Here is a 144,179-nt window from a genome sequence, read left to right on the forward strand (position 1 = left end):
TGCTTTTCTTGAACATAATGTTTATGGGATCCAGTCCAATTTGGTGTCAGATCATTGCCTAGTGCCGAATTGACTTTTGGAAGTATTGACAAACTGTGCTGGGAACTTCATGAAAGTGGCAGAGAAGCTTTAATACTTTTTTGTTTCTCTGCTGCCTTTGATATAATCTCCCATGACATCTTATCATCCCAGCTTGATGGTATTGGGATCAGGGATGCTGTCTTTGACTAAATTATCTCTTATCTTCAAGTCTACATGCAAGTTCTGAAGAACTCTCTTCATACCTCGACAACTAGATCAGTTCTTCACAGAGTTCTAAATGACTCTTTTCTGAAATTAACTTTGTTTAAGATCTGTGTCACTCCCTGGCCCTCCTTATTAGGTCTTTTGCTTTTATCTTTCAAAAGATTTAACACAATTGATCATTCACTAAGACTGTCTTTCAGCATTGATTCTCTGGATTTAAGAAAATATACTAAAACTTAACACAGACGCGACTGAGGTCCTGATCATTAGTGGCTACAACGAGATCTGGTCAGATTGCTGGTGGCTCCTTGCCCTTGTCCCTCCCCCTATCTACCTCAGGTGTTGCAGCCACAATACTCTGTTTCTTCTTCCACAACTCTTTAGCACTATATTTCCAAGTCAATAAAGCTTCTTCGTCCGATTTTCTCCACCTAGAAAAGCTGAAGAACCTCTATCTTGTTCGTTCTCGGGGATCTATGGAAAATTGTAGTTCATGGAATGATTTTTTTTGTAAACTGGATTATTACAATGCACTGTGTCTCTGCTCTCTCAAATGCTTGATTGCTAATCTCCAGCTGCTTCAGAATTGGGTTGAGTTGATCATTTTTGGTCGTCAGAGACACAATCATTTTTCTTTGCTCATAAATCAGTTTGATTGGTTACCAATTGATAGAAGTTTTTTTTAAGTCACTTTGCCTTGTTCATCACACCTTCTGCAAGATGAACTATAGATTCCTACATGATAAATTACAGCACTACTGAACTGGTAGCCAGTTACCCTCTGGACCAGAGGGGAGTTAAGACCTAGGTCTCTCGGATCGATGTTCAAGTAGCTGGTGTTCAATACTTAATGGCTGGTTCATGAATACGGACATGGTCTCGGCTCGGGCTGAATGAACGAGCTCATCTTTGATTTCTTCCTTGAGGCGTCTGCAAAAGAGGATAACCAGAGTCCGCTCACCCCATGTTGTCTCTGCTACCAAGAGGCGAAAATGAGTGATGCAGGTTAAAACGTCTTGATTGCCCTGCTGAATGTAACATAGGGTTCCTCCAAAGAGAACTCAAGATTGAGCTTTTCAAACATCTGTTTGAACGTTTTTAGAAATGTTGAATAGTCTGCTAAGCCCTTATATTCTGTGTTTACTTAAGAGGTTGCCCCTACTAATGCTGGGATAGATAAGGCACTGATAAAGTATCCAACCACCGGCTTCTCTTGTGAAAGCGATTGGGCGGAAGGCAAAATAAATTGTCAAAGAATCCAAAAATTCTTTCAGTTTACGTGCATCCCATGAGAAGCATGGCATTACTGAGGGTACTATGTGAACATCAGAGACTCTGCCAGTGAGAACTTGATGTAGGGGTAAGTTCTCTTAATTAAGTTGCTAGACCGTCCTAACGAAAGCTTGAGCTGGATCAAATCTGCACCACCTGATCATCATCATCCATGACATCTGACACTGGGCCAGTATTAGGACGTCGCAATCTGTCTGATCTTTCTGAACACGGATACTCAGTGAGCAACTTCCAACTGCAGGTTACCCAAGAAGCCCAGTTTTAAACAATCGTGGTCTGCTAGAGGTGGGGCGATCTCTTCCAGTAGTCATAATGCTGCCGAAACATGAAAGCACCTAAGCAAATGGTGCCTTCCAGAAAGAGTGCCAAAGGCAATAAACCTCTTTATGGCAGAGAACGCCACAGTTAAATGGAAACTAGGAGATTGCCCCCACAAGACAGAGGAGAGAAGGCATAGGAAGAAGAACTTCAGGAACTACTTCACACAAACAACTGGAGACAACAAGAGCAAGGAAACACTCCTGGAGAAACGAAGTGGTGTTGAGACACAAGCAGCAAAAGGAAATAGAGGCCTTTTAAACTGTTGGAACAGGAAGTACTTCACAGGAAGGTACAAGCCACCATGATAGTTTTGGATGGTATGGTGGAAGCATGACGAGCCACCATCTTGGAATGGAGCTCTTCAACAACCCAGGCATCTTCTATGATACAGGGAAAGAGGAGAACCATGAAGAACATGGAGACGCTGGCAGCGTCCTCCCAACTGCCCCCCCCCCGCCCCCGGAGACCAATGGACCAGCAGGATGTGGTAACAGCGGGGCGGTCACTGGGAAGTGAGTTGTCAGCAGAGAAAATGTGGCAGGCTTCTGGCCTCTCCCTTGCCACCCACAAGCCAGGAGTCCTACCTAAGAGCAGAACAGGAGTTGCCATCAGGTGGGATGCTAGCACAACACACCTAGGCTACTTCACTGCATTCATTGCTAAGCTTACTGTTCCACAGTATTAGAAGGGACATGCTGGATGGTGTTCTTTTGCAGTACAGGAAGCTAAGAAGTGGAACACCCTTCATCTTCCTTCAGTCTTACTTCAAACTGGCTGAGCCTTAGGAACGCATTGAAGACACTTCTCTTTCAAGAGGGCTTTGTTTTGGCAGGCGCCTCTCTTCTTTGTTCTACAATCACTCAGTGCCACGACCATGTGCATTGATTCACCAAAATGCCAGGGGTAGCTAAAGTGACATCACATATCCTTTGTTCCTGATGACATCACAGGATGTGACATCATATGATTGTTGTCCCTTGTGACATCATGGAAGTAGTGACATGTGACCTTTACCCCCAATCACTTCATAGAAAGAGCTCTCTCAGTTAAAGTGTAAGGTTATCAAAATAGCAAAATATAACTAAAGCTAGTAAAAGAACAAGCAACATTAATTAGAGGATGGCTATGACATGCCAGTAGAGCAACTATTAACATAATATCAAAATACTCTAACGTGCTCCTGTGCTGCTTTGCACCAGCGGTTCTGTACTCAGATTTCCTAGCATAATTAACATTTTGCAAGTTTGATAATCTTTATTGCTTAGTATGGTGCATTTTAATGTAGGTACTTGCTCAGAAAATTTGCAAATGTTTCAGTGCATTAGATTTCTTTAAATTCTTACTGCTGGTCTATGTGACTCTGCGACGTAGTACAAGAACCTCTGAGCTGGTTTTTAATATTGAACCCTTTTGCTTTACATTCTTTAATAATCCAGGCCCCCTGATATACTGCCAATAAAAAATTGCTCTCCAGAGATTTTCATTTTTGATTTAGGATCATTAGAGAAGTAATTTAGCTTTGGTAAACATTGCTGATCTAGGCTGAATTTTTAGACGGCATTTTTAAAAATGGCATATGTGTTGCAGTGATGATGTAATATTTCAGGAACCATGAGACCTATATGCTTCATTTGTGTGCCAAAACATAGCTTTGGGGGGACAAGTAGGGCCCGATTCACAGAATGAACTTAAGACAAATCCTAAACGTACTACTATTTGGTATTCACAGAAAGCACTTACTACTTTCGGGATTCACAAAGTGGACTTACTACTTTCGGGATTCACAGAATGAACGTACTACTTTCGGTATTCACAGAATAGATTTAAGGACTACTAACTTTACGTCCGCACTCGGGCCGGAAATTCCGGCACGGAGGCGGAGCTTATGGCCCGAAGGTGGAGCTTCCGGCTTGGGGGCAGAGCTTCTGGCCCGGAGACGGAGCTTGCGGCTTGGAGGCGGAGCTTCCGGCTCGGAGGTGGTTATTTAGCCATGGCTGAAATCTTCACCTCTGGGCCGGAAGCTCCGCCTCCAAGCCCCAAGCTCCGCCTCTGGGCCGGAAGCTCCACCCCCAAGCTGGAAGCTCCGCCTCCGGGCTGTAAGCCCCACCTCCGGGCCGTAATTTCCGGCCTGAGTGCGGACGTAAAGTTAGTAGTCTTAAATCTATTCTGTGAATATCGAAAGTAGTAAGTTCATTCTGTGAATCCTGAAAGTAGTAAGTTCACTCTGTGAATCCCGAAAGTAGTAAGTGCATTCTGTGAATACCAAATAGTAGTAACTTTAGGATTTAGTCTTAAATTCATTCTGTGAATCGGGCCCCAATCTCTAGAGACAGAAAATAACTCCTCGGAGTAACCCTTACACCATTTTCCAAATTGGCCGCTATAATAGAGAAAGAAGAGAAATATATAGAAATTTAACAAATGCTTTTTTTTTAAATCCATGTATGTGTTTGCCAAACAATGTTTATGATCTGAATGTGAAAAAAATAATGTTTATCACTCCTGTTTCTAGACATATTTTCATAGTTCACTTTATTTGTTTCAGCAATTGCTTGTGGTACATTTGCAGAATGTTGAACATTTAATGAAGAGCATATCGACAGGGACATCTTTTTGTAGAACAGGCTTTGCATTTACTTGTACGTGTAAGTTCTGTGGGAAGAGGCTTTAGAAATGTTTTAGGTTTTAGCACACCATCAATATTTTACCAAAAAAATTCACACAGATGTTTCTCTACATATGCATGATCCAAAACATTTACACATCTTCTGATCAAGTAGAATGCTCTATTAATGCGCCCATGCACAGAATATGACATCTTTGGAAGGTCACTAATTGGGACTGATCTCTTGAACTCACTGTACCGAAGACATCAAATGTGTGACAGTCAGAACTCGTTTTCCACACACGCATATTCTTCTTCTGTCCCAGCTAATCCTTTTAGAAAATTCACAGGTTCATCAGTTAAAGCTTGAAGCTTTGTTCCAATTTTGCTCATAGTGTCACCAGTAAGAATATGTGCCTTGATAAGAACACTGAGCTTCTCAGGTCAAGTTTCTTGTACGGAATATGAAATGGGATTAACTGTCTTTTCACACCTGTTCCATACCGTATAGATACACTGACAATAGCAGTAGCACAATAATAACTTCTGCGTCATTTGACAGTAAACTGACTCGATTGGAACCATTTCAAAGAACCCACTCAACATGTGGCACAAAATGAAGGTCAGTTTCTTCCAATATGCGGTTAAGTTCTTGAACAATATGGCCCATACCTTTTGAATATATCTCTGCAGAGACCAACTCCTCATTGACTATCATTCTTCTTGCAATAATAGGAAATTCAGTGTTCTTTGAAGCAACAGCAATGCTTTCTCAAAGTTCATCTTTTTCAATGTTGATGACCAGAATTTATAAAGTTGCAATGGTATAGGTGTAACATTTTTGATGCAGGTAAGGTCAATAATTCCACTTGTAGATATTTGTGTGAGCCTCTCACATTTTTTGACAGATAGTTCAAGATAACTGTCAAAGACAATGTGCAGTTTTTGCAAGGTGCACTTTTACTTTGATATCTGTAGAGCAGTCTGAGCGACCTCTCCAAAGTTTTGAATGGATCAAATCTTGACCATTTGCAATTGTGACATATAGTCCACAACTAAACTGCACTTGGCTAAGGTAGATGGGTCCTTAACCTAAGTCGAGAGGGTAGAGAGTTATTCTCGGATGTAGATACGTCCTCCTGAAACAAATACTACTCACTTGAGGTAACCCAACCTGTATAATGAAATCTCTGCCCTAAACTCACGTGGCGTCAACCACTCAGGCACGGGGAAGGAAGCAATTGCTTTTTGTTAAGTACCCTCATACACTCTAGTAGTGTCATGCTTCATCATCGGGTTCATCCTGACTCCTAAAAGTCAGTGTGCTCAACCGTATTTCAGGGAGCACTTAAGAGAGATAGGCCAGGAGTTCTAAAGATAAAAATCTTCCTCCATCTCCAGGTATACCTTTATTTGTGGAGACGCAGGGGATATTAAAAAGTTACATAAAAGGGAGTCATCTGGAGTTGATGGTCCTATGACCTTAGTGCCATGCTAACAGGTTTCAGCCCTATTAAATGGCCACTTGGGTCCTGGGCTTTATTCAGGGCGTAAAGCGGTTCCTCCCTGGGTAACCAAAGACGAACCTTCCATAAATTTTAAAGTGAGGGTGCAGAAAGCTGCACTCTCTTGAAAACATTGAAGGTATACTTATCTCCCATCCAGTTTGGTAATGTTATAGCTGCCTGTCTCCAGGAGTTTGGCTAGTATCATGATGTTGGTGATCGGTCAGAAATTGTTACGATCAGATAAATCTGAGTTGGGCTTCTTAGGGATGGGAGTTACTTGAACAATTTTGAGACAATCAGGGATGCTCCCATGCAGGAGAGATTCATGAGTGATCCTCGACCAAAGCGGTAGAATGGCCGAGTTGAGGTCTTTAAAAATTGTTGCTGGCAGAGGATCATTGAAGTAGTTGGCCGGTTGTAGAGTTGTCATAGCGTGTAGAAATTCATTGCAATCTGGCAGGATAAAGGAATTCTAAGGGGCATCCATTTTGGGAGAACAACCCAAAGGTAGGGAGAGTGCAGAGGGAACCCCAAGCTCCCCTGATGATGTGGTGTAGATTAGAAGTGACACCCCAGGAGTTTTAGGTTGCATCTCCTGTTCAATTTTCTTAGTTTATTCAGAGAAGTACAGTGTAAAGTCCTCTCAGATAGGAAGCGGAGTTGAGGAAGCCAGGTTGTGGTTGGACGTGTGGTTTGCTTGCTGTTTGATGATTTCAAATAGCATCTTGTTTCTATTTTTAGCACCGTCCAGCTGTTCCCTGAAATGGTCCGTTTTAGCAATGCCGATTTTCTTGTGGTAGGTGCTTCTCATTTTCTTAAGCTGATAGCTGATAGGCTGATAGAGGCTAGTAGTGAAAGGCTCATCTTCAGAGCCTCTCTGAAAACCTAAGTTTACGGCGTTCGTCATTTAGTGTACCATTAAACCAAGGTTTTGATTGTTTGAGAGTGATCCTTTTAAGTTGTTTCAGCACAATGGTGTCAAAGATATTTGCTACAGTGCTATTGTTGTGCTCAGAAAGATCATCAAGGTTGGTCATGTCAGGGGCGGCTGAAGTCTATTCGTGATAGAAGTAAGATCATTAATGTTGATGTCTCTTTTGTTGCGAGACAATTGTTTACCTTTAAGAGGTTGTCCCTTTTATGCAAGTGGTCTTTTCCAGAATGTGGAAGGCGATTTGATGATGATCCAACCAGATATGATGAGCATACCTTGTAAAGAATTAACACAATGCGTTCCACTCAATTCTGACTGTACAGTTTTGCTTCCGAAGATTTCAGCCTCAATAATTGTATCGTCTATGCCACATCCATTGAGATAACGTCTTGCACACTGTAACAGAACTTTTACCATGTGGAAAATGCTCATAATTGGATACAGATCATGACATTTGACTGGATTGCTCATAAAAATGACAGTTAAAATACAGAAAACACCTTCATTGCAAAAAATTGGCAAGATAGGCCGCAGGGCTTGAAAAATAATTTAATTTTACTACACCTGCAGGTCTAGTAACCTAAAAAATTTACTAAACCTAACTGAAATGTACTTGACCTCAGTTTCTGGAAGTGGAGCAAATGTGACAAGTTAACAAGATTTAAAGCATTTTTATTGCTTATTTATTTTGTGAGCAACAAAGATGCCTTTGAATCTTGCTATTTTGTCACATTTCCTCTGCTTTCAGAGACAGAGGTTAAAAGTCAGTTTGTCTTCCTACTCACCAGAAATGGCGAGTAGGACCTAAAAATAGCTTGCCCTAATTGAATCTGGCTCCCAAATGCAAGTGAGCGGGTGGATGTTTCGAGTAAGGGTGGGCGTAGTTCGCGAAGTAGCGCTACGCGAAGCTACGCGAAGTGCACTTCGCACTATGCGAACTTCACGTAGCACTACGCGAGCTGCGTAGTAGCATGTTCGCACTGTGCAAGAAGTGTTTTCAATGATTGCACAGTGCGGACAAGCATCCGGCACTGTGCAATCATTGAAAACGGCATCTTGCACAGTGCGAGCTGTAGTTTTCTGCTGCTCGAGTAGATTATTACTCGAGCTGCAGCTTTCTCAACGCGAACTGGTAGTTTCTCATTGAGAGCAGTCGCGAGCATGCGCAACCACTCACAATGAGAAACCTTACCTCCCCGCGTTGAGAATCTCGCTGGGATGTCATTTTGCTTGCTCGCTGTCGCGAACATGACGATCAGGACCACGAACAAGCAAAAAATGAGCTCTGCACTACGCTACGCTGCACTACGCATGTTCGCACTGTGCTACGTGCAGCTCGCGTAGTGCGAAGTTGCGCAAACTTCGCAAACTCCACGAGCGTAGCGTAGTGCTTCGCCCAGGCCTAGTTTCGAGCCCTGGGCTGGTCTTCAAAATGAGCACTCACATTTTGAAAATATTTTAGGCTATGTATACTCTCACATAGTTGTGGCTGGGGATGGTACTACTGTTAAAAACCCAACCTCCTTCAGTGAGACAGTATTCTGGGAGTTCACAGCATGAATTCCAGCCCAAGGAGGAACTGGCTTTTCTTCATCCTTCAGTCCACACTGAATAAGTTATATGATAAATTCAGTTAAATCAGTTTATGCAGACCACAGCATCGGGTAGAAGATCCATGTCCTCAGCAACTTTAAAACATTCTGGTAGACTGCGACGTGTTGATGGGTTGTAGTGATTTTGCACATGTTGGTAAGACAGTAGCGTTCCAAGTTTGTAGCTTCTTTCGTTTATGCCTACAGTTGAAACATCTTGTTTTCCAGCAGCTATTTCATTGATACACCATGACTGTATCTTGTGCGCTAGATGTTCCAGCTGCCTTCAAAATCAAAATGATCAAGACCAGCAATTGTAAATAATTTCCTGATAAAGTGACTTGGAAGTGGTGTGCTGTTGTATTCACAAGATTTTACAGCATGAGCTGCTAACAAGTTCCTGCTCCATACTATGTCATCATAACTTGTTGATACACCAATCATATTAATTGAAGTGATGAGCCCTCTACTTTTGCAATTGTCATAGATTGCTTGGGCAGTCATGGGTAGCGGGGATTTCTATTTGCCATGATGTAATTAATATAACATGATTTGGAAAAAACGGTATATTTGCACACTATAAGCCTGTCTGTTCATGGGATTGTCTTCCATTTCTTCACTTATATCTTCAAAGCCATCATCAATGTTGTTAGCTTCTGTTCTGAACTCAAAACTTTAGTTTGTTACAATTTAGCTTTGCTGATATTAAACAATGATGTAACATTTTTTAAGACAACATCAGGCATTCCTGCTGACTCCATGATTTGCGGAGCTCTGGGGCATCACCCAATTTGTCATTAAGTCCAAAATCTAAATCTTTCAGGACATTTCTTAAAATAGTTCCTGCTGATTTTACTGCATCCAATATTTTTATTTTGGCAGAATGAACTTCAGGAGGCAAATCATCATTGAACACCATGAGTAGCTCTTTCTTTTTGTTAGACTGACATTGTACATTTTCACCAGAAAAATCTTAATTACATTATATATATTAACTTTTATTCCTCTGCTTTCACTGAGTGTGAACCCGTAGCCAGCACTCAAGTGTAGCTTTAAAACTTAATTTGCTTTCCCAAGAAAGCAAACTTAACTGTAGGCTGGCGGTTGCATTGCTGCTGGGAGCACATTGTACATTCACATTTTAGAATGCATGCAGGCATGCAGTTCGGGTGGGCATGCAATCAAACCTGCTGCAAATACATTCACCTTGCTGTTTAGATCAGCTACTCAGCTGAAAGCTTAAACTTGGAAGAAACTAGTTGCAGATAAAATGTTTGCCATTTGAGATTCACATGCTCTCGTACTTTGTTCTTTCAATAATCCCTTTGGCCCTTGTTCTGGCTAAACCACAAATAATAATCTGAGGGACCAACAACAGCTATTTTCTGCCAGTGGTATATGTTTTTCCATGGTGTAGTAATAGTTGATATCATCATCATTGGGTCTTGCTTCCTCCACTAGTAGGTAATCGCTCTGAGAGATTAGTTGGGATCCACATATGAAAAGGTGATCTAAAAGTACCTCTTTTCTAGAAAAAATTATTTAATAAGGAAAAAGATAATGGTAAGGTTAAAACAAAGATGATATAGAATACTCTGCCTGATGTGAGTAACGAAGGGATCCCCCCCCCCCCAAAAAACATATTGGTTATGACGAAGGCATCGACCACGTGAGGGAGCAGGTGAGGGAGCAGGTGGGCTGAAACTTGTAGACAATTTTTACCAAATGATGTGAGGGATAAATCATAAATCCCATTTTCACATCTAACTTTGTTTTAACATTATCCATATTTTTTTATTGAGATTCCTCCCGATCACATGGTCCACTCCGTTTTGATTTTTTTTCGCAATATACCTGAAAGCTGTGTTCGATCGGAGTCACCAGGTGCTTCTAATGCCCTCCTTTGATAATTATTAAACCACAAATAACACATTGAAGATCCTCTGCTTTCTGATCAGTTTTTTAAGGTGGACAAGGGGTAGCCATCGATCTACTAAGTTGATGGGCATTAGGTTTGTTTGTCGTTGCTTTCTCAGAAGACTTGGATTTTTGTTTTAATTCATTGGTTTCGATTTTTCGATGAATTGTTTCCAGGCTTTTTCCCACTTTATAGGACGTGTTGCACATGTTGTTACAATGATAAAATATTTGATCTTTTTCACTCTTCAGTTTCAATATTTTGTGAACTTCACCTTGTATTTCTGCAGCATCTCAAACTCTCTCCCATCTAGCTGCAGTTGATGTAAGCTCTTCTTTTGGATTAGTTTGGCATATGACACATTTTTCTTTGTTGAAAGAGTCCACAGATTTTGTAATTTGCAACACTATGACCGGAGGTAAATATCCTCTGCTACCACCTGCTTCAAGCTTGTTTACAAATTTGAATCAACAGAAAATCTGAATTAAAAACAATATTAATATTATACATTTATAAATCCATTATTTCCAAGAAAGAACTTTATTGTTTAGTTTAAGTTGTTATTATACTAAATAGAGGTGTGAGCAAGAAGGTCCTAGGGAGATATCAATTGTGAGAGTAAAGGTTTAGCAACAGAGATGGAAAGGCTAAGTATTGGTGAAAGAAGAGATTGTGTAGGTTGTGAAATTTAAAGAGCTTCACGAAATAAGAAATGTATAATTCATGAATGTTCCCAAAGAGTAGATTGATTGGAAGTGAAGGAAGAAAGACAAGTCCAGATTCGTTTGAGAGTAAAGGCAGAGTGGTATTTTCTAAAGTTTGGAAAATTGATCACTTCGTTGTCTCTGGATTGCAGTAATTTAGCTAGAGAAGTATGATATTTTTGATTATTCCATACAAACCGTATACGAAGACTATTTATAGATTTTTAATAAGTGTGGAGGAAGGTAATTGGTAACATATACAAATAAAATTATATGATAGGTGACATCATCATCTTGATTGGGCTACTCTTCCCCACCAAGCCAAATGAAGGGGGGAGACCAACTCTCAGACATATTAGAAAGTTTAGGCGTGACATCATGAAGATTCTTTTTGATAGTATCTTTGATAGAATTAGAGTAAACACTACCTAGACATTTGATGATATTAGAATTTCAGATGAAACCAATGTATTTAAATAACTGAGGAAAACAGTGCTTTCTCAGAGGCAGATCTTCTGATTTTTCTATGTTGAGTTTATACCCAGATTCGAATATTCTTTTCATAAACAGATGAATTTGGTGGTTGTAGTTTGAGGGTCAGAAACAAAAGCAAGATGTCATCCACATAAGCAAAATGTAATCTTTATGTCCTTATCCTTAAAACCAGAACAAAAGAAGAAAGATCGATTTTTTTCATAAACAGATTCTAAGGATAATATAAATAATAAAGGGAATATCGGGTAACCCTACCTAGTGCCTCTATGCAGGGGAACATACTGTGATTGTTTGCCAATAATTAATACAGAAGTGGAGGGAGCTGAGTATAGTATACATATATAAATGATGAAATGGGGGCTAGAATCATGCCATTTCAATGCCCGAAACATAAAATCCCAGTTAATCTGATCAAACGTTTTTCCTACACTGAGACTTATAGAATATAGCATATATTGGAGTAATGCGCTTAGAGGCCATGTATATGATATTAAGGATATTAAAGAATGTCCTAGAATTATTCGAAATGGGCCTTCCCCTAACAAACCCCGACTGTTGATTGCCGACTAGGTCTGGTATCAAATCATCAGGATGTAAAGCAAGTACTTTTGAAAAGATCTTGCAATCTGTTTTTAATAGAGAAATAGGCCTATAATGACCACATATGGATGAGTAATCGCCTTTTTTAGGGACAAAGCATATCATAGTTTCAATAAAGGTACTTGGCCTTCAGCTAAAAATATACTTGATAATGAGTAATCATTTGGGAATTAAATGCTGTGAAAATGTTAAAAAGAATTCAATTCAAAATCTGTCAGGATCTGGAGCTTTATCTTTGGTAAGTGTGGAGATAGCCTTTATGATCTCCGCTTTGGAAATTATAGTATCCAATGACAAAAGCAAAATATCTTCCACATATGCTCTAAATGTAATCTTTATGTCCTTATCCTTAAAACCAGAACAAAAGAGGAAAGATCGATTTTTTTCATAAAAAGGTTCTAAGGATAAAATAAATAATAAAGGGAATAATGGGTAACCCTACCTAGTGCCTCTATGCAGGGGAAAATACTGTGATTGTTTGCCATTAATTAATACAGAAGTGGAGGGAGCTGAGTATAGTAAACATATATAAATGATGAAATGGGGTTAAAACTATGCCATTTCAATGCCCAAAACATAAAATCCCAGTTAATCTGATCAAAAGCTTTTCCCACACCGAGACTTATAGCATATAGCATATATTGGAGTAGTGCGCTTAGAGGCCATGTGTATGATATTAAGGATATTAAAGAATGTCCTAGAATTATCCGAAATGGGCCTTCCCCTAACAAACCTTGACTGTTGATAGCCGACTAAGTCTGGTATAAAATCATTAGGATGCAAAGCAAGTACTTTTGAAAAGATCTTGCCATCTGTTTTTAATAGAGAAATAGGCCTATCATGACCACATATGGGTGAATAATCGCCTTTTTAGGGAGTAAGCATATCATACTTTCAATAAAGGTACTTGGCCTTCAGCTGAAAATATACTTGATAACGAGTAATAATTTGGGAATAAAATCTGTGAAAATGTTAAATAGAATTCAATTAAAAATCTGTCAGGATCTGGAGCTTTATCTTTGGTCTGTGTGGAGATAGCCTTTATGACCTCCGCTTTGGAAATTATAGTATCCAAAAGGGAGAGGTCTACTTTGTGATCAGGTGGCTTAGGAATAGAGTGAAAGAAACTTTCTATTTCCTATGTAGTGGGTAAGCCTCCGGGTATATAATTTTGGGTAATATACTGTAAAACACTGTAATATTTTAGAATCGTTAGTGTGTCTAGTCCATTGTTTGTCAGTGATGAGTATTCTTAGATGTTTGCTCTTTTACTTTCAGATCATTTGCCAGTTGCTTGTCAGCGTTATTCTTACCTCCATAGACTTTTACATTTATTTTGAGAAGGGTACCACATGCAAAGTCCCAGTATTGCTTATTATATTGTAATTTAGCTTGAATTAATCTGGATATGGTATGTGGTGGGCTGGAGGAAAAATATTAATGTTCAAGGGATTAAATCTGTTTGAGCAGCGTTGAGGATTTTGTCAAGACTGTTTTCTTCTGAAGAGCGACATAGTCTATAATAACGCCGCTATCTGCAGCCTTAAATGCATATCATATAAAGGTCATCCTTGTGTCTGAAGACAAGTTAGTAGAAAAGAATCCATTAACAAAAGTTGCAAATTGGTCAATAAATAACTTATCTTGCAACAGGACATTATTGAATGCCCATCTATTAGAAAAATGTGGGTCAATTGGGATGTTCAAATCCACTATAACAGGAGCATGATCAATTATAAGGATAGATCTATCTATGCATGCAACATAAACTGGAGAATGTGCTGTGTAAGGAATGTGTCGTCTATTCTGGAAAGTGAAGGATGAACAGGTGAATAAAAAGTGAATTCCAAAAAATCACGCACAGAGAATATACGATTTTAGAGTAGGGGATAACCCCATGAGTGGCCATTTCCCCCTCTGTTTAATGAGTTACTCATTAGGATGGTTAAGGTAGACCGCGAAGTAGTCAGTAAACAGATAGTAACCAAATATAAAACTTCCATTGATACATGTCTGAGCGAGACATCGTCACCAAATTGCATGCTATCCTCGTTTCAGACACTAGCAGAGGGGATCAGGGAGTACAACACCAGAACAAAACCAAACTCCGGCGGTGGTTTGACAAGCGCTGCACGACTGCCTATAACACTCTTTAAAACGAGATACATAGGCAGCCCATAAATGCTGATAATGGATCACTGAAATATTATCGACGGGCACATTATCGACTTACCAAAATATCGTTGACAAATTATCGACGACAAAAATATCGACTTACTATACTTATTACACAAACTACAAAAATATTGAGTAAAAAATATCGAGTACTAACTATATCGAATACATAAATATCGCTTAAATAAATATCGACTACAATTATATCGTTGGACATGAAATTAGCCCTAACACTACAAAAATATCGACTACAAAAATATAGACTACCACAATATCGTTAAAAAAAATATATCGAGTTCATGTTTGTACACTTTTCTTTCTAAAATACCATCTTTATCATCAATAAAAGTCATTTCTCACTAAAAAATACTTTTCACATATAATACCTGTTACTTACATAAAATTACTATTAATCCACATTTGCTATACATTCTATTACATGCATTTTATCATTTTCTATTATTCTTTGCATTTAACTAACATTTTCATTACTTATTTTCACATATAAATATATTTCATTTAAACACTAACCTGCTTTAATGCGGGAATAACCACATACCACCATTCTCACATCAACAAACACTCCAATTAACTTAAAAAAATTCAAACTAGCCTATACTATGCTTCCTTACATCCTACAACCAATCAAATCAAAGCACACATAACACATATACTATAAAAGGGATACATGCATTCTACCATTTGTTGCTGCTACCTCTCTGGAAAGTAGATGCCAACACTTTGAAGATTTTGTTGCAGAATAAACATCTTTAAAGATCCAGCTCACTAGCTAATTAATCAAGTAAGTAACACAGCATTTTTGTAGAAAACTAAATTAGAAGTGCACTATTTTCCTTACATCTCCTAAGTCTTACACTTATTTTATTTTCATGTCTTCCTACTTTTCTGATAGAAACTACTCCAACACAATTCCTATTACATGGTCATATTTCTTCACTTGCAAATTCAGATAGTAAGTATATAATAATTCTCTGTTACACACCAACTGCTGTTTTTAAACACTAATTTACAAGAGTATTTATTTTTTATAAACATTATATTTACAGATATACTGAAATTGTGCTATTTCTACAGCAAAAACGATAAAACTACACTAATTACACATGTAAGTATAGATGTGTTTGTTATAAAACTGCCAATTTCATTAATGCACATTTTTAAACAACATATCTTGCTTTTTACATCTTCCCTATAGATCATTTGAAAGATCCAAGATCAACTATAGCAAAACACAAGAATACCCTTCAGAAAAATGTAAGTATAATTGTAATTTGCTAAAATGTGGGCACAAAAAACGCTAACTATATTCTTAACACCATGTTATTTATTTTGAATTGCCTCTACAGATATTCAGAAAACATCATACATCTATTCTACATATCATATGAAAACATCCTACACAAAATATACCAATATAGAAGAATAGCCTTGTAAAAAATGTAAGTATACTTGTCATTTCTCTAAAACTGCCGAAAATAACACAGACTATGTTCTTAACAACATGTTATCTATTTTATATTTCCTCTACAGATATTCTGAATACATCATACAGCTATTCTACCTACAACAAAGAAAACGACATATTTAGAAGTTAGTATACGTTTAAATCTGTTACATTTCCAAACGGTTCAGTATTAAAATTGTAATATTTTGCTTTTATTTCTTCTATCTACTCTACAGATCATACCTGTACTAAATTGATGTACTCCAGCAATTACTACTATTCTACTATTTAAACAAGTAAGTATATGTAATGTTTACATCAAATGCACTAGTAGGCAAAAATGACAACTGCTTTTGAGTAGGAAATACGTTTGTTATATGTAAACATTAACGTTGCTTTTCTATATTTTCATACCAACAGCAAATAAAGACATACATACAAGAACATCATTCAAAAGACATTTCTGCTTCTGTGACTACTACTTTGATTAACTGTAAGTATAAATGCATCACTAATGATGTTAGCACCATATAAGTAAAGTAAAAAAATGTGTACTGATTTTGTTTCTTTCTACTCTTTCCTAGAACAAGTAAATCAAAATGACTGAAGGTGCAGAATTTGTCATGTCTCAGAAAAATAAATTACTATTATGCTACATGGGTTATGTGTATAATCAGGAGAGACAAAGTTGTAGAAAGGTTTTTTGGAAGTGTACAAAATATTACTCCAACAAATGTTATGGGAGGGCCACTACTGAGGAAACTAATGTGCTATTTACTAGAGAACATAATCATCCCCCAAATGTCACAGAAATTGAAATTAGAGATGCTTTAGAAAGTATTAAAAGTGCTAGCACACAAAGTGACAAACCCACCACACAAATCCTTAAAGAAGAACTGGTAAAAATCCATGCCCATGCTTCAGGTCAACTACCCTCTATTGACTCCCTGAAACGCACAATTGCACGCACTAAACGACTCACTAGCACAACCCAACCCAACCCAACTTGTTTTGAAGAAATTATTATTTCACCCGAAATGGCCATCACACACAATAAAGATAAATGTATTCTTTTTGATAATGAAAGCAGTACAAACAGAATAATTATGTTTGCAACTGCAAGTAATTTACGAAAAATCCAACAGTGTCCCCAATGGATGATGGATGGAACATTTAAACCCTGCCCAAAACCTTTTTACCAACTGTATTCCATCCACGGTTTATACCATCATTCTAACATACCTTTCATTTACTGTTTGCTACCCAACAAACAGCAAACAACTTACACCGAAATTTTAAATGTTCTCAAAACGGAAATCAATAATTATTTTCCCGAAAAAATAATTATTGATTTCGAATTAGCTATGATAAATAGCATTTTGAGAACATTTCCCCACACAGCAATCCAGGGTTGCTATTATCATTTTAATCAGAGTATATGGAGGCATCTCCAAAAATCTACTTTAAGTATACTATACTCTACAGATAGCACCTTTGCCTATCAAGTTAAAAAGTTAATAGCCCTGGCCTACGTCCCTGTTACAGATGTTGCTGAACATTACAATTTATTAATTGACAGCGCATATTATAAGAGGAATGAGGATAAATTAACACCATTGCTAGACTATTTTGAAGACACTTGGGTGGGAAGGTTGCACAGATCAGGACATCGACGCCAGCCCAAATTCCAAATCCCTTGGTGGAATGTCTATCTCAGTACTTTAAACCAAGAGGCTAAAACCAACAACAGTGTTGAAGGGTGGCATAATGCTTTCCAAGCAACTACAAACAGAGGCAAACCCACATTGCACAACCTTCTAGAAGCTTTGAAAAAAGAACAAAGCTATCAGGAACTAAGAATGGAACAATCAGTGTCACAAATAGGTCCCAAACTCACTAAACAAACCCAACAAATGTTCCGACTACTTCAAAGTCAAGTCACATTATACCCTACAACTAGAGGTTTAGAATACCTGGCAATAATAGCAAAAAGTCTACTATAAAAATGTCAAGTAAATATACGAATGTCTTCTTACAATACTAATAAAAATTACATGTCATAAACATATATAAAGAATTATAAATAAAACATATTTGTTTGACAAACTTATAAAATTTATGTAAAAAAATTCGTTACAAATATGCAATGTTTATAATTTTTTATAACATACACATAACATTAGAAATCGACATTTCCCACCCAATCAAAATTGTAAAATAAATACTTACAATTTTTAGACTTGAGAGACGCAATCAAGGAAAAATCAATCCATACAATCCAATCCAATATCTTACTATTCCAATATGGGAAACCCTCAAAAACCCGAAAATAACATGTGAAACGTAAAAAAACGCTCCAGGAAATCCCGAAAACAGTAGTGTGTACACTTTAGGATTTAAAGTTATATACACACTATTTTAAAAAAACGGTCACGCATATCAATGTATCAATCCGAATCGAAACCCTCAAAAAAAACCGAAAAAGGTTTAAAAAGTGTAAAAACCGCTCCTGGCAAACACGAAAAATAGGAGATAAAAGTCAAAATATAAGCATAATAACGTAAACATTTGTTTCTCCGTTAAAAAACACGCTTCCTTCCATGTAGTTTTCATGCGAGGAACCGAAACCTGTAAAATAACATACATAACGAAAGCCACCCACAAATACCCCCTTCACATTTGTAAATATACTAATAATTAACATTAACCATGTAAGAAGACATTTCCGAACACTTAAAATTAGACTTGAAGGAAAAAAAGCACGACACATCTATAACGGAGACTTTTCACCCAAACGCTACTTAAACTATTAATACATACACCAAAAAACACTACAGAGTTCGATTATACCCTCAAACATGACCACTTACTTATAAAAAGCATGACACATCTATAACGGAGACTTTTCACCCAAATGCTACTTAAACTATTAATACATACACCAAAAAACACTACAGAGTTCGATTATACCCTCAAACATGACCACTTACTTATAATTTGTAGTTAAAAATAACCTTACCTCTCTCCACGCGAAGCAACTCCCAACCGCGAGCTTCTCCAGTCCTGAATGGAGCGCAATAACCTTACGCGGTAAAAAAGTAGTCCCCTTAACCCATTTGTGTAAAAGGATAATAGAATAAACAATGTCATATGTAAAATATATAATACATACACATGTATAATGTACCAAATTAATACACTATACTCATGACAATTTTCCTTTATTAACAAAAAATAATATATTTAATATAAATTAATATATAATATTTATTAAATATTAATAATATTAAATAATTATGTAAGACTTTGAATAAAAGATGTAAATATTTAGTTATTCAGTATATTTATATGAATAATTTTGTGTATAATTTTACTAAAACATTATAAATGTTTATGGTAATAATTAATAATGATAAATAATATAACTTATTTATTGTTATTAATATAACAATTAGAACCATTTAGTATATAAAGAATGGCCTGAAAAAAGTATCTATTTTATCTGTGAATGTATATTTTTTTGTTAATAATAAAAGAATGTTTATGTTTATTAATTAATAATAATAATAATAATTAATAAAATAATTATTATTTTTATTAATTATTACAAAAAGTTATATAATTATTTCTAACTATAACAAAATTATATTATTGCTTTACTAATATTTGGTAAATACCAGATATTATAATTAAACATATTGTTTCCCTATACAATTATAAACTTTACAACCAAATCGATTTATATGTTTTATGTAAAAACAACATTTTGTAAAATATACACCAAGAATTTTTTTTATTGTATTTCAATTTATCCTAACAAATGTAATAATAGTCATGTTACTTGTTAAAAAGAAATATGTATTATATATTTTATTATATTAATATTTAATATTAACAATATTAAATATTAATGTAAGAAATGTATAACAAATCATTGTTTTAGTATTTCTATATAAATACTTTAAATTGTAAGTGACTGATGGGAATATGTAAAATTTACTGAAAGAATCTAGTAATCCAAATTTTTTTAAAGATGTTATTGTGTGAATAATAAAAGTCAAAAAAATGTGATGTTATATTTGTTTGTGATTTTATTGTAGTACACAATAAAAAATTAAAAAATTGTTTAATAAAGTTATTTGAAAACATCTATGTTGCATTAATTTTTAATATTAAAATACAGTAATGAACAAATGTATACAAATGTGCTGCACACTGACCAATTTTATATGTGTTGTTACTACTCCAGTCAATCTAAAATCATAGAAGCTGCAGGACACTAGCAAAAAATATTTTACTATTCCTACTACACTCAAGGTAATACCATAAAATGTGGTGGAGATTAACCAATGTATTTTTATTAATCCAACTCCAGTGTAGGTAATATTACTGATGGTGCTGGACACCAACCAATTAATAATTAGAATTCCAACTCCACTCTAGCTACTGTCTGTAAACATGCTAATACATATATTGTTTTGATCAAAATAAAGGGTACTAATGTAAAGTTATAATAATAGCTATTTTCGTGTAATAGATTTAATGTATCAGTGTTAAGTTACACTATACATCAGCACTCTAAAATACCCCAAACTGTCCCAAAACACTAAAAAGACCCCTTCTCCCTAAAGGCCAAAACTGACCCAGAACCCTACAAATACCCCTTTATCAACAAACTGAAAACTGACCCTGAACCCTACAAATACCCCTTACCCACAAACTGAAAACTGACCCTGAACCCTACAAATACCCCTCTACCCACAAACTGAAAACTGACCCTGAACCCTACAAATACCCCTTTACCCACAAACTAAAAACTGACCCTGAACCCTACAAATACTCCTTTACCCACAAACTGAAAACTGACCCTGAACCCTACAAATACCCCTTTACCCACAAACTGAAAACTGACCCTGAACCCTACAAATACCCCTTTACCCACAAACTGAAAACTGACCCTGAACTCTACAAATACCCCTTCACCCACAGACTGAAAACTGACCCTGAACCCTACAAATACTCCTTTCCCCACAAACTGAAAACTGACCCTGAACCTTACAAATACCCCTTTACCCACAAACTGAAAACTGACCCAGAACCCTACAAATACCCCTTTACCCACAAACTGAAAACTGACCCTGAACCCTACAAATACCCCTTTACCCACAAACTGAAAACTGACCCTGAAACCTACAAATACCCCTTCACCCACAAACTGAAAACTGACCCTGAACCCTACAAATACTCCTTTCCCCACAAACTGAAAACTGACCCTGAACCCTACAAATACCCCTTTACCCACAAACTGAAAAATGACCCTGAACCCTACAAATACCCCTACACCCACAAACTGAAAACTGACCCTGAACCCTACAAATACTCCTTTCCCCACAAACTGAAAACTGACCCTGAACCCTACAAATACCCCTTTACCCACAAACTGAAAACTGACCCAGAACCCTACAAATACCCCTTTACCCACAAACTGAAAACTGACCCTGAACCCTACAAATACCCCTTTACCCACAAACTGAAAACTGACCATGAACCCTACAAATAGCCCTTCACCCACAAACTGAAAACTGACCCTGAACCCTACAAATACTCCTTTCCCCACAAACTGAAAACTGACCCTGAACCCTACAAATACCCCTTTACCCACAAACTGAAAACTGACCCTGAACCCTACAAATACCCCTACACCCACAAACTGAAAACTGACCCTGAACCTCCAAAAAACTCCTTTACCCACAAACTGAAAACTGACCCTGAACCCTACAAATACCCCTTTACCCACAAACTGAAAACTGACCCTGAACCCTACAAATAGCCCTTTACACAAGAACTGAAACTGACCCTGAACCTCAAAAAAACCCATTTACCCACAAACGTAAAAATTTCCCAAATCCCACTAAATACACCTTTACTCACGAACAGAAAAATGACCCAGAACCCTAAAAAATTAACCTATAACAAAAACTATGAAACTGAGCCAGAACACTATAAATAATAATGAACACAACATTAAACATGAATATATAATAAAAACAAATATTTTTACAAAAACAATTATAAAATATATTATCACATTAGCTATAATAATAATTTTGATTAATTAATATTGTTTAATTCCAATTAATTAATTAACATCAACATAAATTAACACATTACATTTAAATGTATCCAATTAATGTAATTAAGTCATTATTATAAATGAATTACCAATTAATTTATTTAAATGATATGCAATATATTAATTACATCATTAACTAATTATAATTAATGTGTTAGCAATTTATAAATGTTAATAATATGCTAATTCTTAATAAAATAAATCACTAATTATTAATAATTAATAACCAATGTATCAATTAAAATCATATACAAATTAATTTATAAAAATAATAATTATTAATAATTAATTAATCAATTAATCAATTAAATTATATGCTAATTAATCAATTAAACAATTAACTAATTAATATTAATTAATTAACAATTAAAATCTAATTAAAACAATTACAAAACATATATTAAATAATTAATTATTATTAAATTACTTCCCACCCTATTCCCCTATAAACCCACAACCCGCTCCTAAACATTAGGTACTATTTATTTATATATTATATATATATTATTTTATAAAATCAATATTTTCTAACATTTTCTCGATATTTTTTACTTTCACTATATTTCGATATTTTGTCTAGTCGATATTTTTGAGTCGATATTTTTGTATTCGATATTTTTGGGTCATTTTTGCAGTCGATATTTTTTCCAACGATATTCCTATAGTCGATATTTTGTTAATGTCGATATTTTTCTGTCGATATTTTGTCCATTCGATATTATGTAGTCGATATTATGTCCAGTTACCGCTGATAATATCAAGATAGCTAGACATGAGTATAGGCGGGCACTCAATGAGAGAAAGTGTGCCTTGAAAAAGGAGGCCTGGGAATCACTCCATGATGCAGCATTGCAGAAGGGTAGTGCCGCATTATGGAGAGCAGTGAAAACCCCATACCTTCAACCAGTGGGGGGTCCCTCTATAGAAATCGCTATACCCGAGGTATCCTGAGTTGGCTACTTTTCAAAGATTTATGCGGAGTTGGAGCCTTTTAAAGAAACCTGCATGGTTACAACATTCAAGAAGCAGGGAAAAACATATTTGAAGTTTACAACGGAGGAGGTGGGGAGAGCTATTGCAGCGAGCAAGGGAGGTAAAGCTCCGGGCCCCGACGGGGTACCAGTGGATTTATTTAACAAAAATATTGATCTCTGGGGTCCTATATTACCCAGGCTTTTAATGCTAGTTGTATGGAAGCAATTCCAAAGACCTGGGGGGAATCAATATTGGTCCCAATATTTAAAAAAGGTGATCGTAACAATCCCAGCTGGTATCCGCCAATATCATTGCTGGACTCATTGGTAAAGGTTGCCGGTAGGGTCCTTTTAGAGCACCTTCAGTTATGGCCGCAAGATAGACAGGTCCTATCAGACATACAGTATGGCTTCCACGAGTTATTGGGAACAATTGAGCAGAGCTTAAATCTCGCCTTAATGGTGGGGAAATACATTAGAGTAAAAAGGGCTCCTTATTCCTGGCTTTCATGGATCTCACGGCTGCGTTTGATTCGGTGAGACACGCTCTAGGAGTGAATATGCATATCACCAGTTTCTTACAGTATTTGTACAGAGATGCATCAGCTACTGTGCGCTTTGGTCTTGGGGGCGAGCGCACAGCCCCTTTTGCATTCAAAAGGGGTGTAAGGCAAGGCGGCGTACTGGCCTCTTTTCTTTTTAATTTGTACACTAACGGGTTGGAAAGAGCACTCCTTGACAATAACAAGGATTTCCCCATAGTAGGAGGTCGATCAGTGCCTGCACTTCTCTATGCGGATGACGCAGTACTGATGTCTAGAACCCAAATCAGGCTGCAGAGGACCTTAGACAGGTATACAGAATTTATGGAAAAATTAGGTCTTACAATTAATAATTTAAAGACGTATATCATGAACTGTGGTGGGAAAAAAAATAGACCAAGGAGTATGTATGTGGGAGGACAGAAATTAGTCCCAACCAAGAACTTCTCCTATTCTGGTATTATGTTCAATCAAAGCGACACATGGGCACAAGCAATACAAACAAAGAAGATGGCTTTTGCAAAGACAACAGCTGCCCTTTCCTCCTTCTCTAAAAAATTGGGTAGGAAACCCCTATCAGAACTTGTCCAAATTTACAAGGCGGTTTCAACGGTAATGTACGGGGAGAATATGGGGCTTAACTACAGCTCAAACCGAATTTAGTAGTGGAAAACTCATTCTTAAGGTACCTCCTACCTGTCCCAGCTAGTACCTCCTCCTTTATCTGCCACCTAGAATTAGGTCTTCCGTATATTTCAGATATCATAAAATTGGAACCCATCCTCTTGTGGCACAGAATATTGACAGAAGTGGAAACTAAGTTACATAGAGAGATACTTCAAGATTTTCTTAAACAAGAGGGGGAGCTAAAAATTCCCTGGGTCAGGTATGTCCGAAATGTTATCAGTGACCTAACACATAGAATATTTTCCCAATCCCAATAGCATGTATTAAATCTCTAGAAAGAAATTACGAAAGGAGGGTCTTAACCATTTGGGTATGATGAGGCTGTTGGGAGAGTGCGCAGAATTTACTGTAAAACACCATCAGCTAATTTTAACTTCTTTTGAAATGCAATTGTATCTAAAATTTGTATCAGGCAACTTTGACAGATAGCTTCTAACATGGTTCAGGCTGGATATTGTCTATAGATTAGTAACCTTTCCAAATATGAACGACTGGTCAAGGACACTGCAATTGTGTCCATGTGACATGCAGGCTGAACAGTCTACAATACACTTAGGGCCAGATTCACAGAATGAACTTAAGACTCAATCCTAAACTTACTACTATTTTGGTATTCACAGAATGCACTTACTACTTTTGGCATTCACAGAATGAATTTACTACTTTTGGTATTCACAGAAGTTAGGTTTTTGTCTTAAGTTTGTCTTAAGACAACCAAGACAGAATTAAGACAGACTTAAGACAAAATTAAGACAGACTTAAGACAGACTTAAGACAAACTTAAGACAGTCTTAAGACAGACTTAAGACAAAATCCTAACTTAAGTCTGTCTTAAGTCTGTCTTAATTTGTCTTAAGTCTGTCTTAAATTTGTCTTAAGACAAACTTAAGACAAAATCCTAACTTCTGTGAATACCAAAAGTAGTAGGTTCATTCTGTGAATACCAAAAGTAGTAAGTGCATTCTGTGAATGCCAAATGTAGTAAGTGCATTCTGTGAATACCAAAATAGTAGCAAGTTTAGGATTGAGTCTTAACCCGTTTAGCGCGCTGCAAACATTCCGCCCCAGTGCGGACGTTCGATTGCGCTAACGGGATTCGGACGTCCAACGGTCGTGCGCAGCACTAGCGAGGTAGTGCATGCGACGACCGTTGGACGTTCGCAGCACTAAAGGGGTTAAGTTCATTCTGTGAATCGGGCCCAAAGTTCTGTTTTGTAAATATTACATAGTGTTAAGGAAAGCGTGGATATTACCACTTTTAAAGTAGCAGGGGCTAAGACAATGTCGTCCAGCTATGGTTAGGCTCCAATTTCTGGAGAATAAGCATGTGGCTTGGCGCATAGTAAGGTTCCTGAAGAAAGCTCTGCACTTTAGAAAAAGCATGAAATGTGAAGATTTTTTAATTGTGATGAATTTTTTAATTGTGATGAATTTATTTGATGATTCCTTTTTTTGATATTGTAAACTTATGATGAATTATAATTGACTGAGTACTTAGGTATATGTATAGATGAGACAATTGTAATGGTTTGTATTCTTTTTATGAACATTGTATGCTTTTATGATTGTAAAAAGATGCAGTCGAATAAAGCTTTCCTTGACCTTCAATGCCCATCTACTAGAAGAATGTGGGTCAGTTGGGATGTTCAAATCCACCATAACAGGAGCATGATCAATGATAAGGATAGATCTATCTATGCATGAAACATAAACTGGAGAATGTGCAGTGTAAGGAATGTGTAGTCTTTTCCGGAAAGTGAAGGATGAACAGGGGAATAAAAAGTGAATTCCAAAAAATCAGGTTGGGAAACTCTCTAAGCATCTACTAAACCCCTACCAGTTATCGATTTTCCATGCTACCCTTGATTCTGGCTCTCATCCAATATCATTTTTTTTTTTATTGCTTTAGAAAAGACACGCCAACCCCCTTTCATTTTGGGACTCTATAACTATACCCGAATAATTTCAATTGTGATCATTATGTTTTAGTACGTTTTACATTTTAAGGCCACAGCGCATTCCTGTCCTTTTCCCCTGCTCTGGCGCACAATGGGCTGCTGTGCGCCAATGGAGGCACATTTGCCCCATGGTGCAAGGGTACCTGCGTTGTGGGGATAATTATTTTTGTATATTAAGGGAAACCTTTCTGTACAAAAATAATCATGAGGCTTTTTCCTCTTTCTACGTGTGCTGCAGAATGCAGCACACATAGAAAAAGGAAAAACGAGTAGAAATAAAGATATTTCTCCTCGTGCCTCCCTTATGCCTCCCTTGGGGAGGTGTAAGCTTTTGGCGCTGCCTCAGATTTACTATTTCTCACCTGAATCTGGGCCAGTGTCAAAAGGCCATGCATGTTGATGGGAACGCCCCCAGCAACACCCATTGCACGCCCCTTTAACGCAGAACATTGCGTTAAAGGAACTGATATTTATCAGGCAGCATTAAGCCAAGAAAAGTGGCTTAGTGCTGCCTGATAAATATCACGCATGCTTCTGCGCCACAGAACGTCGCAAAAGGTGACGTTCCGAAGGCGCAAGGAGTCTCATAAAAAAGGCCCGAAGTATTAAGTACATGGATGTTGTGTTGAGCAGAACAATACTTCCCTAAATGTCGTGCTATCAATAAGCAATCGAGCAAAGCCACAGAAAATAAAAGCAACAAGGTCAGGACAGTGCACCTTCGTAGCAACTTGAATTTGCAAGACCCAAAACCTCAACCATTGTACTATAATGGTTTTATGTAGAAACCCCATTGAATTTGCAAGACCCAAAACCTCAACCATTGTACTATAATGGTTTTATGTAGAAACCCCACTTTACAGTGAAAAAGTCGGTTTAAGTGCAGGTTATTAAGGGGCACAATGCATAGTCCCTCAGATGACCAGATTTAGACCGCAATATGAGTTCTAAGGACTACCAGTGTCCTTTTGGAGGGGGAGTCCCTGTGAGGTTATTGTCTGGTGAATGACTGCTCACTTCAGAGATTCACGTCTGCCTGGGGAAAACTCAAACGCATGAAGTGCAGCCAATGATACAGAGGTTTCGCTGAAGAGAAATTTGCCAAGCAATTGCCATGCTTCTTTTTGTCCGCTAGGCAAAGTTTTTCTTTTGACACACCTTTCCGACGGATCTATGACAGAATATCGACCACAAAAATATCGACCTACAAGAATATCGAGTCAACAATATCGAGGGCAAAAATATCGACATCCTATCTACAACATGGTAAGTACAAAAATATCGAAAAAATAATATCGTTGTAAAAAATATCGATGTTAAAAATATCGATTTTTTTTTTATATATATAAATGTAAAAGTAAGTATATAACACTAATAAATAAAATAAACATATTTAAAAGTATCTAATAATGTTTAAAATTAATAAATAAAAATATATACAGTAAAGATATAATATATATGTACTAAACAATAAGTATTAATAATTAATTTACTAAAAATACCCCTTTACCCAAAAACTGAAAACTGACCCAGAACCCTAAAAATACCCCTTTACCCAAGAACTGAAAACTGACCCTGAACCCTAAAAATACCCCTTTACCCAAGAACTGAAAACTGACCCTGAACCCTAAAAATACCCCTTTACCCAAAAACTGAAAACTGACCCTGAACCCTAAAAATACCCCTTTACCCATGAACTGAAAACTGACCCTGAACCCTAAAAATACCCCTTTCCCCATGAACTGAAAACTGACCCTGAACCCTAAAAATACCCCTTTACCCATGAACTGAAAACTGACCCTGAACCCTAAAAATACCCCTTTACCCATGAACTGAAAACTGACCCTGAACCCTAAAAATACCCCTTTACCCAAAAACTGAAAACTGACCCTGAACCCTAAAAATACCCCTTTACCCATGAACTGAAAACTGACCCTGAACCCTAAAAATACCCCTTTCCCCATGAACTGAAAACTGACCCTGAACCCTAAAAATACCCCTTTACCCAAGAACTGAAAACTGACCCTGAACCCTAAAAATACCCCTTTACCCAAGAACTGAAAACTGACCCTGAACCCTAAAAATACCCCTTTACCCAAAAACTGAAAACTGACCCTGAACCCTAAAAATACCCCTTTACCCATGAACTGAAAACTGACCCTGAACACTAAAAATACCCCTTTACCCATGAACTGAAAACTGACCCTGAACACTAAAAATACCCCTTTACCCATGAACTGAAAACTGACCCTGAACCCTAAAAATACCCCTTTACCCAAAAACTGAAAACTGACCCTGAACCCTAAAAACACCCCTTTACCCAAAAACTGAAAACTGCCCCTAAACACTCAAAATACCCCTTTACCCAAAAACCCAAAAATGACCCTGAACCCTAAAAATACTCCTTAACCCAAAGTTAAATAATATTATTTAATTAGCAATTAATAATTAATTAACAATAACAATAAAGTAAATATATTAGCACATAAGCTGTAATTAATATAATTTAATAATTATTATCATTTTTCCCCAATTAATTAATTAACAGTAACTAAAAATTATATATAAATAAATTACTCTAATAATGTAATTAACGAACTAATATTATTTAATTACCAATTAATTACTAATTTAAAATATGTACCAAATTATATAAATTAATTAACTAATTAATATTAATTATTTGCCAATTAATTAGTTATAAATATTTAAAAACATATATTAATTAATTAATTATTATTAAATTACTCCCCACCCTATTCCCCTATAAACCCACATCCCGCTACAGAAAATATATATCAATTAATCAATTAATTATTTCCCAATTAATCAATATTAATTAGCAAATAATTATAATTAATTAATTAATCCTACTAATTATTAATCAACTTACCATAATTAAATTACTTCCCACCCTATTCCCCTATAAACCCACAACCCGCTCCGGTACTAAACATCAAATTTACTTATAAATTTCTATATTATTATAGAAAATGTATACACATATAATAGTAATTATTTTAAATACTTAAATTAAACATATAACACATACATAATAAAAAACTATAAAATAATACAAATATCGATATTAGTGTCATCGAAATTATTAACATCGATATATATGCTATCGATATTACTAACTTCGATATTACTTACATCGATATTAAGTATTTCGATATTACTTACCTTGGGTCGATATTCTGTCCTACGATATTCTTGCCTTCGATATTATGCTCCTTCGATATTACAGACTCGATATTATGGTAAGTCGATATTTACAACTCGATATTTTGACTGTCTACCCTTTCCGACGTGTATCTGGAGCTCTTCTTGTTTGTTAGTCAAAAGAGGGATCCTCCCCAGCCAGTTGAGAGCCTACAACAGTTCTACTGAACTTTTTAAGGCAGAGGTAGACCTAGAGGAAGCTGACAACAGCAGCTGCAGTAGCTCCAGTCAACCTGAATTCCACTGGACCTGCCACCCTTAAATAATGCTTTAACTCATGCTCCCTCCACCATCCGTGTTTCTCAGGAGTGCATTACAATGGATCACTGTGATCTCCAGCTTGTCTGCAAGGACTACTCCCTTCCCTATCTGCCCAATATCCCAGACCACCCACCACCGGTAAGGAACTGTACCCCAGCACGTGCCTTTTCTTGACTGTCTTTCTGCTCACGTACTGTTTATTTCACTGACCCCTTCCTATTGTCTCCTGTTTGTGGTAGTCCTACTATCGACTCCTCTGATCCATAATGGTGATGTCATACTTGCAGCTATCGCTTTACCAAATGAAGATATTTAACACTGTGATGTTGCTCTGTTTCTCTATGAAATGCCCATAAAATGTGGTTTTTATATACAAAAAAGCTGTCTTTCTGATTGGCTGCTAGAGGACATTCTTTTTTCGTTTTGGCCACCGCTTTAGGATCTGCAACACAACAAAACGGATTCACATAGGTTAGGTTGCCTAATGAACTAGCTTAGTTATTTTCAGGTGTGCAATACAGCTATGGAGCAGGGAGTTTGCTGAGGGGAGGAGCTTAGATATTCTAGTATTGGCAGATTGAGCTGAACTGGTGTAAGCATAGAGGCGAGAGGGATGGGGGCGGTGAACTACGTGGCTGTGACGTCACTTTTAATAAAGATGCGAAGTATTGTAAATACTTTTTAATAGAATCTCATTACTGCTCTACAAAAAAAGTAATGACTAGATGCAAGGCAGTAAGTAGTATTGCTGTATGCCTTGCCATGATTTTTTATTGGCGCTTGCTTTTTAAATGTTTTTTTTTTTTGCTGTCAAATGAGATAGCAAAGATTTCCATGGAGAAGTAAACTTTGAGATAAGGAGAGGGAGGGACCGGATGCACTTTAGGTGAGGGCAGACGAGTCTAGAGTCGTAGCCCTTCTGGAAGCAACTCTAAAAGACAGATATTCGTGTAACATGAAGAGCTGGTGGTTGATATGAATAATTTCCTACTCTTTCAATGAGTCCTTGCCCTTGCCTCACTCTGCCACTTTGGCTGTTGTGTCTTCAGTACATGAGTTAAAATGTTGACAAACGAGAATCGGTCTTGCATTTTCTCGCATACTAATATCGATTTTATGGAAAGGGGCGACCACTCGGTCCCCCCGAACGTATGGTAGGGGGCCCGGATCCCCCTGGGAAGCCATTTTGGGCAGGGGGCGTGTCACGGCTGGTATGCTCGAAGCGGCGTAGCCGCGGCGTGCCTTTTCCCGCCCGAGAGGGGTTGTCCTAGACACCTACACCGTTGGCCACGCCCCGTAGGCGTACCGGAGGAGGGTACACGCCCTCCCGAAGAGGAATAAAGAGAGCTGGAATCCGAAGAAGCATCCTCTTGTTCCTGTGCTTGGAAGCTGCACCCACTCGTTGCACGTGAGCCCTCGACGGAACAAGGAGCAATTTTGACCCACCCACCAGCCCCTTATGGCAACGTTAGTACTGCAATAAAGTGATTTGCTTTGATAACATCTTTTTTCTCTTGGTTTAGTGGTTAATAAAATGTCAAGGTTGGTACTGCAATAAAGTGATTTGCTTGATAACATCTTCTTCCTTGGTTCAGCGGATTATAACGGTCTAGTTTAATGATGTGATGAATGGATAGTAATATAGATAAATATTGCAATGTACAGTTGATTTTCTTCCTTAGTAGGTAAAGAAACGTCGTATTTATTTTTGGTCGGGCGGTAAGGTCATGATCGGTGAGCAGTAATTTCAAGGTCCCTAGAGGGGGGGCACCACCCATTATGGATGGGAGCGCCCGGGGGGAGGCGGCCATTGGCCCCTCACACGAGGAGGCGGCACCCACTAAGTATGGGTCGCCTAAGGGAAGGCGGTCATAGGCCCCTTCCAGGGGAGGAGGCGGTTGGATGCCCATCCTATGAATTTCCCGGGGCCCGGATATCCGCGACGGCGGATGTGATAGACAGTGTGGGGTGGGAGGGGGGTCCACGCTACCTTCTTACAGACACCTCACACGAGTCCTCGGACGACCGTTAAGATGGCGTCGAGTTAATAGGTGGCCCCCGCAAAGACAAGGGAAATTGGAGTTGGCACAGAGGTACAGTCCTCTGCGCGCCCGCCCTCACCTCGTGAGGGGGAGAGTTCTGGTAGTAGCGATCTGACACCGGTTGCGACCTTGCCGTTGGCCCGTAATGCTAGGATGTACAATTTTAATTTAGAAAGTATGCATTTGCAGGATGTTAGACTCAGCTAGGAAAACCTTTGTACTAGAGATTTGTTAAGGTTAGCCAATGAACGTGTCTTCATCGAAATGTAATAAATGAAAATTGTACATGATATGAAACTGTTATTTTAATGTTTTAATTTTGTTTCATATTTTAATAAATACGGCCGGGAGGGTAACTCCCTCCCGCCTTCCAAAAAGTTCAGAACTGCGTCCGTCTTCCCATCCTTGGGGATTGTGTTGGGAGGGGGTGACAGGCATCCCGGCCATAACAATCACACTTACAGCTGGAACGCTGTTTCGTTGTAATGGCACATTAAATCCAGCCTGTCGGCTTTTCTAAATCTTATATGTATAGCTTGAGAAATAAATTAATTCTTACATTAAAGGAAACCATCACAATTGATAACTCTCTGGCGATGTTACGGTTGCAGGCAAGTAGTAACAGGTGTTTCAGTGGAAATCAGGGTTAAACCGTAGATATTACTGTGCTAAAGTACAACGCGTTGCTTTTTAAGCCAGGTTTTTTCCCCCCGACATGCCGCTGCAGACTTCCGTACTATGCAGACGTACATTAGAACACATTGTACACAAGCATGAGCATGCCCTGTAAATTCATTTTCAAAATGTCAGACACGATGAATTCACGTCGAGAAGTGCTGGGCCTGTGGGATCCTACGCAGAAGATTGCGTAACGCTTGATTAAAGGCATGTCTACCAAATACAACAGGAAACAATTCGTTCCTCTGTTATTCTGGACTGTTTTAATCAGTCAAGGTATGCAATGTAAACATTGTTTATTGAAAACATGCATCACAGTCAGCGGCCAGAACCCTTATCCCCATATATTGTATGTTGATGTAATGCTATGACTCGAGCTCGGTCTGAAACTCTATGGTAAATCAAGTAATTTGTCGATGCCACGCAAACCCAGGCCTTGTCCTGAAAGCGGGAAGATTGTAAAAGAAAACAGCTATGTTTGAAAGGTAAACAGCATAATACATTTTACGTTCTTTAAAAAAAAGTTAAATATATATACACACGTGGGCTCCTATAGAAACTTTGCAATGGTGCTTAAAAAAGGACTGCTGGTGTAATACGAAATGAAGTAAAACATTTTCTCCCTCATTAGCAGTAGAGAAAGAGTTTTAAAACATTGCAAAACTGGGAAATTAGCGAAGATTTCCTACAAATGCATAACACATTTTTTTGCCTCTACGTCTTTTTATGTGTTTGAGGGTGATTCTAATTCGTTTATGGTCCATCAAAAGCTCTTTATATTAAATAGAGAAAGCTGACTATACACCGTTTGCTAATTGTGAAATAAACATTTAACTCATCTTCCCTCAAGCTTTACCTCTTTCTTTCATATTTAAATAGGGAAAATAATCTATTTTGTCACAATCTTATTACATAAGCGTAGTAAATGAATGTCTTATTACAGATACAGTTGGCTTCGCTTAATATTCAAAAACCTGCGAAAATGGTGCAAATATATCTACTCTTTTTATTTATGCCACTGCAAAGGTTTTGTAATTCAGCCCCATATGCATTTGCTGATTCCTTTGATTGGTTTAGTAGAAAGTTAGAGATTGCTATTGTGTTTTTGTTGTGTTGAAATGGCACTCTTCCGAACCCTCCAACTCCCTTGGCTTGGCTGAGTTTTACAGATGTTGAGAGGCAAAAGAAGTGAAGATCTAGATTAGAACAATAGATGTGTCCTTGAGTGGTGCAAAGTGACCCATGCTTTCTTGGGTGTCTTACTTGGACAGCATTTTAGATTGATACAATGAAGCCCTTGCAACATCTGTGGTGAAGCCATTTCCCATCTCTCAGGGCACCACAACACGTTTGTACACCACAGCAGCCCTAGTAACATTTAACCCTCTACTAAATTGTCCTCATTGACATCATTAGATCTCGGCTACAGAGAGCTTTAGCTGTCTGTTGACAAGACCTAAAGTTTCCAATATGCATATAGTTGGCTTAGGATCACCCTCTACTCATGATTGAATGTCTTTGTGGCCGTCTTCCTTCACTTCTCCTGATTCAATGGATTTCCTCCCTGCTCATGTCCATGTCCCGCCTCAAAAGCTTTTAATTCTCACAGTGTTCTGATTGGTTCACTTGTATCCTTCCACTGGTGGCCATTCTTACAATCAGAGAAATTCTTTATTTCCCCATAAGCTCCCTATTTGAGTGAATAGGGTTTCCTGTTCTCTCCTCCAAGTGCTGTTTCTTCCTTTAAATTTCCATCACCCCTTCGCTCTACATGCTAGCTTTCAATCCCTACCAATCTCACACATTTTTTAAATCCTTCTCCTCACAGCTCTCCAGCTCTTCTCCTTGGCAAAGGTTCCTCTTGAGTTCAGAAATGATCTTATTCTCTGGAGCTTAAGGTGCAATACTTATACCCCATTTTGTCATTGTTCTCTTTGTGGCAAGGGTCTCTGAGCCCAGTCCAAACCAGTTCTATCCTATCCAGTGCAGCATCCCTACAGGAGGTGGAGACAGCATTGCGCAGAGGAGACACTGCCTATTCAGGTGTAATTGGAACTCCACCCATCACTTTAAATGCAGCCAAGGTCTATTGAGCTTAGCTGTGAGTCACCCAGGAAAGGCAGGCCACACCTCAACTCCCATTGTGGCTATATAGAGTGAATGCACAGCCCCTGCCACTCCAAAACCAGACAGTCGATACACAAAAATGCAGAGGCGCACAGGATGTTTAAATAAGAAAATACCTACTTTCTAAAAGGGATATTTTCAAACACACAAATTAAAAACCATCTCCCTAAAAAGATGTGTTATTAAATTCCGAAATCAATGAGCCTAAGCTCCATTTATCCATCTTGTCCCAATGGAAAGGTATATTTGTAAGATATTATAAAGCAAATTCCTTGTTAGCCTATGGGACAGATAACCTTTCGATAATGAAAAATGAAATTGGCAGTATTTCAGTATCAGCACATGTCCTACCTTTTACCTACACTGCACCCTGCCCACAGGGGTACCTTGGGCCTACCTGAGAGGTGTCTTACATCTAAGAAAAGGGAAGGTTGGGGCCTGACAAGTAGGTGCATTTGCCAGGTCGACATGGCAGTTTAAAACTGTTTGCAGACACTGCAGTGTCAGTTCTGAGAAACCTTTACAGGGCTACTCATGTTGGTGACACAATCAGTGATGCAGGCCCACTAGTAGAATTTGATTTACAGGCCATGGCACACTCAGTGCACTTTACTAGGGAATGAACAGTAACTCAAATATGCCAATCATGGAGAATCAATCATGATAACAATTTCCCTAGGGAGCCCTACAATTTGGCACTGATCAGCAGTGGCAAAGTACCCAAAGCATCTAAGCCAGCAAAAACGAAATACAGCACAGCATCAAAAATACAGGAGGTAGAGGCATCAAGTCAGGGGAACGCCAAGGATGTCAAGTGTAACAAAAACCCTATTCTAGTACACATAAAATATTATTCATAACTCGTACCAGTAACATTTAGCAAAAGCATGAACGAAAAGTAAAACTCCAACATGATTGATTCACTGTTATACATTTAAAGCATTTCTACCCACCTTCGGCTACTTCTAAGCGCTAGACTAATTCCTGCACATCATAAAATTAAAACCTATTTTAAATTTCAGAGATGGGTCGCACCAGTATACCTGCAAGAATAATAAAGCAGCAATAGCAAGGGCTGCTATTCTTGCTGTGTAAGGCCAGCTGCACTGGTAAGTTTAGCGAACAAAGGCTAAGTGCCTGGGTGCTCCAGAAGCCTTTGGTTACAGCCAGTAATTTGATTCAGCATGGACTGTCCCACTGTTGCCTGGAATGAATATTACCCGCTTGCCCCTCACTCTTTATGTTCAGCCTTTATAACATGATTTAATTGTTGGTATAACTCTCAGAAAAACAATTAGTAGATAGTAGCCTGGCATTGTCATCAACCTTCTAGAAACTCTTTGGAAAACAATAATAAATATTATGAAACAGATCAGTCAGTGTTGAGATAAAATACTGCGTGTATATTCAAGCAAACTTTATTATTGCATTGCAGGACAGAATATTACAAACCAAATGTGCATTCAATTAATCACATGCATTCATTCTTGGTTGATAGATTAGCACATGTAACTCAAGAAGGATAATACCCAGAAGGGAAAAGTCATGATATTCATGTCAATAAAGGTATAATTTATGATCAATGTATTTGTAAATTAATGTGAAGCTGTATGTACAATAATAAATGAATAAAGCTAGGCAATGATATTAATTTTCTATTTATTGTGGCTGGGTACAAAATGATATATGGGGAAAAAAGGAAAAAGTACAAATTATCGCTTTGTAATCGTTTTCGTCATGTAATTCACAAAAGAAGAAGGCGCAGTTGCTTGCGCATCATGGGCCTCATTTATGATTTTTTTGCCGTAGGGAAGCGCAGCAGGCCTTCCTGCTGCGCTTCCCTACGGCAAAAGAAAAGGGCAGTAATGCGCCGTATCTATGAGATACGGCGCATTCCTGTCCTTTTCCCCTCCGCCGGCGCACAATGGGCTGCCTGCGCCAGCGCAGGCACCCTTGCACAATGGTGCAAGGGTGCCTGCGTTGCGGGGAAGATTATTTTTGTACAGGAAGGGAAACCTTTCTGTACAAAAATAATCACAAGAGGCTTTTCCTCTTTCTATGTGTGCTGTAGAATGCAGCACACATAGAAAAAGGAAATACGAAGAGAAATAAAGACATTTCTCCCTGTTGCGCCTCCCTTACGCCTCCCCTGGGGAGGCGTAAGCTTTTGGCACTGCTTCAGAGTTACGATTTCTCGTAAATCTGGGGCAGTGTCAAAAGGCCATGGATGTTGTTGGGAACGCCCCCAGCAACACCCATTGCACGCCCCTTTAACGCAGTACACTGCGTTAAAGGGACTGATATTTATCAGGCAGCAGTACGCCACAAAAACTGGCGTACTGCTGCCTGATAAATACCACGCAGGCTTCTGCGCCACGGAACTTCATGAAAAGTGAAGTTCCGATGGCGCAAGGGGCCTCATAAATGAGGCCCCATGATTCAATGTCGTCAGTATTACTTTCTCCCAGATATCCAAGCTGGCATGGATCTTCCAAAGAATGAGGATGTTTACCCTGCAAAATGGCAGGAGCCGATGATGATAATGGATGGTTTGTAAAACACAACTGCTGAGCTTGACGGCATCGGTCTTGTTGCTGCTACTGAAGATTCGGTGTATAAATAATTAAAGTGCTGGAACAAAAGAATCCAAGGTTGCATAAACTGTCTGTGTCTGACTTTTGCCAAGTCACTGATGGAGCAGGCGTTGCCGGCGTTGAGGGCTCCTCATATACTGCATATTTTAGGGTTTATAGTCGCAACAGGGTGCAGTATGAGTGGTGAAACCTTATTGGCCAAATCACGTCTCTCATGCTGAGTGCGATCATCATTGGTAATTCCAATGGAATATCCAAGCAGATTGTATCAAAACATTTCATGCACCAAAAGGTAGATCTCACTTGGGGAGCTTGAAACTCGGGGAATGAAAGTGTCTAATTTGTATTTATTGCAAACAACATTTTTCCGCCAAAGAGGAAATCCATATTTGCTTGACAATGTGGCTTGATGGATAGATGTAATTTCCTCTCATTTTGAAATTCATGGTGAATTTATTTCTTTACCAGAGGAAAAATGAGAGTTGCACAACCAATTGTCAGTAGTGTAGTTGAAAATCCACCAAACAGACTCAAAACCTTTAACTGAAGATCAAAGCAATCAGTTCAAAAATAGCTTTAAAACCAGTCAATTAAATTAAACAGAGCACATGTTTCTAAATTTATTTGTCATGCCCTTTGTGTTCGATGAGTGGAGGATGATGTGCAGTAAATCAGCAAAATAGGTTGGAGACTACCTCTGCAGGAGTCTTTGGATTTCAGATGCAGAACAGGCTGTTTGCAAAGCGCATGTTTCTTTTGCAGAAGTTAAAGACACTTCTTTCTGCATTAATATTGCAACAACCTATTTAGTTTATCAACGCACGTATTTACTATATCTATTTTTGTCATTGGCAAACTTTCAAACAATTTCTTTGGAGGAAGATGCAAAGTAATATTATAATGTTGTATAGTTTTTTCAACAGCTATCGAAAATGTGACCCTGGAAAGACATCCCATTAAAGCTATCTTTTGATCTTATTAAATAAGAACCATTGTCTAGCAGTGTGTGATAAGAATGAATGAATGAATGAATACATTAATGAATGAATGAATAAATGAATGAAAGGAGCTGGTGTTGCCAGCAATTTGCAGTTGAAACCTAGCAACAAATGTTTATAAGTTTCATGCAGAGTGATGGAATCTCAGAGAAGTAAATGTCATAGAGGACTGAAGCATGCATGTGTGCCTATGGATTTTGATTGTTTTTTCTTCCAGCAATGAATTTGAAATGGAAACTTACATTCATGACAAAGGAAAGCATTTTGTATTTTTTCATACCCACCTAAGGACTTGTGTTTTTCGCAATCATCAAAATGAAAGCAATAATTGGCAAAGGGATTTCTCCATTTAAAAGCCATGTGATATGCGAGTCTTCTGCCAAAAAAAACTTGGGTACTTTCTATTTCCTCGATATCTAAAGGGGCATATGATGCTTCTTTTTTTACCCATTGCCCTCTGTGTTAAGGTGAAATTATTAGGATCAAGCATGTCATTTTCATTCATAAACTGCCATGACACTTTACTGGCTTTCAAAGTTTGTAATGGCCAGTGAAATGAAATGTGATATTTATAAAGAATCTCTGACAGATTATCGACGGACAGAATATAGGCCTACAACAACATCGACGCTGGAATATCGAAGGCAAGTATATCGACACCCTATCTACAACATGGTAAGTACAAAAATATCGAAACTAAAATATCGATGTTAAAAATATCGTAATTAAAAATATTGTTTTTTTTCTGTAAAAAAAAGTTAAATAAAGTAAATAATACTTATAAATAAATTAAACATATTTAAACATATTTAATGTTTAAATTAATAAATAATACATATTTAATAATAAAACTTTAATTAAAAAAACATGCAATATATAATATATACTTACTTAATAACAATATATATTAATTATTTTAATTATTTATAAATTAATAACAAATACCATAAATTACAAATACATTTACACTGATAAAATAATAACATACATAAAAATATTTAATTATATTTAATAAATTCAAAAAAATTAAATATACTTTCAATACTTTAAAAGTTAATTAAATACAACATTATCTAAAATAATACAAAAAATATTAAATACATAAATAAATAAAAATACTATTTAAAGTCCCAAAAAAACTACATTAATGAAAACATTGGATAGCGTAGAATGTAAAATTACTGTTCCCACTCCAGAAAATTAAACAGTAGGGAAAGCATTAAATAGCATAGGGGTAAAAATTACTATTCCCACTCCAGAGAGTGCAAATGTAGGGAAAGCGTTGGATTGCGTAGAGATAAACATTACTATTCCCACTCCAGAGAGTGCAACAGTAGAGAAAGCGTTGAATAACGGGTGGGTACAAATTACTATTCCCACTCCAGTGAGTGCAACAGTAGGGAAAGCGTTGGATAGCGTAAGGGTGAAAATTACTATTACAACTCCAGAGGGTGCAACAGTAGGGAAAGCGTTGGATAGCAGGTGGGTAAAAATTAATATTCCCACTCCAGAGGGTGCAACAGTAGGGAAAGCGTTGGATAGCGTAAGGTTAAAATTACTATTCCAACTCCAGAGGGTGCAACAGTAGGGAAATCGTTAGATAGCGTAGGGGGAAAAATTACTATTCCTACTCTAAAGAGTGCAACAGTAGGGAAAACGTTGCATAGCGGGTGGGTAAAAATTACTAGTCCCACTCCAGTAAGTGCAACAGAAGGGAAAGCGTTGGATAGCGTAAGGGTAAAAATTACTATTCCAACTCCAGAGGCTGCAACAGTTGGGAAAGCGTTGGATAGCGTAAGGGTAAAAATTACTATTCCAACTCCAAAGGGTGCAACAGTAGGGAAAGCGTTGGATAGCGTAGGGATAAAAATTACTATTCCAAATCGAGAGTGTGTAACAGTAGGGTAAGCGTTGGATAGCATAGGGGTAAAAATTACTATTTCAACTCCAGAGGGTGCAACAGTAGGGAAAGCGTTGGATAGTGGGAGGGAAATCACATTACTATTCCAAATCCAGAGGGTGCAACAGTAGGGAAAGCGTTGGATAGTGTAGGGGGGAAAATTACTATTCCAACTCCAGAGGTTGCAACAAAAGGGAAAGCATTGGATAGCGTAGGGGGAAAAATTAATATTCCCACTCCAGAGGGTGCAACAGTAGGGAAAGCGTTGGATAGCGTAAGGGTTAAAATTACTATTCCAACTCCAGAGGGTGCAACAGAAGAGAAAGCGTTGGATAGCGTAAGGGTAAAAATTACTATTTCAACTCCAGAGGGTGCAAGAGTAGAAAAGCGTTGGATAGCGTAAGGGTAAACATTACTGTTCCAACTCCAGAGGCTGCAACAGTTGGGAAAGCGTTGGATAGCGTAAGGGTAAATATTACTATTCAAACTCCAAAGGGTGCAACAGTAGGGAAAGCGTTGGATAGAGAAGGGATAAAAATTACTATTCCAACTCGATAGTGTGTAACAGTAGGGAAAGCATTGGATAGCGTAGGGGTAAAAATTACTATTCCAACTCCAGAGGGTGCAACAGTAGGGAAAGCGTTGGATAGTGGGAGGGTAAACATTACTATTCCAAATCCAGAGGGTGCAACAGTAGGGAAAGCATTGGATAGCGTAGGGGGAAAAATTACTATTCCCACTCCAGAGAGTGCAACAGTAGGGAAACATTGGATAGCGGGTGGTTAAAAATTACTATTCCCACTCCATTGAGTGCAACAGTAGGGAAAGTGTTGGATAGCGTAGGGATAAAAATTACTATTCCAACTCCAGAGGGTGTAACAGTAGAGAAAGCGTTGGATAGCGTAGGGGTTAAAATTACTATTCCAACTCCAGAGGGTACAACAGTAGGGAAAGCGTTGGATAGCGTAGGGGTAAAAATTACTATTCCCACTCCAGAGAGTGCAACAGTAGAGAAAACGTTGAATAGCAGGTGGGTAAAAATTACTATTACCACTCCAGTGAGTGCAACAGTAGGGAAAGCATTGGATAGCGCAAGGGTAAAACTTACTATTCCAACTCGAGAGGGCGCTACAGTAGGGAAAGCGTTTGATAGCGTAAGGGTAAAAATTACTATTCCAACTCCAAAGGGTGCAACAGTAGGGAAAGCATTGGATAGCATAGGGATGAAAATTACTATTCCAACTCCAAAGAGTGTAACAGTAGGGAAAGCGTTGGATAGCGTAGGGGTAAAAATTACTATTCCAACTCTAGAGGGTGCAACAATAGGAAAAGCGTTGGATAGTGTAAGGGTAAAAATTACTATTCCAACTCCAGAGGGTGATCAGTAGGGAAAGCGTTGGATAGCGTAGGGGGAAAAATTACTATTCCCACTCCAGAGAGTGCAACAATAGGGAAAACGTTGGATAGTGGGTGGTTAAAAAATACTATTCCCACTCCAGTGAGTGCAACAGTAGGGAAAGCGTTGGATAGCGTAAGGGTAAAAAATACTATTCCAAGTCCAGAAGATGCAACAGTATAGAAAGCGTTGGATAGCGTAAGGGTAAAAATTACTATTCCAACTCCAAAGGGTGCAACAGTAGGGAAAGCGCTGGATATTGTAGGGATAAAAATTACTATTCCCTCTCCAGAGTGTGCAACAGTAGAGAAAACGTTGAATAGCAGGTGGGTAAAAATTACTATTACCACTCCAGTGAGTGCAACAGTAGGGAAAGCGTTGGATAGTGTAAGGGTAAAACATACTATTCCAACTCGAGAGGGTGCAACAGTAGGGAAAGGGTTTGATAGCGTAAGGGTAAAAATTACTATTCCAACTCCAGAGGGTGTAACAGTACAGAAAACGTTTGATAGCTCAGGGGTAAAAATACTATTCCAACTCCAGAGGGTGCAACAGTAGGGAAAGCGTTGGATAGCATAGGGGAAAAAATTACTATTCCAACTCCAAAGGGTGCAACAGTAGGGAAAGCGTTTGATAGCGTGGAATTCAAATTTAACATAATTATACATAATTTTTGTATTTAAAATAATGTATAATTAAATTTTTAAATAAATCTATCATTTACAAACAAGCAATAATTATTAAAAGCAATTACATTTGATTAATTAATTACCAATAAATTATCAACAAATGCCAATAAATATTAATTATTAAATATTACTCACCAAATAATAAATATTATAGAATAAAATAAATTTCATTACATAAAATATGATTTAAAATTAATTCACAATTAAAAATTATTAAACAATATACCAAATAATACTTTTTTTTATAAAACATTGATTACCAAATAATTACAAATATTTTCCAATTAATAAGAAATAATTAACAATTAAAAATATTAATTCCAATTAACACAATTATTTACCTATTAAAAAATGATTTACCAATTAAAAAAATGATTTACCAATTACAAACATGAATGACCAATTTAAAAAATGTGTTAACAATTAAAAACATTAATTACCAATTAAAAAAATTAAATATCAATAATATAATTAATTGTCAATAATTATTTTAAAATACATTATTTATCCATAACAAAAAAAAATAAATCAATAAAAATTACAATTAAATTACTTACCACCCAATTCCTCTATAAACCCACAACCCACTACAGAAATAGAAACAAAATTAATACAAAATAATTTATAATTCCTATAAATTAATAATTAATTTAGTATATTTAAATTACTTCCCACCCTATTCCCCTATAAACACACAACCCGCTCCGGTACTAAAACATGAAATGTACTTCAAAATAACATTAAATATCAATTAAATAATTAATTTATCAATTAAAAAATGAATTGCAAATGAATAATTAATTTATCAATTAATATAATTAATTGCCAATTAATAATTAATTAATCAATCAAAATAATTAAATGCTGATTAAGAATTAATTAAAAATACTTATCCATAAAAATAAAAAAAATATTCATTTATTACAATTAAATTACTTCCCACCCAATACCCAAAACCCACAACCCGTTACAGAAGTAAAAACATACATTAATTAAAATTAATTTATAATTCCTAAAAATTAATAATGAATGTTGTATATTTAAATTACTTCCCACCCTATTCCCCTATAAACCCACAACCCGCTCCGGTACTAAAACATAAAATTTACCTAAAAATAACATTATTAATATATAAAAATAATACACATATAATTTAAAAAAATTAAAATACTTAACAAAAACATATTACACATACATAATTAAAAACATACAAATAATACAAATATCGATATTAGTAACATCGAAATTAGTTACATCGATATATATGCTATCGATATTACTAACTTCGATATTACTTACATCGATATAAATAAATTCGATATTACTTACCTTAGGGTCGATATTCTGTCCAACAATATTCTTGACATCGAAATTCTGTACCTTCGATATTTGCAACATGATATTTGTGTAGGTCGACAATTAGGACTCAATATTTTGACTGTGTACAATTAATAAAGCGCAATCTGTCATTCCGAAAGGAGCCTCCTGGCGCTGTACAGATAACAGACTTAGCAATGGAGAATGGAGACCTAGATGAGGGCTAGACAGAATTTGTCGGATGTTCCATAAATTTAGGTCTTTAGCACGTTCCTAAACTGCATTTCAGGTTCTATTGATCTCAATTTGCTTGGCATGAGATTCCAGGCCTTTGCTTCTAACACAGTTGCTGATTTCCCTCACCGCATTTTAAGTTTAAAACCAGGCAGTTTGAGTAGGTTTGTTGACGAGGATCTGAGTGTTCTTGTTGTGGTGTATGGCGTGAATCTTGTGGAGAGATATGCTGGCCCCAGTCGGTAGATAGCTCTGAAGGTGATGACAAGAAGTTTGAATAGAATTCTCTTGTGTAGCAAGAGCCAGTGAAGAGTTTTTAGCGCTGCTGAGGCTGAAGCCCTATGGGGAGTTTTAAAACCAATCTAGCAGCTGTGTGCTGCACTACCTGAAGTTTCTTCAGGGTGGATGTATTGACCCCTGACAGGAGGCTATTACAGTAGTCTACGCACAAAAGTATCAGCGCCAACGCAACTGTTTTTCCCACTGAGAGCGAAATAAGATCAAATAATTTTTTCAGAGTTTTGATCAGGCGAAAGCAGGTACCCCCACCTTCAGTGCATGAGGTTTAAAGGAGAGGGAGGAGTCAAACCATACCCCCAGATTTTTAGCCACCTCCACAGTGGATGGGGGCCTGCTGCGTCTTCTGGCCACCAGACCTTGGGTTGGAAAGGATAACTTTTTCTTATCAGCAGAATTACTGTCGTATCCGTGTTACATCGGAGGTGATTGTTTTTCATCCATTTGATGACCTCCGTAAGACAGGATTTAAAGTTTTCTTCTATATCCATGGAGTTTTTACCAAGGGACAGGATCAGCTGCGTATCTTCAGTGTAAGAAGTTGCTCTATTACTTACCTGTAATCTTCATTACCCTAGGTCCCATTGTCCTCGTCCCATTCATTAACATATTGGAGATAACCAGACCAGAAAGGGCAGCGTCAGCACAAGTTACGTGAGAGGAAGAGACCCTCTGGCACCCGTAGAAGCACTAAATAAGTGCAAAGAGGTACGATTTTGACCTCCATGAAGTGAAGGACTATTTCGTCACTTTACTACACAACCATCATAGTAAGAAATCCTTATGTATGATATTTCACTATTTTTTCACTTGGTCCTGAAGCAAGCCTAACTGATCTGAAAAGATAACCCAGGCTGAAGCATGTAGACTGTTTTTTAAAGCAACCATGAAAATAGAGTGTGCAAGAATCCTAATAATTCCTAACATGCACATCTATATATTTTCCAGACAAATTAACCCCAATCCAGATAAATAAAGAGGATGGACTGGCTGTCTGGGTTATTTTAATTTTATTCACTTACCACTTATCACTGGTCACTACTGTTTTAACCAAGGGTGAATACCTCCTGGTGGAGGTTGCATAACATCCAACCCAATGATTATGCAGTCACGTGAATGAACAGCGGAGAACCAAGATATACCGCTACTCCAAACCATTTCACACGTGCATGAGGGTTTTTTATCTTGGGACATATACACCACCTGTATACCCAGGTTATGCAGGACAAGTGATCCTTCCTCCCCCAAAGTGATTTATGAGATTAGATACAATGGAAATTGGACGTATCACGATTTTCCTTCTCCCCCAGAATTTATTTATGAATGGATAACCATCTCCGAACAGAGAAAAAGAGCAGTGACATGCTGGGACCCTAATACTGCCCCTCCCACCAGGAGTACATAAGTAGTACTTACCCAGCATCTCGTCTGTACAACCAAGCCCATCAGGAAGGCCGGCCGCCCGAAGGGAGGGAGGGGCGCATGAATGGGACGAGGACAACAGGACCTGGGGTAATAAAGATTATAGGTAAGTAATACAGCATTACCCCCAGGTCCCTTATGTCCTCGTCCCATTCATTAACATGTTGTAGAATACCGAAGCAGAAAACTGCCCTACTTAATTCACAAGCACACCCAGGAAACCACAACAAAAGCAGCAACCCAAGGGAGAACAGAGAAGGATGAAAGGAAACCGCAGGACACAACCGCAGCCCATGACAGCAGGGTCAAAACAAGGACCGGAGACAACCCCAAAAAACAGAAGGCCAGGGCCCCAAGAAGGAGGTCGCCAACCAGAGAAACTGGAGACAGAGCAACCGGAACCAAGACCCAAAGGACACGGCCAAGCAACCCACCAGACAAGGCCACCCAGAACGAGAAGGCACACAGGACACGTCAACCACAAAAACACGGAGCAAACCGCGACCGCCCCGAAGAAGGCCAAAGAAATAAGCCAAGACTGGACAACCGAGCGCAAGCACAAGCACCCAGACCAACAAGGAAGGAAGAATGCACAGGCCAGAAACCGGCCCACCCCACCAAACCCAGTGACGCACCCCCAGAGAGACTAGAGCAGGGGCCGAACAGGAGCTAAACCCCAACCAAACAGAAATGACAGGGAAGGGGAAAGGCACCAGAAAAACCCATGAGGCCAAAAGACCCAACAGGGAAGGAGGCCACCAACCAAACCAGGAAGGAGACAAACCCAGAACAGCAGGGGTAGACGAGGCCAACCCAAAGACCACAGGCCAGAGATGCCCCCAAAAGCACCAGGCAAAAGCCGACCAACAAAGGAAAGGCCAACAAGTCCGGAAACCTACAATGAACAATCCCAACAAGGGCGGGGACAGAGCCACAGGCCACAACCCCCAGAAAACCCCCAACCCCAAAAGGGAGGGAAAACAAAGCAGAACCGGAGTCCAGAGCAACCGAGAATACCCAGCAGCCCCCACATCAGGCACAGAGGGCAAAAAAACAGGTGCCAACACTGCAGAGGCCCATACAGAAACCCCACACCCAGGCCAAGCAAGCAGCAAGGGCATGAGCAGCCAAAAAAAGAGACAGCCCCAGGGCGCAGAGCACCCAGACCAAAAGCCCACAAGGCCCGACTCCAGCAAAGCCGGAGTAGAGCCCAGAAAACAGCACAAACCAGGGCAACAAACGCCAAAGGAACCTGGAAGCCAGGACCAGAGCCAGGCAACCTGACCACGCAGGAGGACCCATGGACCGAACCAAACCCCAGAAGGAGCCCACGCAGAGCCAAGGCCAGAGCAAGAGGCAGGGAGGAACAGGGAACCCCGAGCACACCACCGCCGGATCACACAGAAGGCCTGAAGGAAACAGAGGAAACCACCCAAGCGGAAGCCAGAGGAAGTAGAGAAGGCAGAGGGCCAGGCAGCAGGAAACCCCAGACAACCCGCAGCCAGGAGGGAGGACCCCACCCAGGCAAGAGCAGCACAGAACCGCACCCCAACCAGAGAGGGAGGGGCATCTAAACAGACCCACACTGGGTACAAAGCCCAGAGAAGCAAGGAAGGCAGAAGTGAAGCAGGACACCACAACCAGAAAACACCCAGCAAAACACCCCAAAGAGCAGGCCGAAACTGCCAGGAGGCTCAGGAGTCATGGCCCGAGGACAACCAGAAGCATCAGGAAGCCAGCAGACCCGGAGCCACTAGATCCCACACAGGCCCAGCACAGGCGAAACAAACCAGGGAAGCGAACCACTGGCAGGAGAAGGCCCCCAAGGACCCACCAGGACGCAGCCACTAATGCAGAGTGCTCCGCCAGGACACCAAAGAGAGCCCAGGCAAGGACACAGAGCCCAAAAAGAAGACCAACACTAAGGAGTGGAAAGCCCCAGCAGACATCCAGCCAGGCACCCAGCACGGGAACCAGACGAGACCAGAACCCCTCAGGGAACAAACACACCAGGGTGCAGACGAAGCCTACACACCTGGCATATCCACAGAAGAGGGGAAACAGGTGCCCTGCCAAGGAAATGGCAACAGCAAAAGACAGCCAGGCCCAAACAGCATCTGCTCGAATCCCAGGGGAAACACAACCCGGGGGGGGGTTCCAGGGAAAAGAAAAGCAGGCGCCCAACAACCCCAGCTAGAGAAGCCGCACCAGGCCCCCACACGAGGCCCCAACCGGGAACAAACCAGGCAGGAACACCGGCAGAACAAGGAGGGGCAGGCAGGAAACTCCAGAAGCAAACCAAAGGCAAGCACAGGAAGAACCAGGGTAGGAGCAAACAAGAACAGAAGCAACCAGACCCCAGAAACAACCAAGCACACAGAAGGCCCCGGGACAATACCCCAAGCCCCAGGCCTGGAGTAAAGGAGAAAAGAACAGGCTCACCCAAGGCACCCCGAACCACCCAAGCGCTGGCAGAGCACCCCAAAAAGCACCAGGCACAAAGCAGGAAGCCAAAAGAGGGACCAAGCGCCGCCCAAGGGACGGGAGGAACAAAGCCAGGAACGAGGAGCTCCAGCACTCCAAACCCCGACCAACCAAGCTGTAGCCAGGAAGCAGAGGCGCACAACCAGAAACGCAAGTGGATCAAAGGCCACAACACAACAGCCAGCCCGCAGCGGAGGCAAGCCCACCCGACAAAAAGGGGCAGATGCAGCACAACCAATGCCAGGCCCGACACCCGCCCCCTCAACACCCCAAGAAGGAGGGATGCAGAGGGACAGAAAGAAAAATGGGGAAAACCCGCGGCAGGCAAACAGGAACCCAGGGGAGCTAACAGGACACCCCCAGGAGCCGGAACACCAACCCACCACCAGCCGGGGGCAGGGACCCACAGAGAACCTGAAGAAGGGGGAAACAGAAGCGCAACCCCAACAGGTTTCCGCCGAGGAAGCGAGAGGCAACCCCGACACAAGAGCAGCAGAGGGCAAGGCAGAAGCAAGCAGGCAGGGAGACCCCAAACAACACAGAAAACCCCAGGAGCAAGCACAGACAGAGCCAGCAAAAATAAAAAAGGAACCAGCCACCACAGAGGCGACAGGAACCTATGCCAACTCGAGGCAGGCCACCAAACAGAAGAGCGAATGCCAACAGCCCAGAGAAGCAGCAAGCAAACGCAACAGAGAGGAGAAACTCCCAACAAGACCCGGAATAAAACGCAAAAGCACGCGAGGCCAGGAGCAAGGGCACCACCCGAAGGCAGCGACCCAAAGGAAGAAGGCCCGTGGTGGAAACAGAAAACACCCACCACTCAGACCATGGGAGGAGAGCAGAGAAGTGGAGCCAGAAGAGGTAGCGGCGGGCCACACCACGCAACCCACCCGACCGAGGGTCGCCAGCAACCAGGGAAAAAACTGCGACCACCCCCCCAGACCACACACCGCAAGCGGGGGAAGAGACCAGAGCCCGGAGCAACCAGGCAGAACAGAGAAGCACAGCCCCAGCCAATGGTGCACCCAAACCGGGCAGAGCACGCCAGGAGCAGCACGAGGAAGAGGAGCCTGCAGCATGCAAACCAAGAAGGAGGGGGATAGCAGGCCCGACAGGACGCTCCCTGAGAGGAGCGGTGCAAGCAGAAAGCATAGCCCCCACCAAGGAGCAACCGACCAGGGCAGCAGACCCCAGAGACCACAGCAAGCCACCCACGAGGAGCAGACCAGCCCCAGCAGAAGGCACAGAAAGCTACGCGAGGCCACAACCCTGAAAGCCAGCAAAAAAAAAACGTCAGCCAATCTGCAAGGTAGGAGTCAGAAGGAGCGCCCCACCGCCATAGGCACAAACCCTGGCATAAGGAGAAGGACCCATACACACAGCCGGTAAACTGTCCGAAAGCAGAGCAGCGAGCCACACACCCTAACACCACCAGAGCCGGGCAGCCCAAGCGAAAACTAAACCAGTAGCACAGCACCAGCACGCAGGGAAGCCGGCAGTGCACTGACCGGGATGTAGAGTTCTGCGAAGGGTTTGTGAGTGTTCAGAAGTAAATGGCGCACAACAGGTAGTGGTTGAGTCAAAAGAGATGGTAGTTATGGTTGGTGCAACTGGGTCAGAGAAAACCCTAAACTCTTAGAACCAAGGGTGGAGGGACTCCTCCCTTGTAGTCAATTGTAAGCAATTATAAGCAAAGTCCTGTGCACACAACAAGTATGTGTGATATGATTGATCACAGACAAATAACAAGGATGGAGTCGCACAAGCGTGTTCTTTTTGTGTTCTTTTATTGGAGTGCGTATAGTTGGAACAAGAAACCAGCCGACACGTGTTTCATCAAGAAGGGTATTAACCCGTGACTCTTCAGGGCTGGGGGTGACATAAAAAGGAAGGGTGGTAAAGGGTACAAACGACAGAACACTTAACTGGATAAAAAAGGGGGAAAGGTATAGGCAGGTGGTCAGAAGGAAACCAACAAGTGTGTGGAGACCCAAAGGGTGAGGTGAGGGGGGACAAAGATAGTAACATATTGTGAGTGGTAGGAACAAAATACAAAATACCTGGTGATTGTGGATTCGATACTTATGTATACTGACAACAATGTAAATGAACAAGAGGGCACCATATATGGAGTACATACGCGTAAAAGTATGAACCTGGAAGGAGAATATAATGAGTGAAAGGAAAAAGTGGGAGGGGTCATAGTACATATAATCAGCGCCTATATTGGGACATTACATCCTGTAATAAAATAAAACACATAGGCAACAAGGGCGATAAACGTGGATGAGTAGAGTGGTGATCATCCCAGTGGAAAAAAATATACTGTACACATAATTAATCATAGATAATATTGACCGTAATGCTAATCCGGTGAACAAAGCTACCTGGGGAGAGAAACAACAAAAAAAGGGAAGGAAAACAAATATATACGTTGTTCTATTAGAGTTCTAATTGCCTGATTTCAGGAGCGGTTAGTACCTGCAGAGGAGAAAAGGAAAATTGTATGCACATGTGGCAGTGACCAGGGGTTCCAATGGTCGTTATCAGGTTCGGAACCAGATAGAGTCTCTAGGTGGTAACAATAGGTGCTGACAATTGTATATATAATATTGAAATACAAATCTTGGATTGTCTTCGTTTGTGCTGACAATTGTTTATATAATATTGAAATACAAATCTTGGATTGTCGTCGTTTGTGCTGGGTAACTGGTGAGAAAAACTAGAATGGTGGAAAAAGGAGAGAGAAGAGGAAGGGTAGAGAAATACGGGTGGAGAAAAGAGGAGAGCAAAAGAATGAAAAAAGAAGGACTGGAGAAGCGCGGGTCTAAAAGGATAATGCAAGGGAATACAAAATAGGAACAAATAGTACCTGTAAACGGGATGTAGCTCAGAGGCAGAGCGCATGCAACACAAGCATGAGGTCCCGGGTTCAAACCCCGGCATTCCCAGGAGACTCCTGCAGCCCAACAACCAGAAGGGCCAGGAAGAATGACACCAAGCCACTGAAACAGAGAGGTCACAACCAAAGAAGAGCACCCCATCGGAACCGGACACTGTGCATAGAATATCGCGACAGCATAGACAGGAGCTGAACCGTTGTCCTGAGCCACTAGAGGCACAGAAATACTAGCATGCAATCCAGTTGGTAGAACTCCCCGACGCATAGGGACCTGCAACACAACACAGATCAACGCCACGGAGGTAAGTGGTGCTCAAGACCAAGAAAGGAGCCGGAGGCGGGACCTGAACCCATGCACCAAAGCCACAGGAAGCTGTAACATCGGGAACTGCCAACAAAACACAGCAGGCACCAACAGCTGGAAACCGTATCACACAGGATGGTAGAGCAAAGAAAACCGCTAAGCGGGACTTACCTGGGAGGGAGGCCGGTGCAACCCACTCCACAATGCCAACAAGGGCCCCCCCTTCGCACCAGCCCAAGTCGCACCAAAGGAACCACGCCAGGGCCGGGCAGACAGTCAGGAGCAAACACAGCACGACTTCCTCCCAGCCAGGCTCCAGGAAGATGCTCCATGACCCGGAAGGCCGGCGCACCAGCCACAAAGGCCCGAAGCACCCAAGAATCCAAAATCCAGGAAGAAACCAGTCTCCCAGCAAGCCCGGCATTCCAGGAGGCAGGAAAGCCAACACCCCAACCGAACAGCCAGGCAGCCGAACGGGGAGTACCAAGAGAGGGAAGCCACTCAATCCCAGCAGGAGCAACACTAGCATCCACAGCAAACTTCTGTCGACAGACAAAAAAAAAGAACAGATGGGATGCTGGGTAAGTACTGCTTATGTACTCCCGGTTTGAGGGGCAGTATTAGGGTACCAGCATGCCTCTGCTCTTTTTTTCTTTCGGGAGATGGTTATCTCCAATATGTTAATGAATGGGACGAGGACATCAGGGACCTGGGGGTAATGTCTCAATCCCATAAAATGAAATAAGGGAGATAAGCGGAGCCATGTATCTATTAAATAGAAGTGGCCTAAGTGAGAAGCCCTGTGGGACTACTGCCGTGATGGTACTTTCTGAGGATAGGAAGGGACCAAGAGACTACTTGTCCCCGGTTGGTCAGGAAGGACTTGATCCAGGCTAGTACAGTGTTAGAAATGCAGAGAGATTTTAGTCTGGCCCTGAGACTATTGTGGGAGATGGTATCAAATGCAGCAGACAAATCAAGAAGAATCAACACTGCCTTCAGGCCATTATCTGTGATGAACTTCAAAGTGTATGATATCTCTAGCAGTGCCGATTCTGTTGAGTCTTTCGGGCGAAAGCCGGATTGTCGAGGGTGGAAAGTCTGAGATGTTTCACAGAAATTAAAGAGCTCCCTATAGACCATTATTTCAATAATTTTACCCAAAATGGGCAGTCGGGATATAGGCCTAAGATTGGAAAGATTGGAAGAATCCATCTTTTGTTTTTTCTTTAGCAGCTGAGTGGTGTAATTTATGACTCGCATCATAGCCTGTCCTTGTTGTAAAAATACTTAAATCTCCTTTCAGAAGATTGAGGGCTGATTAAATGAGTGTCTGGTAACCATTATCGATAACCTTAAATGGAGTCTGCATTATTTCTCTGTCAGTTTCCCTAATTCTTTCTGAAGCTGCTCTTTGTGAATATGCCTACTTTTCTTTAATAATTCCATATATAAAGGTGGAGGCACAAGTTTTTTCTTTTCCAGGATATTATGTCCTAAGAGGAAAGCATTGAAATCCATGTCTTCACTTATTTTGTACAAGTGTTCTTGCACAGCATTCAAGCTGGAATGTCTTGACCTTCACTGCCACAGTTTACTCACATGCTGGGGCCTATTCACAAACGGTATTTTGTAGTACTTTAGTTGCACTACAATAGTATTACTAAAGTACTTCAAAATGCTGTTAGTAAACCTACGAGTGTACATTTCTGCCACCACCTCTCATATCTTTTCTATCATTCATTTAAGTTTACTACATAGTAGAAAATGTGGGAGGGAACAAGGGGAGTGACTGCAAAAGGGCCATACCTACTACAAAACAGGTGGGGTTAGGAAGGGTGAGGGAGAGTTATAGAGAGGCGCATGCACCCACCTACAAAAAAGTATTGCCATTGCTATTCATAAACTACACTTCTATAGTTACTACACTAAAAAGAGGCCAAAACAGTAGTAAATTAATCTAGCCTAAAGTTGGAGTAAGTCAAGCACCACATGTGGCTAACCATTGCATTGCTACACACTCTTATATAAAATAACAGTGATAGGGACTGATAATAAAAGCCCATTGGAAAAATACTAAATTCAATTCAATTTTCCAAAATAGTTAGAAAAATAAATGCATATAGACGTTAAAGGTAAAAAACTTAAAATTAAATGTATTTATTATTCAATTTTAAAGGATTTCAGCTACTTCTATTGAATGCATAAATTAATGTATTTTTTTTTACTTAAAATATAAATATATTACTTTAGTTACATCTATACATCACTTTTAACAATTATTATTCCATAAAAAAGAAAATATTTTTTTTAATTTCAGTGAGAATTGTATAATTTATAATTCAGAAAAATATGTTTTATTTAATTTATTATATTAATATTGATTAACAATGTATTTCAAATTTAAGTTAAGTTAGTAGCATGTTGTGTTTTGGTTCACATTTAAAATAAATACATTAAATTAACTTGCTACAATATTCAAAAAACAAAAGATTCTATTTTTTCAAGTGAAACTCTTTTACTGTACGTCAAACTTTTCATGCATTGGAAGTAATCACCATGATGTTTGATTTTAAAGAAGCAAGAGCAAGTTAATCTAATATGAGTTTGGATTTTACTTTCAGACCTACTCCAGTCATCACGCAAACCAAAAGAGGTAAATGATATTCAGTTGTTTGCAAATTATATGAACCATTTGGGCGCTGTTCAGACTTCATTTTGCATGTTTTCAAAGATGAGTAACCTACCTTTTACCAAGTTAAACTGTTGTTACACTTCTTCAGATTTAGTATTTGTATCCCACAGTCATGTTCAGTGGACGAGTGTGGTTCAGAGCGAGCTTTCAGTCCACTTTCTAAAAGTGATTCCCACCCTTTTGGTACACCTAGCAGCAACCCATTTTTCAGTGATTTTCTGAACAATGTTTCCAATGAGTTCCATGCAGGATAAACCCCAAATTCTTTCTCAGTATGTAGGAAAGTAAAGATGACACTAGATGTAAGATTTTAGACCTGCCTGATACCCGAATCCAACCATGCTGACTTTTTAGAGTGCACATTTTCTGGTGTGTTTCTCAGATTATGGGTTTTCAGACAGAGGTGTTGGTAAGCAGGGGTGACTTACTTCAGTTTTAGTTTGGATTTTCCTTTGTCATCTACTTCGGTCATCAAACAGACCAGAAGAAACTATGGCTTTACAGTTGTTTTCAGATTAAATGCTTTTAAGTGCCATTCAGGCCTAGTTTCATACATCATTATGCATGTTTTCACTGGTTTAGATGCATGTGTTTGGAAGCAGGGGCAACCTACTTCAGTTAGGGTTTGGATTTTCCTTTGGCATTTTTTATTGCCATTTTTATGTTGTTAAAGCAATAATCGAGACCAAATGTTATAGTCTTCGAACAAGGGAGGCAGGCTAGGTCAATAAGTTTTCCAGGTTGATGCCATATGCACGGAAATAATCCAAACAATGTACAATGTAAACGACCAAACACATAAATAAACAATCTGGGAATACTGGCACGGTAACAGGAACATGGTAGTATGATCCATATATAAAGAAATATGAATTATATATCGGGGAAATGCCAGGGGTGTCTATGCGTAGTGTATGAGTAAGTGCTCTCTGCCCTGTCTACCATCAGGTTGTTTAAATGGTGAAGCTCCTCTAGCATGTGGGGCCAGTTGGGTCACTTCCAGGTTTTCCCCAAAACTAGTACAGTAGCAGCCATCCCTGTGATACGAGACTCCTGGGGTGTCATTGACTGCATCAATGATCATGTAGGGTCATCTTACTTGTCTTGCAGTTTGAACACATAGGTGTCCCAAAATGCAGCAGCCCCTGTTCCCCACAAATATGAGTCATAGGCCATAACATCAGCCTCAGCAGTCTCTCATTTATGCACAACCCAAAGTCAACAGCCAATCGAGGGTGTCTGTGCTGCCTTCTAGGATATAGCTATTTATCCCTTGAAAAGGCCCATAGCCAGGTCAGCCAGCCTCAGATAATGTTTAGTGCATTTTGTGCACTTGGTAATAATCAGCATTCAGAGCAGGGGTCAGCAAGTAACTACACATCAATGACTTCTGAGATATGCTCCATCACTTGTACCCATCTCTGAACTAAAGAGGGGCATTCCCACAATATATGAAAAAGGTTGTGACATTGTCACCCCATCAAGGGCATACCGGGGCTACTGCAGGGAACATCCTATGCAACCGGTGTGGTGTGAGGAAAGTGTGATGCAGATAATTGAACTGGGTGAACTTCAAACGAGCATTATTGTGTTTGAGAGCCATCCCCCACTGCTTGGTCATCAGAACTGTCTCCAGGTTTTTGATCCAACAGGGCTTGCCAAGTAATGCAAGATCTGCGTCCACAGCTTGTAAAGCTGCATATAGTACTCCAATAGCCTTACAACCTAGGTCATGTGTCAGAATGCACTGGAACCCGTGGTGTGACGTTGGGGCCTCTTGACCCACCGTCCAAGTATTCCTAATCTCTAGAAAGAGAACATTGTAGACCAGAAATTGGGCAACTTCCAGGCCATAGACATCTTGCAAATCCTGAAAGGGGCACAGTTCCTCATTGCTGTCCTAGTCTCCTTTGCAGGACACTTTAGAGACCTTGCTGTAACCGCAGGAGTAATAGGCACCCAGCCACTGTCTAAACTTTCTTGGACATCTACTGCAACACATTTTTATCGTGTTCCTACAGCACCAAGACGCCTACTGGCATTAGTTGCACTTTATAAATTATTTAAAAAAATAAAATAAATGTGAACCCAGTGCAGCCCTCATCCAAGGCATGCTCCAGAGTGGTAGTTGTGGGGCGTAAAGTGGCAATCTACGCTGTGGCTGAATATACCTGTTCCAATAGTGTTTCGCAATGTGTGCCAGTCTGCTCATCCCTCAGGGTAGGCCACCAGATAATAGTAGCCAATCCAAAATTCCAGAATGACACAGTTCTGGCCAGAGCAAACTGCTATTGCCCATGGCATCTCCTACCAGCCAGTGCATAGGCCACTGTAGCTGTGCCGCCCGAAGTAAAGGACGATGTCAGGCACTCTCAGGCCACCTTCCGTTAATAATTGCTGGGGTATCTGAATAGATACTCACTTACGCACTTCAACCCATATTAAGTCACAGAGTAATCTCCGCAAATCCCCAAAGAATGCTCTGGTGAGGACCCCAGGCACTGTCGGAAGGAAGTACAGGATCCGCGGAAGAATTATCATTTTACCTATGGCAGCTCAGCCCATAGACTACAGGGGAAGGCGCATCCAAAAGCCCAAGGATTGTTGTAGTGACACTAGTGTTCTGGTGTGGCTCATATTAAGGAGATCCTTGGTGTTATATATATTAACCCTAAGGTATCGAAACATCTTGAATTGCCAGGGTAGATGGCAGGGTTCCTCCAAATCTGCGTGTTCCACCTTCCTTAGGGAGAAAATGCAGGAATTCCCCCAGTTTACTTGGAGGCCTTTCCATATCAGCAAAGATGTCTAAAAGGGCTTTCAGTTCTAGCCTAGGGTTACGTACATACTCAAGAACACCTTTGTGTATAGCGAAACTGTATGCCAGTGTGGCCTCACTGCCACGCCCCAGTCTAGACCTCTCACTCTTAGCAGGGAAGCCAGGGGCTCCATTGCCAGTGCAAAGATTATGGGGAGAGGGAACAGCCCTGCCATGTGCTCCTGTCAATGTAGAATCAACACAATATTTTGTGTCCTGTTTGTACTCAGGCCCGTGGTGCCATGTAAAGTAACATAACTCAGCCCAGGAACTCAGGTCCCATTCCCAGGGCCTCCAGGACAAGCATATGCAAATATGTATCTCTTTAACAACAGAATTCAAAATATAGGGGATTGTGAGTAACAGTGGCCCTGCTTTACCTAATTAACCCAGGTTGACAATACCCTAAAATACAACTGTGAAAAAGTCCTCCCAGAGCACTCTAACAAATATCAACTATCAATAAATCAGTACGTAACATAATATACTATCCACAAAATTCTAATTTCAATGTCCATGATTTTATTCAATTTCCTTTAGCTCAGGTATTCTCCTCTTGGTACAGCAAATTGTCCATATCCAAAACATTCAATTTGGTAATTCTTCAGTGTATACAATTGCAAAGCAGCTGACACGTGTTCGTCATGCAATCTAAAGCATCAGTGACTTCTTCATGGCTGCAAATCCAAATGAAACAAAATTACTTCTAAAGTTTGGTAAATACATATATTTTCACCTAAATTATGATAAAGAATATACTGATTAAACTGAAAAGTAGTGAGGAAACCATGAAAGTGTCAAGGTATACCATCACCCATTGTGCAATAGAACAAAGTCTCAGTAAAGAGTAAGGTTCAGATCAAAGCACAAAGTTTCCCCTCCACAAACACAAGAAAGTGTGAAAGCCCAAGAGCATAAATTAAATGTAAACATAAATAAGCATGGGTGGAAAATCCATTCCGCTCGCGGATTTCGCGGATTTTCGGTAAATTCGCAATCCGCGAGATTCGCAAATTTCCCGCACAAATCCGCGAACGGAAATCCGCGAACGGGGATTGGGTCAAAAGTTCAAGCTGACTTTTGTAACTCTTTTAGAATGGCGCCAGCAAGCTGCCAGAGCCATTCTAAAATAGTTACAAAAGTCAGCTTCAACAGGAAGCTCTAATAGATAAAGTAAAGCAGGTGCTGCTCAAATTCAGTTACACAATCATTAATCACCCCCAAACTTGGGGTGATTAATGATTGTGTAACTTAATTTGACCTTCAACTGGAGCACCTGCTTTACTTTATCTATTAGTGCTTCCTGTTGAAGCTATTTCTAGCTATTTTAGAATGGCGCTGGCAGCTTGCCGGTGCCATTCTAAGTGGGGCTGAGGGCAGAAGGGCACAAAAGTGGGACAGAGGGCAGAAGGGGACAAAAAATGAGTGGGGCAGAGGGCAGAAGGGCACAGAAACAAGTGGTACAGAGGGCAGATGGGCATAAAAAACAAGAGGGTGGCAGTGATTAAGCAGGCAAAAAAAAAACGGAGAAATTGCAAAGCGCTTCGCAAACACCTGCGAACACGCAAAGCGCCTCGCTAACACCCGCGAACACGAAAAAATTAAAAAATCAGCGAATTCGCGAATTTTGCGGATTGCCAATTCGCAAATCCGCAAATTCGCGAATTGCCATTTCGCAAAATTCGCCCATGCTTAAACATAAATCCCTAATATAATCCAATCACATGAATTTCAAATAACGAGGTATGGAGGCTATGTATTTCTTCTTGTATAGAACGCCTAACCTGATAACGGTAAAACTGAAATCAAAATATCAAAAAATTGATATCAAAAAGTACAACTACACTTAGAACATAATCCCCCAAAGCCGAGATCTGGTTCCATAGTCAGTTCTCTTGTTTCAAAAAGGTGTAACATGCAATCTAAACTAAATAAGACAATCTAAACTACATAGGACACGATAAGTCATCGTGTATTATCAAAAGAAACCCCCAAAGTTGATTTAAGTACCGCCCTAAGCTAAAGATGAAAAAAAAATGAAAGTGTATAAACTCCACGAAACATTACCATTTCTCTCTCCCAAGTAGACAAAATGCACTGAACAATAACTTCTCGATTGTCAACACATATCAATTCATATTCATAAACGCATATCCCACTTCTCTCACATGTCCGTATAATACAAGTTTCTCTCGGGTATCTGAAAATGACAGAAAAAATGGGCATCCATTATATGTGCTCCAAATATCTAGCACGTAAGCAGGACCTCTAAGTCTCTAATAGACCGTTCTCGGTCATCCTTAATAGTCATAATGTCTAAAAAAAACCAACTTCATTAAGTCATCTATTTGCAAAGCTTGTGCATGGTAGAAACCAATACTCAAAGTATACCCCCAGTTTATAAGTAATTGGATGAACCACGTCACAATAAAATCAGTCTCACCCTACTTCACAAGTAACCTGTACCTCCAAAGTCCGTCAGAAATGGGTACGATCCAAATTAGCGCGTGCACGTGGTCTGGAATCAAAAGAAACCATACAGGAGTATATATACTATTCCTCGTCAAACGCATGTAGAAAACTTAATAATAATACCACTCCAAATATCACACTCACCTAACATACGTCGTATCCCACTATCTCGTAATAGAAAACCGGCGTTCTACTAAGGCGCCATATTGTAACCGGCTTATATATTAGTGTGTAATGAGCGCCATCTTTTACTGTGAAAAGTACATTGGAAACCAGCCAATCCAATGGGCCAGGTGAGTAAACTCCAAAACCCATAGTAATGCGGCGTGCCGGTGCTGCCCCCCAACAATTCCTGCCGATTAAGTTCTGTCCATGAAGCAACCAACAGGTGTCCGGGCTGTGTCCCTGCTCCTCCTCTCCTGTATCCTTCTTGTCACTCCTGCAGTAAAATCCGGGGGGGGGGAGGGGGGGAGAAAAGACAAGCGCGTTCTGGCTCCCCCACAACACACTGGCCCTCCAACCAAATCAGCCAGCCCCTCCTGGGCGCTGTGCCTGCTATGTGCTATTACCCCACCAAACACAATTATTTCAATTGTTCCCCTAAAACTAGCAAGAACTGGCTTACGATGACAAGCATGTGTTAAAGTTGCTTGAAAGACAGCTGTTGTGCTAGAAATAACAAGCACATGTATATTCAGTGATGCTACACTGCCCCAGATAACATACGTTTTCATTTTTATCTGCTAAACCACTCCCGTCAATGCGATCAAAAACAGCTGTAGCAGTGCTGCCAATTAGCGTGCGCATCCCAAAACAATCCTGAGGCTATTATAAACACTGCCACCCTTTCATACTTAAATCCGGGAGCCAGCAGCAAGAGGGTTACCGGTATTGCGGCAGATCGCCACAGCTGATCAGCCTCGCCAGGTGCTCCTCCAGAAAACAGCTGATTGCTGGTCCGTGCGCTGCCTCACACCTGTTCCGCGATGTATCCCCATGCCGATGCTACTGCAGCCCGAAGGTCCCGGCCTCATCTGCTCGCCACGCCCTCTGGTCTGCTGTTTAAAACCTGCAAAACAAAAAACTCCGGCGAACCCGATCGCTTCTCCTGAAAAAACGCTCCTAAACCTGCAGCAGAAAAAGAAAAAAGTGAAGTTAAAGGGCCTCCTCGCGGCCCGGCCCGGGACAACAGGTGGTGTTCCTGGCAAGGGAGCGATGCAAACAGAAAGCCTCTTTACTCCGCACTACATTTAAAGAAGGAGACAGGGGCAGAACCGGTTTAGGCTGGTCTGCCATGCGTTGCTGAGACACCGCCTGAACCGGAAGCACTAGGAAGTGCTTCTGTGCAGGGCACAACGCACCCCAATTGGATGACCCCTCGGGGAGGTCGGGTCCTGTGCCACCACTGTGCGCAGCAGACTCTCCCTCCTCGCTACCGGGGGCCGGCTCGACTACCATCGGGCAATAAGCCCGTCCCAAGCCAAGATGGGGTAAAAGTCCGCTTTATTGGACTGGTAGGCGATATACAATATAAATGCATAACAGATCAATAATAGAAACATTTCCCAAGCTAACACCCCCATCCCCTAAGCAATATCCCCGTGTCAAACTATTTCTCCACCTTGTTCGGCCTAAACCTCCTCCCCAAACACCTATCTCCATCTCCTGCCTACATCTTGACTCCAACTTCTCTCCCCTGCTTCCCTCTGTCCAAACCTATTCCTAATGCCCCCAACCCTTCCTGCCTGTCTTGATCTCCTCCAAATCTGCTACCAGGAAAAACCCTAATCCAGGCGTTTTTCCTGTCCCCCCCCCCCGTCATGTCAGCTGGTATAGTAGGAAAAAAATTTTGTTTTACACCACTGTTGCCAAACAGAAGAAATTCTTTATACAAAATGTACGGAAATTTTTGGAAATACATAACTAACTAGACTGTCGCCAAAACAGTAAACAACTTGTCACAATAATTATATAACCCGAGAAATACTACCACCCCAAAGAACTAATAAAAAAACTATCAGAAAAAGTGAATATTTTAACGATTTTCGCAATAAAGACGACAGGGAGGGGGGGTAAAGTAGAAAAGGGGGCGAAAGGGTAGAGGGACAGAAAAGTTAAAATGGGTGGAGAAAAGAACCAATGCTGAAAAACCATTCAATAGGTATGTATGCTGTCGCTTGCTTGAACAGCATATTCTCAACACCACGCATGTAAATTTAAAATCTTAGCAATCATTTCTCTTATGTTCAGAATATAGATTTAGTTTCCGATAAAAGATAAGTGAACTCCATCATGCCTAAAATACTGAAAATTCTCCTTATTAATTTCATCATGCACGAACCAATGAATACCATTGCTAAGACAAAAACTTTGTAAATAGCGATTAGCTTTCCTTCTTGCTCGTTCTACAGCAGTAAAAGTGACCGCCCTTCTCCATATTCTGCGAGGCATGAGAGCTGTAAGGATGAGTTGAGTTCTGGGCCATGTCTTTGCGAAGAGTTCAAGATCAGTTTTTATGTCTATCAACAGCCCCAAACTGGACAGTTGAACCAGGTAATTTCCCCCCAGATGTAACAAAACTACTTCCTGCATTATTTTAGAGGATAACTCACTGATTAGTGGCAAAAACTGGCCCCATCTCATATCGCTCTTTTCCCTCCAAGATAGAACAACCTCTTCAGAAGAAAAACCTAGGTTCTTGTCAGAGTGCTGCTTTTCTGCCTGGTTAGCTGCCCATTTGATGAAGGAATGACCAATGAGCCATACTTGCGGGTGAGATTGATCCAAACATAAAAAGAGAAGACAATTAATATCCCTCCTCTTAACTGTCATGCTCCAGTTTTCTGAGGTAGCGTAAAAAACAATCGGAAGACCATTGACCTAACTTTTTAACGTCACCAACGGAAAAACCCCACCTGGCCGCTTCTGAGGCCTCCCCAATGCGAAAAGAGTGTGTACCAAAGTTTTTGGGGTTCTCGTCAATAATCATCAGTGACTTTCTTAACATGGCTAAAAATTGTGATGCTTTAAGTTGTGAACCATCTTGATGGTGAAAAATGAATGTTGAAAATGCACATCCTATGGCTAGAAATTCAGACCATACTTGTATGGGGCAAAGAAAACCTCCTATAGCCTGCAAGAGTACCGTTGAACCTCTCCCTGTCTGGTCTGTTTTTGAGTGTTCGAGGAACATTTCAATATATGAGTGAACCCGAGACACATTGTTCGTCTTTAAGTCGTCGTTATTGGCGGTACCCAGCAGTTCAGACACTCTGAAAGCTCCAAAAAGAGCCAAACCATGCACAATTTTTGCAAATGAAACTCAAATGTAGAAAAACAAATCCAGCGCAAAGTTTTAATTATCCTGTATAACAGCTTTAGTGATATAGATTCTCTCATGTATGACTTTCTCCTCTTTTTCTTGACCCAACCTTGCAGCATCCTCTTACCCATTTCGCCTGCTGAGGGCTCATATCCCCAGAATGATTTCCCATAGAAGGAGATACCTGCTAGCTTACCAGCTATAGTGGTGGAGGAAATGTTCTTGTTAATATTTAGCATAATGAATTTTACTACGTCCTCTCTCCGCTGCTATAACCCTACTCTATTGCAACTTCTGAATATAGCACCTGAGTCTAAAAACTCCAGCCAAGCTCTTCTGTAAGCAACTTCGGTTCTTTTTGCTAGGGAGTTCTCGGCGAGCTGAAAAGCATTCACATCACCAAATTCTATATCTCGCTGGGAATGGGAGTGCTCCGTACATCTGCTCCGGGTGCCAAACCACGGAATCTCTCCCACTGAAAACGAGACAGGGCATCCGCGATATTATTTGCTATACCTGCAATGTGTTTTACCTTCAAGACAATGTTAAACTTTAGGCAACCTAACATAAACATCTACAGCAACTTCAACATCTGTTTGTCTTTCGCCTTCTGTCCGTTAACTAAATCCACCACTGTCTTGTTGTCAACATTAAATAGTACTGTTCTGTTAGCCAGTTTATGACCCCATACTGCTAAAGCGACTATAACCGGGGAAAAATTCCAAGAAGGCAATACTCTTCTTTTCGGCAGTTCAACTTTCTGGCCATCTCTCCGCACACCACTTACCATCCTAAAAAAGGCTGAAACCGTGGGCACCGGTAGCATCAGAAAAAAGTTGCAGTTGCCAAACAAAATCTTCATCCAAAGACCAAAGTGTTATGCCATTGAAATCTGATAAAAATTGAGACCAAACCTCAAAGTCTGCTTGCATGTGTGCTATGACCCTGATTCTGTGGTGTGGGAGCTTCAGCCCAGACATAGAGAAAATTAAAAAAACAACGCCTGCAAAAAGACCTGCCAGCACATATGACTTTACAGGCAAAGTTTAGATGACCTAGTAAACATTGAGCTTTCACTAAAGTAAATTTGTGTACCATACATGCATGTTCTAATAGCCTTGATGTTTCCCATATATTCTTCTGGGGAAGCCTAGCCTCCATCGTGATGATATCTATCTCAATGCCAAGACAGCAACAGGGGCCTTCCGTTTTGTTGTCTGCTAAGGGTACTCCCAATTCTTGTGCTAAAAGTTTGAAAGCCTGCAAAGCTGATTTGCGCTGATTGATATTGACTGCTCCCATAAATAGAAAATCATCTAGATAGTGCGTAATGCCCACATGCCCTGTGCGGAAAGAAAAGTACCACTGAAGGAAAGAGCTGAATGCCTCGAATAGTTTGCATGAGATAGCAGAGCCCATCGGAAGGGTCTTGTCAACAAAGTATTTCCCTTCAAAAAGTATGCCCAGTAATGAAAAATCAGATGGGTGTACCAGCAACAACCTAAAAGCAGACTTAATGTCACACTTGACTAACTCTGACCTCTTCCCAGTGTTTCTGATAATGGCTAAAGCCAAATCCGCCGATTCAAAATGTACCATGGACTCCTCTCTTGCAATGAAATCATTGACAGAATAACCTTGGGGCCATGATAGATGCTGAATCATCCTGAACTCACCTTCAGCTTTTTTGGGACTACACCTAGCGGTGATACAATTAGATTTTGTAGAGGGCAATAATTAAAATGGCCTGCCATTCTTCCTTCTTGAACCTCCAACAGTAATTTTTTCCTGACTATATGTGGAAATGCATTGGTGGATTTTAGATTTTGCGCAAATCTGGGGCTTCGTGGTCCTTGGTAGCCCAGCTTAAAACCTTTTTTAAAACCCCAGTATAATAAAGCAGCATCTTGTGCATCTGGTTAGAAATGTAACCAGTTACATAAAATGTCCACTTTGACTGGAGTAGAAGCCCTTGTTACCAGACCGCAGTGCAAACCCTCTTCCTCTGCCTGGAAAACCGCTTCCCCAATTTGTCTGCTCTCTGAAACATTGTGTAACTGTATGCTTGCCTCCACACCTGGAACATTCATGCTTGTATTTGCAGGGGGTTTTAATACTATCCTTTATTGAAACTCAAGCATGCTCCAGAGACCAGCGTCTGAGACCTGTTCCATGCACCCACCCACCCAGGGTGGGTCTAAACTGAAAGGGCCGATAAGGAACCGCCAAACCACTGGCTTTGTGCATAGATGGGGGTGGCTTTTGGGGATACATCCATTGTATCCAAAGCTCGTTATCGACTTCCCCCATGGTTTGTCAGGCATTAAGGTTAACCGGGCCCTAAACTCTTCATTATAGTGAAGCCAGGCGTAGCCCCCAAATTCTGTTGCGGCCTTCCTAATGATATCTAAATATTTAAAGAGTGTAACTGATCTCTCTGGAAATTTTTCGAAGTGTACACTAGCGAAGATAAGAAAAGCAGAAGTTCACGAGTCTATATTAGTTGGTACCCTCGGCCTTTTTGAAAGTTCCCAAGCTTCTTCTTTAGAACCCTCTTTCGCTTGTATTTCCCTGTGTAGCAGCTTGAAAACTTCAATGAATTCCCCTTTCCAGATCCTGTCTTTCGTGGCCTTACTTAAGTGCGCACCCAAAGGCATGGAAAAACCCATGTAAGGTAAACGTTTAAACGTGCCAGATGCTTTACTGTCAGACTCTGACTTTTGTGTATTGTCATCACCTACCGATGCTGTAACCTTGTCAGTTGTTGAACCCCCGTTTTTGCTTTCAGGATCATGAATATGTAGAGGAGCAAATACAATGTGTTCCCCATCAGTACCCACCCCTTTAACAAGCCTCAAACGTTTCGGAATCTGTATTTGAGCCTCACCTGACTTATTATGTGCTTGTTCATCGGACAATAATCTGTGCTTCGTTCCCTTGGTCTGCTTCCTCGTACCGACTCTGTAGCTAGCACCTTCAGTTCCTTTGCTCTGCGAAAAATACAATCTGGAGATATCGTAAGTTTGCCCCACCGTTTTTCCCAAAAACTTGGGAACACCACATGATATGTCATCATAATCTGATAACACCCTTCTTCCAATGACTCATTATCGTTCTCTAACGGAATACTACCTACCACCCCTTTTTTACCTACACTACCACCCCTGCCACTACCACTTGGTTGTTCCCCGTCCCCAATACCACCATCAAACTCCCTCCAATCTATGGCGTTTTTGAAATAGGCAGCTCTCTTGTCGTCCAGTGGTATGGGAAATTTCGCTGTAAAATCCCCCTCCTTGTCATTTCTGACGTTGCAGGATGCTGGAAGCCTGAATGGCACATCCCTACTGCCCCTTTTTGTGCCTGGCAGTATCTCGCCCTCGTTGGACTGCAAAACTCCTAATTTCGCAGTTGAAAACATACTCTTCTCCTGTAATTTTAGTAATCTGCGTTCATCAGTAATCTCCCGCGGTATCCACACCCATTGTCCATGTCCCTCAGGGCCCTTATAACTGGTACACTGACCAGCATCCATCTGATTAGAAATGTCTGATAGAGAAGGAACCACTTCAAACATTCCTGCACCTGTGTCGACCTTATCACTCACATAACAACAGTTCATGAGTAGCGACTGTGCAACATCAATGTTTTGAGCAGAACATTTTTCAGACAACATAGAATCTCCCTTTTCAGTAGCTATAATGGGAGATGAACCCCTGTCAGCCTTCAATTTTTTTAACGTGTCATCATTTGCACTTCTATTCCTACCAAAAATATAAATATCTTTACTAGACGTAATTAATTTTACAGGAAAAGTGGGCCTATTTAAATTCTGGCCACCAGGTGGAGCCCTTACAGCACTAGAGGCTTTCTCCGAACAAGCCTGCTTTCTCCCCACTCGTTTTTTAAAATGTGTTTTCCTATTGATTGCAAAGGAGGGCACTGCGCGTGTGCGCGTCTTGCCCCTCCCACTTCTAGACGAGTTAGTGAAGCGAAGACCAGGCGGGGACCGTGCACCAGCACAATTGCTGAAGGTGAGTGCCTGCCCCCCGCAGTCTCCAAACATGAGGGGTCACCTTTGGCAGACCGTGTTTGCGAGCCCTCGCTGGAAAGACAAGCAACGACAGCCGCCGAAACACCGCCCGCTGCTTGGCTCCCCCTCGTCTCCACGCCGACCCACGCCTGTGAAAGCGTGCCCGGCAGAGGCGCAACTAGAGCCGAATTTCGGGGGGGACTAGGAAAAAATTTCGGGGGGGGCTGAACCTTTAGTCAGTAGGCCGAGTGGAGCTGCAGGGGCTCTTAGAAGGGGTGAAACAACTGCAGGGCCTAATTAACATTCAAATGGTGTTTTAAAGACCTGTGAAACGTTCGGGTGCCTCTCTGTGTGTGCCCGGGATCTGTCTCATCCCGGGCTGCCACACACGACGGGGGGGGGGATGAAACCCGGTGAGTCTAATGGGTGTTGCGCGCCTGGTGCCCGGCACCAGCAAGGCCTACCGCCCTGCCTCCGACAGCACACGTAACGCTACCCTGACGGAAGCGGCAGCATCCATGAGCGCAAAGCTTCAAAATTGGTTTTAAAAACAAATTAGGCGGCGTGAAGCAAAAAATATGCAGCCCTACCTCACCCCGACTGCTGAAAAAGCGCAACATAGAACGTTGGCATATAGTTCTCGTGCCCCACGCTAAACAGCCAATCCCTGTAGCCCCCTGACCAACAAAGTGGGAGGGGCATACCATTGCCGGAATTCGCCGGGGGTGCACACTCTGCGAGTGTCACCCCCAGGAGACCCCATAATGGCAGCAGGCTATATGCAGAGCCCGCCTGATCAAGTCTCACACACACACACCACCCACACACAGACACGTGCACACACACACACACTCTCTCTCTCCACACTTTCACATAAAATGCTAATGGCAATTACCACGTGTGTGACAATCCAATCACTGTAAACTCTGCAGAGAAGTCAAGAATTGCATGAGCATGTAGTCTGAACGCCCACCTACGGCTCTGCTGTTTGAAAACTTACACAGTCATCAGGCTCAACTCCACAGCTTGCAGTGTTGCCCAGTTATACACATGCACCCATAATCTAAACACATACATAGAGGCAACTTTGTTCACAGCACAGACTATTCAAGAGTCAAATGTTTTATGAAAGAAACTACAGAAGCTCAGAATCTTGAAAAGCATATACTCTTAGGGAATGCAAGTAACAAAAAACATGAAATGTAAACAGGGGCTACATTGCTGACATGCTTTATCTTAAGAGTCTGGGTGGCAGGCAGATATATTACGCCCAAGACTTCCTAAAACGTCTTAAAATAGCACTCCATGGTCCTATTAGAACACGGCGGATCGGATGCCATGTTGGGTGATAGCCGGAGGCACCCGGCCTAATTGTAAATGTCAGTGGCAAATAAAGTACGCAAGCCAGGCCTAGGTTAAGAAGTCTTGGTATCTATGGCAACTAGTCAGATCTCTTCGACCCTGGGCTCAGCTCACATGACAACTGTCTGGTGCACTGCACACAGCAGAGAATAAGATTGTTCAGCAAATCACACAGGCAGTTGAAATGCATGACTTTGCCTTTTAGTGCAGCAATGCAAGGTAGGAACTAAAATGCATCATGCTAACCCTTGATGCGTGGCATTTTGAGGACTGTAAAATGGCTGTAGGTACTTATCGAGTCAAAGAAACTCTAATGATTTTCAGCAGTTACTAAGGAAAAAAAGGGCCATGGTGAGAATCTAAGTTGCCTTCTCCAGATTTCAAGCCCTGGACTTTAACCTCCATCCTACACACCACACAGTTTCCAGTGCATGTGCCCTATATATCACCTCAAAGCAGGCGGAGAGAAAATGTATTACTACGTTATGCAAGGAAATCTTTTCTTAACCAAAAATAGGGGGACAGACAGAAAGTCTACAAAGAAAAGCTGTTTAAAAAAAACAATATTTCTCCACTCATTTCCCTCTTATTTTTCGCATCACAGATGCATTTTCTGGGGACATTTCACCACCTTTCTCCAGACACTGTAGTCATGGTAAGAATATGAGTTGAAAATGCGAATGATTAATATTGTTACTTAATTTTTTACATATAAAAAGTGCAAATTTGTCAAGTGTAAACGAGCCTGTCAGTTTTGTGGACACAAAGCGACATTATTAGTGCCCCAGTAATCCAGATAGGCCAGTAATGGGAATTACCATGTCCATAAGGATTGTAAAGAAGTTTGGTAACTCTGCAGTGCCGAAAATTTTCAGCTACAGACTTTACCTGTTGTAAGAAGGGAGAAACATGAAGTAATCTGGTAATCTGTAGAGAAACACTGATTCTTGCATGTTAATACCCAATAAAATATAATTCACCCTGCCCCTTTCGATTTACAGATGTCTGCTTTGTCAGTAACTCTGGAGAAGGGTCTCCTTGCCAAAAAACAGGCTACTCTTCATGGCCCGACAGAAACAAACCCCTACACACATCCATGACTGTAACAAACACTAAATAAAATGTAAAATCCCTCGCATAATATCAGCTACCTTAAAATGTTTATATTTTCACATTGTTTTGTGCTATACATAACAATAATTAAAATTTGAGCTCAGCTTCTAATCTACAGTAGTTTACAAAAGTGTGCAGAGACCACATACAGACATTTTTGCCCATCCACCAGGGTTTAACTATAGTCTTAAACATTGCTCTTGGAAATATATATCAGTTGTTTCAGTCATTTTCTACCCTTGTAGTCTCTCAAGAGTATTTATTGCTGTATTCAGTACTCACCCTCACATCACATATATGATTTCCTAGTATCTCTGGCTGCTCATTGTATTTTGGGAGTGGCTGCACTTATTGGCCACCTTGATACAACTTTGGGTTCCCAGAGTCACAGGGTTCGGATTTTTAACCCCATGGTCCAAGGACTTAGTCAATGTGCCAATCCAGTTGGACTGCAACCCATACACAACCCACTGAGTAATACTGTGCAGAAAGTGGTTCTTGTTAATGACCAGTCCCACAAGATGAGTTCTTGAACACACTGCAACTCGAAATCCTCAAGAATGGCCCTAAGAAATGAGACATGTATTGTAAAATGTTAATTTTGAAATCCTGACCTAGTGCATAAAATATGAATTGTAACCTCTCACCCTCAAAATATTCGTAAGAGCTACACTAGGTGTTAGCTGAAGCAATAAATAGCAGGCCTGTTCTTGAGTTTCAGAGAAGGTTTGCACAGCATACCTCTGTTTTCATCATGAAATAGCAAGCTAGATATTTCCTTTTACAGCGTGTTCGATCGAGGCTGGAACATAAACAGCGAACAGCGGAAAAACACTTTTCTCGACCTCCAATGAAAGTTGATGCTGCAAACTGGTGTGGCCTCTTTCTCGATAGCCATGGTGTGAAGTCGGGCTCCTAAATGTATGCTCTGGTAACTGGGTATTTTATAATATCTGACCATCAATCTTATTTTATATTCTGAAAACATTCTTGGGGCTTGCAGACACGAGATTGGCAATAAGACAACACAGTTACAGCGACAAATGTGCCAACTCCTTTGTCATCATGATAAAAGTAGGTTCATACAGAGCAGACATTTTGAGCATTTCTGCACATGTTTATGACTTGGGATTGAGGCAAAAAGCTACCACACCTGCCATGTGGGGGCAATGATTTCAGTACTTAGGGCCATACGTACGACTAAGTGGGGGAGCGTGTCGTTAGCCTCCTGGGCTTAACGACACGCTCTGCCACTTCGCAAATACAAGGCTGCACCATATATACAAGGATGTGGTGCAGCCTTGCGTTTCCCCCTACGATGGCGCTAAGTTTAACACCTGAGCGCCAACCCAGGCACCCATGCACCAGAGTGCAAGGGTGTCTGTGTGCTGTGGAGTGTTGGTTATCTGTAGAAAGGTGTCCCTTCCTGCACATAACTAATCCTAAAATGCCATTTTGTAACTTTCAAGTTTGCTTCTTCATGCAGCACACATGAAAGTTACAAAATGGCATTTTTAAAAAGGTTTGTTTATGTACAGGAAGGGACACCTTTTCTGTACATAAATAAACCATGGAATTTTGTTTACTCTATGTGAGCTGCACAATGGCAGCACACATGAAGAATCAAAAATGAGGAGAAATAATGCATTTCTCCTCGTTTTGCCACCTTGAGACCAGGGTTATCCTGGTCTTAAATTTGGCGCTGCCTCCTATGTACGCAACTCTTGTACATAGGGGGCAGCGTCAAAAACAATGGGTGATGCAGTGGAACGCCCACCACAACACCCACTGCATGCCCCTTTCACTCTAAACATAGCGTGAAAGGGTGCCTTATGTACAAGGCAGTGTTAAGCCACGTTATGTGGCTTAACAGTGCTTTGTAAACAAGGCACAGCCCCTATTGCCACGGGAACGTCACAAAAAGTGACGTTCCCGTGGCGATAGGCGCTTGACCATATGCCCCTTAGTTTGGTGCACAGAACCAGAAGTTCAACTCCTTTTAACTTCTTGTGGAGAAGACTACAACATTTGATTTGATCTGAACCCAAAGTGTTGTAGGGCCGGAATTATCTGGGCAGAAATCTCTGAAAATTTCAGCTTTTTTTTGCCAAAATTGGGACAAACTGCTCTGAAATAATAGGACTCAGTAAATTTCATATCAGGGAAATACCTTGTAGTGGCTGTAGGTAGCAGGAAAAAAATTAGGGCCCTCCGATATCTTATCCAACTTTAAATGTGGCCCTATGTACTATAAAAGAAAGGTGTCCAAAAATTACAAAAGTATATTTTTGCAGTTTTGTGATAAACGTTGAATGGGAGACGAGTGCCAGGTACCTGAATTAGATTCAGTAATTTACCTTAAAGTCAGAAAAGCAAAATGTGGAATTAAATTTATATTAGGAGAGTTACAGCTAAATAGTTTTAATGGTAATGTAAGCCAATACATAAAATAATCAATAGCCTTTCACCCACTATAGGGTATTTTGCCTACCCCCATACCTGACCAAGGGCAAGACTCGAAAATAAAGGTTTGGGTGTCAGGTATTGGAGTCTGAGGTGAATGAGGACATTCAAAAAAGTAAAAATAACTTAGAACCTACCAGTTGAATGGCAAAACAAGGAAATTAGGAAGGACAACGAGAAAAGAGAAAAAAGGCTTGGGAACCCCTAGTTAGCTAGGGCCTGTTATAACCCCCCAAAACCCCCCCCTTGCCGTTATTGTTAGTGGGGAATAACATGCGGGAACTAAACTTACACTGCCAATTCCCATATATTTCCCCCAGGATTTACCTGCTTTCAGTGGATTGAATCCTACTCACCAGCCCTGTATAATTCCTGTCCTTTGCTTTTCATTCCATGACAAATTCAGGCACGATAGTTTGAAAAATGCAGAAGGGAATGCCTGGGGCAAACCCTTCTGCTTTTTTCAAGCTATCGTGCCTGAATTTCTCATGGAATGAAAAGCAAAGGACAGGAATTATACAGGGCTTACTTACCTGTAATCTTCATTACTCCGAGTATAGTCTTCCTCGCCACATGAATAACGAAGTGACCTCCAGCTCCACACCAGAACCCTTCAAAGAAAAAGTTAGACTCCATGTCACCCATCCCATCCCAACTTGGCCGACCCATATCACCCTTGACCCATATCACCCTTGACCTCTACAAGAGGAGGGCCGGCCCAACCTTCAGCCTGAGAACAACCAAGCATAAACAGGAAGAGAATAGCAACACAGGGATGGAGGGATGGGAACTCATGTGGCGAGGAAGACTATACTCGGAGTAATGCAGATTACTGGTAAGTAACCGGAGCATTACCTCCTTGTAAGTCTTCCTCGCCACATGATTAACGAAGTGAGCACATACCAAAGCCAAGCAGCTTCATGGAAAACTCACAAGAAAAGCAACGGACCAGAATGTGAAGCCAGCGAAACATGGCAAACCCAAAAACACAGATGAGCGGAAGGAACCACCGAAGAGAGAGCTAAACACGAGCAGGAAGAACCATCCTGGGACAGAGAGACACCGGGAGGGCCGAAAACCTAGCCCGAGACCCGGAGGCCGATCAGAAGCAAGCCCGAACCAACGACAGAAGTTGGACAGAGAAGGCATGGGATGAAACCGTAAAGAGCCAAAAGCAACACCAAAACAGGCCCAAGAACAGACAGCAGAAAGCCGGTCCAAACACACCAAGACTGGCCAAGGGACAGCCAACTGCGATAAGGCAGCAGAAGCCCAGACTCTGGAACCGAAGAAAGAGAGGGCACCCCCACCACAGTGACACAACAAGGAGCCACCGCAGTAAAGAGACGTAGTCCAACCGAAACACAGCCACACCGTACTTCTGACCACCAACAGCAAGATATACTTTACATTAAATTTACTAAAATACCGACCCCACAATATCGATGAACAAAAATATTGACTACACAAATATCGATACCACAATTATCGACTAACATTATATCGACACTCAGTACTACATATAGTACTCTACAAAAATATCGATAACTATATTATCGACTACACTAATTTCGTCTCTCTAAAAATATCAATAGCTTTAAATAAGTCTATTTTTCTTATATAACCCATACACATCAACATTCTTACTAATACACACATATAAATATATTTAAATTATTTCGCATACGTTTATTAACTGATATATCCATTTACTAACATTTATTTGTATTTTTGTTCTTACTATATTTATATAAATACTCTTTTTAGAGATACAATTTTTTACCTATTATTAAACTATTTTAACATCAATATGTAGTTAAAAGCGTTTTTTACTAAATACATACTATTTCACTATTCCTCGATATAAACCATTAAGTAACATATAAGTTAATTATTTTACTTAACAAAATTCAAACTAACCAATGGTAACTCTTCTGAACATTATGTGACCAATCAGATTTAAACACTAATTAAGCATACCCTATATAAACCATTCACAATTATCCCTAAAACCTGCAGGCAAGATTCAGCGTGACGACATACTGCCAGTTTTTGGAGCACCATCAATATTCTTCTGTGCATGAAAATACTACTAAATACTACAAGTAAGTATTCATATAGCTCTGGTACATATTTTTAATGTTTTGTAACCTATTACTTATATACTACTTTTTAACACTAAAATGTTGGCTCTCTATCTACTTTTTCCTACAACAGACTGTACTAAAAAATAAAGTTGAACATTGTCTTCAATAAAATCGACACATTATCTATAAAAAAGGTATCTACCTAAATCTTCTTTTATCTTAAAACCATTAGACAAATAGTTTAAAGAATAAATGTTTTCTAATATGTTTCTTCTGTTTTAACTCATAAGAATTTTGTTATCCCAGGTTCTTTTCACCAAATAATTAACACTGCTTTGGTAAAAAATGTCACTTAGTTTTTCCACATACATAACCTTTGTTAATTTACTATAATTTTTTCTCTAAACAGACAACAGAACTACAAAAAGCAGAAAAATCGATTCCAAGAACAGACTTCAGCAACTAATCATAAACACTTGGTAAGTACAAAATGCAAACATATATACTCATTGTATGCTCAATAGAATGTACAATGTTAAGACTTCACTTTGTTAGTACTTCTGTTAGTATTTTCTTAAAATGTTCTCTTTTGTAATCCCTAAAAAGTAACTTACTCATTATGAAAGGTTACACACTAGCAAATGTCTAAACAATATACACAGTTAAACAAATCCTATAACAGACTTTACTTTTTTTCTACAGACCTACAAAAACTAGAACACCATCTGACTGAAAATACACCTACTTTCTAAAGCTACTACTTTACTGTTGGTAAGTAAGAAGCTACAAATGGTACATGCTTTATTTAAAATGATTATAACATTACATATTTTCCTAATATTTTTAAAATAACTTTTCTATATAAAAGAACACAAGAATGACAGAAGATGCAAGATCTATTACATCTCAGAAAGGAACATTTTTATTTTGCTATATGGGTTATACTTATACTCAGGAGAAAGAAAAAGACCATAAAGTTAACTGGAAATGTACTAAGTATTACTCTAATAAATGCTATGGGTGTGCTAGAACCAGCGAAACAAGTGTTATTAATACTACTGAACATAACCATCCACCAAACATCTCTGAAATCGAGGTTAGATCCACTCTCAAAAATATAAAAGAATTAAGTAGCACATATGACCTACCAAGCAGAGTAATTCTGAAAGAATTACTACCTAGAGTACCCAGAGAAGCAAGAGGTCCGTTACCATCAATTGCTTCAATCAAAAGAACCATAGCTAGGACCAAAAAATCTAGTAGACCCACTATACCAATACCTACAACTTTTGAGGAAGTCATTATTCCACCTGACTTTGCTATCACACATAATGACGAACCATTTATCTTTTATGATAATCATAGCAAAGAGAAAAGAATAATCATGTTTGCCACAAATAACAACATTAACAAATTAAAAGAAAGTCAAACATGGATGATGGATGGCACTTTTTCCATATGCCCAAAACCATTCTACCAATTGTATACAATACATGGGCAATATCATAATACCTGTATCCCATTCATCTACTGTTTGTTACCAAACAAACAAACAGCAACTTATACTGAAATATTGCACAAAATAAAAGAACAAACATCAGACTACTTTCCACTAAAAATAATAATAGACTTCCAACAAGCTATGATTAATTCCATTCTTAAAACTTATCCACACACATCCATTCAGGGATGTTATTTTCATTTTAACCAATGTCTATGGAGACATTTACAAAAATCTGCACTTAGTGTTGAGTATGCAACCAATATTACCTTTGCATACCAAATTAAACACCTAATAGCTCTGGCATATGTGCCAATAACAGACGTGGCTGAACAATCCATTAATTAATCTATTAATTGAAAGTCCTTTCTACACACAAAACAAAATAAAACTTGCCCCACTTTTGGATTACTTTGAGGACAACTGGGTAGGGAGACTACACAGGTCAGGCCACAGACGCCACCCTAAATTCTTAATTCCCTGGTGGAATGTATACCTACCAACCCTAAACCAAGAAGCCAAAACAAACAACGCTGTTGAAGGTTGGCATAATGCCTTCCTATCTTCTACTGGACGTACAACTCCCACATTACACAAACTCCTCACAGCAATCCAAAAAGAACAAAGTTTTCAAGAATTACGAATGGAGCAATCTGTCTTACAACTAAAACCCAAACTCTCAAGACAAACTGCTCAAATGTATCAATATTTACAACAGCAAGTACAACTTTACCCTACAACAAGAGGACTAGAATACTTAAAATGATAGCCAAAACATTAAACTAACAATACTAACTAAATAAAAGGGTCAAAATCCTCAAATATCCTTAATTATGCAACCACACATATTATAATATAACAATTATTTAATTATTTTGTCTAATATATTTTTATTATTAATTATAAATAGACAAAATAATTATGTCAGTATATTAAATACATTTCATAAAAACACTTTTCCCACCCCCAAATAAATATAAAAAATTATTCACTTACCTTGCACAACAACATCATAACCAATAATCCATTACAATCCATGTAGTGAGAAATTCTCAAAAAATGAAGTAAAAAATCCCTTGAATATGTAAAAATACAACTGTGCAAAATGTATCCATCATCCAAATAAATCGATTGTTCAAAATCCATTAAAAATCCCGAAAATATTCTACAAATGTAAGAAACGGTCCAGGAAACCTGAACAATAAAGGAAGTATGATATACATCTCAGTTCAAACAACTGAAACACACTTCCTTTGATAAAAAAAATAATCACAGCTCGGAAACGGTAATAGCTGTTTCCAAATACCTTGAAAAAAACATTAAACAATCCCACCCACATAACACTTAGCAAAATAGCATATAATATAAGCATTACATTTTTATAAAATAGCCAAATCCTAGCACAAACTCACTAACTCCAACTACTTCAAAGAACAAAAAGCCTCGATAACTGAAATACGTATCGAGTCAACTCCATACTATCTAAATACTCATACAGTAATGCACAACCCCTAAATATCAAACGACTATCTTCAAAAGTTAGATAAAATAGTTAAAATATATCAAAATAGACTCTTACCTGCTCAGACGTGAAGCTGCTTCCAACCGCGACCTTCACTCTCCCAAAATAACCCAAAAAGACAATGAGCGGTTACAAAATAAAAGACCCAAATTATACAATACTGTTAAAAATAGTGCTATGAATGCCAAAAACATTTTTTTACTGCTAAAAATTATGTATAGTTGTTAAAAAATACTTTGAAACATGTTTAAATATATATGTATTTTTTAATATTACTAATGTATTTATTTCATACTTTTAATATTTATTACATTAAATATTAATACATTTTAATATTTAATGTAATATTTCTTGAAAAATATTCTGTGAAAAATGTCTAATATACTATCTGTTTTTGCTGTATTACTTTTTTAACAATATGACTAACATGTTAAAATTATTATTATTAAAACTTTTTTCAATAATAATAATTTTAAATAAAAATATTGTATACTTAACAAATATCCTGAAAATGATGGTATGATGTTCAATATTATTAATATCCAAATATATTTAAAAAATATTCATTATTTTATATCATAATTTCTACTGCACTGGATTATATGTAAATATTAGAAACATTTATTTCATTACAAATGTATAATTTATTAAAAAGATGACACATTTTTTTATATGTATGTATGTATAGTAGCATTCATTGCATGATCTTGAACTACATTTTTTCTCTGTACATAAAATGTACTTTCCTAAACAACTACTCAAAAATTTGATTTTTCAAACTACATTTTCCTTATATTTTGTATTCATTACACTATACATAGCTTTATAATACATATATATTGTCCTTATTTTGAGATGTTAAAAAATAAAGATTTGTTTGAAAAACAACTGTGTGATTTTTATCTTGTAGCTTTTGCAAATTCATTTATTATATTATTACAAATGGTTTTTTAATATAATGTACAATCTATTTAAATATACCACATGTATTTAGAGTACATGCTGAACACTGAACCTATATAATTAACTATTCCAACTCCAATCTACATTTAATTAGGGTAGATGCTGTACACTAAACCTATTTAATTTACTATTCCAAATCCAATCACCATTTAATTAGGGTAAATGCTGGAAACTGAACCTATTTAATTTACTATTCCAACTGCAATCAACATTTAATTAGGGTAGATGGTGGACACTGAACCTATTTAATGTACTATTCCAACTCCAATCAACATTTAATTAGGGTAGGTGCTGGACACTGAACCTATTTAATTTACTATTCCAACTCCAGTCACCATTTAATTAGGGTAAATGCTGGACACTGAACCTATTTAATTTCCTATTCCAACTCCAATCACCATTTAATTAGGTGTAGGTGCTGGACATGAAACCTATCTAATTTACTATTCCAACTCCAATCACCATTTAATTAGGGTAAGTGCTGGACACTGAACCTATTTAATTTACTATTCCAACTCCAATCACCATTTAATTAGGGTAGGTGCTGGACACTGAACCTATCTAATTTACTATTCCAACTCCAATCACCATTTAATTAGGGTAAGTGCTGGACACTGAACCTATTTAATTTACTATTCCAACTCCAATATACATTTTATTAGGGTAGGTGCTGGACACTGAACCTATCTAATTGACTATTCCTACTCCAATCTACTTTTAATTAGGGTAGGTGTTGGACACTGAAGCTAAATAATTTACTATTCCAACTCCAATCACCATTTAATTAGGGTATGTGCTGGACACTGAACCTATTTAATTTACTATTCCAACTCCAATCTACATTTAATTAGGGTAGGTGCTGGACACTGAACCTATTTAATTTACTATTCCAACTCCAATCAACATTTAATTTGGGTAGGTGCTGGACACTGAACCTATCTAATTTACTATTCCAACTCCAATCAATATATAATTAGGGTAAGTGCTGGACACTGAAGGTATTTAATTTACTATTCCAACTCCAATCACCATTTAATTAGGGTAGGTGCTGAACACTGAACCTATCTAATTTACTATTCCAACTCCAATCACCATTTGATTAGGGTAGGTGTTGGACACTGAAGCTATTTAATTTGCTATTCCAACTCCAATGACCATTTAATTAGGGTAATTGCTGGACACTGAACCTATTTAATTTACAATTCCTACTCCAATCTACATTTAATTAGGGTAGGTGTTTGACACTGAACCTATTTAATTTACTATTCCAACTCAAATCACCATTTAATTAGGGTAAGTGCTGGACACTGAACCTATTTAATTTACTTACAATATTTATTATCTACAAACATACCATTTAACACAATATCCACACTTATCCACTATATACCCAATAACACACTAGCAAACATTAAACATCATTTAAAATTTTTAAATACAATTTTGCAAATTTTTGAAAATGTTATTCAAATTCGATATTTTATTTCAATTTTAAATCAAAATCGAAACTTTATTATAATATTTTAAAAATATTTTTAAAACACTACTCACCGTTAACCCCTATAAACACTATAACCCGCTACTAAACATTACAATACAATTTAATTATACATTATTAATCCACACTTATCCACTATATACCCAATAACACACTAGCAAACAATAAACATAATTTATTTTTTTTAAATACAATTTCGCAAAATTTTGAAAATTTTATTCAAATTCGAAATTTTATTTCAAATTTATATCAAATTCGAAATTAAAAAAAAAATGTTAAAAATATTTTTAAAACACTACCCACCCTTAACCCCTATAAACACTATAACCCGCTACTAAACATTACAATAAAATTTTATTAGACATTATTAATGAACTAATATTTACCACTTCTTCTCTATATTTTAATAAATGTAAATTTATATTTATTATTAATACTAATATTTTTTATTATATTCATTTTAAAACACTACCCACCCTTATCCCCTATAAACCCTACATCCCGCTCCTAAACATTTTACACAATTTATTTCACTAATAATTAATACTAAAAATGTATATACCTAACATTTTACAATATCAATACTTTACATTCATTAAAAAATACACTATTTAAAATGTCGATATGTTTTTATTATCGATATTTTTAACTTCGATATTTCCTATTTCGATATTAATGTCCTCGATATTATTTCCATACACATAAATCGATATTTTGACGTCAATATTTTTGCTGTCGATATTACATACCTTCGATTTTTCTGACTCGATATTTTGTCTATTCGATATTATCAACTCGATATTGTGACTGTGTACCAGCTAAATCACCCCAAAACCAATGAACAGGGGGGAAAAGGGAAACAAAACCCACCAGGCCTGGGGGAAACCAAGGACCGAAGCGGAGGAACCAGATGGAAACAACTCATACTGGCAGGAGCCGCAGGAACGGAATGAGCGCAGAAAAGAACCCAGCACCCCAACCGAACAACAAAAATGAAGGGCACCTAAACACCACCAGCAAAGAGCGAACCGGCGGAACATGGACCCCGGTTGCACAAAGCCCCCTGGAAGGGAGAGCCACACCAATGAGAAATTCCAGGCAGGCAAAACTGACCCAGGAGACCGCAACAAATTACACCAAAGCGACCCGGTGGTAGGGACCAGGACCAAGGCCAAGCCACCAGAAAAAAAAGTGAACGCCCACCAGCGACCACCACTTACCCAGAAGGAAGGGGAATGCAGCACGAATGAGTGAGACAGCCCCTCGCAGGGGCCAGCAAACCGGCCTACAGCATTCCATAAGTAGAAAATGAGCAGCCGAAGTGAGCACACAGATGATCAATCATAGAACCAACAACAAGGCCCGACCCAGTCAAAAAACAGAGAGCCAACAGGAACAGGAGCATATGTGGAGGGAAGGCCATAGGCAGAAACATAGTAAAGGCAAGAAGGACAGAAGCGCTGGGTGAAAAGAGCCTGAGCAAAGTCAACACAGCCAGGGAGCAAACCCGAGCCAGCTGGCCCCAACACCTCAAAACCAGAGACATTGAACAAGAGGATACAAAATCCGCACAGGAAGTGCATGGCCCCGCCCGGGGAAGGAGAACTAGGAAATACCTGCACCCCGGAAAAAGAAAGGCACTGCTTGAACAATGGGAAAGTAGAAAGCAGGTTTAGGACACAAACCCCTGTCCTGTACGAGCATGTGCCCCCAGAAGCACAATACAGACCATAGAGCAACAGCCCACAGGCCCAACACTCGCAGTAGCAGAAATTAAGGGAGAAGCACCCAGGAGAGCACCACCAACAGGTCAAACACCCCGTCCAGACCAAACATGCCCAGAACCCACGTAAGGAAAGGGACCATAGGAAGGCGCAAAGTTGGGAGCCCGGACAAGAAGGCAGGCAGAGCCAACACCGGGGAGTCAAACCAGAATAAGGGTGACCCAGTCAAGGACAGCACAACCGTGCCAAAAAGGCAAGGGGCAAACCCTGCAATCCCCAGAGAATGAAGCTGGGGAGAAACTGCCCAGAATAGCAACAAAAAGCCCCCACAATGCAGGGGCAAACCCCAGACAAGCCAAGGAACGGCCAACAGAAGGTAGACGAGAAACCCCCATCAGGTGCACCAACCGACCCAGTACAGACCGGGAACCCAAGCATGCCCCACAGGACGGCAAAGGCTGTCAACACCCGGGAGGGGGAAACCAGAACAAAAAGTCCACTGGCCACAATGGTAGACAGGGTGTGAAGGGAACCACAGGGGCAAGAGAAGGGACACCTACGGGAACAGGCGAAGCCGGCAATGAACCATAAGCAAGGAAGGCCCAAAGGCCCAGAAACCAACAGAACGGGGAGGAGTCCCGAGGACAGCCCGAAACACTCCCAGAGGAAGGTCCCAACCAAGGTAGACAGCCCCAACACAAACAGCCGGGGAGCCACACGAAACCAGTTTACAAAATGTACACCCCCGCAGAGGCATGTGCTGATCCCTTGCCCGACCAAGCCGTCACCACTCAAAGGTAGTAGACCACTAAAGAGCCACCGCACTATGGACACGAGCAGGGGAGCCCAACAACCGGCGATGTCCGGAGCAGCCCAGCTGTGGGTAGGAGCCGAGGAACCGAGGTCACCCAGGACGGAAGGAGAGGCAACAGACGGACCCCAACAGAGCCCCAATGGCCAGGATCTGAGGAGAAGTAAGACATGGACAGGAGGCATAACAGCTGCCAGTCGAGCCAGGAAGCAGGATAAGAAGTGGTGCCACGTATGTGGCCCTGGACAGGAAAAAAAGGTAAGGCCCCCAGGAGCAGAAGCAAAAGCCTGCATGGAGACCACAGAAGCAGCCCAGATAAGTATGGAGAGGAGCCAACAGCAACCCACCCCCATCAGACACGCAGCATCCAACAACCCCCGGAATCCCTAGGAGGACGCAGAACCAGGGATCAACCAGGCCAGACACTACACCACAATGGCGAGCAGGTGGGAACAGGAGCCCACAGGATGAAAGGACTGCCGGCCTAAAGCCCGGAAGGGAAGAAAAAGACAGGGACAAACACAGCAAAACCAATGAAGCCATTGCCCTGCTATACACTCCAAATCCGGACATGAACAACCAACCCATAGGGCAAATGGCCGAAACCTAGTCCAGTACGTACAGAGACGGCAAAATATACAGGGCTGGCACACCAGCGTGTAACATTACCCCATGGAACCCTCCTCCAAGACAAAAGACAACAGGAGAAACAGCTGGGAGGGCCAATGCCGAGACCAGCAATGAACACGGCAATGTCCGCACTGCTCCTGGATGTCGACCAAAAAAAAGCAATAATCCGCAATACACAACAGTCAGAAAAGACCAGCAGGAAATAAACACAAAGAATAATGCCACAAAGCAGTATGAAGCGGACCACCTAGAATCACAGGATGTCGAGCCCCTTTGCGAGACACGAGCCGGGATCCCCCAGCCATCAGGGTGACCGCTCTAGTCTTAAGGCCACCTTCTCCAACTCATCATAGACCCCCTGCGTTTAGAAGCAGGACCTGTAACATAAGTGAAAATTGTGGAAACCAAGCACTCAGAGTGCAAAAGGCTCCACAAACAACAAATGAAAGCAATAAGGTAAACACAGACCCACCGCGCAACATGTGTCTGCAACCCCACTTAGGAATATTACAATACAGAAAAACAGAAATATCACACACACAAAGAGTACGATGGTCCCATGTGACAGCACTGGGGCATCATGCCCAATGTAAGTAAAAATAACCAGAAAGAGTCCCACCAAGGACAGGGTAGGGTGTTAAAATATCGATTACAAAAATATAGCTGACATAAATATAGTTGTAAAAATATCGTTTACAAAAATATCGACACCCTATACTTAAACAGGTAAGTACATAAATATCTACTCAAAAATATCGTTGTAATTAATATAGATGTAAAAAATATCGACTTTTTAAAATAATTACAATTACATTAAATAATAAATAAATATAAGTACTATTAACAAAATACATTACATTACTTTTATTTTTTAACTATTTAAAACAAATTAACTACACTTTTTCATTATAAACTTAATAAATGTGTACATATACATATATTTAACACATTACTTTATATAACAACAATAATACATACATATAATTAAAATATACAATATATTATTAGTTAAAACATTTGATAGCGTAGGTGTAAAAATTACTATTCCCACTCCAGAGGGTGCAGTAGGGAAAGCGTTGGATAGCGTAGGGGTAAAAATTACTATTCCCACTCCAGAGGGTGCAACAGTAGGGAAAGCGTTGGATAGCGTAGGGGTAAAAATTACTATTCCCACTCCAGGGGGTGCAACAGTAGTGAAAGCGTTGGATAGCGTAGGAGTAAAAATTACTATTCCCACTCCAGAGGGTGCAACAGTAGGGAAAGCGTTGGATAGCGTAGGGGTAAAAATTACTATTCCCACTCCAGAGGGTGCAACAGTAGGGAAAGCGTTGGATAGCGTAGGGGTAAAAATTACTATTCCCACTCCAGAGGGTGCAACAGTAGGGAAAGCGTTGGATAGCGTAGGGGTAAAAATTACTATTCCCACTCCAGGGGGTGCAACAGTAGGGAAAGCGTTGGATCGCGTAGGAGTAAAAATTACTATTCCCACTACAGAGGGTGCAACAGTAGGGAAAGCGTTGGATAGCGTAGGGGTAAAAATTACTATTCGCACTCCAGAGGGTGCAACAGTAGGGAAAGCGTTGGATAGCGTAGGGGTAAAAATTACTATTCCCACTCCAGAGGGTGCAACAGTAGGGAAAGCGTTGGATAGCATAGGGGTAAAAATTACTATTCCCACTCCAGGGGGTGCAACAGTAGGGAAAGCGTTGGATAGCGTAGGAGTAAAAATTACTACTCCCACTCCAGAGGGTGCAACAGTAGTGAAAGCGTTGGATAGCGTAGGGGTAAAAAATACTATTCCCACTCCAGAGGGTGCTACAGTAGGGAAAGCGTTGGATAGCGTAGGGGTAAAAATTACTATTCCCACTCCAGAGGGTGCAACAGTAGGCAAAGCATTGGATAGCGTAGGGGTAAAAATGACTATTCCCACTCCAGAGGGTGCAACAGTAGGGAAAGCCTTGGATAGCGTAGGGGTAAAAATTACTATTCCCACTCCAGAGGGTGCAACAGTAGGGAAAGCGTTGGATAGCATAGGGGTAAAAATTACTAAATGTATTTAATCATTTATAAAATAACAAATCTATATTTTTTTTAATTTAATCATTAATTAAATAATTAATCAATTAAAATGTAATTAATTTACTACATTTTCACTAAAAAATTCCAGTACACACACCTAAAATTAATTAAAAAATTAACATAATTAATTACATAATTATTAATCAATTAACCAATTGAAATTAATTAACTATTATTTATTACACTATTTATATTCATTTAAAACATTAATTAATCTATTATTTTATTATATTTAAATTACTTCCCACCCTACTCCCCTATAAACCCACAACCCGCTACGGAACTATTAATACTAAATTCAACATAAAATACATTATTAACTAATAAAATACTACAAAAAATACTACTTTGACTACAAATACTCATTAAAAACACTACATTAATTATAATTATTTAAAAAACGATATTTTTGCAAACTATGTTTTTGTAAACAATATTTATTACAACTATATTAATGTTATCGATATTACTTACCTGTCTGTCGATATTCTGGTCAGACTATATTTTTGTCATCAATATTTCTTCCTGTAGATATTTTTCCAGCGATATTTAGGTAAGTCGATATTTTTGCAACAATATTCCCGTTCTGTATCCCCACCAATGGCTGTAGCCACCCAGAGGTCATGTCCAAATTTGCACGCCATTGGTCAGAGGAACAGGTTAGTGCGGCTACTTCTGGGTCAGGGTCCCTCCGAGGATACAGGAGCAAAGTCCGACTCCAGGCTGTAGGGAGCTGCACTAGGCACTCGGCAGTGCGCGCACCTACCCCACCTGGGATAGGGTGCTGCACGGAAGTGAACCCTGGACACAGAGTCCCCACACAGCAAGCAGCCTAATGTGGCATGGCACAATGAGTCTGCACCATAACCAGGAGCTGCGCATACCATAATGTGATACGTGCCAAAGGAGCAGTCAGTGAAGAGCCAGGCGTGGCAAGCAAGTACACTCCTGGCGTTTCCTGTCCCCCTAAATAGCTGAAAGGCGGGAAGCCTGTCGAGAGAGGCACCACCCCTGGAGGCAGGACCAGCAGCATCACGACCCCAGCAAATCAAGCGCCCCCACACCAGAACCCAGTAAGTAGAAGAAAGGGGGTGGGGATGGATATACGTCCAACGAGATCCAGGAGCAGCAAGGAGAAATCCGGGTGCAGTGCAGGGCCTCACAAACACCCAGAGCCCTCCAGCAACCAAGCCCACTAGAGCAGAGCAGAAACCAAGGGGGCATTGCGAGGGCCAAGAGCCACAAGGCGGGGGAAACCCCAGAGCAGGAGCCCACTGGAGCAGTGACCTCATACCCGAGGCCGTAGGACCCACTAGAGCAGGACCTGGCCCCAACTTACCTGAGACATGCTCTGGAGAATCTGCAGCACAGAACCAAAAAAAACAGGCTGAGGGTTGGGCCGGCCCTCCTCTTATAGAGGTCGAGGGTGATATGGGTCGTTAATCATTTGGCGAGGAAGACTTACTAGGAGGTAATGATGTACAGCACTAAGGAATGCCAGGAATAAGCCCATGTCCCTCAATGCTGGTAGAGGCATTCTGCTTTGTAAGTCTTTATTTCGATCAAATGATCATAAAAGACTCATTACATGTACAGCAACATAGTGTATACATTGTTTGTTACCATCTAGTTACACTCTAACAATCTTAAAAATATTAACATCATAGTCAGAAAAGGACCGCTATCGCATATTTGTCTTAAAAAAGGATATAAAACCAGTAATATACTCTACAGACCCTAAAAGGTAGTTAATTTTTATATCATATAAATGCTAGAATCATGTAAAACATAAAATATTTACATAAATAAACATAAGCCAATCATTCAATTATGTACATAACAACAAGAATTCATCTTGGAATATGTTCTTTTCAAAATAATCACAGTCGCTTTAATTAATTTTTTTAGATAATAAAAGCAGATCGTATTCTCCACGTCTATCCTAGGAATTTTGCTAATGCAATCACAATAGGTTCCTATATATTGTTTTTCAGTATTCGTAATGCGGTTGCCCTTGACCTAGTACCCATATTTAAGAAAATTGGTTTTAGCCATTTGCTCGTGAAGATTTGTAGGCGGGGCATACAGACAGTATGTGCGGAACTGTTTCATCCAGATCATGGTAATATGGATTTTTGCTGACAGACATATTGTGCCAATTGTAAATAATTTGACAGGAAGAGTGCCAACCCTGAACTGATAAAAAAGTTTCCTATCACTGGGCTTGGTTATGTAATTACAGAATTTTTCATAAGTGGGTTCAATCTTGTGTTTAAGGAAATTATTTACCAATGTTTAGTTCTTGGATGTTCGTACATTGTTCACTCTAACCATAGCCCAATATATCTTCTTGAATTCTTTTTTGGGCTGAAACTGGTTCCTAACAGGATCTTCCACAAATGACTCATACCCATTCCATCCAGGGAACACTTTGTCTTGGCTAGCCAACTGATGTTATGGGACGTGTCTGCTTCTCTTACATCTTTAAGCGCATTGGCATAGTGTGACAGTTCTGGGGTAGACCACAATATTTGTCAAAATGCCAGGGGTCTGAATCTTGCAACATCTGCGAGTGAGTTACTCCCCAGATCGATATACAAGGGTTTTAATGGGAGTTTTGAGCAAGGCCTGTGAGGCCTATCACAGATTTATTCTGAGCTAGGGATAGCGGAGCTACATTTTCGAATCCCCATAATTCTGCTCCATATAAAGCAGAGGCCATGACCTTGGTGTTATAAATCTTTAAAGCTGGACCAACTGGCTTAGTTTGAGAGAGCCTATACTCATTTAACAGGGCTCCTGCCAGTTAGCGATGTTTGAGTGCCAGAAGGTCTATCTGGGCTTTCCAATCTAGCTTCCTGCCTAAAGTGATCCCCAGGTAAGTGAATACATCCGTTTGTTCCAATAACTCATTGTTCATGAAAACTCTACCCTTGGCTGCTTTGTGTTTATGCAAGACCATAAACTTGGTTTTATCCACATTAACCACTAGTTTGCGTTCTCTGCAGAAATCTTCAAAGCAATCTAGTGCTCACTGCAGCCCCACGTGGGTTTTTAATAATATTAGGGTATCATCAGTGAACATCAGTATTGGAACCTTGGTGTCTGCTAGTTTTGGAGCATCAGTCAGGTATGATGTGAAGTATTTAACCACCCCATTTATAAATAATGAAAACAGGGTGGGAGCCAGGACACATCCTTGACGTACCCCTTTTGATATTGGAAATTTGGGGGTAGTGTTGCCCTGCGTTCCCCAGTGAACCTGTGCATAGTTGAAATCATGCAGCAAAAGTTCTGTTGGCATCCCCAGATCATTTAAGACAGCCCAGAGCTTATTGTGCGACACTGTATCAAAGTGAAAAACTTGGTCAATGGTGCTTACATGTGGCCTAAATACTGCCTGTAGTGGAGATAGTGTGTGGTGATCAATGATCCATATCTGGATTCTATTTAACACTAGCCTGGCCATGATCTTTTGTGTAGAATCTATTAGACTAATTGACCTTTAATTACTAGGGATAGAACGCAGGCCCGGACTGGCCATAGCGGGCACCGGGCAATCCCCCGGTGCGCCGCAAGGGTGGGGGCCGGTTTTCAGCCCCTGGGGTCGATTTTGTTACAGGGTTGTTTTTGCAGCATAGGTGCAAAATCGGCCCTGCAACAAAATTGGCCGAAAACCGGCCCTAGCAAAGCGCTCGGCGGCACCTCCAACCCCCCCCCCCCGCCCCAGTGGGGAGGAGGGGCCGGCCAAGCACTTTGCCAGGGCCGGTTTTGGTTCCCAGTCCGGCCCTGATAGAACTGTCCCCCTTTTTATATATAGAAAGAATTTAGGCTTCTCTCCAGGAGTCGGGGATGGTTGCCCCTCAGGCCATCGTGTTTGCGAGCAACTGGATATACTGGGTACAATTATCTTTATTATGTACAAACAGGTCCGCAGGGATAAAATCAAGACCCGGCGCCCTGCCCCTTGGAACCGCGGTCAGGGACGAATCTACCTCACTCACTGTAAAATACATTACTGAGTCTGTCTTGGTTTGTTGGAAGGGGGCCTCATCACCATCTTTAAACCTTACTTCAAATTGAGCCTCAAAAAAGGAAATCCACTGGTCAGGTGCAACATGATTTTGTGGCACGTGACTCTTCCCACCTTTGCCCCATTTAACCAGTTGCCAAAACTTTTGCATATTCTTATCTGAGCTTGCCTCAAGAAGTTCCTGCCACCTAAGTCTCGTCCCATTCTCTTTTTCCTGTGGTTTGTGCAGTTTTGTATGGCTTACTTGCCTTTTTAATTGTAGCCATATCTTTAGACCTAATAGATCGACAAAGATGCTTGTACGGATCCCTACAAGCTTTGTTGTAACAAATATCATGCTTTTTTGGAGGCCTGTTATTAGTTTTACGTGTTTTAACAAAAGAGTTCTTGATCTTACCAAACACATACTCATGGACTAGGATAATGATGATATTTAGTTCATCCTGAGTATGAACTTTTTGAAGATCAAGTACTACGCTCATTACTACTGCCTTCATTTTCTTCACTGAACTCTCGTTTCCCACAATTATTGTCCTTTTAACTATCCTCATGTCATTAGTTAGAATGACGTCGGTGGTCACCCTTTCTAAGGTTTGGGATTGAACTGTCATGTGGTTAACATCAGCTTTAATGCAAGGGGATTATGGCCACTCTCATTTCTTACGCAGATCTCTATATCAGCAACAGTTGGCCAGTTCTCAAGAATAATAAGAATGTAATCAATGTGGCTACTTCTAGTACAGTTGCAATAGGTATGGGAACCCAGCAGAGCAGAAGGTGTTCTGCCATTTACTGCTCTGACTCCCCTCTCCAAGGTTAGTGTTTTAAATTGGAGGGTGGCCTCTGTCCATTTGCCAATAGATGACAGTTTTAATAGAGGAATGTCTCATTGGGCATCTTCATCGGCACTGAGGTTACTATCCTCTTGATCAAGCTTCTCAAACGTGGTGTTAAAATCTTCTGCTATCACCAAATAATGTGATCCTCTTGATTTGTCTAAAAAACTATCAAGTAATGTGATTGTCTTAGATAGTTTACCTCCTACCTTAACTCTTGCATACACATTAACTATGAGTAGATGGGGGAGTTTAAATCGTATCAGAATTGCCATAATATCGGGGGTGTCAATCACAATTTCCTCTATTGAGTAGTTTGGACTCTGCCTGATGCAAATAGTGAGCCCTCCTGAGGGTCTACCTTTTCGTCCCCCTATTACTGATTTAAAAAAATGTAAGTCCCCAATGTGATAAACTGGATTTAGTGCCCAGGTTTCTCGGAAGACGAGTATATCGTGGGCCTCTATAAACTTAGTCCAATCTAATGATGTAGTTTTTGAACACAGACCCGCTATATTCCGGATACAAGTGTCAAGTGGGAGGCATCCTGTATACTTGTTTGAGAGCAAACGACCACCTCGCTGTCTGATCCCATACCCTGAGTAAGGGGAGCAATTGCTGATCTTTCACAAGTACTTACCAGATCGTCCCTTATTGGAACTACTGGTCTTAAAAGGTAGCGTTCAGTCTGGCGGCACTATGAAATGAGAGTGACTTTATGCTGCTTCTATCTACCTCCAGGGAATATCGAGGTTCCTTAGGCTTCAATCTATATTTTGTAGGAAAGAAGCCTCAGTACCGACTGGTACCCAGCGGGATGTTGTATGGTTTATGGCAGTTTCGTGTGGGTTGAGTTTCATCCTGATTTCGGTTGAAATCAGGAGCGAAGTTCTTAAATCAAAAGTCACTAAGGGGCATATTAGCAAGAACCTCGTTAAAATTATCGCCGATATAGCGGTAGGATGTTTGCTGCAGTACATGAGTCCTGGAAATCCACGTAGTCCTCAGGAAACAATGAGACCAAGGGGTGTGGCCCTGCCCTGCCTCTTCCTGGCAATGATGGGTAAAGACGGGCTCGACCTTGGCCCGAACTTTGCCCGGGGCGACCTGTTGAGCATCCCGTGCCGCGGGATCTAAGCAGCGCTAATGAGGGCACAGCTGACTCCTCCCTCACAACTGAGCGTGGGGGAAACCGGCGTATCACTCTGGGACTTGGAGTCCCACCAGAGTGTGAGTCCTGCAGCAACAACGAAGTGGAGGAAGTAGAAGCAGCCCAAGTGTGGCAAGGGTCAGGGGGCTGATGTGAACTCAGCCTCCACAAGGAAAACCAAAGAAGATGCCCCACAACTTGCTTGAGCGTAGAGGCATTCATTACACATAGTAATGGTACTTAGCATTTCCTTTACAATTACTGGGTCAGCTATTACCTTTAACCTGGCACTCTGTGTACACCATTAAAATACGTTTGCATTGAATTATTGTGTGTGGAATGAAGTTTAATAAATGTTTAAGGACGTTAAATACAACATAGGCTAACATGATGACTATACATAAAATGGATTAAACTGCTTGACTGTATTTAATGAAGAGATGTCTGTTTAAAACTAAAATGGTTCTTCTTGATTTAGCTAAACGTTTGTGTGCTCACCAGTCACGTATGTTTGTTTCTCACATTTGTAAGTCAGAGAAGGGATCTACGTACTATGCAGCGGCTTGTTTTTCTGCTAGTATTGGAGCCACTCCTCAAGTATATTTAGCCTTCTGTTGTTTTCAGATTATACCAAGTAAAAGATCCAACAGAGGCAGCACCCCTGGGCTCCTTCACATCAGAACAAGGGGTCTGATTTAGAGTTTGGTGTTGTATGGTCGGCTACTATTCGGGCACATCTGAGCTATGCACCAGAGGGAGCGGGCAACTGCGCTCCACCTCTACAACAAAAGTCATAAGTTATTAAGTACGTCAGCATGGCAGAACAAAGGTAATGTTTCAGGTATCCATCATCATCTACTTCATGTAGCATGATTTTATTTCACTTACGGCTAAAGCATTGATGTTACACAAAAAACAATGTCTATATGAAACATGTCAGTTGTGAATTCCTCCAATTTGATGTATTATTATTATTTTTTTGTTTAGAGAAGCCCCTGAAGGGGGGATTGAATCCCAAAATGCATTGGACATATCGCTTTGTGAATGGAATATAACCATATAATCCATTGTTTTATTATATATAACAAAAATACGTTATGAAATCAATGTCATAAATAAAAAACAAGTTCGGTCTCTGCATTAGAGTCTGGACAATGTATTATTTTTTCAAAAGATGATAGGGGATGACAAAATCATTTGGACTTTCATTTCAGTGTTTTGAAGAAGGAATAGGCCCTCTTAAAAACAGCCATGGGTACATTCTCTAAATCTTTTTTGTATGTGAATTGGAAGGCTAAAAGTCCAAGGGGCAGATTTACAAGCCCTTTGCGCCTCTTTTACGCCGCCGCTGCGTCACTTTTGTGCGCCATGGTTCGGGGTATTTACAACGTGACGCATCTGGGAGATGCGTCACGTTGTAAAGCCCTGCGCCATACGGAGGCGTTCCGGTGTGTGGGGGGGGGGCGTTCCTGGGCAGGAACGTCTCCTAAAAGTGGCTGAGTGAAATCTACAAGATTTCACTCAGTGACTTTGAGGCCAATGCTGCGTCAAAACCCTGCGCCTGCTTGAAGCAGGCGTAGGGCTTGACGCAGCATTGGACAGATAGGGCAGCCCCTAGGCCTTGCTGGAGATGCGTTGCGCTTGCGACGCAACTCCAGCAATGCGCCGCCTTTACGGCACAGATGCGTCACGCATCTGTGCCATTTTTGCCCTATGGGTGGCGGAGCTGCGGCGCACAATAACTGGCGCATCCCTTGGGATGCGCCACTTATTGTAAATCTGCCCCCAAGTGTGTTCGGACTTGACTTAAATTAATTATTTTGCTGTAACCTAAGTAAATACAGGCAGAGATTACACCCTGGCTTGTGCATACTTTTCTCTCTTTTTTTGCAAGTAACAAACATTCCTCGAAGTACACCTGCAAAGCCTGCACAAGGCACAGGCTTCAAGCATCCTTCAGGGTAAGTCTTGTGACTTTACTCACCTGAGCAGAGATGTCCATAGAACAGATGTCTGCACTGCGTGGAGCGGTCTGTGAAAACACATACATGTTTTCCTCTCAGAGAAAGCGCTTTCCCTACACCCACACCAAATGTGGGAGTGATCCATTTTCCTTCTCACCCAGACATATGCTGCATAAATCTGTAACCATTTCTAATGAGGAAAGGGTTTGGATCCATGTTGAGGAATGGTTGCAAACATACATTTTTCTGGGTTTTCTCAAACCCACGGCAAATATACTTTGCAATGCTCTCTTTTTAACCCATGAGTGGCATTTATGAGTGCGGACATCTCCAAACTCATAAGAGAAAAACCTCCTCCTAAAAACTATTTACCTGTGCCAGGAATCCCTTGGTGAATTTCAGGCAGGTGCCAGAAAAGGTAAATTTGCCTGGAAAAATACATTTGTGACTGGTTTTACCTGTGTGCACCCGCCCAAAGTGTTTTCTGCTTAAAGCTAAATTAGGAACTACTGATAAAGATGACATCTAATGTATTAGATTATATAATGAAATGAATGAAGTGCTAACTAAGCCAAAGCAGAAATGGAAACCGCCCACTTTTCACTCCTCAATTAGATTAAGTCTTTCTCAGAACAAATGTTTTCATTGCTATGGTGAGCCAAAGAATAGAATTCACTAAATAAGAATGCCAATGATGTTCTAATGAGTTTACATGGCATTGGGAACGTTTGAACCTAATTACTCACTATGCAAGCCCATTACTTTACTGAAGAGACGTATCGAGGGCGAAATAGTTATGAGACAAACAGTAGTGTTATGGACAGTGCTTAATTTGTAAAAATATTAAGTGCCAGGGCTCTGACCAAGAGGCCACTGCAGCTTGCACCACCCATCGCCCATGTCATTGCTGCCAAAACAACTAGTAACCATCTCTTTTGCATGTAAACGCGACAGTTCTGATTATTACAGGTCCCACAGCTAAAGAAATGGCAGGGAAGGCAGGTATGAGCAATTTTATTGTATATTGTATTCCTAAACAACCGTTGTTCTGCTCATCTCTAAATTAGATGAGCAGCGCCATCTTGTGGTAGACTGTTCTAAATAGGGTGTTGACAATTAGCTACCTGTGCTGAGCACTGAAAACCAATTAAGTGCTGGTGCTGAGCTCCAGAAAGCACCGGCTCAAATTAAGCACTGGTTATGAGAATGATTAAATTATTGCCAGCCAGTGGAAATTATTTTGGACCACATTTCAGTCCAACTTGTGTTGCTTACCAAGCCACTACAGTGGGAAACCAACGATATGGAAATCGGTTTCAGTCATGAATCTCCTCAAAAGTCTCAGTCTTGTCCAAACTGGTATCTTGTGCCCCCTCTTCTCAGCAACACAAGCAACCCCAGAGTTGCTTTGGCCTTGTTGGACCTCATCAATGAGACCTAAGTTCAGTTTCATGAATTAGCAAGCTGTGAATCTACGAACCACATTAGAGCATGCCTTTCTTATTTGTATTTATTTATATTTATTTATATTTATTTAGATAGTGTTTATAGAGGGAACGTGACTCTTGCGGGTATCAGAGGGCTTTACAGATTTACAGACAGCAGCACAGTAATAACATTAAAATCAATATCAATATATAGGTGGCAACCAGAGAAGGGAGGGCATGCTATTGTATTGGGGTAATGTCAATAAATGGGATGGTAGAGTCCAAACTGAATAAGTTGAGAACAAAGTGGTCACCATTAAAGGTAAATGTAAATGTACATGTATTTATATAGCACAAATCGCCCACATCGCAGGCATCTATGCGCTTGCTTAGGGAACCCGTCCTGGTATTCCCCTGTGAGATAACCCCAGCAGGGTATCCACAAGGTGAAAGCCAGGCATCCCGCCACGAGGGGCCGTTGTGGAGATTAAGCAAGCTATTGCCCAGAGTCGCAGAGTGTGAACCCGTGAGTCGAGTAGGCACCGGAGCGAGAATTATCGAGTCCGTGGAATTATTGAGCCCAACCCCCGTCGAGGCGGGGAATTGAACCCTGGTCCAGGGCCGATCTCAGCTTCCGGGTCTGCCGCCTCTAACCCCTGAGCCACACTTCTCCACTAGTCACGGTAGTCATGAGTGTGGGTGAGGGATGAAGGGTATCTTGGAAAAAGAGAAGGAATGCGTTCATAAGGAGTACTTTAATTTATTTCTTGAAGGAGTTAGTTGAGGGATTCATTCTGACTTCAGGGAGCAAGGTGTTCCAAATTCTTGGGGCCATCCCAGTGAAAGATCGGTTGTAATCTTTCTTCTTGAAGAATCTCTGTGGAGCTTCTGGAAGAACTGGAGCTCCCAGAAAGTACAAGCTTTTGTGCAGGATAGGGATGGGCGGAAGTCGCGGAAGGGACTATCGCGGAGAGGCACGTAGATTGAAGAATGCCTCTCCTTGATATTTCCGTTTCGCGAGTCTGCCCGCCGCCCGCCTGCCGCCTGCTTCCCGCCCACCTCCCGCCCGCCTCCCGCCGCCTTATTAAATTAAATTAAAAGGGTAAATATAACTTTAAATCAAACTTACCTTATTGCGCCGCAATCTTCCCCATCGCAACTTCATCTTTCAAAACTGCGCATGCGCGGGAGCCTGCGCATGCGCAGTTCTGGCCAGGAAGGCGGGTGGGAGGCGGGCGTGAGGCTGGAGGCAGGCGGGCAAGAGGCGGGAGGCAGGCGGGCAGGAAGCGGGATGCAGGCGTGCGGCCAATTTCCGTTCCGCCCATGAATGGGCGGAAATTTGCCCTGTTTTGCCGCCTTCTTTGCGGAAGGGGGAAAGTGCTAATTTCCGCCCATTCCGTGGGCGGAACGGAAATGTCCGCCCACCCCTAGTGCAGGATACCTTGATACCTTGAAGTGGAGGTCTTTATGTGTCATGCAGGCATGGAAGCCAGCTGAGGGATTTCAGATCATTGGTGATGTGGTTGTTTCTTTTTGAGCTGGTGATGAGCCTTCCAGCAGCATTGAGTTAGGCCCTTAGGGGTGCCAGTTTGGATCTGAGCAATCCAGAGAGGGTAGAACTTCCATAGTCCAACCTGGGAATCACAAAGGCTGGCACTGCATGCTTGAAATCATTAAGGGGAGGAAGGGTTTTAGTTGTCTTAGAATGTTCATTCGGTGATTTGCCCTTTGGTGGTGGCACTGATGTGCTTTTGCATGTTGAGGTTCTTGTGGAGAATTAGTCCAAGTGATCTTGCTGAGTCAATGACTTGAGGAATGCAGTTGAAGTCTGTAAGGTGTTTCAACCATTCTTCAATGACAGGTGGCTGGTTGAGTGGAGCGATTAGGAGGACTTCGTTTTTTTGAGTGTTTAGTATGAGGTGTTTGGATGCTAGCCAATTCTGAGTTATGTGAAGAGTTGTGTTGAGGGCGCTGATGTCTTCTGCGGAGGAGACTTTTAAGTATAGTTGGGTATCGTCAGCGTGCATATGGTAGTGGATGTTGGATGAACTCATAATTTTTGTTAGAGGCTCCATGAACAGGTGTAAAAGAGTGGGCAAGAGTCAACAGCCCGGAGGGACACCTATTTTGACTATAGTGGTCTGTGATAGTGAGTGATTAACCTTGATTCTTTGAGTCCTGTTATGGAGGCAGGAGGTAAACCAGTTAAGGACTGTTTCCGATAGCCCCATCAGGTGTTCCAAGAGGTCTAGTAGGTTGTCATACTTGACATGCTGGATTGCAGATGATAGGTCCAAGAGAATTAAGAGATATGATTGGTTCTGATCCAGCATTTTTTGTGCATCGTCTACTATGTGTGCCATAGAAGATGCAGTGCTGTGCCCTGGCTGAAAGCCAGATTGAAATTTGTCTAATAGACTTGTTTGATGTGGTTGCACATTTTTCAAGGAGCATTGCCAGGGTAGGAATATTTGAGATAGGTTGGAAGTTGTTTAAGTCAGTTTGATCTGCTTTTATTTTTTGTAGAATAGGGGAAACCTGAGTGGCTTTAAGGCAGTCAAGGATAGTGCCTTGAAGGAGGGAGGCATTAGCAATCTTGGTCAATAGTATTTCTTGAAGAAATTGGGAGGTAGAGCGTCATTGAAGTGGCTTGAGGGTTTCAGCGATGTGAAAATCTTGTGGATGTCACTTTTTCTCAAAGGTTTTGTAAGAGTTACAAGAGGATTTGTTTTTGGGGAGGTGGGAGAGGCACTTTGTTCCAAGAAGGTCTGCAGGTCCTTTCTCATGCTTTCCATCTTCTGAAGGAAGAAGGAGGCAAATTACTCACAGTTTGGCAGTGGACTAGATCCAGGGAATGAGCATATAGATGCACTGTTCGATTGTCTTTTTATGAACTCAAACAAGTTTTGGGAGCAGTTGCTGGCTTGATCCAGCTGGTTTTTTAAGAGATTTGCTTTCAATTTTTTGATGCATTTGCAATATCTGTTTCACAATTATATCAGGTATTTGAGGTGCTCAAGGGATGGAGCTGATCTCCACTGACGCTCTGCTAACCAAAAGCTGCACCTTTCTGTCTTGAGGCAACCATTATACCAAGGTTTGGAGTCTTTTGTGGACACTCTTTTTATTTGAAGTGGAGCGATTGAGTCAAGGACCATTACCATTGAGCAAGTTAGTGATTTGTAAGATCATGGACATCTGCCATCTTGCCAGGAGGAAGCAAGATGTTGTAGCAGATAGAGATCAGTTAATTGTGGTTGATGTTGTGCATCTTCCTTTTCCATAGTCTAGGTTATGTTGGTTGAGCTGCTTTGGTTGTCACAGCTTGCGTGATGAGGAATGTGATGCAGTGGTAGTCAATCCAATAAATAACAGGGGAGTATAGATTCCAATTGAATTGAATTGGGCTTCCTAGTGAAAGGATATAGGGTCAATCCTTAGCTATGTGTGTCCTTAGCTATGTGTGAGACTGTTGCAAAATGGGGTCAGGTTAAGGCCAGCAAGGAAGGTTTTGAAGCCATTAACTGCAGGATCCTTTAGCTAGTTTCAGTGAAGGTTGAAATCTCTGAGGAGGATTTGAGTACACTGTTGTCCATTGTTAGTTACAAAGGTTTCCATTATCTGTTCTATGAAAATCTGATTTTCTCCAGGAGGGTGGTAGACTGAGTGTAGTTTGCCCAATTGTTTGTTGATGCAAGAGATAATGAGGCATAGGTATTCGCAGGTGGTTAGAGACGGGGGTTAGTGTGTGTTTTACTGACAGGTTGAGGCTTTGAATGTAAGCAATGCCACCACCTGGTCCACTGGGTCAATCCAATCTGGCAATGCCCTAGTTAGGAGGGACTAGTTTGTCAAGCCTTGGAGCAGAGGAGTCATTTAGCAGGTTATGGTCGGAATAAGAAGGCCAAGCTCATGTGTGATGATCAGATCCGTAATACCATCAACATGTCTAGAAGCTACTCAGCAGTTGATTAACATGCATATCAAGTGGGGTTTGCGGTGAGGGTAACTCAGCTGAGATTGTGCCTGTTGATTGGTCTAGAGATGAGCCTGGGAGCTGTATGAGGGTGTGTCTGGGTGGTATAGATGTTTACCAGGTTATTATTGTTGCCAGGGTGAGGAGAGTTATATGATGAGAGGAGGGTTTTCATATCGTGTTGGATAGATGGACTTTCCGTCTCATTGGTTGTGTGTATGCATTGGGATAGGGTCTAGTTCTCCACTTCCATTGCCTGGGGGAAGTGGTAGGAAAGGTCAGGATGAAGGGAGTTGTGTTGGAGAGGAGGCATGGTGGTAGTAGGGTTTGTCCTTAGTGACAGCTTCAACCTGTGGTTCCTATTGGTAAACAGAAAATTGTTCATTTTCAATTGTGAAGTGAATGAGTCTATGTAGGTCTGCTTTGAGATCATGCATTTTTAGTAATCTTGTCCAGTCTGTATTCTAGTATAGAATGAGGGTGTGATGTCCGGTCTTGAGGAGGTAGGCAGGGGGAGATGTCAATGGGGTTACTGTGCTGATATAATGGATGAGAAAGCATTAAGGAGAGTGGAATGGGGTAGGAGAAAGATTGACGTTAGGAGGGGAGAGATGGGAGAGAGGGGCTGAAAATGTTAAATTATTGGGCGTTAATGGAGGATCAGGAAAGGGTGGACCATGTTAGAGGCTGATGTGGTGTTAAAGGTATAGTCCAGTCAGCTGCAACATTGAAGTAAAGATTCTGGGAATGGGATTGTATTGCAAACTAGCCTGGAGAGTGGCGGACTTCAACCCACCAGGTGATGGGGTGAGTTAGCGACGTCTACAGCATTGGGAATAACTGGCACTGACAAAATCAGAATTAGATGCAAATTTCATGATTTTAGGGAAGAATTCCTAGGAATAATTTAGGTGGTGATTGGAGGACTGAATGAGGACGAAAACTTTGTTGTAGATGGTGATGGTGGCTCCTGCTCTGCAAGCCGATGAGGAGGCTACTGAAAGTTTGAGATTATGTGGATTTTTCCTGGTTAAAATAGGGCTTCTCACAGAGAAATCATAAAAGTGATGGGTGGAATGCTTTAATTAATTTCTTGTAATTACGCCCGATAACTCTTGCTGGTCACAATCCAATCTATCATCTGCACACTCTACGGATAAAGACAAGAACCAACCATATGCAAAATAGTATGGACTGCACCGCGGATTGAACAGTCCATTCTGAGCTGCTATGCCAATTTCCATCTGTATGCCAGAACAAGCAAACTGAGGGGCATATTATCAAGGGGGTTTATCTCCGCTTTTTTGGCTTTAAAAGCCAAGAAAGCGGAGATAAAATTATCTCCCTATTACCTAGCTGTCGCTAACACCAGTTAGCGACAGCTAGTAGGAGATAACGACCATCTTGGGCCCCACTTTGCATGTCAGTGATATTTATCACTAATGACATGCAAAGTGGGCGTGCCAAGATGTTAGCGACTGGAAACAGTCGCTAACATCTTGGCATCGCTATCTCCTATTACATCACTATCTCCTATTACCAACTTATGGAGATATTCGCGCTAAGCGCGAATATCTCCAAAAGCTAACACCTGCCCTGAGCAGTTCTTACCCCCAGGTCCCTCCTGTCCTCGTCCCCTTCATTAATAACCAGTGAGATCTACTATCTCTCAGACAGAAAAAAGAAAGTAGGAATGCTGGTACGCCCCTCCCTCTCCCTATAGGGAGTACATAAGGGTACAGTACCCAGCATGCCTCCTGTTCTTTTTTCTGTCTGACAACAGTTTTCTGTTTGTAGGTCCAGGAGCGGATTGGCTCCTGGAGTCTCACCTGGGGCTTGGCCTCGGGTGGGGGCTGGTTCTTCCGGGCTGACTTCTCCTGCCGGGCTTGAGGAGTCTCCTGTGACGCTGTCTGCCGCCTCTGTCCCTGCTCGTGGGAGTCTAGGTCTGTTCCGGCGGGGTGAGGCTCTGAAGGCATGGAGGCAGTGTCGGGCCGCGTCTCTGTGCTGCCGGGCTGTGCGAGACGCGGCCATTATCGTCTGAGGCTCCGGGAGGTGCGGCGGCTCCGTGGTTGCTGGGGCGCTTCCTTCCGGCCATTGCCTGACTTCCTGGTTTTGGAAGCGGAAGTCAGGCGTTTGAGGTTCCCGGCTGCGGGCGGTGTGAGGCTTGTTTGCCGGTTCCTGGAGTAAGTACCGCATAGCGGTTTGGGGGCATTTAAATACGCTGGGTGTTCTTTGTTCCCTGCATTTCGTCCTTTTTTCTTGGGGATTACGGTCGCTGTGCTGGTGTGGGCTGCTGCAGGTGTTTTGTGGCTGTTTCTCCTGCTGCTGCCGGGGCTCCTCAGTTCTTGCTGGTTTTCCTGCCTGCTGGTTTGCCCTGCTTGCTGGGGCTTTTCTCACATGGGTAAACATTCGAGGAAACGCAAGCATGTCGAGGAGTCCTCCACTTCCTCGACTTCCTCCTCTTCTCCTGATCCCCGGCGCTCCGGGCGTCGTTCGAGGGGTGATGCGAAGTTGAAGGCTCTCATCCAGGAGTACTTGCTAGAGATGGGTGGTTCCAGGCCTGGGGGTTCTAAGAATAAGTCCAAGTCGCGGGCAAGAGGTGTGCCCCCTCCTTCTCCCTCCTCTTCTTCGTCCTCTGGCTCTGAGGATGGTGGTTTGGACGCTGATCTAGTAAAGGGCAAGTATGTTGACAAGGACATGTTGCCGGATTTGCTGAGCCATGTGAAGGAAAATATGGGATTTCCGGCGGATGCTGTGCCTGGTTCGTCTGGAGGTTCTCTCCTTTGCCAGTTCCAGTATTCTGCTCCTGCGGTCATGCCGGTGCATCCTAGTGTGCGGGAGGTTTTGGATCGGGAGTGGGAGGATCCCGATCGCATTCTGATGCCCCGCTTCATGGCGAAGCTGTATCCTCTTCAGGATACGGCGAAGGTCTTGCCAGGCTCGGTCCCTGTGGATTCTGTGGTGGCTAGTCTGGTTGGTCGCACTTCGTTGGCCGAAGATGCTGTGGTGCGTGACCCTGTGGATAAGAGGGTTGACGCCTCTCTTCATAAGGTTTATTCTGGCTCCCATTTGGCCCTGAGGGAGGGTATTTATGGGACCTATGTGGCACAGTCTCTTCTGTCTGACTTGCAGAATTTATTTGGATCTATGGATAATACCACTGACTGCGCTGATATTCTGGCACACATCGAACGTCAGGTTGAGTTTTTGTCTGACATTTCCTTTGACGTGGTTCGTGCCTCCGCTCTGTCTGGGGGTGCTTGTATAGTGGCTCGTCGGAATGTGGTCCTCAAGGATTGGAAGACCGATTCTGCCCAGAAGACTGCTGCCCTGCGTCTGCCATTTCAGGGTTCCGTGTTGTTTGGGGCGGAGTTGGAGGGGAAGCTTCATCGTCTTTTTAAGGAGAAGAAACATTCCTCTTCTTTCAAGATGCCCTCGGCTGCTCCTGCCTTTTCTAAGCCTAAGCCTTTTTTTCGGCCCTCTTCTCGCAGACAGTTTTCCAGAGCTCGTGGCCGTTTTCAGCCTGGTCGGGGACGGGACATGAAGGCGAAGTCCCCTCCTGCGAAGCCTCGTTCCTGACTATCTGGGGTCCGAGGTCAGACCATTGGTAGGTGGTCGGCTTCGGTTGTTTCTTCCAGCCTGGATGTCCTCCTGTTCAGTCTTGTGGGTCCTGGACGTGATCCGCTTGGGGTATCGTGTGGAGTTCTCAAGCCTGCCTCCGGACTCTGGGGTCCGTCCGACTCCTTGGCCATCCTGCCCGTCCAAACGGGCGGAACTTTCTCGGGTGATTCAGTCACTGTTGGACAAAGGGGCGATTCAGGTGGTGCCTCCGGGGGAGTTGGGTCAGGGGTTTTACTCCATCATTTTCCTGGTGCCCAAGGTGACGGGAGGGTTTCGCCTTGTTCTGGATCTCAAGGCCCTGAACAAATTTGTGTTGCGGATTCCGTTCAAAATGGAGACTCTTCAGAGGGTGATTCCCCTGGTTCTGCAGGGTCATTACATGTGCTCTCCGGACCTCCAGGATGCCTATTATCACGTCCCTGTCCATCCTCTCTCCAGTCCCTTCCTGCGCTTTTGCCTTCTGGGGGTCCATTACCAGTTTGTGGTTCTCCCGTTTGGCCTGAGGTCGGCTCCCAGGGTGTTTACGAAGGTGGTTGCTCCCTTGGTGGCTTTCTTGCATCTCCAAGGGATGATGGTTTACCCGTATCTGGACGACTGGCTCCTGCATTCCCCCACAGCGGAGCGGTTGTTGTCGGATCAGCGGGTAGTGTGTGCTGCTTTAAGGGACCATGGGTTCCTGTTGAATCTCCCCAAGTGCCGGCTCCCCCCTACTCAGGACTTACAGTTCATTGGGGCCCGTTTCCGCACAGATCTGAATCGGGTGTTCCTGCCGGTGGATCGAGCTGTGACCCCGTGTTCTCTGGCTCATCGGTTTCTTGTGGGGAGGTCGTTTCAGGTCCGGCTGTGGTTACGTCTTCTGGGGTTGATGGCCGCCACTGTGTTCACGGTTCCGTGGGCGCGTTTCCATCTTCGTCCTCTGTGGTCCTACCTGCTGTCTCGGTGGGATCCCTTGTCGGGGGATTTGTCCCTTCTTGTTCCTGTGTCTCTCCGTATCCTTCCTGCCCTGCGTTGGTGGTCTCTGTCTTCCAGTCTGGACAAGGGCTTGCCTCTGCAGTCTCCTCCTCCGGTGGTACTTACGACGGATGCCAGCGCTCTGGGCTGGGGTGCGACTTTGGGGTCGGACTGCCTTCAGGGTCGTTGGTCCCTTCTGGAGGGTCGTCGGTCTTCGAACTGGCGGGAGTTGTCGGCTGTGTGTCGAGCTGTCAGGGGGTTTCGACTTCTTCTGGTGGGCCGCCATGCGTTGGTTCGGTCGGACAATTCAGTGTTGGTGTCCTACCTAAATCACCAGGGCGGTATCCGTTCTCAGTCCCTGAACGCGGTGGTGTCCCCGTTGTTTTGCTGGGCGGAGTGCCATCTTCTGTCCCTGGTGGCTGTACATGTTCGGGGGGTGGACAATGGGGTGGTGGATGCCCTCAGTCGTTTTTTTCCTGCATTCCTGGAGTTGGCATTGACACCGGTGGCCTTTCGTCTGGTGTGCAAGAGGTTTGGTCGGCCCTTTCTGGACCTCTTTGCTTCCCGGCTCAATGCGCAGCTTCCCCGCTTCTTCTCCCGGATTCCTCAGGAGGGTTCTTGGGGGGTGGATGCTCTGTCCCTTCCATGGCCGTCTCGCCTGCTGTACGCCTTTCCTCCTCTGGTTCTGATATCTCGCTTTCTGTCCCGGCTGTTGCGGGAGGATCGAGAGGTGGTGGTGGTGGTGCCCTTCTGGCCCCGCAGGTCTTGGTTCCCCACGCTGATGCTGTTGGCTGTTCAGGGTCCATGGTTCTTCCCCTTCCTTCCGTTTCCCTTGCGGTCGTCTCCGATGTTGCCCCTCCGGCGGCTTCGGCTGTCGGTTTGGAGGTTGAGAGGCAAGGGTGGAGGCGTAGGGGTCTCCCGGAGCATTTAGCCCTTGGCTATTCAGCAATCTCGGAAGCCTTCTACCCTTCAATCCTATGGTAGGCATTGGGGCAACTTTGAGCGTTTGTGTCTTGGCCTGGCTTTGTCTCCCTTGGTTTGTCCTTTGCCGGATGTTCTCCAGTTCCTTTGGGATGGGTTCGAGAAACGTTTGTCCGTTTCTACTTTGGGGGCTCAGTGGGCTGCTATCAGGGCTTTTCGGGCTCCTTGGGGGAACCTGCCGGATGTGGATGGTCTGGTTTCCCGGCTGTTGCGTAGTTTTTCTAACTCCCGACCTGTGGTGTGTCCGTCTTTTCCTCTCTGGGATCTTCCCTTGGTTTTGAGGGTTCTGGTTGCCGCTCCCTTTGAACCTTTGGAGGAGGTGGATATCAAGTTTGTCACGCTGAAGGTTGTTTTTTTGGTGGCTATCACTTCTGCTCGTCGCCTGGGGGAGCTGGGTGCCTTGATGGCTCGGGAACCCTTTCTGTCCTTTTCTGCTGACGGGGTGGTCCTTCGTTTGGATTCCTCTTTCGTCCCTAAGGTTTCCTCCCAATTTCATCGCTCTCAGGAGCTGGTCCTCCCTGCTTTGCTTTCGGCTCCGGTGGACGGGGACGGCCTCCCTTGGTCCTTGCTGGATGTTTGCCGGGCTTTGCGGGTTTATTTGGATCGGACCCGGGATTTCCGGCTTTCTGACTCCCTGTTTGTTTCTTTTGGTGCTGTCTCCAGGGGTGGTCGGGCTTCTTCTTCTTCCATTGGGCGTTGGTTGAAGCAGGTTATTGTTCTGGCCTATTCCCTTTCTGGTTCCCCTCCCCCGGCTGGGGTTCAGGGGCGTTCTACTAGGGGTATGGCTGCTTCCTGGGCAGAGGTTCGTGGGGTGTCCCTTTCGGAAATTTGTAGGGCCGCGACTTGGGCTTCTGCTAATACCTTTGTTAGGCATTACCGTATCCAGAATGTTCTGGGGGATGACACTAACTTTGGTTTGGGGGTTCTTCGGGCTGTGTGTTCCTGATCCCCTTGTTTTCTTTTGTGCTGTGCTGTTGTTTGCATTAAATTGCTGGCTTTTGCTGTTCTGCTGTGTCCTGGTGGTTTTTTGTTTGATGATGGCCGGTTGCTGCTTGGGTATTCTCACTGGTTATTAATGAAGGGGACGAGGACAGGAGGGACCTGGGGGTAATGTCCTATTACTTACCGGTAATCTTCATTACTCCGGGTCCCGTAGTCCTCGTCCCCTTCATTACATCCCTCCCTCCCTCCCGGGCTTTCCGGCCCTCATCTTGGGCTTGGTGGTTCAGGAGGCATGCTGGGTACTGTACCCTTATGTACTCCCTATAGGGAGAGGGAGGGGCGTACCAGCATTCCTACTTTCTTTTTTCTGTCTGAGAGATAGTAGATCTCACTGGTTATTAATGAAGGGGACGAGGACAACGGGACCCGGAGTAATGAAGATTACCGGTAAGTAATAGAACATTAGCCATGTTATCCAATAGGAGGTGGATAACATGGCTAAGAGCATTAGCTCGGTAATGCATGAATATCGCTGACTTTTCAGCGATATTCATGCATTGCGGCCAATTTTTATCGCATTTGCGATAAAAATCGCCACAGCTCAGCGGTAAATTTTTGTCTCTAACCAAGCAATAGCGATAATTATCGCTATTGCTTGGTAATATGCCCCCCAGTCTTTAGGTCATATTGATTCTCAATAGTCAAGTGCAATTTGAATATTTTTCCATAGTAAGCTATTGTACACTTGTTTTGTCATAGCTGCCAGGTGGGTATGGCCAGTTGAAGGGCTGCAGGCCAAAGTGATATAGGACAAAAATTACATCTTACTGATTCGGCTCAAAATGGCAGAAGTAATGTTTTAATTTTTATATTATTATGAAAGTATATTTTTTCGATGTTAAATTAGATCATGTCATCAATATTATTTTATTCTTTAAGTTATTTAAACAAACAAATAGGTATATCTGAAATGCGCCTATCAGCCATAAACGACTTGGTGATTGTGAGAGAAATGATGTGACTAGATTGAAGTTAGTGGATTATAAATTTGGACCAAGGTGCAAAAAGTTTTGTGGAATGATCATAGGGAGCTTAGGAATTCCCATATTTTGTCACGCGAAGGCTTCTGGTTAGAATTTCTCTACAATTTCCCTGGTAATGAGGAACTTGCTCTCGCCTTCCATCACTCTGTCTCCTGGTCTATTAATGTTCTTTAAATCCTTAAAATTATTTTGTTTGGTCCCAATGAGGAGTCGCTATGAGTGGTATTTTGCCAGGAAAAGTCAGCCTACACAACTTCAAATTGACCAGGAGAGGTTTGCCCCAGCTAACCCTATGAGCGTCGATTCACTAAAATGCTCGGGGTAGCAGAAGTGATATCACATACCTTTTGACTTTAATGATGTTATATGAAATGACATCATATGACATTCAACCATAATTTTGTCCAGGAAGGTAAGTCACAAGATCCTGACATCATTGCTAAAGTTCCATGATAACTGCATGATTAGTGGATCAGCACAACACTGTTTCAGATGCCATGTATATTATGGTGTTGACTTGATCTTTAAATGTTTGAGGGCATAATACTTGCCCTGAATTGTACTGCACAAGCAAAGCAAATATGCCAGACCTCTTCTGGCGAATTTCTCCCTCTGAGAATTTTTTTTAAAGAATGGGGTGAAATTGTGCATTTTAAATCACAATCTTCACATAAATTTGCTAAAATATCATATGCACTGAGAGTGCACTCATAAATATTCAAATCCTTTCATGGTGTGCCAAGTCAATGAGACCTGATATTTTCCATGAGTTAAAGCCATTTCTTTCAAAATGTGGGAAGGGTACCTCTATATGTCAACAATTACCTCCATTGTGGCAGGGCAAGGATTTTGTCATGCGTGCTCCATTAGAACACTCATATAAAAAATGAAAATAAAATATGCCAATTTTGCAATTGATGCCGTCTGTATACCATAGGTGACCCTTATGTCAAAAATTACCTCAATATGTTTGGGTCGGCATTTTGCCATGGTTGCCACCCACCCACATGCCAGGGTTTCCACCTTTATGCCAAGAATTACCTGCATGTGCTAACACCAGCATTCTGTCACTGGAATCCACACGCCAAGAATTTTCTCAAGTATGCCAGTACTTTTTCAAAGATGCCCTATATGCTATGAATTATCTCTAGTATGCCAGTACCAGTATTTTACCAATGTGTCCTTTATGCCAAGAATTACTTCCTGTGTGCCACTGCCAGTATTTCATCACAGGTATCTGCCATGCTAACAACTGATTCAAGTATGCCATTGCCAGTATTTTACCCTGATTTTCTCTACAAGACAGTAATTACCTACAGCATGCCCAACCAACAACAAACTTGCAAGCATCACATTTCATTCTTGTTCACGCTCAAATTTGCTCACACACTTCTTCTCTGCCTCACCTTCTCGTTCATTCATTCTCACTCACACTTTCTTACCCTCCTATGCTCACTCTTATTCCTTCTCACTCACTCACCTGCACTCCCACTTAATCTCACACACTCATGTTTACTAACAATCAGGCCTAAGTTCACTAACATTTGCACAAGGTTTGTCTCACTTTTGTGATGCAATCCCAACACAGAACGTTAGGGTGGGATTTACTATCCAATGCAAACCAGGATTTGTGGTGGATAGTACTCCACGGTAACGCAAAGTTGTGCTGTACACTGCTTTGCATTATTTTACGTCAAGGGATCATTCCATGGGTACTGCATGGTTATTCCCACGTAACCACCTGTGGGTTTTAATGCAAATCCCTATCTGCAAACATTGGTAGACAGGTGTTTCAAAACCTTACACCTTCTTGAGTCAGGCGTAACAGGAAGGAATGTTTTCATTTCTCCTCGGTTTTCCAAATTTGCATGTGTGCTGGGTTGTACAGCAATACAAAGTGGGAAACGACTTAAGGCATAATTTCTGTAATGGAAGGCACCTCTTCCAGTACAAAACGTATGCTTCAGAGAATACACACACACACACACACACACACCTTCGTACTAAGGCACAAGGGTGTGACTGTCTCATGGCTGCCAAAAGTGCACCATTGCACAAGGAGAGAAAAAGTGCACCACGTCTTAGTAGACATGGAGCATTTTGTCTCTCTCCCTATGATGCAAGGCGGCACAGCAACTTTGGTGTAGCATTGCCTGGTGTCAAAGAATAGTAGACCTGGGCCTCAATCGTACACAGTCTCACTCAATACTTGTCAATGACTCTTACTCACTTCCACTAACATACATACCTACAGACACGTTTGCGCACACGTGCACATGCTCTCTCTCTCTCTCACTTAAAAACACTCTCACCAGCAGGCATGCCCACAACATACATTTAAAACCATTTCTCATTACCACAGCTGCCGCCAAAGGTCCCATACCAGCTATGTGTGCTTCATCTTCTATTACACCAATAGGAAAAACGGAAAACAAAACGAAAACAAGTGGAAAGTAAGGAATGGGGAGCCACGTCTTCTTTGCACTGATTGTGCTTCATCTGAAGCCAGTGGTTGCAAAGTCAGTGCAAAGGGGTGCAAGGAGCAAACCATGTGTTGCAGCTGCGACCCGTGGTGACGCATCAATTTTGTCCATGGCTAACCGCATTTGGTAGAAATAGGCCAGGCATCTTTAAGGCGCATGCATGAACGGGTCCGTCCCCATTCCACGACGAAAACTCATAAATGCACAATTTAGGGGCACCAATACCAACCAACAACAGTATTTGCCCACTGTACCATGCAACTCCTTTGAGCTCCTATTCTAATTTGTGTTGATTATTTTCAGTGCCCTTCATTTCTTTGCCTTCGATTGCCCTTCATTTATTTCGGTAGTTCTTTAACTGCTGATTTATTTCCAGGCTTATTTCAAGTCTTTTTGTACCTTATTTTTGAAGGTTTCGGTTATGATATATATATATGCGTTTTACGTTCTAGGTTCCGTGTGTTGTTCGTTTTATACAAAATAAACCGTATGGCCTCAGTACAAGTATAAATATATCCTGACCTCAATGTTAGCATTCACTCAACTGTTTTCAAAATTGAGCTGCTCTGAGGTTTTCAAATCATTTCCTTCCAGGCTGCTGCATGACTCACATTTTCCATCCGGCGTGTGTGCATCCGTTTAAGCTTTTTTCCCTTTACCGGCGGTGTCTGAAAACACTGATCTAAATCTCTCACAGTCGGTACAACGTTATTTTAACATACTGCAATTGGGGAGCACTGCAATTTCAGAAATTGTGGTGATAACAGAGCTCTTGATTCTATTAAAGGGGACATTCAGAGTGAAGATAGCAGTCCTCGTGAGCTATTCCTGCAATGCAAACAGTCACCAACAATAGGCATTTCAGAATGATGCTTTGTTAGATATTGTCGCTTTTGGTTTTAAGATCTGTTGTGATATAATTCACCTAAAAACAAACTCGTAGGAGAATGCTGCAAACTAGACTACAAAAAGGCCGAAAATAGTGCTGGTACCTACTATAGCTCAACATTTATCAATCTCCTCAATACAAAAACGCTTGCCTCCTCTCTAGTCTCGTTTTACCTTTCACCAGCACCATCTTTTTTAACTATCAAATTGTGTTAACTCCATCCCATAATATATCACTCAGAAAGAGCTTATTGCAGTTCTGTGAGGTCCACAACACAGACCACCGCAGGCCATGGGATGCGCAAGGAGGGGGGGGGGGGGAAGGGGGTGCAATCCCTCAGAGGGGACCCATTGATCCCAAACATCTGTGGGCTCTCATGGTCCCATCATCACTTTCTGCAAAGTGACTTGAAAGCTGAACGAACAAGCATTTTCAATGCAATAGGTCTCTCATTTGCAAGGGTTTAAGCTATTTCGATTGAAAATGGCAATGCCTTTTAAAGATCTGTTCTGATAATTAACACATACATAAAAGGCAGTGTAATTTACAATGCCAATAGCTCAAACTCTGGTAAACGTGAGACCTATTTCCTTGCAAAGAAGCGGCCGCCATTGTCCCAGTCTGCATGGAAAGTGAACGCGAGCATGGCATGCTGAACGTTGCAGGAAAGCATGTTGTGCCTGCAGTTGGAGAAACTCATTAAAGTAAATAGTGCTTTCAGACTAAATAAGTCAAGTCAAGTCAAGTCAAGTCAAATAATTTATTTAGCGCGCTACATACCCGGAGGGTCTCAAGGCGCTTAAAGAAGGGTGGGGAATTATTTGTCGAATATCCAAGTTTTAAGTTGCTTTCTGAATGCTAGGTGGTTCTGAGTGAGGCGAAGGTGAGTGGGAAGTGAGTTTCAGGTTTTAGCTGCCAGGTAGGAGAAGGATCTTCCTCCCATGGTGGTTTTGTTGATGCGAGGTACCGCAGCAAGGGCTTGGTTGGAGGATCGTAGCTGGCAGGAGGGGGTGTAGAAGGAAAGTCGTGTGTTGAGGCATTCGGGTCCAAGTTCGTAAAGTGCTTTGTGAGCGTGGGCTAGGAGGCGGAATGTAATCCTCTTATTAACGGGAAGCCAGTGGAGGTTTTTCAGGTGACTAGAAATATGGTCTTTATGCGGGATGTCTAGTATGAGTCTGGCTGATGCGTTCTGGATGCGTTGGAGTTTTTTCTGAAGTTTTGCGGTGGTACCGGCGTATAGGGTGTTTCCGTAGTCCAGGCGGCTCGTGATCAGTGCGTGGGTGACCGTTTTTCTAGTTTCGGTGGGGATCCAGCGAAATGTTTTTTTGAGCATGCGAAGAATGTTGAAGCAAGATGATGAAACGGCGTTGACTTGTCTGTTCATTGAGAGTGAGGAGTCCAGGATGACGCCCAGGTTCCGTGCGTGGTCCGTCGGGATGGGTGCTTTTCCAAGGGCCTCTGGCCACCAAGAGTCATCCCAGGCGGAGGGGGAGGTACCTAAGATAAGGACTTCTGTTTTGTCTGAGTTCAGTTTCAGACGGCTGTCCTTCATCCATTCGGCTACTTCTTTCATTTCTTCATGTAGGTTGGTTTTGGCGGTGTCCGGGTCATTGGTGAGTGAGAGGATCAGTTGAGTGTCATCAGCGTAGGAGATGATGTTGAGGTTGTGTTGGCGTGCGATGGTCGCGAGGGGGCTCATGTATACGTTGAAGAGGGTGGGGCTTAGTGAAGATCCTTGTGGCACGCCGCAAATGACTTCAGTGGCTTCTGACTTGAATGGTGGAAGGCGGACTCTCTGAGTTCTTCCGGTAAGGAACGAGGTGATCCATTCCAGTGCTTTTCCTTGGATTCCGATGTTTCTGAGGCGATGTAACAGGGTGTTATGACAGACTGTGTCGAAGGCTGCGGAGAGGTCAAGGAGGATGAGGGCGACTGTGTCTCCATTGTCCAGTAGAGTTCGAATGTCGTCTGTTGCTGCGATGAGTGCGGTCTCAGTGCTGTGTTTTGCTCGGAAGCCGGACTGTGAGGAGTCGAGGGATTTGTTAGTTTCAAGGATGGCGGCGAGCTGGTTGTTGACAGCTTTCTCGATAACTTTGGCCGGGAATGGAAGGAGCGAGATGGGGCGGTAGTTTTTGAGTTCGGTGGGGTCAGCTGTGGGTTTTTTCAGAAGGGCGCTGAGTTTGGCGTGTTTCCAGCTTTCCGGGAAGGTGTTGGAGTTGAGGGAGCAGTTGATGACGTCTCGGAGGTGTGGTGCTATGATGGAGTCTGCTTTGTTGAAGATGTGGTGAGGGCATGGGTCAGTGGGGGATCCTGAGTGGATGGAGTTCATTAGGCGAATGGTGTCTTCAGTGGTGATTGGGTTCCAGTTATTAAGGATGTTCAAGGGGGTGAAGGCACTGCAGGAGGTTGGGTGGGTTGGTCTCCGGGTTGGTTGTTGAAGCTGTTGTGGATGTCTGCGATTTTGTTGTGGAAGAATGAAGCTAGGGAGTCGCAAAGTGTTTGAGAGGGAGTGATGTCGTTGGAGTTGGCTGAGGGGTTGGTAAATTCTTTGACGATGTTGAACAATTCCTTGCTGTTGTGGGCGTTGTTGTCTAGTCGTTCTTTGAATGCGGCTTTCTTGGTGGTCCGGATCAGTTGGTGGTGTATGCGGATGGCGTTTTTGAAGGCGTCCCTGGTGCTGGTGTTTGGGTCTTTTTTCCAGGCCTTCTCAAGGGAGCGACAGAGTTTCTTGGATTTCTTGAGGTCATCGTTGAACCAGGGAGCGTTTTTGCTGCCTAGTTTGGTTTGACGTTTTTTCAAAGGTGCTAGGTTGTCGGCGCTGTTGGTGAGCCATTGAGTGAGGTTGATGGCTGCTTGGTTGGGGTTCGAAGAGTGGGCCGGGGGGTTTTGAAGAAGCGATGAGGAGATCTGGTCAATGGTGATTTTGTTCCAGTTTCTTCGCAGAGTAGGTTGAGGATGGTTGTGCATTGTGGTCTTTTTGTAGAAAAAGTGAACGCAGCTGTGGTCCGTCCAATGGAGAACTGTGGTGTGACTGAAGGAGATATGTTTGCTGGAGGTGAAGATGGGGTCGAGTGTGTGACCTGCGTAGTGAGTGGGGGTATTAACAAGTTGTTTGAGTCCGAGGTTGGCGAGATTGTCCAGAAGGGTTGTGGCGTTGCTGTTGTTGCTCTTTTCCAGGTGGAAATTGAGGTCTCCCAATAGAATGTAGTCCTCGGAGGGGAGGGCGTGTGGGGTGATAAAGTCAGTGATGTCTTCACTGAATTGTGCACGGGGTCCTGGAGGTCGGTAGAGGAGGGTGCCTCTGAGTGTGGTCTTGGGGTCGGTGTGGATCTGGAAGTGAACACATACAGTGTAGCAAAAGAAGTAAAAGGACCAGTCCTCATGAGAGGGGACAAATGAAGGCAAGGCGGTACTAAGGAGGGACTAACAAGCCTATTGACAAATCAGAAGCCATCATTTACAAAGGACTATGACATAAGCCAATGAAAAATATGGGTGGAGATTGGGCGAAGCTTCAAATCCATACTTTAATCGCCATGGGTCGGCGGTTTAGCGGAGTGGGGAGGGGCCGCGTTGGCCAACAGAGGTGCGCAGCACTACGAAGGTAGTGCACGCGACGGCCGTTAGCCGACAGAAGCATGCATAGGGTTAATACCAGCGACGGCTCGTGGAGGGAGTTACGGTGGGGCAGGAGGGCGGGGAGGGGGAGGGGCAGGGCGGAGGTTGCTAAAAACCGGCATATGGATAATTGCAGGTAAGTAAACAATTTAATTAATAAAACGAATTTCGTAGCTCGCACTGCATTGCATTTTCAAGGTTACGCAGCCTTGGAATTCTGCAACCTGGGCATTGAGCCACCCCTTCTTCAGAAAAACTTTGAATGCCTGCAGTAAGTTTTTTTCTCGCAAATTAAGCACGTTTATTTTCTCTGCAGTCAGATTCTACTACCTCGTGCTTAATTTGTTTAAAAAAAAGATAATGGAAGGGGTCCCAAGATTTTCATTGGAGTCCGCAGCAGAGTAGGGTACATGGAGCTGAGACACATACCGACCCCAAGGAACAGTTTTTTCCAAATGCAGTGCTTATGTCTTTAACAATGCACATTTGTAGCAAAATTCAGGAATAATTCGCACTTACTTAACCTTACAGAACTGAAGTAGCAATATAGTTTAGCAATAAGCAATAGAATTCCAAGAAATGCTTGGTTACAGTTAAAGTTATCAATTTATAATGACTTATTTTCGCTGAAAATGCTGAAAGCATTTTGTAAAGGATTGTGTCGTGAGGGACAGGAAGTGAAATATGGATAAAAAAAATTAAGGGGCAGATGTATCAAAACAATTTTTAGTCGCAAACGCTGCGGTTCGCAAAAAAAGCAGCGTTTGCGACAAAAAATTCGCTAAACGGTATGTATGAAGGAAATTGCATAGCAAAATTAAGAATCGCAAAATTTGCGATTCCTTAATGTTGCGTAAGCATTTAAGGAATGGCAAATTGAGATTCCTTAAATGCTATGCATCAAGCATTACATTATTGCGATTTCTCCTTAAGAAATCTCAAATTACCACCAACTTCAAGTTGGTGGTAATTTGCGATTTCTTTCACAAATGCACTTTTTGGCATTTGCGAAGGTGACATATGGTGCACATACATGCTCTTAGGGCATGTATGTGCGCCATATGCGCACACATGTAAATTTCAGGGGTGCATCAGGGTGTCCTTATGATACCCTTTGCACTCTTGAAATTATTCTCAATTTGCGATTCTCAAATTGCGAATTGCAAATTGAGAATAACTTCACATTCATTCCTATGGGCCTTCTGGCCCATAGAAATTAATGGGAAATTATTCCTTAATTGCGATTAGCAATTTGCTAATCGCAATTTAGGAATTTTAAGAAATCGCAAAAAAATTTAGATTTTTTTATATACATACCATTTTGCAATTCTCAAATAGCGATTCTCAAAATATCGCTATTTGAGAATCGCAAATAGGTATATTGATACATCTGCCCCTAAATGTTTGTAATGTAACTTTCCGCTATGGATCTGGTCGTGCAGAAGCATAAGGAGTTCTCAACCATCTGGATGTCACGAATATGAGCTTTAGAATAGAACAGGATAGATAGCAGGCTTGCATCAATCTAGAAAACACACTGATGGAAAAATATATGTGAGGTCCATCTGACGTTCTCAAGCGATCACCCACCAATGGCATGCGCATTAATGAACCCATGAAAAACATTAGCGACCAGCACCCTAGAGCAGTGGCGTCAGTTGCCCCGGGTACAAAATTCTTAGGGGCATTCTTAGGGGAGAAGTGGTATTCTTGGGGGTGCAAATTGTTTTTAAAAAAATAGGAGGATATTTTCCTTGCCACGGGCACTGGCAACCCACGCTACGTTGCTGCCCAAGAATGCCCACCTTAGTTCATGTCATCGCGGACTCAGCTTTTCAGCTGCAGATCATTACTTTCAGATATGTTACCCAAGTAGTTAAATGGAAGCGAACCAAGAGATCCAGATTACATAAGGCTGTCACATAAAAACGCAGGACTGGACATAACGACATGGAGTGAAGAGATCACCTTAAAGCGCTGCCTTACATCTCACAGCAAATAGGGGTATCAGCACACAAACATGACCACTTCCTCCAGTAAACAGATCACATCTGATGATGAACCTCAAACAAAAAAAGATCATCTGTAGGTGCCAAAGAAGAAACACAGCTGCTGTTCTGTAAGTGTTTTATTCCACCTGAGACAAATACAAACATAACAAGAAATACTATTGCAATAAATCGATCATAGTAAAAACATTGAAAGATGAACGTCTGCAAGAATTCAAAAATACCTTGCCATGTGGCAGGAATATCCAAACTCCATTCTTGGTACACTACAATTCATTTATCCTGACACATGTAAATAAAAAAACTTCATAAAGCATTAAGGAAAAGAGCATGCATTGCTCACTCCATTATTCCTGTTGCATTATAATACACAGACGTGCATTCATAACTGTAAACAATGGCTGAATTAGCGTTGCCAGCTAGGCTTGATGCCTTGCTCCTTAAATACAAGGCATATTTGTAAATGTAGTGATAAAGCACTGGTTCTAGTGCTTGTAAAGCCCCCTCCATGCCGCATGTAGGGTACTGGCTGTGTGAGTTGGTCAAGCCAACACACTCCTAGATTGATATCCAGATTCTCATCCCAGGGGTAACATAAATTGCAGCCCACCTCCGTCTTCCCGGTCTTCTTCTCGGCCTTCCAATGCATGCATTCTGGTGCAGCGTACTCCTGCTCATTCAATGTGTCGGCATCTCTGCTTCTAAGGTATGTGGTGAAGGGTTCCCAAATATCTAGTGGTCTGCATTGCACTGGCATGAGTTCCCTACACATGCCGAGCTGCTCCTGGCAGTGGGAAGTATCTGAAAGCCAAGCGGCGTGTAGGGGTACAGGTCAAAAGCCCAAATGTTCAGCTACCCTGCGCTTGGCCAGTAGTAGCAGCATTGCTATCAACTGACAGTGCGTGTCAGCAAAGTGTCATAGGTCCCCCTGCAGGTTGCATGCAATTGATAATAAAGCAAGGTGTTGAGTGCCATGGTCTCCCGCATGGTAGGATGGGGCAGTGATTCAAGATACTGCCCAGCTGGGAACAGTTCTGCAATTCTTTTAACCCCACAGCTCCCTTGTTTCGCAACAGTGGAAACTGTGGCTTCTCTGACAGTTGAGCTGATGGGACATGCAGTACCCAGAGGCCTGTTTGACGCCGAAGACCATTCCACGCCCATCTCCTATATTCTATTGGTTCTATTTCACCTTGGGGTGCTTTGTATTTGCCGAATATGGCCGTCGTTAGTGGCCAGGCTGTTGCCTGGTCTCTTTCCACCGCTATGTTGGGCTGAAAGGGAGTGGGGGTACAACCTGTGTTGTAGAAAACTCGCCTGCACACTAAGGGTATATAACTGCATGTCTGGCGCCTTCAATCTGCCTTTTGTCAAGGGCAATGTTAGTACCTCATACTGTACCTTAGGTTGTCAACCTGCCCAAGTCAGAGTTATCAGGTTGAGTCTCAGCCTTTTGATGAATTGTGCTGTTAGGGGCTGTTAGGGATATTTATGAAAAAGTAAAAAAAAAATTGGGAGGACTACCATCTTTGCTATTGCTATGCGTCCAACTAGGGACAACGGCAGCCTAGTCCAGACCGGTATGCTTGTTTTTAGCCACTCCAGAGCGCATCCATAGTTTGCCCTCCATAGTGTGTGTATATCTTGGTTCAACCAGCTTCCAAGGTATGTTATTGAATCAGTGGCCCATTTGAAAGGGTAGTCTAAGGGGCAGGGGCCAGTTGAGTCAGTGAGAGGGAAGAGCACCGACTGACTCCAGTTAATTTGTATGCCTGAGTGCCCTACAAAATGAATTACCTCTCTTGTCAGAGGAGCAAGATTACCGCTGGGGTCACGGACATACAGGGTGACATCGTCCACGTACATCAACACCACCAAGCCACAGGTAGTGAGCCCAATTCTGCACTCTGCATGATGCTGTCGTAGCCTGGCAGCCAGTAGTTCCATGATGATGGCAAATAGGAGGGGAGACAGATGGTAGCCCGGTATGGGCTGTCTAGGTATAATGAATCGGTCAGACACGTGCCCATTTAGGCACACATGGGTCATGGGTTAGGTCTATATGAGCTGGGCCTTTTGGATGAATCCCCTGCTAAACCCAGATCTAGCTAATAGTGTGAGGTGAAACGAACACTCTAGCGTATCGAACGCTTTTGTGGCATCATGGAGATGTGCCAATGCCAGAATCGAGGGGTGTATGTGTACCTTTACATACTTTACCTAACAATATAGTGGTAGTTAATATTCTATAGGGGACAATTTTGTAGGTCGATATTGGTGTCTTTGAAACTCTGACTTACAATGAGTACCTAGGGCATGATGTACCAAGCCATTTTGAAATTGCAAAGCCTGCTATTTGCAAAATCACAGTTTTTTGTACTGCAAACTGGGATTTTGTTATGTACTAAGCCGCTTTATAAATTTGGTAACACGTTACAGAATCAAAAAATGGGTTTAGAAATCATTAACAAATCCCAATTTGAAAAAAGCATGTTTAGAGTCACCCTTCCAAGTAGTAATCTGCTAAGGTATTTATCAATGTTTTACAACCAAAATCTGGTTGTAAAATATTAAAGTCCTTGGGACTAGTGCCAAATATCAAACAAGTGAAAAACAAACGTGTCTTTTTACAGCAGCCCCTTTTTCTATAGGAAAATGATGGACTGCATATAAAACAAGCATTTGCAATGCAATCAGTCTCACCTTTGGGACCTTATATGTATTTAGCTTTGCAGCACATTAGCCTGGGTGCTGAAACTTCTACTGTTCTTTAACATGGAGGGAAAGTAAGCACCAAACTGCGTGATATGCCAGGTATGGGAACACATGGAGAGAAATATTGCCTTTCAGTGGGAAATGGTATAGTCCAAAGCTCTGTTTTTAATACAAAATCAGGGCCTTCGGTGGTCATATCACTGAAAATACAAGATTTGAAAAAAATATTATTGTCTACGGGTGCTCGTGGAAGACAATTTCTATGTACTGGAATCTAGCGAATGCTAAAGTAATTCTGGTATTTAACTGACATCTGCTGGTCGTTTTCTATCAAGAAAATTAAATAGAGGCAGTTGCCAGAAAAATTAAAAAAGGAAGTCCCTCAGCAGAAAGCAATTCTGGTATTTTACTGACCTCTACTGGTCGTTTTCTATCAAGACGGTTAAATAGAGGCAGTTGAACAGAAAAAAGGTCCCTAAGTGGAAGCAGACAAGTCGTAACGCTGATCTCCAGATCCCACAAAGTACATACACATATAAGTATATACTAAAGTATATACAAGAGGTCTCGAATGCTCGACCTAAAAGAGTTAGCTTTATTTAAAATGCGATCATAGACAATCACAGGCAATCAGAGCACTTTACGACGTACCTCATGAATCATGCAGAATTTCCAGTATTCGCATTACAGGAAAATGTCCCTTTTTCCTCTTTATTAAAATGAGTGAAGGCTGGCCTGGTAAGCGCCCTTTACCCTTCTCCCTCGTTTCCCCCTTGACAATCCTCAAATGTTTCTGATTTGCCTTTTCTCCATATCCCTGTATCCCTCCCACCCTCACTACTCCCACCCAAATCTACTATTTCTATATCTATCTATACTAATATAATAAAGAGAGAGCCCAAACCTTTGAGGCGGGTAATCTCAGGAACCACAGCACCAATCACAACACCCAACACAGCGTTGGAAAGGACAGTTGCAGCAGAGGGACATAGGCTATGCAGACGCCCACCATATATATTTAAAAGGTAAAAGAAACGTGCCAGCAAAGTAGTCCCTTGTGGGCGTGTCTGCGTTGTGCTGTAGGCGTGTGCTGAAGGCGTGACAAATGCTGGGGGTGAGTGGTACGTTCCGCCCTTCATGCCATGTCTCATATCGTGTGCTGTGGGCATGTGCTGGGGGCATGTGGGTGTTTGGGCGCGGGAATACGGGGAAAAAACAGCGAGAGTTGTGCCAAATATTTCATAGTTTTTTCTTCCCATGTTCTGCACATTCCTGCTCCGGGTTTGCTTGCCCCGCGCTCCCAGTGACGTGCACCTGCTTTACTGTATGGAGGTCAGGCATGGCGCTATTCCCAAGGGCCGGAAGGAGCGCAAACAGGGGCCCTTGTGCAGGAAATGCAATCTTGCCTTAACTTCCGGTGATGCCTGAAGAGCACACTGGAGATGTTCCACTTCTGTTGCACACAGGCCTCGCGCCACGCACATCCGGACACAAGGCCCGCCTCTACGGAAATAGCAAGTAAGGGACTATCCCTCCCCCAGGAATATGTGATGATATTCCGCAAACCAACATCCCGCTTACCATCACTCACAATTTTTATAACGCAGGACTATTACTCCGCAAAGACATCATTTCTAAAACTTTTACAACGCATATGACTTTATCACGCATGCCATTATAACGCAAATGCATGTGTGGTAAAGTCATATACATTGTAAAAGTACATTAATAAAACATCAAATATATGTTTGATTATATGTGTATTTATATATATATATATATATATATATATATATATATATATATATAGATATATATATATATATATATATATATATATATATATATATATATATATATATATATAAAAACAAAGTCCACGCGCAGCATGCAGCACCGTGAAACCGGCCAAACAAGCGTACTTTCAAGAATCCTTTATTCCGGGCAAAATCAGCATGACGCGTTTCGAGGTAACAAACCTCTTATTCATATGCTTTTTTTCTTTGCAATGGTGGGTTCGTTAGCTTTTTTTAAACGTAACTAAAACATTGAAGAAGGACAATGTCCGTTCATTTAAAGAGTCAGTCCATTTTTATGGCGTTTTTCATTTTTCACATTTGAAATACATTTGTTTAGTTAAGGGTTGTGAGTACTTGTCATGTTCTTTAGTAATGTCTAGTGCAAAGGTCTCATTATGCTTAAATTGTTCACCTTAACTGTTTTCACTTGCTTCACTCGGACTCCAAATCCCACAATGCCTCTTGTCAATCCGACTTCCAGTAATACTCCAATGCTGATCTTGGCAAACTTCACACATGTCACCCCAACACTCTCCAAAGCCTTTACTGGTGTAGTACCATGTTACGGCTGCATCCGATGGTCCGGGTGACAATATGGATTTTGCAACCTCCATTCTTTTTGCTTGTTCATCCTTGCCATCTGCGAGTAAAGTTCTGTACAACGTGCTTCAGGAAAAAAATCCTTTATGCAAACTCTGGCAAATTCAAAAGGTTTTAGAGTTCAGATGAGGCGGGCCATTCTGTGTGGCCCTTCCATTCAGCCTAATGTCCGTTACAATTCTCTTCTGCCGGCAGGCGCTCCCATTATTTGTTTCTCACAAATGTCACCAAAGCCTGACAAGACGAAGCGCCACAGCCTTCCGAGTTAGGGCCGGTCCCAGGTGTGTCAGACACCTCAATAAACAAACAAAGTCCACGCGCAGCATGCAGCAACGTGAAACCGGCCACACAAGCGTACTTTCAAGAATCCTTTATTCCGGGCAAAATCAGCATGACGCGTTTCGAGGTAACAAACCTCTTATTCATATGCTTTTTTTCTTTGCAATGGTGGGTTCGTTAGCTTGTTTTAAACGTAACTAAAACATTGAAGAAGGACAATGTCCGTTCATTTAAAGAGGCAGTCCGTTTTTATGGCGTTTTTCATTTTTCACATTTGAAATACATTTGTTTAGTTAAGGGTTATGAGTACTTGTCGTGTTCTTTAGTAATATCTAGTGCAAAGGTCTCATTATGCTTAAATTTTTCACCTTAACTGTTTTCACTTGCTTCACTCGGACTCCAAATCCCACAATGCCTCTTGTCAATCCGACTTCCACTGATACTCCAATGCTGATCTTGGCAAACTTCACACATGTCACCACAACACTCTCCAAAGCCTTTACTGGTGTGTACCATGTTACGGCTGCATCCGATGGTCCGGGTGACAATATGGATTTTGCAACCTCCATTGTTTTTGCTTGTTCATCCTTGCCATCTGCGAGTAAAGTTCTGTACGACGTGCTTCAGGAAAAAAATCCTTTATGCAAACTCTGGCAAATTCAAAAGGTTTTAGAGTTCAGATGAGGCGGGCCATTCTGTGTGGCCCTTCCATTCAGCCTAATGTCCGTTACAATTCTCTTCTGCCGGCAGGCGCTCCCATTATTTGTTTCTCACAAATGTCACCAAAGCCTGACAAGACGAAGCGCCACAGACTTCCGAGTTAGGGCCGGTCCCAGGTGTGTCAGACACCTCAATAAACAAACAAAGTCCACGCGCAGCATGCAGCAACGTGAAACCGGCCACACAAGCGTACTTTCAAGAATCCTTTATTCCGGGCAAAATCAGCATGACGCGTTTCGAGGTAACAAACCTCTTATTCATATGCTTTTTTTCTTTGCAATGGTGGGTTTGTTAGCTTGTTTTAAACGTAACTAAAACATTGAAGAAGGACAATGTCCGTTCATTTAAAGAGGCAGTCCGTTTTTATGGCATTTTTCATTTTTCACATTTGAAATACATTTGTTTAGTTAAGGGTTATGAGTACTTGTTGTGTTCTTTAGTAATGTCTAGTGCAAAGGTCTCATTATGCTTAAATTGTTCACCTTAACTGTTTTCACTTGCTTCACTCAGACTCCAAATCCCACAATGCCTCTTGTCAATCCGACTTCCAGTGATACTCCAATGCTGATCTTGGCAAACTTCACACATGTCACCCCAACACTCTCCAAAGCCTTTACTGGTGTAGTACCATGTTACGGCTGCATCCGATGGTCCGGGTGACAATATGGATTTTGCAACCTCCATTGTTTTTGCTTGTTCATCCTTGCCATCTGCGAGTAAAGTTCTGTACGACGTGCTTCAGGAAAAAAATCCGTTATGCAAACTCTGGCAAAATCAAAAGGTTTTAGAGTTCAGATGAGGCGGGCCATTCTGTGTGGCCCTTCCATTCAGCCTAATGTCCGTTATAATTCTCTTCTGCCGGCAGGCGCTCCCATTATTTGTTTCTCACAAATGTCACCAAAGCCTGACAAGACGAAGCGCCACAGCCTTCCGAGTTAGCGCCGGTCCCAGGTGTGTCAGACACCTCAATAAACAAACAAAGTCCACGCGCAGCATGCAGCAACGTGAAACCGGCCACACAAGCGTACTTTCAAGAATCCTTTATTCCGGGCAAAATCAGCATGACGCGTTTCGAGGTAACAAACCTCTTATTCATATGCTTTTTTTCTTTGCAATGGTGGGTTCGTTAGCTTGTTTTAAACGTAAATAAAACATTGAAGAAGGACAATGTCCGTTCATTTAAAGAGGCAGTCCGTTTTTATGGCGTTTTTCATTTTTCACATTTGAAATACATTTGTTTAGTTAAGGGTTATGAGTACTTGTTGTGTTCTTTAGTAATGTCTAGTGCAAAGGTCTCATTATGCTTAAATTGTTCACCTTAACTGTTTTCACTTGCTTCACTCGGACTCCAAATCCCACAATGCCTCTTGTCAATCCGACTTCCAGTGATACTCCAATGCTGATCTTGGCAAACTTCACACATGCCACCCCAACACTCTCCAAAGCCTTTACTGGTGTAGTACCGGGTTACGGCTGCATCCGATGGTCCGGGTGACAATATGGATTTTGCAACCTCCATTGTTTTTGCTTGTTCATCCTTGCCATCTGTGAGTAAAGTTCTGTACGGCGTGCTTCAGGAAAAAAATCCTTTATGCAAACTCTGGCAAATTCAAAAGGTTTTAGAGTTCAGATAAGGCGGGCCATTCTGTGTGGCCCTTCCATTCAGCCTAATGTCCGTTACAATTCTCTTCTGCCGGCAGGCGCTCCCATTATTTGTTTCTCACAAATGTCACCAAAGCCTGACAAGACGAAGCGCCACAGCCTTCCGAGTTAGGGCCGGTCCCAGGTGTGTCAGACACCTCAATAAACAAACAAAGTCCACGCGCAGCATGCAGCAACGTGAAACCGGCCACACAAGCGTACTTTCAAGAATCCTTTATTCCGGGCAAAATCAGCATGACGCGTTTCGAGGTAACAAACCTCTTATTCATATGCTTTTTTTCTTTGCAATGGTGGGTTCGTTAGCTTGTTTTAAACGTAACTAAAACATTGAAGAAGGACAATGTCCGTTCATTTAAAGAGGCAGTCCGTTTTTATGGCGTTTTTCATTTTTCACATTTGAAATACATTTGTTTAGTTAAGGGTTATGAGTACTTGTCGTGTTCTTTAGTAATATCTAGTGCAAAGGTCTCATTATGCTTAAATTTTTCACCTTAACTGTTTTCACTTGCTTCACTCGGACTCCAAATCCCACAATGCCTCTTGTCAATCCGACTTCCACTGATACTCCAATGCTGATCTTGGCAAACTTCACACATGTCACCACAACACTCTCCAAAGCCTTTACTGGTGTGTACCATGTTACGGCTGCATCCGATGGTCCGGGTGACAATATGGATTTTGCAACCTCCATTGTTTTTGCTTGTTCATCCTTGCCATCTGCGAGTAAAGTTCTGTACGACGTGCTTCAGGAAAAAAATCCTTTATGCAAACTCTGGCAAATTCAAAAGGTTTTAGAGTTCAGATGAGGCGGGCCATTCTGTGTGGCCCTTCCATTCAGCCTAATGTCCGTTACAATTCTCTTCTGCCGGCAGGCGCTCCCATTATTTGTTTCTCACAAATGTCACCAAAGCCTGACAAGACGAAGCGCCACAGACTTCCGAGTTAGGGCCGGTCCCAGGTGTGTCAGACACCTCAATAAACAAACAAAGTCCACGCGCAGCATGCAGCAACGTGAAACCGGCCACACAAGCGTACTTTCAAGAATCCTTTATTCCGGGCAAAATCAGCATGACGCGTTTCGAGGTAACAAACCTCTTATTCATATGCTTTTTTTCTTTGCAATGGTGGGTTTGTTAGCTTGTTTTAAACGTAACTAAAACATTGAAGAAGGACAATGTCCGTTCATTTAAAGAGGCAGTCCGTTTTTATGGCATTTTTCATTTTTCACATTTGAAATACATTTGTTTAGTTAAGGGTTATGAGTACTTGTTGTGTTCTTTAGTAATGTCTAGTGCAAAGGTCTCATTATGCTTAAATTGTTCACCTTAACTGTTTTCACTTGCTTCACTCAGACTCCAAATCCCACAATGCCTCTTGTCAATCCGACTTCCAGTGATACTCCAATGCTGATCTTGGCAAACTTCACACATGTCACCCCAACACTCTCCAAAGCCTTTACTGGTGTAGTACCATGTTACGGCTGCATCCGATGGTCCGGGTGACAATATGGATTTTGCAACCTCCATTGTTTTTGCTTGTTCATCCTTGCCATCTGCGAGTAAAGTTCTGTACGACGTGCTTCAGGAAAAAAATCCGTTATGCAAACTCTGGCAAAATCAAAAGGTTTTAGAGTTCAGATGAGGCGGGCCATTCTGTGTGGCCCTTCCATTCAGCCTAATGTCCGTTATAATTCTCTTCTTCCGGCAGGCGCTCCCATTATTTGTTTCTCACAAATGTCACCAAAGCCTGACAAGACGAAGCGCCACAGCCTTCCGAGTTAGCGCCGGTCCCAGGTGTGTCAGACACCTCAATAAACAAACAAAGTCCACGCGCAGCATGCAGCAACGTGAAACCGGCCACACAAGCGTACTTTCAAGAATCCTTTATTCCGGGCAAAATCAGCATGACGCGTTTCGAGGTAACAAACCTCTTATTCATATGCTTTTTTTCTTTGCAATGGTGGGTTCGTTAGCTTGTTTTAAACGTAAATAAAACATTGAAGAAGGACAATGTCCGTTCATTTAAAGAGGCAGTCCGTTTTTATGGCGTTTTTCATTTTTCACATTTGAAATACATTTGTTTAGTTAAGGGTTATGAGTACTTGTTGTGTTCTTTAGTAATGTCTAGTGCAAAGGTCTCATTATGCTTAAATTGTTCACCTTAACTGTTTTCACTTGCTTCACTCGGACTCCAAATCCCACAATGCCTCTTGTCAATCCGACTTCCAGTGATACTCCAATGCTGATCTTGGCAAACTTCACACATGCCACCCCAACACTCTCCAAAGCCTTTACTGGTGTAGTACCGGGTTACGGCTGCATCCGATGGTCCGGGTGACAATATGGATTTTGCAACCTCCATTGTTTTTGCTTGTTCATCCTTGCCATCTGTGAGTAAAGTTCTGTACGGCGTGCTTCAGGAAAAAAATCCTTTATGCAAACTCTGGCAAATTCAAAAGGTTTTAGAGTTCAGATAAGGCGGGCCATTCTGTGTGGCCCTTCCATTCAGCCTAATGTCCGTTACAATTCTCTTCTGCCGGCAGGCGCTCCCATTATTTGTTTCTCACAAATGTCACCAAAGCCTGACAAGACGAAGCGCCACAGCCTTCCGAGTTAGGGCCGGTCCCAGGTGTGTCAGATACCTCAATAAACAAACTAAGTCCACGCGCAGCATGCAGCAACGTGAAACCGGCCACACAAGCGTACTTTCAAGAATCCTTTATTCCGGGCAAAATCAGCATGACGCGTTTCGAGGTAACAAACCTCTTATTTATATGCTTTTTTTCTTTGCAATGGTGGGTTCGTTAGCTTGTTTTAAACGTAACTAAAACATTGAAGAAGGACAATGTCCGTTCATTTAAAGAGGCAGTCCGTTTTTATGGCGTTTTTCATTTTTCACATTTGAAATACATTTGTTTAGTTAAGGGTTATGAGTACTTGTTGTGTTCTTTAGTAATGTCTAGTGCAAAGGTCTCATTATGCTTAAATTGTTCACCTTAACTGTTTTCACTTGCTTCACTCGGACTCCAAATCCCACAATGCCTCTTGTCAATCCGACTTCCAGTGATACTCCAATGCTGATCTTGGCAAACTTCACACATGTCACCCCAACACTCTCCAAAGCCTTTACTGGTGTAGTACCATGTTACGGCTGCATCCGATGGTCCGGGTGACAATATGGATTTTGCAACCTCCATTGTTTTTGCTAGTTCATCCTTGCCATCTGCGAGTAAAGTTCTGTATGACGTGCTTCAGGAAAAAAATCCTTTATGCAAACTCTGGCAAATTCAAAAGGTTTTAGAGTTCAGATGAGGCGGGCCATTCTGTGTGGCCCTTCCATTCAGCCTAATGTCCGTTATGTTGCAATCAGGAAGAGTCATGTAGATACTTGAATGAAGTTTATTCTTAGGAGACAGCTTGCACAACCACCACGAACAGGTACACATATGTAACTGAAACATAGTAGAACATTACTCTCCCAAGAATCCCTAAGAATCCCTAGGTAGAAATAACCAAAACAATTCTAAATGGAACATGGGAGTAGGGGACAGAGATACATGGGAGATAGAGCATGAAATGGAATACTACACACCTTCCCCCCTAAAAAAACAAAAAAAAGAAGAAAAAAAAACTAAAGAAAATAATCATGCAACTTTACAGGAGTGTGTTTCACTCGAACACTTTTCCTTAGAAAAGAATCATCATTAGGAACAACAGGAAATTGTATAGGAACATTTTCATTAACAGGATTGTCAACATGCCTAGTAGGCGGTTCAATATTCTGATTGCTATTGTCAGACACAGAAGGATTGCAGTTGTCAGGCACAGGAACAGAACAATCAACTCTCTGACTTTCACAATCAAAAGTGTTAAACAAAGGGGAATAAGATGCATCACTTTGATCAAAAGAAGGCTTAGCAGTGGAATGATCGTTAGTGGAGGATGGTGCAGGACAAAGTTCAGTGTGAGAAGAATTTAAACCTTTACATAGAGAAATCCTTCTAAAGTTCCATATTTTGCCATCCTCAACCCTCACAGCTTTAGAGAATACTTCAGTAACCTTGCAAGGGTCTGACCACTTGTTCCACTTATTGTCAAAAACTCTGCCAAATTTGACACGTACAAAATCACCCACCTTGACCTTCTGGCCAGAACTTTTAGTGGACAGGAAATTGGCTTTCATTCTCTCCTGATATTTCAGAACTCTGTCCTTGACACAGTCAGGATCCACTGAAGAATCACCAGGAAACTTAACTTTCATCCACCAAGGAAGGAGTTTGGAACCAGGTTTTCTACCCCTAAGCAATTCAAAAGGTGAAAAACCTGTAACGGAGTTGGGTGAAGTGCGATAAGACAGTAAAGTGGAACGTAAAGTTTTTCTCCAATCTAAATTACTTTTAATAGCTAGCTGGATAGATTCTTTGATGACTCTCTTAAAGCGTTCTGTTTGACCATTGGCTTGGGGATTATAATTAGACACCCTTTTGTGCACAATACCACACCTCTGGATGAACGACAAACATTCTTTGCTTATGAATTGCGGGCCATTGTCCGACACAATCTCAGCAGGAATGCCTTCTCTACAAAAAACCTCATCTAGAAACTGAACAATTTGAGTAGAGCCAACCTTATCTACAATTTTTAACTCTGGCCATTTGGAAAAATAATCAATGAGGACCAGACCAAACACGTTTTGGTGAGGAGATAAATTAAGAGGTCCAATTATGTCAATACCCAATTTCTTCCAGGGGCAAGAAACAAATTCAATGGGAGAAATATCAACAGCCAATGGTTTGACGGTCTTATCACTTTTACCACAGGGAGAACATGAACGAACCCATTTGTCGACCATTCTGTCTACACCAGGCCACCAGTAAAACTCGCGAATGCGTCTTTTGGTGCCAGACATGCCCATATGACCTTCATGGGCCATGGAAATAATTCTTTCTCTCAAGGAAATAGGAGGAATGATTTTATCGCCTCAGAGAATAAAACCTTGGTCGAACATAAGTTCATCCTTTACCTTGAAAAAGGAAAGAATGTCTCCAGACAAGTATCGCTCTTGAGGCCAACCATACTGTAAATGTCTAGTTAACGAAGGGAGGTTGGGATCATTCGCCATCGCTTCTCTCCACTCAATTTCAGAAATAGAAGAACCTGCTGAACTACAATCATTGATATCATCAATATTAAAAACAACATCAGAATCATTGTTCCAATTACCAGTAAAGACAGAATTGATGAGAGGCAACCTGGACATGCAGTCAGCATGCACATTTAGGCGCCCAGGAACATATTCAACAATGCATTGAAATTCCTGTAATTTGGCCGCCAGACGCGCTAGGCGCGCAGTTAACGTTCTTCCACCACCAGCTGCCAGCATGTTGATTAAAGGCTTATGATCGGTTCTCAAACGGAATCTGGTTCCCCAGAGAAATTGCCTAAAGTGTTCTGAGGCCCAGGTACATGCTAGTAACTCTTTTTCTATTGTGGAATAGTTGTACTCAGCGCCTCGCAAGGTTCTTGAAGCATACGACACTACATACTCTTCACCTTTGTCTTTTTGCATTAAAACTGAACCTAAGCCAACGTTGCTTGCATCGACACACACTATGCACTCTTTCTTAAGGTCAAATGGTCTTAAAAAGGGGGCATTGATAATTTCGTGTTTCAGTAACTCAAACGCATGTTGCTGATCGCTGTTCCATAAAAACTTAGCATCTTTCTTCAATAACAACCTGAGGGGATGAACTTTTGAAGCATAATCTTGGACAAATTTACTATAAAATTCAGTAAGGCCTAAAAAGGAAACAAGTTGGTCTTTGTTCAATGGTGGAGGAGCTTTGGATATACTTTTGATATGGTTGAGCTTAGGTTTAATACCCAGGGCTGAAATTTCATGACCAAGATACTCGACTTTACTTTGTCTGAATTTGCATTTGGATAATTTAAGTGTCAACCCATATTCTTGAACACTTTTCAAAACTTTTACCAAATTCCTATCATGTTCCTCAAAATTTTTCCCATGTATTAAGATGTCATCCTGAAAGGCAATTGCGCCCTCACATCCTTCTAGCACTGTTTTCATGAGGCGTTGGAAAACAGATGCCGCACTAGCTAAACCGAAGGGCATGCGACAATATTGAAACAAACCCTCAGGTGTAATGAAAGCGGTTAGAAATTTCGAGTCTTCATGCAAAATTACCTGATGGTAAGCGCTGGTTAGGTCTAGGGTAGAAAAGACACAGGCGCCAGAAAGAGTGGAAATGAGCTTGTGTATGTGAGGTAAAGGATGTTTGTCAATCCAGATCTCCTTGTTTAGACTGCGCAGGTCTACACACAGACGAAGTTCGCCGTTACTCTTGAGGAACAAAACAACAGGCGAAGCCCATGGGGATGACTCAACTGGTTCAATGATCTTTTTGGAAACAAGATCTGATAAGATTAACTTCAGTTTGTCACGATAAGCCAAGGGTATATTTCTGACTCTATGTCGGACAGGAATAGCTGACTCTTTAAGTATGATACGGTGTTTGAAATTGGCAAAAACCCCCAAGTTATCATTAAAAATACAGGGAAAATCCTTTTTTAATTGAAGAACAAAATCGTTTTCTGGTGGAACTACATATACAGGGGGAGAAGCATTAGGATCAAGTTTGATTCCTAAATCGTACTGATGAGGCCAGCATAAAATAGATGCCCCTTTAGAGGAAACATAAACCTTCCCTTTAGTAGTTCTATCTTTAAACTTGATGTCCGCCCACATGTAACCTTCAAGATCTATCTTCTTCCCAGTGTACCCTCCAGGATGTATATCAGGTGGCAAAAGTTCCTTTGAGCTCCAAAACTTGTCAAAAACATTTTTGCCAATTATAGTGTACCAGGCACAGGAGTCAATGAGCATAGAAATTTCCACACCATTAATAAAAATAAAATCACTGGGAAAACCCTTGCATTCAGTATCACCAACACACAACATGGTGTTAATTTCAGACGGTTGTTCACAATCATCATATTCCTCATATGATAGGAAGTTGACTTTCTGTGAAGATTTACACATTTTGGTGAAGTGGCCTGACTTTTTGCATTTGACGCAAATCTTGTTCCAGGCGGGACACCCTCTATAGTTTCCCACATGGTCATTAGCACCACATCTATAGCATATTATTTGAGATTTTTTTTGAAAAAATCTATTGTCTCTACCAAAGTTATCTTTTCTAGTAGGAGTGAATGCAGGTTTCCTGTAATTGGAAGGATTCCTTACTAAGGAAACTTCAGGAATTATTACTTTGGTCTTAGTTTCATGCCCTCTTATTTCATTTACAAACAATTCAGATTGCTCAATGCCCTTCGCAATATTTAAAACAGCATTAAGAGAGGACTCAGTGCCCATCCATAAACGTTCTTGTATCTTTTTGCTTTTGGTACGCATCATGATTTGATCCCTCAAAACCTGGTCAAAGTTTATGGTTTCAAAGGAACAAGAACCAGCCAAAGTGCGTAGAACAGCTACATAAGTTTCAATGGATTCATCTTCCTTTTGTATTCTAGAATAAAACTTAAATCTCTCCATAACAGTGTTAATTTTTCTTCCAAATCTGGTACTTAGTTGCTTAACAACAACCTCAAAAATATTTACATCACCTGCACCTGCATTTTCAATAGGCGGTAAACTTTCTAATTCTTTGAGACCAGCACCACCTAGACAATTTTTTAACAAGGCAAGTTTCCTTTTGGGAGAACACCCATCCTCCTCTACCACGTCTACATAGGCTAAAAACTTTGGGTACCAAAGATCCCATTCAACTTTAGGATCACCAGCAGAAGGTAAGAAATGTGCTGGTGAAATAATGTTATTAGACATTTTACAGTAAATACCAATAAAGTAAGAAAAGGAAAAAAAATATATAGTCACAGTTGTCTGGTTGAAACAGTTGTCAGTAGCATAGTTGTTCCGTCAACATCATTGAAGAGACTTTGGAAGCAGAGAAATGTTGGACGATTTCTCTGTAATTATAATGCACCCTGGATAAAGTTAACCAAAATAAATAGGCTAGATTAATATATAAATGACGAAATATCAAGTAAATAACTGTGGAGAAATTTTTTTGGAGTTAGACGATGTTTAAAACGGGACTCCGATCGATGTACGTTGCCATGGTAATCCAAAATGGCTGCTGGAACGCAGCGCTGTGCGTGAAGATGCGCTGACAGGAGAATGGTGACTTCGGAACACGCTGAGACAGAGTGCGCGAAGAAGTGACAGACGCGTAGAATCCAGGCGCGTAATGAAAAGCTTCCAACAGCAGACAGCGCGCACGCGAGCTGGAGGGTGAGTCAATCGTCTCTTTAGTTTTTTAAAAGATGCTTCCCCACGGTAATGTTAAACAGCAGGAAGAAACGTGCAAAAGACACCAGCTGGACGGAAATTCACACGGAGGGGAGCACACGTATATTAAACTTTAAAAAAAACGAGTAGTAGACAGTAGAAAACTTCCAAATGTAAGAGAAGGATCAACAACACTGAAAAACGGCCGCAGGTGCAATCAAGGCACGTAAAGTGGTAGAAACTGCCGCTGGTGTTATAACCTAACACATATAAAAATGTAAAAGTACCTTAAATGGATCCTTACTGGAAACGGTGAACGCTGTCTCCAAACTTCATTTTTTTTTAAATAATGAAAAAAAATTGTAGGAAAGAAGACGGGTCCTTTTCAAGCTTCAGGCTTTAGTATCCCGATCGTCGCCAAATTATGTTGCAATCAGGAAGAGTCATGTAGATACTTGAATGAAGTTTATTCTTAGGAGACAGCTTGCACAACCACCACGAACAGGTACACAGATGTAACTGAAACATAGTAGAACATTACTCTCCCAAGAATCCCTAAGAATCCCTAGGTAGAAAGAACCAAAACAATTCTAAATGGAACATGGGAGTAGGGGACAGAGATACATGGGCGATAGAGCATGAAATGGAATACTACACGTTACAATTCTCTTCTGCCGGCAGGCGCTCCCATTATTTGTTTCTCACAAATGCCACCAAAGCCTGACAAGACGAAGCGCCACAGCCTTCCGAGTTAGGGCCGGTCCCAGGTGTGTCAGACACCTCAATAAACAAACAAAGTCCACGCGCAGCATGCAGCAACGTAAAACCGGCCACACAAGCGTACTTTCAAGAATCCTTTATTCCGGGCAAAATCAGCATGACGCGTTTCGAGGTAAAAAACCTCTTATTCATATGCTTTTTTTCTTTGCAATATATATATATGCACATTTTTTACATTTAATTAAAACATTTATTCTTTTGATTTGCATTATTTATATTATTTGTATTTATTTTATTTTATTACCCTTTACACCCTAAAAACGAATCCCACCCTGCTCCCTTTAAATACCCCCGCACCCCACAATTATAACCCACCCTTACTCCTTAAAATATCCCAAAACCCTTAAACACTAACCCATCTTAATCCTATAAATATATCCTGTACCCCATAACCCAAACCTAGCCCTAAACCCTAAAAATACCCCTGTACCCCAAAACCCAAACCTAGCCCTGAACCCTATAAATACCCCTGTACCTCAAATGCCAAACCTACCCCTGAACCCTAAAAATACCCCTGTACCCCAAATCCCAAACCTAGCCCTGAACCCTATAAATACCCCTGTACCCCCAAACCCAAACCTAGCCCTGAACCCTAAAATACCCCTGAACCCCAAAACCCAAACCTACCCCTGAACCCTAAAATACCCCTGTACCCCCAAATCCAAACCTACCCCTGAACCCTTAAAATACCCATGTACCCCAAAACCCAAACCTACCCCTGAACCATAAAAATACCCCTGTACCCCAAAACCCAAACCTGCCCCATAACCATAAAAATACCCCTGTACCCCAAAACCCAAACCTATCCCTGAACCCTAAAAATAACCCTGTACCCCAAAACCCAAACCTAGCCCTGAACCCTAAAATACCCCTGTACCCCAAACCTAGCTCTGAACCCTTAAAATACCCATGTACCCCCAAACCCAAACCTACCCCTGAACCATAAAAATACCGCTATACCCCAAAACCCAAACCTAGCCCTGAACCCTGTAAATGCCCCTGTACCTCAAAACCCAAACCTACCCCTGAACCCTAAAAATACCCCTGTACCCCAAAACCCAATCCTAGCCCTGAACCCTAAAAATACCCCTGAACCCCAAAACCCAAACCTACCCCTGAACCCTAAAATACCCCTGTACCCCAAAACCCCAACCTACCCCTGAACCATACAAATACCCCTGTACCCCAAAACCCAAACCTACCCCATAACCATAAAAATACCCCTGTACCCCAAAACCTAAACCTACCCCTGAACCAAACCCAAACCTAGCCCTGAACCCTAAAAATAACCCTGTACCCCAAAACCCAAACCTACTCCTGAACCCTAAAATACCCCTGCACCCCAAAACCCAAACCTAGCCCTGAACCCTAAAAATACCCCTGTTCCCTAAACCCAAACCTAGCCCTGAACCTTTAAAATACCCCTGTACCCCAAAACCCAAACCTACCTCTGAACCCTAAAAATACCCCTATACCCCAAAACCCAAACCTAGCCCTGAACCCTAAAAATACCCCTGTACCCCAATACCCATGCCTATCCTTAAACCCTAAAACTACCCCTGTACCCCATAACCCAAAACTATATCTGATCCCTTAAAATACCCAAACACCCCAAAACATATACCTTAGTACCCCAAAACATATACCCCTATACCCATACTTACCTTATCCAAACATTTAAAAAAACATGCTTTTACCATTCATGCATTTACAACGAATTTCGTTGTAAATGTATGCGTGGTAAAAGCATACAAAATGTAATGCCATGCGTTATAATGGCATTGCGGAGTCATGGTACTTTCGTAATGAAAGTATGCGGAGTGATGTTATGCAGAAAGAAAGTTGTGGAATAATGGGTGTTTACCCTACCCAGGTAAGTACATTGGTGGCACGGCGGCCCACATCTCCATCAACATACTCATATTTTTTCACCACCTATTTGAAAAATGCACAGGTCTCTCTCATTGATGGCCAGCACCGACATACACTTTTAGACACACCTCCCGCCACAAGTTCTAGAATTGCGAACTTTAGAGCTGGGGAGCTACGTTCGAATCTCGGCATCAGCTCAACATCCTGTGATTCCAGGCAAATCGTTTTGTCTCCCTGTGTCTACCACAAATTAATCTATTCTTCTGTAATGTAAATTGTGCTCATGACATGTTGTCGAGTTCGCTCTATATAATATTGCAAGGAAAAATAAAATAGGGAAACTCGAGTTTACACACTACTGAACGCGCACTCTTAAGTGCATCAGCAGTACACTGTGAATCAGAGCGTTTCACAGGCCTGTCACAGATAAGAAATGCTATCAAAACAAAATCCTACAAAACAATATAATACTGGCCGGCAGCAATTCATACCCGGACAACGTCGCAACGGGCTGCTAGTATATGTATATAGAGATAACTCTAATCACTAGTATATGCTGTAGACCATTGTACTCTCTACCATTCCTATGTGACGCTAAGGGGCAGATTTATGTTGGGAATGCGCCACGTTTGCGTCATGCAACTGCGGCGTAAACGTGGCGCATCCCTACGACCGATTTACAACGTGACGCATCTAGGCAGATGCGTCACATTGTAAAGCCCTGCGCCACTTGTGGGCGTTCCGGCGCAGGGTGGGCGTTCCGGGGCAGGTGCGCCTCGCAAAAGCGGCTGAGTGAAATCTATAAGATTTCACTCAGTCACTTTCAGGCCAATGCTGCATCAAAACAACTGCGCCTGCTTGAAGCAGGGGCAGGTCTTGACAAAGCATTGTAAAGATGGGGCACCCTCGAGCCTTGCTGGAGCTGCGTCGCGCTTGCGACGCAACTCCAGGAATGCGCCACCTTAACGGCACAGATGCATCACGCATCTGTGCTGTTTTTGCCCCATGGTGTGCCGCATTGTAAATGCGGCGCACCATGGGTGGCGGAGCAACGGCGCAAAATAACTGGCGCATCCCTGGGGATGCGCCAGTTATCATAAATCTGCCCCTCAGAGTTTATCCATTTGTATCGCTTCCTTGAGTGACTCTCTTCCTTGTGTGACTTTACAACTTGTACATTTGCAATTTTTTCTGCTTGTATCTTTCATGTAACGCACGTAATCCTAAATCCTTATGTAATGAAACTGGTTCCTATGTAAAGCGCTTTGACACCCTCGGGTAAAGTTTGCGCTATATAACATCGCATTAAATAAATAAAATAAATAAATCTCCAGGCAGCTCTGAATGAGTACCCAATTGTTGCTCAGCACAACTGATAAGACGTGAGCTGCAGTGTGGGTCCGGTACAACACTGTCATTGCAAGTGCAATAACGATGTCAGTGATCACCAAGGTGCACAGATCAAATGTACAATGAAAAGGGAAATATTGGGAATACACTGGTAAATCAATTAATATAAATTAATCTTTATTTCGGTATTACAACCATTAAAGGTTTAAAAAAACAATGCAAGAATTTCTACAGTACATCATATAAAAACGTGAGGTACAATACTACTAGTTGCACTGGATTCCACATGGAATAGTCGATCAATTTTGAGGTGTTGGAAGATATATCACATTTTTTACAATGTACATAGCAATGTTAAAAAAGTTGATAAAAACAGGTTTGAGGATTAAACAATCAGGTCGTTAAAATAATTCAACTGTACAGTTAAAGAAATACCTCTAAAACAGTGTATAAAAAGCTTATTTCAATTAAAAAAAAATATTAAAACTAGTGTATAAGTCAATTTATATTTCACATTATAATCATAAAGTGCCATGCCAAGTTCATTATGGTTTTACAATTTTATCAGCCTAGAATTTCAAGCCTTCCCTTTTTCTTACCAGGCTTTATTTTAATTTTATTTATTTAGTTTCTTATATAGCGCAGGAATTCGACCCCCGCAGGGGTATCTCCGCGCTTACGTTCTTACCATAAGCTGAACTAAACAAGGATACACAGGCAGAAATACTGGAAAGACTACCAGGTCAGAAAAAAATGAGTCTTTAGGCATTTCCTAAATGCAGTCAAACTAGAATTTAGCCAAAGGGTGAGGGGAAAGGAGTTCCAGAGAATAGGGACTTTATAACATAGAGCTCAGCCTCCCTGTCTCTCCTTTTTGATCCTAGGTACTTGGAGCAGAGCTTGACTCTTAGAGCGCAAAGAGCTACCTGGCTCATAGAGTCTGAATATTTCGGATAGGTATCTGGGACCAACTCCAAACAGGCATTTATGAATAATGCAACAAAACTTAAATTTCACCCTCTGGCGAATGGGTAGCCAGTGTAACTTGTTTAGCAAAGGGCGGGATGCAGATCTGGCTGGGACATTTAGAATCAGCCTGGCAGCTGTGTTCTGAGCTACTTGTAGCCTGCCTAACTGTTCTTCATTGGCGGAAATGAACAGACCATTGCAATAATCAAGCCTGCTAATTACCAATGTCTATACTAAAGTTTTTCTGTGGCTATCTGCTAAATAGGGAAAAACCCTCCTCAATAGTCCAATGACCCTCAGACAGAATCCTGTTGCCTGGGTAGCATGATCTTTAAGTACCAGAGACCGATCAAGCTTGACCCCAAGATTTTTCACTGTCTCCTTTGGACATGGGGCAGGGACTAAGTCAGGAGGCCACCACTAAGGTGACCAGAGGAGCGGGGCATCTCCGAAGAGCATGACCTCCGTCTTGCCCACATTGCACTGCAGGCAATTTGGAGGTCATCCAGCTGGATATGGCTCTCATTCCTGCAGCAAAGGAGCTTTTAACTACTGGTGTCATGGTCTGGAAAGGGAACAAAAGCTGGGTGTCGTCAGCGTAGGATATTGGTGTGAACCCGTACTCTCTCACAATTTCAGCCAAGGGAGCCACATACACATTAAACAATGTGGGGCTTAAACATGAGCCCTGTGGAACCCCCTTGGTGAGCTCCCTAGAGATGGAAAAGTGGGAGCCTAATCGAACACTTTGTGAGCGGCCAGTGATGAAACTCTCTAGCCATGATAAGGCCACTCCGTCGATCCCTTCCCTCTTCAGACGACTGATAAGAATGTCGTGTGACACCATGTCGAAGGCAGCGGACAAATCTAACAGCACCAGAATCATAGAGCCTCCTCTATCCTGTGCCATCCGGATGGTATCGGTCACGGAGAGGAGAGCTGACTCTGTGCTGTGATTTGGTCTGAACCCAGATTGAGAAGGGTCCAGACTGTCCGCTGCCTCGATGAATTTAGACACGTGTGTGTTGACATGCCTCTCAGTCATCTTACTCAGATGGGGCAGGAGGGAAATTGGACGGACGTTGTTAAGGTCTGACCATGGTAGCGCCGTATTTTTACGAATAGGGTTCACAACTGCCCTTTTCTAGACACTGGGAACCTGCCCTTCCTTAAGGGAAAGGTTGATCAGGGTTTGAAAGCTCGGGGCTAGTAAGCTACCCAGAGAGGCTATCATCTTTGCAGGCAGGAGGTCTGTGGGTGATCCTGATTTAATTTGGCTATATAAGGCAGTGACTTCGGTCAGGCTAACCTCTGGAATCGAGGTAAACCGGCAGCTTTCATTCGTTGGTAGTCGAGGACAGGAAGAATTAACATTGTTCTTGATATTTGATGCCTTGGTGATTTTGTCATAAATAAGTTCAATCTTATTCTCAAAGAATGCGGAAATATCATCGCATAGAGTTTGAGTAAAATCATCAGGGCTTTCGCATGCTGTGGGCTTAACGAATGATTGGAGAATTTTATAAAGTTCTCTTGCTGAGTTCCCTGCTTCTGTTATTTGTAACGCAAGACTATTTTTCCTAGCGTGTTTTATATGTTTGTGATAATTTGATTGGGCCTCCAGATATAGCTTTTTACTGGCAGGTGTATGTGTTTTTCTCCTTGTCTTCTCCAGTCTTCTACATTGCTGCTTCTCTACATTCAGATCTTCAGTATACCAAGCTTTCTGCTTAGAATTGGGATACTGTTTATGCAGTTTCAGCGGTGCAAGTAGGTCCACTGCCTCCAGGAGTGCTTTGTTAAACTTAGTCAGACCTAATTGGATATCATCGTCTTCATTGAGGGAAGGTTCATTCCAGACTTTCTGAAGTTCTTCTACAGTAATTTCGTGCCATTGTCTTCTCCATACTGCAGGGAGTGGCTTTTGATGTGGTGGATGAGAACCTAGTAAGGTACATCCTATCACATAATGATCCGACCAACTAACAGGAATTGGGGGACAACATATTATTTTAGGACAATTAGTTAAAATTAGGTCAAGTGTATGTCCACCCGAGTGCGTTGGACCCTTGTTCTGGATTATAAGTCCTAAACTTGAGAGGTCAGCAACCAGGGCCATAGTGTCTGAATGATTAGGTAAATCAATATGAATGTTAAAATCTCCAAGGAGAATAAAATCTTCTTTGGCTTTAAAATAAGGTGCTAAAAGCTCCGTAAGAGTAAGTGAGAAATCTGAGCATGGGCCAGGGGGGCGATATACTAATGCTCCCTTCCAGTGAGTTTTGGAGGAAAAAGAGATTTTAAAAATCATTATTTCCATATGAGCATTGCATCTGTGGTCAAGTATAGAGACTTTCAAGCTCCCTTTATATACCACAGCTACACCCCCGCCTACCTTGGTAGGATGATCTAAGTTGAGAATCTTATATCTGGCGGGGATTCCTAGCATAATGGCGGGGACTGTATTAGGCTTTAGCCAGGTCTCCGTGAGGAAACAAATATCTGGCATATCTGTATTAATAAGGTCCCATAGCTCCTGGAAATGTTTGGGCAGGGAGCGAATGTTCAACATAAAGCTTTTTAGCCCTAATGACCTCTTTTCAGCGGAGTAGCTACCACGGTGTCTACACGTTGTTTGAGACAGAAGGGGTATCTGAGGGTGCTGCCCTACCGAGGCTGTAGTAAAGGCGGTTATATGGTTACCACTATCTGAATATAAGGGAGATGCCTGGAAGCGGCAATTTATACATGAGAAAGGACCCTCAAGGCTCGGCCAAGTCTCACGAGTACAAGCTACAGGAAACACTGGTTCTAGACTATGTAGTAACTGACTCGAATAAGAGATTGGAGTGCTAACCTGTAGATCAGAAGTCCTAGGTATGGAGGCTATGGCCCCTTGCCCCGTCCTGTCGCGTCCTGTTGCGGACGGGCTTTTCTTTGGCGCTTCTTAGGTGCGCTCGTAGGCGCCCCCCCCGCGCAACCGCTGCACGCTTATTGTGAGGGCGTGGCTAAATAGCCCTGAGTAAGGTAGCCACTAGAGGGCTAACCTCTGCTCTAGTGGAAGTTCCCTGCTCTTACCTGTCTGCCCTCCGCTCTACTGCACTAATTTCCGAGTCGGACCGGGGCGGGCAGGCTGCAGTATCGAGCCCAGGCAATGCGGGCAGAGTGTCAGGAGTGTTTGCGACAATTGGGCAAGTTGGATTTTTAAAATCAATCAATAATACGGCAACATTTTTAAAAAGAGCTATTTCCTAACTCCTCGCAGCCCACGCATCAATGCCTGGTAATCCTGTGTCTTTCTCTGCTAGCGGGTGAACAGCGGGTCGGGGAGACACTGCCACCATCTCCCTACCGCAATCGCTTGCCACCGTTTCCCTACCGCAATTGCCCGATGCTCCTTCCGATCTAAATAGCCCTGAGTAAGGTAGCCACTAGAGCGCTAACCTCTGCTCTAGCGGAAGTGCCTGGCTCTTACCTGTCCGCCCTCCGCTCTACGGCACTAATTGCCGAGTCGGACCGGGGCGGGCAGGCTGCAGTATCGAGCCCAGGCAATGCGGGAGAGTGTCAGGAGTATTTGCGACAATTGGGCAAGTTGGATTTTTAAAATCAAGCACAATCAATAATACGGCAACATTTTTAAAAAGAGCTATTTCCTAACTCCTTGCAGCCCACGCATCAATGCCTGGTAATCCTGTGTCTTTCTCTGCTAGCGGGTGAACAGCGGGTCGGGGAGACACTGCTACCGTCTCCCTACCGCCAAAGAAGTACCTACTGACACTATAAATCACTGTTTGTGTGGTATCAGATCGTAATAATCGTTCTGCTTCATGGCAGGATCTGGTACCAAGCAGACGACAAATGGGTTTAATCCATTTCTTCCTACATCACAAGTAAGCTGGGCAGAATAACAATCGGTGTGATTCATTCTCTATTGCACCTGAATTACATAATGCACATCTGCCCTCCTCCACTTCACCTGGCGCCCATTTCACAGTGTTTGCCTTTATCTGTCACCATAGCGATATTTAAGGTATGGAGCTTTAGCTAGCTGCGGCTGAATTTCATCTAGGAAGGGCTCAAATTTCCAAACTGTTTTTATTCGAAGGAACCGTGAAGTCAATGTTCCCACAATAGAAGAATGGGATAAAGAGTTGTGTATGAAAGACCAATAGGTCTCATTTGAAAGCTGTTTTTAGGTTGTAGTCAAGCCAAACGACTCATCCCAAAAGTGCCTAAGTCCCAATTTAAAAAAACAATTGTGTATGTGCTTTAGCCAGGTCAAACCTATACCCTTATTAAGTCCTACTATGTCCTCAAGCCCCTCTCTGTAATGGATAAGCTCATCCGTGCCCCACAGGCTAACCCAAAAAAACAATGGTCTTAGGTTAGCCTGGTCATCCACACAGTGAAAATATAAGTCAATTAAAACAGGGGTCAATGGTGTACGTGCTGGGAGACTTAGTACTTTCCTAAGGAACTTGTTTTCACCCATCTTGAATGTATCTTTCGTCAATGGGCTCCACAGCTCTGCCCCATACAATGAAGCTGGCCGTGCCTTATATTTATATACTTCAAGAGTGGGTGAAACTACTTTGGATAGGCTACTTCCTATTTTCCTTATCAGTGGAAAAGTATTCTGGAGTAGTATGGTTTTACTTTTTTCTAGCCATGGTCTCCAAGTCATTTTTGAATCCAAAGTAATGCCTAAGTAGTTAAAATCATGCATATACTCAATCTTCTGGTCGTTCACAGTACAACAATTTCCTAAAGGTTTTATGTGGGTTAACTGCCATGCATTTAGTTTTACTGGAATTTATTTCTGGCCCCTTGTCTTTGCAGTATATCCCAGATAAATGTATTACATTTTGAAAACCTTTCGGAGTTTAGGAAATTAAAATCGTGTCATCGGCAAAGAGGAGTGCCAGTCCAGGCGTCCCCCTTAGCCTGGAATCATAGTCACAGGCCAAGACGTATTCAGGGATATCATTGACATACAGCGAGAATAGAGTGGATGCTAAAACACATCCCTGTCTTAGACCACTGTTAACCCTGATTGGTTCAGTTAATTCACCTAGTGGAGCCGATCTACCCTTGCCCAGTTATTTTTATGCAATCTTATTATTTGTAGGAGGATTTCACCCGGAACCCCCTGTGTTTTTTAGGGACTTCCACAGGAGATTTCTGGGAATCAGGTCAAAAGCTGCCTTTAGATCCACAAAGGCGATCTAGAAATGGCCTTTCCTGAAATTTATATATTTCCAGGCTATACAAAGGAATCTAAAAACCTGGTCAATAGTGCTAGTCTTTGCTCTAAAACCCGCCTGATATTGTGATAAGATATTATGTTCCGCAATCCAGTTAATCAATTTATTTAAAATTTGCCTAGCATATATCTTCTGTAAGACGTCAATGAGACTAATTGGTCGACAGTGTGGGGGATTGTGATGTTCACCCTTCTTAAAAATGGTAATAATCTCAACAGAGTTACATACCAAATTGATATAAGGGCCCCAGACACCTTTATCGTGCTTCCATAAGTCTCCAGGTATTTTATCAGGACAGGGAGCCTTTCCTGATTTTACTGTGTCTATGGCTGCCATTGTCTCTTTCAAGCTAAAAGATAATAGGGCTACAGTTGGGGGGATTTCGTAATCTAGTGGGCAATAAGACAATAATCAATATCATTTGAGGAGGAGGAGGAGTAAAGACTGAAGAAATGTTTTACCCAGTTATTTGCTTTCTAGGAAGAGGTCTTTACTGCATCTCCCTTTCTTGTTGCCCTTTGATACCAAACACCAAAAACCGATTTGGTCTTTTACTTTGGCAGCTACAAGTAGTTCTACCCAGATGTTAATCTCCCATTCTTTTCTAGGAGAGGATAATAATTGCTTGTATTCAGCCCTTTTTTCCCTCAAGGCCACTATATTTTTTGTTTTTGAAGCCAAAATAAGCACATTTTTTTCAGTGCAACATTGTTTGTTATACCATAGGCTTTTCACCTCCATAGCAGCTGTGATCCCATTTTTAGATTTCTTCAGGATTTTACTCAATATGGGTATCAAATCTTGGACTCATTTGTGATACATTTCCATAATCGGGATTTCTAAAATCCGGCCGATCTACAAACAGCAAAACCCTTTGTGCAAAAATGTCATAGATCTGCTTAATTGCCGCAACATTTCCCCCTATCGAGGGCCATTTTAAAGCTCTCCGGTTGATACTTAATAGTGGGTCTATATTATCACTGTCAAGTTCTGTGGACCTAGAGTTGACAAGCTGGAAATGGTGGGCCGCTAGTGTCAAGCATAACGGGTAATGGTCACTCTCCGTTCTGTAATCAACTACTAGCTCAAGGGCCATTGGCCACAGCTAATCGAAATTAATATATAATCTATATGACTCTTTAGGTTACTCCTTTTAAATATGTGTGCTTTTGGACTATCAGAGGGCAAACGGCCATTGCAGGCCCATAAGCAATACCCCAAAACAAGTCTTAATAGCTGTATAAATGCTGTTGTACAGGGCACTACCGGGGTGCCTTCTAAGGGTGGGATATTATTAGCCAGATCATCTTCCTCAAAAACATTTTCTAGTCCAACCATAGGTTCGTATTTACGGTTAAAATCACCCCCCAAAATTATCAGGGCACTAGATTCAATCGAGTTTAGGAGATTGTCTAACTGCTCAATGGCCCCTGTTTGCTTGCTTGTTGGATATATAAACTTCTCTTTTGTCCGGTGTAAAGAATTTTACTCCCAAGATATCCTGTGAGCAAGTTTCAACTAGTTTGATATCAATGCCTAGAGTCACCTTTACCCAAATAGGGAGGCCTCCTGAGGGCCTCCCTCTACCTGATGGAATAGCATATTTACTAAACTTTTTGTAGCTTACTTTATAAATAGGTTTTGTGGCCCAAGTTTCTTGATGCATAATTATGTCATTCTTACAGATGTATTCCTGCCATACAACATCTTCTGCGTTCCTTCTGAGCCCTGCAATGTTCGAGGAGATCAATGTTATCTCTCCTACAGATCCCACCTTACTTTGTTCCTTACGCCCATTTTCTATCCCAAAATTATAGTTATTGAGCTGGTTTCCTGGTGTCCCTTCTGTTATTCTCTGGTGGGTCTACGCGGTCATTATTCGATTTACTGGCATTTGTCATGGCAAGCCCCTTCTCTTGTGGTTCTAACCCAACTGCCAGTTGCCCTGATACTTGGGGTGTGGATAATTGCCAGTCTTGGACATCCAAGTCTGACAATGCAAGGTACATATTTGTCAGTGGCAGAGGGTGCAACCAGATGTTTGAATACCATGGCTGCGGTCTATAAAAGAACCCCAACGGAAATGTGCAAATGTTAGTATTCGCCAGGTGTATTGTCTCGATTTTATTCAAAATATGACGAACCAGATGAGGTTTCGAAAATGTACCACTATGCAATCTCCATTTATATTTTTTGTGGAGTGGCCTATCCAGCCTACCCTACAGACCATTAGTATCTCCTTAGTGTCTGCTAGCTGAAAACCTTTATGTTTAGCTAGCCAATCTACAGTTTTGTTCTGTATGTCTTTCCAACTTTCTCTCTCAGTCATTCTGAGAGCGGGGACACCAGCTAATATTAGCGTGTATGGTCATGAAGCAGGCGGCAGGTTTAGAATGTCCAAATTGGGCTTTAGTTGTTCGTTGATGGCAGTTTTGCTAGGATTCAGGGTCATGGTAGGGGTCCGGATATCTGGGCCCCTATCTACATTTGAGCGTATTGTACAATTTTTCTGCATGCCTAGAGTGTTGGGGCCAAATAGTACCTCCTGGGGCCTGTCTCCCGTACTAGCATGCGGAGGTATAGTAAGATTACCACCCAGTGCTTCCCTAGTGTGGTTTACAGTTTGGTCCACCCTCTCAAGATTTCTCCTGCTTAGCTCGTCTACCATTCTGCCCTCCTTGTTACAACCTATGTTTTTAAAACTTTTTCTAAAAGATTCAATGCGTCCCAAAGTTGTGTGAAACCCTTATTATCGTGGGCATCATTAACTGTTGCACCAGTAGTCACACCAATAATAGTAGTATCAATTCCTGTGGCAACTTCCTTTGTGTTACTACACCTGAGATCTGAGAACACATGGACTGTATCTGTCTGTGTACCGACTGAGATGCTTTTGGTCTGACATGTTGTTGTGTCATATTCTGTGTTAGAGCTATCCGTTACTTGGGGTGCCTTCACAGGTTTAAGATTCTTTGTAGGTGCCCCCTGCTTTCTTTTTACAGGTACAACTTCAGTTTTCATGCTGCCACGTTTTTCGACACCTTAGTCCTTGTGACTCTACCCTCTGCCACTTTTGGAGTTGACTCTAAGGTTACTGCAACAAGGGGGGGACAAGACGGGGATGAGGCATTAACAGGAGAATTAGTGGACAAGCCATGATTCGCACTACTACCCATCCCAACTGCCTGAGTGTCCGCTAAAAGGTTACCTCTTTGAATTAGTGGGTCCAGAGAGAGACGTCGCTCAGTTAGTTCGATCTCATGGATCAGTAATAATTCAGCCCTTACCAAGAAGGCATCTAGTGTCCCTGCTTGTCCCTTGCGTTTCTCCATTCCCTAATAAGGCTCCGTTGGTGATACGTGCAACAGGAGTCAACAGGGAATAAAACAACTATGTGTGGGAGATCCTCAGTGAACAGTACCTTCCTGTGCCACCAAATGTCCAATCAGTAGCTCCCAGAAGGAAGATGTTAAGGGATTTGCCCACCTCAGCCTCCTCCAAGCTATGACGGGTGCGGATGAGCCCGCCCTTGGCCCGGGCTTTGCCCAGTCATGCCGGCACGCGTCCCTCGCCGCGGGAGCCCTGCGCTGTTCTTAAGCGCCTCCCGGCGTGAGTGGGCAGCGTTTGCACTGCTAAGGATGCTGGGGGTTGAAGCTCCGGATGGCGACCACCGCTCACGGCTGAAACCAGGACTGTAAACTGCCCAAATGACTCCTCTGGCGGTGGCGGCAGGGATCCAACGTACAGCTAGTACGTGGCAAGGAGAAAGGTTCCAATGGTAAATCAGGATACCTGAATATGT

The sequence above is a fragment of the Lissotriton vulgaris genome, chromosome 6 (assembly GCF_964263255.1).
Source record: "Lissotriton vulgaris chromosome 6, aLisVul1.2, whole genome shotgun sequence".
Lineage (NCBI taxonomy): Eukaryota > Metazoa > Chordata > Amphibia > Caudata > Salamandridae > Lissotriton > Lissotriton vulgaris.